The following is a 144,179-nucleotide window of genomic DNA, read 5'->3' as shown; positions in this document are numbered from 1 at the left end:
AAATCCTGCATTACAGATTGTTTTCTTAAAGCTTTCTAATTTCCATTTTGTAACGATCATAAAACATTGTGCTAAAATTCTTTTTAAAAAGCAAGACAATACATTTTACCCCTTATGGGCACTATAGTAATAGACCCCCTCCTAAAAGACCAAACTGCTCTCATCAAATTCAGTTGACTAAAGTTGTGTCGGAAATGGGGAAGGCCCAGTTCCCCCTCTGAGAGGGTTTCTCCTAAAGCATCAATAAAGAATTCAAGTTATTAAACAGTACTTGACTATGGTTCTTGACACAGGTGTCCCTGAAACAAGATGGTGAGGAGGCCGCTGCTGTGGGCGTGGCTGTGGCTGCGGCTGCAGTGCCGGTTCACCGGCGCAGGCCCGACAACACCCCCACCTGTACCTGGGAGTCGGGGGACCCTCCCTCACGAGAACCCAGGGTTCCTGCCTCCAAGCTCACTGCTCCGACTCACTGTCCCAGCTGCCTTTTGAGCAACGTGCTAGAACTCTCAAACCCCTGCCCCCAAAACTATACTTTTGAAATTCAGTAAATGGAATTTCTCCTGTACATTTCCTACACAATAAAACTTGATTCAGACAAATGCCCCCACATTCTGACATTCAGCCAAACCACCTGAGGCTGTACAACATGGCCAGAAATATGACAAGGCTGGTTAGGTTCCAAGGTCTTCTGTCCTTCCTGCTCATCACTGAAAAGAAAAGAACCCTCTCCCTGACGCCTTCTTCTCAGCGCTCTGTCCCCCAACTAGGACTTTCTTGTGGTCTTTCAAGACATTTCCTTATGAACCTGGATAAAACCTGAACGATCAGGGCTATGGAAAACTGGAACGTTGTTTCCTGCACTCTCTGAAATCTAAAAATAAATAAGTGCCTGTGTGTTCTGTTTGAGTTTTGGATGAAAGCCCAAAACGACTGTCTTTTGCACCTGAACTGGTTTGCCCGTACCTGTGCAAGGGAACTACCCTTCCCTCGGTTGAAATAATATCAGTTATTGTTCTATGTGTTTTAAGCATCTTGGTTTTATGAAAGAGCATTCCCCTGAGGGTAAGAGACGGACCTGGATGATGGATCACAGAGAACGAAGGAAGTGCGTGGAGGGAGTGATCGTCCAGAAGGGACTGGATGGTTCAGTGGGCACTGCAGGACCAGTGGACTTTGCCATTAGGGTGAGCTGGACACGGCCACTCTAAGGCCTGCTCAGCATGGTGCTAAGAAGACATGCAAAAAAAAAACCCAGAAGGCCACGTGGGAGCTATCACGGGGGGCTAATGTAGGTCAGGCCTTGGGAGATAATGGCACACATCATCAGCTGGCGCTGCATGGGACTAAGAGAGAGGGCTCCAGAGCCAGCCTTCCGTGGGTTTGGAACTCAGCTCCTTCACTTCCCAGCTTGGTGACCTTGAGTCAATAACCTGAATTCTGCAGGTCTCAGTCTCCCCACCTCTAAAATGGGGATAACCACAGTCAATATTAATCAAGCACCTTCCACAAACCAGGTCCTATTCTAAGAACTTGATAATTAGTCTTCTCAGCAACTATATATGTTGATATGCTACTTTCCCCACATTAGGGAGCTAATTACGTTTCTGAAAGTCACATAGCTGCTACGTGGCAGAGCCCGGCCACAAGCCAGGCAATCAGACTCCAGAGCCCACTCATTCACCCATTAGGTTCCCTTATGTCTGTTTTCAGGTCACTTGCAACAATAATTAGTCATAAGGCTTTCTGGGCCTCCGAAAAATCTCACAAAGCAATAGCTAAAGGAGCAGGCCTCATTCACGTAAGATCTGGAAAAGCATGAACAACTTGTCCATGGCTATGTCAGACACAAACCAAACTGAGAATCGGGGAGAGGGCTGGGGCCCCGGAGAGGGTGTCCTGAGGTGATGACACAGGGGCCACCAAGAGACACCAATGGGGCTTCCGGACCCAGGACAGCTGGCCTGAAGGGGGCAAACAAGGAGACTCTTCCACAGGGAACCCTGTTATCACCAGGAAATGTGACGGGCAATCCCAGAAGTGACACCAACCTAAAAGTAGCTAAAATCTAAGAAGTTCGGTTCAGCACCCACCCTGGAGAAGGCTGGACGGAACAATCACCACAGGAAAACCCAGAGGACTATCTATCACAGTGCTGCCTAGCCGAAGGGTTTAGAGAAGGGAGAGTTAGAATACAACCGGGCCATTTGAATCTCAGGGCAAAACTCAGAACAATGTCTAACCATTATTTACTGTGTCTGTGTTCCTGTCTGAGTATATGTTAACTTGTGTCATCTTCCCAGAAAGACTAACAGTGAAAAGCCCTTAAAAATGAAAAACATTGTGCACATATTTTAGTGAGAACGTGGAAGTAGGGTTGATGGGAAGGATGCAGCCACTCCAGGAGAGGGAGAATTTGGAAATGAGAGACAAGCGGGCCAAATCCCAAGGGCTTAAACCCCCAAGGGGTAAAGGAAAGAAATATGTGGGGCTGCAGAGATGGATGCAGGGTAGCTGGGAGGAGGGCTTGTGTTCTTGGCTCATTAACCCCTCGGTGACTTTGCAAGGTCTGCAGATAGAGCTTAGCACCAGCAAGGACACAGGAACAGAGTGCTACCGGCTGACCACAGCCCACAAAGTCCAGGGAAGGGTCTAAATCCACCCTTTATTTTCCCACCGAGTCACCCTGGAGTCTACACAGTCAACCCCAGACGAGGCTTCACCCTTCCTCTGTCTCTACCCTTCTGAGGGAGACGTGAAGGGAAGTGGAGGATTTCTGGACCTCTTCAAGACTAAGAAAAGATCAGAGCTGGAACCTGCTGAAAAGTAAGGGGATGGCCTGGGAGCCTGGGGGCTGATCCTGGGAAAACTACTGAGGGGAGCTGACAGATCCTGGGCCACCCCAACCACCCTCCAGGTAAGGCAAGAACCTCCGTCTCTGACACACGAGCCCACAGCAGCCAATTCTCCTTGCGCGCCCAGTGAGCATGATGCAGCCAGTGTCGACCCACCACCCTCTGATCCTTCATCAGGAAAGATGCAGAGCCCAGGGCTTTGTGCAGACCCATCAGCCTACTCCACGTGAACAGGGGTACCTGTTAGTTAAAGAAAGGTGGAGAGAAAGGACATTTCCATTGAGGGTGGATGAAACAAACTGGTTCAAGACTTGGAGGTTAAGATTAGAGACCCTGCCTGCCATCTCTACTTGCAGCGTTGGGTAGAAGCCGACCTAGCTAGGATAGCGCTGATCTTCAGGGCCGCACAACAAGGCCAGTTTCTCTTTGCTAATGTCAGTCACCTCTCACAGTGTCACTCCAGCACTGGTAATTAAAAGGCTCTGATCCCACCAAGTGTGGAGGACCCTAGTGGAGAGGAAATGAGAGGAAGGGAGGGGCAGGGAGAGAAAAATCTGTCCTGCAGCATTTAAACGATACATCACAGTTAGCCTCTTGCCTTCTGCTTATTTACCAAGGATCTAAAAACATTTTTACAAGGAATAACAATTACACCAAAGTTATATATTCCAGTTTCTGAAATGAGGTGCAAAGAACTAAATGAACTAAAACATAAAATATGCTGTGTCATGTTTAGTACCTAAAGTGATTGTTTTTGTGTAACAAACACCAGTCACTTACAGATGACTTTAAGTGAATCCACACTTCCAAATGTTTAAGTGCAACAGGAACATTAGGAAACATTACCTGTTTCCCTCTGTTAACCAGGACGTGCTTGAGACCAATTTCCTGACTGAATATTGAAAGCATCCAAAGCACGGATCAGTGAGAGTCAGATAAAGCTTTGCAGAACCAAGTCAAAGCAGGTCTGTAAGAAGGAGCGTGCAAACACTGAGACTCAGAAACAGGCAAAGCAAAGCAGCAAATCAACATTGGGTGGCGACTCTGGGCCAAGCGAAAAACATCCCCTGGACAGGGATTGTCCTACTGGGGTGAAAGGAAAAGGTTCAGTGCTCTGTCCAGAAAATTTCTGTAAGAGTCTGTATTAATAGTGTGGCTCAAATAGGAAAAAACTTCTTACATGTTCTACAGGAAATAAATTTTGAGATTAACGATATTTCTCCCCTCAGCCACAAACAAAGCTCACCCTGCCTCGGGGGAGAAAGCATGTTGTTTTCCATATAAGAGCATAATATATTGGGCTAGGCTGAAAGCACATTGGGCTCTACTTTAACAGAAGACAGTGTAGTGTGAAATTCAAGGAGCTGGTCTGTCAGAGTCAGAGAACTGCCTGTGGAGCCCCGTTCTCCGTCCTGGATGGCAGACTTAGGCCTGCGGCTCTTTTCGCCAGAGGCGCCTCGCCTATAAAGGGATCTGCTTACTGTATAGAATCACTATGAGAAAATAAGAGAGATTCTTGAAGCTAATGCTTAGAGATTCTCAGTGAGATACTCAGACTGCACACATGCATTTATTTCATTTCTTATCAGAAGGAAATGAAATAGATATAAAATCATGAGGACAAAGAGTACGAGTGAGGAGACAATACTGGACTAAAAATGTCAACTAACTTGAGGGAGAGATAGAAAGTGGGTGGAAGAACATAACTGATTCAACAGATTCCCTTCAGAGAGGGGTGAAAACGAGAAGCACATTGAGCTGCTCCCACAGAACCCCAGAAAGACCTCAGGTTGAAGCCCCCAGGTTCTAGGATGTGTGGGTGGGGCATGAGGGGGAACGGGTACTGAGTGGAGGGCTGCGGCAGAGTGGGTGGACCCCTGGATTCCCTCCTGACCCCAAGCAGCAGCCAACGACCAGTTTCCCATCTCCAGAGGCCATCTGATGTGGACACTGGTCTGCAGTGTCCACGCACAGCGTTGTGGATGAGACGAGAGCAAAAGGGACAGCAAGGCCACTCTCTTGAGAGCAGAGTGCCCTGACCCTTGCCTTGACAAGCTTTTACTGGCTTCAATTTGCACAGGAATACAGGGTGTATATGTAAAGCTCATCAATCATTGTCAGGCAGAAATGATTAAATGATAGATAACATCCAAAGAACTCTGGGGGCTTATTCTGAGTCAGGGTTAGATAGTTAAAGGACCATAAAATTTTGGGGAACAAACTCACTTCATACTTGGACCCTTATCATTTAAATTGAGGGTATTAGCAAAGTAGGTTTCATAGGATTTTATGCATTCTTTCTTAGGCCTGATCACCCCAGGGAACCTACCCTTTCCAGCACAGGGCTGCACCCACCTCCAGCATTGTTTCAGGCTTAAGTCAGGCAGGGGAAGTAAGGCAGCCAAGAGATTAGGAGACTTCTTACAGACAGAATGAGGACTCAGGCTATGTCAAAACTGAGGGGTGAGGGTCCATCACCCACTTTTTCTATAGTCCCCCAAGTCCTTCCCTGAGGGCTCCTTCATGACCACGCCTGTCTTAAGTCATCCCTCCCTTGTGAAATCTTACCCATCATTGGCTAACCAGTCATCTGCCCGGGGCCAAGCAGGGTGAGGTAAAAGCGGGAAGAGGTGGTGCCCCTACAAAGAAGATAAGCTTTGTCTCCTTAGTGGCTTATGGTCCTAAGGTCTTTTTACTCTTCCTTAGCCACAGGGGGTTACAGTTTGTGAAATCAGGCAGGGTGGTTCGAAACAGCCATCAGAGCTGTATTTTCTGGAGCAGTTAAGACTGAGAGACCTGAAGGACAATGGGTGTAAGTATAGGACCAAAAATGAGGATTCCATGGAAGCCTGCCTACTGAATGGCGAGATCACTGGCTTACTCCCTCGTTCTGCTCCCAGATGCTGATATCCAGGCACATGCTTCTGTACCGTCCTTCTTCCAACCCCAATCACACTCCTAACAAAAGATTGAAAGACTCACTTTTAGAGAAACTGAACAGCTCCAAAGAATAATCTTACACTTAAGGGCCTCCCCCTCCCAGCAAAAAAATCATCCTGAAGTGGTAAAACAGACAAAAAAACAACCCCCACAAAATACACTGCCGGGCCTGTGTATCCACTCAGAGGTCCCTCCAGACTCATTAGTGCCCCGCCTTTGAGTTGATAACCAAGGATCTCCAGAAACGCCCAGGAATGTGTCACCTCGAGCAAGAACAATAGAGAACAAAACAGACAAATGGGGAAAAAGAACTAGAGGCAGAAACAAACCAGGGACCAAAAAAAAGATAGAAGATATTGTAGCCATAAAACAAGAATAGAATACTTTTTTTTAAAGGAAGAAAACATTAGAAAATGTAATAAATGTTCTGTAATCAGTAGCTAGTGTTACATTCATTTTTATTGCCACGCACCACCCCCAATAGCTGCCCCACATAAAGATACCTTTTCTTAAGTCCACTGCTCAGAAATTCCTTCACTCCTTATCCCTCACTCCTCTCTGACCCACTTACTATGACACAATAAGCAAGTCAGCTTCCTGTCCTTCCTGCTTGCTCTCCTTCTGCCTTGACCACTACCTGCTGGCTCCAGGTTACTATCAGATCTCTAGCAAGAGGCTAGATCTTGTAGCTGAAACAGGACCTCCTACTAGTATCTCTTGTCATTCTTTTATGGTGCTTCCTTATCTTTACAGCACTTACTACTATATATATAAATTATGTGATTTCTTGGTTGCTGTGTCTCCTGCATTTCCATGAAGAGTAGTCCCTAGCCTTTAACCCAATGGCTCTTGCATAGCACGTTCTCTGCAAACATTTATTGAATAAGGAAATAAGTAAAGCTTAATTGTATTAGAGGAAAAGGTAGGCCTACAAATATTAGCCAGAATATATAAACCATCTTTTTCTCCCCCAGAAGAGTCAAAGAGCCAAAGATGGTGAGGTTTCAACTTAGGTTGCTGCTTAAAAAAAATTATAGTTTATATTCCCTTTAGTCTGAGTTGTGGTAGAATAAGACACAAGGGCTAGCGTTAGTTACTACTGTGACAACTGGAAATGTCAGGGGTGAATATATTTATAAAATGTGAAAACTGTTTTCTACTAAGAACACCTGATTTCAGAATAGGTACATATACTCCATAAGCAGTATTTACTTGGTCAAGAACCCAAATTCAGGACCTTCCCAGTTTAGAGTTTTTCAGAGGGACAGGCTCATTGAGAAAGCCTTTGCTGAGCCTAAAGGAATCAATATCCTTCTGTGCTTTTTCCTTCACATGAGCCACAGGCACAAACCAACAAAACCAACACAATTCAGGTGTGTTTTTTATAGTTTAAAATTCTTCCTCCAAATCTTTTATTTAATCTGATTTTCACAAGTAATAATCAATCACAGAATCTTTGCACTTGGAAGTCACTGTCTTACAAAGGTAAGGCACAAGGTCAAGTGGTACAAGCTACCGCAGACCATCACAGCATTCGGCCTCTCTAGCCCCCCAGACCTGTCACTGCCTGGGGGGAGTTGGTCCTCCTTACAGACTCAGTCCACAGAGAGAGGCTACAGAATCCACTGGGTGCCAAACCAGACAGGGTGTCTGACCTCAAGCAGCTAACATTCTCCTGCGGGAGACAATAAATTTGTAAAGAGGTCAGATAATTGCTGTTCCTGACCAGCTCTCTGAAGGACAACATACTCTAATGTAGCAGAGAGTAATTGGGGTTGAAGATGTGAGGAGGAAGAAGCCTCTCGGAGGGGGTGAGAATGGAGCTGAGACTTGAAGGATGAGGAAGAGCCAGCCATGGAAGACTTAGGGGAAGCGCTGCAAAGCCCTTATGTGGAAACTGGATTGGCACATTCTGGGGACAGATGAAAGCTGGAGCCTCGTGAGAAAGGGTAGGAGGGAAAGTCTGAGACAAGACAGTGGCTTGGGCCATGGATGGCTGTGGCAGTGGAGATGGTAACAAGGACGTTTCCTGGGTTGGAGCCAACAGGAAAAATGGAAGGAGTAGAGGTAGAGGTAGAGGTGAGAGGAAGAGAAGAATCGGTGATAATGCCTACATTTGTGGATGGTGGTGTCACTTACCCAGATGGGTCATGCCTGGGGGAGAGAACAGATCTGTCTAGATGGGTTAAGTGTGAGGATTTCTTGGCCATCAAAGAACTGCTGAATTTATTTCCACATTCTCTTCTTGTGCCCATCCCCTCTCCCTCCCTCACCACATTCAGCCACCCTGGCCTTTCTTCAGTTCTTCTAACATGCAGAGCCCATTCCTGCCTTTGAGCCCCAGCACATGCCGCTCCTTCTACAGGAACTCACTCTTTTCACAAGTTCTCTTTTACTTCCTTCAGGCCTCAGCCCAATGTCCTCCCTTCAGTAAGGCCTTGGCTAACTATCCCATCGAAATGAGGACCTTCCCCTTATTGTCTATCACAGCACTCTGTTTCCTTCAAGGGGCTTAGCATAATCTGTAGTCATCCATTAGTTTACTTTTATCATCTATCTTTCCTCCGGGAATGTGTTATAAACCAGCACCTACAACAATGCAAGGCACATAATAATTGCTCATTGAAAATGTGGTTAAAATAATGGAGAGAAGCCCTAGCTGGGTGGCTCAGTTGGCTGGAGTGACATCCCATACACCAAAAGGTTGTGGGTTTGATCCCCAGTCAGGGCACGTTCAGGAGGCAACCAGTCCAAGTTTCTCTGTCTCTGTCTCTCTCCCCCCCCCTTTCCCTTCCTCTCTCTCTAAAATCAATAAAAACATGTATCTTAGGGTGAGGATTAAAAAATAATAATAGTAGGGGAAAAAAAACAAAAGATATAATTTGAACTGGCAAAAATAAGAACATTTGTAGGAGAAGCAGTGTAGGCATGGAAGTGGGCCCATGAGGGTGTGAAGGCCAGGAACTGGGCCTGGCTTCTGCGGCTGCTCTCAATAACCGATCTCCCAGCCTAGCCCTGGCTCAGACAGCTCGCCTCAAGCCCCCAAACCCTTCACCTCTGCATACAACACATGCTGCTCACATGCAAGAGTCTCGGGGATAAAGGAGGTACAAGACCTTCTTTCCAGTGCCACCAGCTTCCCTGGGGGCTGGCTTCTCCACAAAATCTTTCCAAAAGCAACCCGGACAGCTCTTGTGATGTCCCAAGAATAAGAACAGGGCTGGAGCTACAAAAACATCACAGTGGGTAATGATGCTTCCCTGTCCACACTGGGAGCTTTATGTTCATGCTCAAAATACCTTGCTAATAGGATTTAACCTGTTTTATTTTTAAATAAACTTTATTATTCATAGCAGTTTCATATTTAGAGAAAATTGATGAGTACAGTGAGTTTCCCTACACCCCACACTTAGTTTTCCCTATTATTATCTTATATAAATATAGTGCTTTTGCTACAATTAATGAACCAGGATTGATATATTATTTTTAACAAAAGTACATATTTTACTCAGATTTCTTTTCTTTTCTTTTTTTTTTAACCTGATGTCCTTTTTCTGTTCCAGAATCCCATCTAGGACACATTAATTTACTCATCATATCTCCCTAGGCTCCTCTAGGCTCTGACAGTTTCACAGACTTTCTCTGCTTGGTGACTTCCACAGTTGTGAGGAGCTCCAGGCAGTTGTTTTGTAGAATGCCCTTCTATTGGGATCTGTGGGGGCTTTGGGAGGAAGACCACAGAAGCAAAGTGTCCTTTTCGTCCCATGACATCAAGAGCACATACTGTCAACATGACTCACTACTACAGATGGTGACCTTGATTATCTGGCTGAGGTGGTATCTGTCAGATTTCTCCACTGTAAGGTTACTGTTTTTTCCCTCCCTTTCCACATTGTACTCCATGAAAAGCAGTCGCTCTGCACTGCCCACATTTAAAGAGTCAAGAGCTATGCCCTGCCCTCTTGAAAGTGAAGATCTACACAAATTTTTAAGAATTTTTCTGCACAGGATGTTTGTTTCTTCTTCCCCATTTATTTATTTACTTAACACCAGTGTAACTCTTGGATATTTGTGTAATATTTTGGGTTATAATCCAGTAGTGTTTTATTTTGTGGCTCAGATTATTTTCGTTTTGACCACTGAGAGCTCTTTAAGTTGACTCCTATCTCCCTCTGATGTAGCCCCAATCAATGTATGGTTTGGTTTGGTTTCATTTGGTTTGGTTTGGTTTGGTTTGGTCTGGTGTGGTTTGAAGCATGGTCCTACTTTCTGGCATTACCTGTTTCTTAAATAACACCCTTAGCAGACCCTGATTTAAGGCAGCCCCATAAGTAGGTAATTAAAAAGATGTCCTTGCCATTTGCCCAAAGAAAGGGATATTTCTAGGCTGTTTAGCTCCCTGATGCTCACTTTTATGAAGTGTTTGCTTTGCATCTCAAACAAAGGTCATTTGTCAAGTGTCAAAGGGCACAGGAAGCCACAGGACATGAGAAGTGCTAGACTATGTATAGTAGGAGGGGCACGAAAAACAGAGACAGAAATACTGGGATTAGTGGTGCCCTCCACACTAGCTGAGTTACCTTAGATCAGGTCACAGTACATCCCCGATCCCTGGTTTCTTCATGCATTCCATGCAGGGCTGTGTGAAGATGAAAGATAATGCAGGTGAATACATAGCACAGTGCCAGTCCCCAAGCTATTGCTTAAAAAAAATGGTGAGCCTTGTAGGAGAAAGAATGAGAAAGTGGGTCCATTCTACAGGGATCTCTGGGTTGAAAGGAGCATAACTGGCTGGCGCCAGACTCTCCAAACAGCCAGGCTCCCTCAGTTCAAAACCAAACAAATGACTCATGAATTCTAATCCACTCTTCTAGTCTCAGCTTCCCTCCTTCATGCTGGGATGCCAAATTACAGTGTTTTATTATTTTGCTTCTTTACTGTGTATTTTATTTATCTCTGTTGTGCTGCCTAGTTTTGTTTTTGTTTTTGTTTTTTTTTTTTGGCATTTTTCAAAAGCCCTACTCATTCCTCCCTGCTATTTATATTCTTGGTAAAAATACCAGTCACTATAATGTACGTCCCCCAACCTTCAGGAAGATTTCTACCTTGTATTCTTGCCACACTGATAACTTCATTGACCTGAACTGGATGCGGAAATTCCACTTACTATTTTGATTTTTTGTTGTTGTTCTATCAGTAGGTTTGCATTTTCTAGGATCAGAGATTCTGTTCCTAGACAAGTGGCTGCTCATAATGGCCCCCACCAACCAACCATCAACTGAATAATAGAACAGTTCTTGATAGAATGAGCTCTTAATATAATGAGCTCTTGATAGAATTGACCTGAAATCAGGAAAGGCAAGAGTGCTATAGTCAGTGGTCCTCTGAGCATGAAGCCTCCAGTACACAGTGTAAGTTGGTATCTGGCTTTCCTTCACTAAACTCCAAGAGGTCAGGACCACCTATGTCTTGTTGACTGCTTATTCCCTTAGTGTAGCATAATGCCTGACACATAATAGGTGTTCATTAGGTATTTGTTGAATAAATGAATGAATGGGTTTACCCCAAAAGTAAGTACATTGACTCTTCTTTCATTTCCTGGTGGATTCAGAAGAGATCCTTTTGCCTTTGTCTAAAGATTAGTCCTATCTTATGTAGCCCATCATGTTGATTGTGTTCTAAATGGTGATATGAGTTAGAGATTGGGAGGCAATGGTTCCCATTCAGCCCATGCAAGGGAAAAAAAAGGGAAGATGAACTTGAATAAGAATGTTGCTATAGACTCAATGTTTGTGTCCCCTCGATGTTTGTATGCTGAAACATATCCCCCAACATGATGATATTTGGAGATGGGGCCTTTGGGAGGTGATAAGATCATGAAGATAAAACCCTCAGGAATGGGATTAGTACACTTCCAGTTGAGATGGCAGCGTAGGTAAATATGGCTCACCTCCTGACACAACCAAATCAAAATTATAACTAAACTACAGAACCACCATCACTCAGAACCAAGTTAAATGAAAGTCTGACAACTATGAAATTAAAGAAAGCACATCCATCCAGACTGGTAGGAGGGGCAGAGACACAGGATGGGCTGGCACCACATCCATGTGTGGTGGATAAAAGTTTGGAGGGATATCTTGGAAGCAAGGAGCCCCAGCCCAACACCCCAACCCAGGGCTTCAGTGCCAGGAAGACAAGTCCTCATAACTTCTAGCTGCAAAAACCAGCAGGGATTGAGTCAGGGGAAGAAACTTCTGGAGTTCCAAGCAGTTTCCTTTAAAGAACCAACGCACTACTTACTCAGATTCACTCCCTCTGAGCTCCAGCACCAGGGTAGCAGCTTGAAAGCATGAGTGGCATACACGGAGAAACTGAAGTGTTTGGTATCAAGGCCAGAGATGGACAACAATTTCTCCTGGACAGAAAAGTGGGAAGAGGCTATTGTCTCTTTTCTTGAACCCTCCCCACACAGTGCCACAGAGCTGGCAGGCCAGTACCATATTTGAGACTCCATCAACCTGGGTAATACTGTTTGCCCCACTCTGGAGATTCCTCTGAGGCTCCATCCCACCCAACTTTTATGCTGACCCAAGCTACTTTTACATATGAATGGCTGGTCTTGGCTCATGCTTCACAACTTCCTAAATCCTCTCAAACAAACATCCAGCGTCAGTGAGCCTTCAGCCCTCCTACTGCTTGCTAAGTGACCCCAGGCCTGACACTAGTAGCAGCCAGTCTAGATTCACAGCTTGGCTTTGCCTGCGAAACTCTAAGCCCAGCACAAGTAGCAGCCATCTGCAGATTGCTTTATAGCTCAGGCAGGGTGGCCCCAGGCAGAACACAGGTGGGGGTTGACCTTGGCCTGCACCCCCCGGGAAACCCCAGAGCCAGGGTACCAGTGGTTTACTACAAACCATGTCAGAGCAATACCACCCTGCTCCTGCAGTTGATCCTCCATAGAGGGCAGAGGTTGGTGGTCAGTGGTCATAGGCAGTCCTTAGAGCTGACTGGCCTGGATAAATTGCCTCCTTAGACCTGCCAACAGCAACCAAGACTCAACTACAAGAGGAAGGTGTACTCAGCCCACATGAAGGGTTCACCTCAAGTGCCCAGCTTGGGTGAAAGGAGAGGCTGTGCCACTGGACCTTACAGGACACCTACCAAATTAGCCCACACTGCCAAGACACAGAGTCAAAGCAGCTCTACTTAATACATAGAAACAAACACAGGGAAGCTGCCAAAACAAGGAAACAGAGAAATATGGCCCAAATGAAAAAAACAGACCAAAACTCTGGAAAAAAAAACTAAACAAAATGGAGATAGGCAATCTATCAGATGCAGAGTTCAAAACACCGGTTATTAGAATGCTTAAGGAATTTAGTGAGGACCTCAGCAACATAAAAAAGATCCAGTCAGAAATGAAGGATACATACACTAATTGAAATAAAGAAGAGTTTACAGGGAAACAATAGTAGAGTGGTTGAATGAGAATCACATCAATGATTTGTAACATAAGGAAGCAAAAAATAACCAATCAGAACAAGAGGAAAAATAATTTAAAAAAATAAGGATAGTATAAGCAGTCTGTGAGATAATTTCAAGCATTCCAACATTCACATCACGGGGGTGCCAGAAGGAGAAGAGAAAGAGCAAGAAATTGGAAATATATTTGAAAAAATGATGAAAGAAAATGTCCCTAATTTGGTGAAGGAAATAGACATGCAAGTCCAGGAAGCACAGAGAGTTCCAAACAAGATGAATGCAGAGGCCCACTCCAAGACACATCATAACTAAAATGCCAAAGGTGAAAGATAAAGAGAGAATCCTAAAAGAAGCAAGAGAAAAGAAGTTAGTTACCTACAGGAGAATTCCCAGAAGACTGTCAGCTGATTTCTCAAAAGAAGCTTTGCAGGCTAGAAGAGGTTGGCAAGAAATAATCAAAGTCATGAAAAGCAGAAACCTACAGCCAAAATTACTCTACCCAGCAAAGATATCATTTAGTGTTGGGAACCACCCTGCCTGGTATCAGAAGCTATAACCCACGCCAAGGCTAAGGCTGAGGGAATGGCCTTGACCCATAAGCCAGCAAGGAGACAAAAGCTTATCTTCCTGGCTTAGGAGCGCTGCTTCTGCTCCTTTCACTTCATCCATAACTGGCCCCCAATGCTTGGTCAGTTAGCCAATGACAGGTAAGATTCCCCAAGGGGGGAACAACCTAAGACAGGCATGATCACATGGGAGGCCCTCAAGGAAGGACTTTGGGGGCTACAGCAAAAGGGGGTGATGGACCCTCACCCCTCGGCTTTGACGAAGCCTGAGTCCTCACTGTCTGCAAGAAAATCTCCCAATCTCTTAGCTGCCTTACTTCCCTTGCCCTACCTAAGCCTGAAACAATGATAGAGGGTGGTACAGCCCTGTGCTAGAAAGGGTGGATTCCCCTGGCGATCAGGCCTGAGAAAGAAGATGTAAAATTCTGTGAAACCTGCTTTGTTTAGAATTCTCTCAATGAAATGATAAGGGTCCAAGCAAGAAGTAGGTTTGTTCCTCAAAGTTTTACAGCTCTTTAGCTATCTGACCCTGACTCAAAATAGGCCCTCAGACTTCTTTGTTATGTATTGTTTGATCCTTACTTCCTGGCAATGATTAATGAGCTTTATCTGTATTCCTGTGTAAATGAACCCAATAAAAGCCTGCTTGGGTGGGAGAATGGGGTGCTCTCCACTAGAGAGAGTGGCCACTTCGTACCTATTTCCCCACAGGACTCGCTTGTCTGTGTGTGTGTTTTTCTCGTGTTTCAACAAGCATCCACAGCCACAATGGATACTGCTGGCCTGGTATCCTCCACAATTTAGAATTGAAGGGCAGATAAAGAGCTTCCCAGACAAGAAAAATACTGAAAGAGTCCATTGTCACTAAACCATTACTCTATGAAATGTTAAAGGGGCTTACTTAAGAAAAAGAAGATCAAAACTGTGAATAATAAAATGGCAAAAAAATATAAATCTGTCAACAATTGAATCTAAAAAACAAACTAAGCAAACAAGTACAGAGATGGAATCATAGATATGGAGAGCATTTTGATGATTGCCAGATGGGAGGCGGGTATGAGGAAATGAGAGAGCAAGTGAGGGGATTAAGAAGTACAAATAGGTAATTACAGAATAGCCAGGGGGATATAGTGTACAGTATAGGAAAGAGAGTGGCTAAAGAACTTATACGCACAAAACACGGACACAAACAATGGTGCAGGGATTGCCTGAAGGAGTAGGGAGCACTCGGTGGGGGGGAGGGGAAGAAGGGGAAAAGTTGGGGCAACTGTAATAAGATAATCAATAAAATATAATTTTAAAAAAGAATAGAATTAGTGCCTTTGTAAGAGCGGCCTCTGAGAACTTCCTCACCCTTTCTACGTTGTGAGGACACATGAGAAGACAGTGTCTATGAACCAGGAAGCCAACTCAGCAGACACCAATCTGCCAGCACCTTGACCTTGTACTTTCTAGTCTTCATCATTGTGAGAAACATAATAAATAACTGTTTATACCCAGCCTACGACATTCTGTTATAGCAGTACAAATTGACTAAGAAAAATGTCCTCCCACATTTTTCTCTGTTGAATTTTCCCAGTCATTCATACCATACGTATCCTTCCAGGCCTGGCCCCTGCCCAGCACGAAAACGTATCTCTTCCATGAAGCCTTTCCAGGCCTGCTGGTTTTGTCATCCTTTAAACCTGTAGCATTAATGGCCCATGAGGTTCATCCATGCGACAGACAAACTCTTTGAAGATACCTCTTATACTGTAATCTTCTCTCTTGCAATCTAATTCTTCATGATTATTTCACATTTCATGGGTTCATATCTTATCTTCCCAACTATATTATAAATTCCTTGAGCAGAGATTGTGTCTCATATTTCTTTATAGTTCTCTCTGTCCTGGTACTGCCTCTGACACATGAAAAGTTCTTTCTAAAGTCATGCACCTTCAAAGCACTAGCCTTAATCACTTCATCACTTCATAAAAAAAAAGTCAGATAAAGGAGGATGAGGCAATAAGGTCAGGAAAAAAAGAGAGAGAGGATGGGGCAAGGCAAGGAACACGAGATAATCAAAATAAAAAGCATTGAGCCAAGACAAGCCCTGCTAATAGGTTAGGTTCAATTCCACTGCGATGCTGAGTGGATAAAGCACCCGGGGCTGCTGAGAGAGAAGGAGCGAACGTCCATGAACTAGTGTAACAATCCCCCTCCCTGCCTTTCTCGTGTACATTTCACTACTAAATGGTGGAACCCCCTTTACAGAAGCTCCACCCACGTGGCTTACCGGAGCTGTGTTCAATTAAATACTACTTGAACTAAGTAGACGCGTTACCACCTGCAAACCCTAGAACCATAGGCTTTCCCAGCTGGGAACGATAAAGAAACCAGTCAAGGAGACAATTCTCAACCTAAAGTCCAATGTCTCCTTTTAAAATATATACCACCCTCTGGAAATGGTTTGAAAAATCTAGTATAAAACCATGTAACTTCCTCTGGAAAGAAGCTTTACTAATTTTATCGGATTCTGAAAGGGGTCACACTGCAAAAAAGTTATAGATCACTGCTCTGGGGTGAGTCCTTGATGTTGCGGAAAGCTCTGACTGGGAAAGGTTAGTGAGTGTACCCAAAGAAATAGAGCCAGGTGGTAAAAGAACCAGAATTATTGCCCAGTTCTCCTGACTTCTAGCTGCCACTTTTCCTCTTATACTTACTTATACTCCTCCCCTTTTTGTTATAAAGAGATTTCCTTTGTGACAATAGGTGCTCTGACAGGATTTGACCTGGGGTGTTCCGGATGCTTTGCTCTGTTACATTTTCAGCGTCGTCCATCTGCCTGCTTTCCTTCACCCTAATGATGCCCACAGGGATGTAATTTTCTCACTTCTCTTCTTCTATTATCACCTTATCTGGCCTTTGCTCACTCTCTCCTCTGCTACACATGGCATGTCTCTGGGTGCCCTTTTGTTCTCCCATCCTGACTGTATGAGAAGTATTTATTTCCATGTTTTCTGTATTTGCCTGGATGTATTCTAACGGAGCTGATGGTGAAACTCTTCTGTCTCAGCAGGAAACGATTGCTCATGGCAATTATGCCTGCTGTCTTCCTTTTTATTTTCCTTCAGTTCTTGATGAAACTGTGTTTCCAGAAACCCTATGAATTCTTTCTCAGGCTCTTACATAACTCGGCATGTTCAGCCATGTCTTTTCCATCCATATTTTTGTTTGTTTGGTTGATTGGGCACTTGGCTTATTTTCCCTCCAGATAATTTGGTGGCTATTTTGTCTTCAGCTTCTCTCACACTGGAGATAATCTTCTGTGTCCAAATACATGGCTCAAGATTCAGATTTGGTTGGTGTTTCTATCATTAGCTGCAGGATGAGTCTGTGAACCTGCCGATGGTCAGGTTCTTTGCCAGTTTTTATGAATTGTTTTTGGGGTGGCACTGTTCATTCGTTTACCTTTGCGGGGAAAGGATGTTAATTTTGGATCCTGTCTTAGGGCTAAAGTTCCAAATGTGCTCTTTTGCTCCAATTTATATTCTTTATACATTAAAGAGCTTTCTGCTTAGATAAAACTGTGTGTGTGTGTTTTCTGGGAATGATTCTGGAGAATATTTCACTGTGGCTGACATGTGTGGGTTTTAACATCTTCTCTATAAATAGGTTAACACTTGAGGATAAATTCTCAATTTCTCACCCATTACCTCACCCAACTCTATAACCCCTTGCCCTGACCTATCTCCAGGTTAAGATTCTAGTCCTACAGAATAGCACCAACAAAATTAAGGTAGAAATCAGGCCATTCCATACCACACTGGGGTTAAGAGGAGGCCAGTAGAGTCACAAAAAGGGGTTGGGAATGAGGTGGGGGAGAAATGAAGGGGAAGATAGTCCAAAAGTAATTCAGTGCCTGGGAGTCCTTTCTTTGGGCCCTGGGGTTGACTGATGGTGAATGTGCCTTAAGAACAAATGAGAGAATGATGGATTGTGTCTGAGCCACTGGATCTTGGGACAGGAGGGAACAATTTAATTCTAAATTCCACTGAATAGGCAAGGAGTAGTGCTGGAGTAATATTAAGCCTTGGCTTTATTTCCTGATTGGTTCAGGAGATAGAGCAGAACAAATTCTACAAGGAGTTCATGCTGATCCCTCAGAAATGAGCTAGGGGAAGCAGGGGCAGTGAGGCAGGGCCTGGTGCCCTGTGGCAGCTGCTTGCATCCCCAACTCTCCTCTGTGTGCGTGGTACCCCAATGAACCTTGAACCCTGCCAGGGGTGCCATCAAAGTCTGACTAATGTGTAAACTGTATTTTTGCTGTAATTGAGAACACATACTGGCAGTGTCTTCCAGATCAACTCTTGAGCTGCATGGGTTGCAGCGTGTAGCCTGCAGACCAGTACAAGTTCCTGCCAGTATAGTGTGATGTCAAATAGCCTGGAAGAGAGAGCCCACGTCCAACATAGCTCACTAGACCTTTGCCCTTATTAATTTTCAACATAACCCTGCCAGTTAACAACTCTATGTGAATGGCATTTGTTGCTGAAAGAGTCCACAAATAATGTGTCATCAAATTTTTTTTTCAGTTTTTGTTTTCCTCTGAAAGGGAGTTAGCTTTCATGTATGCTGGGAAAAAATTCAAATATTCAAAAGATCTCCACGAATTCAGAAAGAATCAGTGTAATGGGTGGCATGATTTTTGAACCTTACAAGTTAAAAAATCAAGATAATAATTAGACGTTCTCTCCCTCCCTATGAAAATATCAAAATGTACCCAATGGCACTTTGAGAGACAATAGAATGAAGCAAACATCGGCTTCGGAAAATAAAGGCTCTAACCAACATCTGACTTACACACGGCACGTGGCCCTGGGCCAGCCACACAGCTCTGGTCCTCAGCTGCCTCGCCCACACGATGAACGCGTGCACCTGGCCAGGAGCACGCCCCGTCTCAGCAGAGGCCAGTTCAAGAAAAAGAAACACGTCGATGGGCCAGATGTGTTCTTTTGCTCACTAAAAATGTGAATTGTTTTATTGATCCCCATGACAAAAAGCAAATATTATATCAATTATTTTACATATAAGTAGAAGATATTGATAACAATCATTGCTTTTACTCTACTGAAGTATTACTATCCAGACATTTTTGAGAAGAGACAATAAGAACACGATTTTCTAATCTTCCCATCATTACACCTGCTTCAATGGCATCTGAACGTTCACAAAGTGCATCCATCGCCATTAATGCATTTCTTTGTCCAAGACACCCTGAAAGAAAAGTGTAATCATCACCCCCATTTGACACAAGGAAGAACTAGAGGTTAGAAAAGCTAGAAACAACTTTTTAAAGACAGTGAGTTGACAGCAAAGCAGAAGCTAGAATTAGTTCATTATATACGATGCACAGTACACATATGATTTTTTAATGTTGTACAACAAAATGTGTCAACATATAGAAGACTTGCATAGCTCAGTGAACCAATGTTTTCCAACTGACCAATGGATAACGTAAAATCATGCCTGGGTAAGAGATCCATGCACAGTAGAAGGTAGATCAATAGACTTTAACATAACAATATGAAAAGCTCACTTATCTGTTTTTGGATTTTATATCCTAACTAGCCTGTAAGGAAGCGTCTGCGGAGTTCTAGCGTGGCATCAGAGACGAACATCCACGACCCTCTGAGAAGGCCAGACACGGCTGCTTTCTTTCCAACTCCGTGTCTGTGTGAAGCTGGGTTTCCTTTTCAACCTCCACCAAAACAACATATCCGAACAGATTAGCTGCAGAAAGAGATATGTGAATCCAAGTATCTTCAAATAAGCCAGGCATTAAAGAGATTTACAAGCATGTAAAGCAATGCCATTCTTCTCACTAATTTTTTTGTTTCAGAAAATAGTAATTTTTAAATGTTTAGAGTGCTATTTATTTTAACATGTAATAAGTTTATTGCTGTTATTGTCAATGAATGAATAAATAAACATTTTCACCTTCATCAGTTTTCATTTATAACATGGTAAATATGGATAGATATAATCTACACAAATAAAATCTCTTGGGGTTTCTCAATCATTTTTAAGAACGTAAAGGGACCTCAAGACCAAGAAATATAGAGAAGGCTACTATATAATAACAAAAGATTCACTTCACCAGGAAGGTGCAACAATTCTAAACTTTCATGCACTTAAAAAAATAGCCTGAGAATATATAAAGCATAGAGGTTGCAAATCCATGGTTATAATGGACGGTCCCATCTATTTTTCTCAGTTATTGTTAGGTCAAGTAGGCAAACATGAGTCCAGAGATCTTATCAGGTGGGTCCTAGCAGACAGTGATGCCACACTCAGATGAGGTGAAGAGAGAAAGTTTATTAAACATTCACAAGTTCCGGGTAAGGTTTAGGGACCCTCACCAAGAGTGGATGGAGCAGTACACCCAGAGCAGTACAACAAGGGCCTAGACCTAACGCGCCCGGGATAGGGCTCGGTTACCAACCCCGGTGAGAGCTGCAGCTGACAGACAGGGTGTGTGATGGCCTCCATGACCCTTGACAGGGGATCGTAGTCCTTGCCAAAATGGCCCAGCAGGAGGGGGTTGAGTGAGTTAATACTCTGACATTTCTATCTCTTTCCAGTCTCTGTCCATATCTCCCGTTGGCTGAGCCCAAGGAAGGCAGGGGTAGAGAGTCCTTGATACAGCTCATATGGGTCAGCCTCCTGAAGCACAGAGCAGGGTGAGGAAACTTAGGGGCAAATGGAGAAGATCCAGCACAGATATAGCTTATTTGACAACATCATTAACAGGTTTCGTTTGCTGGATGAAAACAGAACCCTGGATCTAACAATTAAAGAATTTATATTCTTTCCAGGCATGCACAGAACATTTACAATAATTGACCACAATCGTAGGCCCATAAAGCAAGTCTCAGCAAATTTCCCCCAAATCCATGTCAACTAGAACCTGTCCTCTGACCACAAAACAATTCAATTGTGAAGGATTAGAAGTTGATGACAAAAATATGGAGAGGACCCACAAATTTGGAAATTCTAAGAACTTCCATTAACTCAAAAAAAATCATAGAAATTTAGGTATGCCCAGAAATAAATAGTAATAAAAATACTACATATTAAACCTTGTGGTTGTAGCAAAAATAGAACATAGAGTGAAAAGTATGTCCTTCAATGCCTGTGGTAGATAACGCAAAAGCTAAAAATTAAAGCACTAAAGCATCCAGCTCAGGACATTAGGTAAAAACAAAGAGGAAGATAAACTATAAATGGAGAAATGAATGAAATGGAAAACAAAAATGAAAGAGACAACCAACAAAGCCAAGTGCTGGTTCTATAAACAGATTAAAATGAACTTCTTATAAAATCAACTTTTAAAACAGATGAGTAAGCAAGAATCCACAAATAAATGTTTCACCTCCGCTTCCTTCTGCGTGGCCTCAGTCCCCAAATGCCCAACCTCCCGCTGTCATTTCTTTTGCTTTCCGTGAGCTGAAAGGGTGTGTCTGAAACTATATCCTACATGAGCAAAGTGCACCACTGATGAGGTGACTGTGCGGAGCCTGTGGCAGTTCTCCAGAACTGCCGAGCAATAATGGCTCTGGGTCCTGCGCTCCCGGGTGTGTGAGGGGACCAGGCTGCTGGCAGAACAAGCTCTTCTGTCTACCTGAGGATAAAAAGAGCACCAGGGAGGCTGAGAACCTGAAGTGGGAGAAGGTGGAAGTGAAGCTCGTGGAAGGAAAGCCGGTGCCGACCTGGGAGGCTACACCAGTAGCTGACAAATCAGAGACGTGCCTACATATTTTATCCAGAGCCAGCTCTGCACTCGCTATTCGTGAGACCTGCGAACACCCCATTCTGGCAGGACCTGGGGTGCTGAAGGGCACCCTCCCCACCCCATGGCTGCAGGAAGTCTTTTTGTTGTGGCGTTTTGGGAATTTTCTTTTCATTGTATGATTTCCATGTTTCTGCTGCTGCTTTACAACACCTTTTCTACAGGGACTGCAGCCCCCTCACGGTCTTCGGTCATCTGTATAAAACGGAGGCCCGTTCACCAAGGCTATCTCAAGATGTGTAGACCAGAAAGAAAACACTCACCCAACTCACCCAAGCCACGTGTCTTTATTTCCGTGGAAGACTGTGAAGGGTACAAAGAACTGTGAACCGGGTGCAAAGAGTCATTTCCAGCTTCACAACTACAGAGGGGAAATGTCACTTCAAAACCATAGGTGTGGAACTGAGGTTGGCAGAGGACAGAAGTGCTGTTACACAGGTTAGATAATTGCCAACTACACCAGACATTATAAACTAGTAATAGCAACACTCTAACTTTGAAATCTCTTTGTTGTTAATGTATCTTAACCACAGCTGAATAAACGCTTAAAATGGAAATACAGGAGCTCATTTTCTCACATCAAAAGCTGGTTCCAGTCCTTTTGACTCTTGAAATGATCAGTCATTAATCTGCTAAAATATTCCATGTAGTTGGAGAGAAATCCCTGCATTTCAATTTATTGGAAACTCAATTCAGAATTCAATTAAAAATATCAATATTCTCCATTCAGAGAAACATTCCTCAGATAACTCTTTCATTTCCAATTTTAATTAAAAGAACTGTCTAAGAATTTTATGTTCTGTTGCTTTCCACAACCGTTAAAAAACAAAAAGGGACTAAAAGTGATTGATATTATCCTCACAGTAATGACATTAAAATTCTCACCCTGGTCATTTATAATCACCGTGAATAAGTGAAATACATGTGGCTGTTTATTTAACTTCTAAGGAAAGAGGCCTCATTTGCTCCCCAGTAATTTCTTCAACATAATACAGCTCTGACTTGAAAAAGAATTTTCTTCTGTTTCTATACCTAGGTATGATCTATGGACCATTATAGTCTTTTTTATACCTTAAATTTTGATTTATTTCTGTATATACATAAAGCTACCTTCTATGCTTTTTAATTCTGACACAGAAATCAGAAATAATATTTATAAATAATATCTGCATCTGCCCAGTTAACACAATATATAATGATTTGACTGACTGCTCCAAGGTTTGTATTATATTAGCATTTGTATTCTTACTATCTATTAAATTTAAGACATAAATAAAGCAATAAATCTCTAAGCTAAAGCTTATTACATGAGACTATAATTCTCATGCATTCTTCTTAAAATTACCATAAACAAAATATATTTTCTTGTTTTGACCTATTTTCCTCCTTTGCAACCTGAGCACTATCTTGGCTAAAAATTGTAATATAATTCCATGATAAGTCTTAGTGCAAATAGTTAGAAGTACATGTGCAGGCTTGCACTTAGGGTAAAAGCAGCTCATCTTATTTAAATAAAACATGGCTCCCATGCAAGAGCAACACTGAATTTCACCCAAAACTGTCTAGCTTGTAAATGATGTGCAAATGAAGTGCTCCCCAAATAGGCATTCAATGAGCATTAAGAGGGGAAACCATAACAGTCCATCATTTCAATGGTCCCAGTGCAAAGTGCCTGAGTCGCTTTGAACAACAGAGTGTGACAGCATTGTTCAGGCAGCGGAGTCCAAACTCAGTGGAAAAGGGGGAATGAAAATAGGACCAAGGGTCACTGATGGCTGCAGCCTGGGCCCCTCGCCCCACAGGGCACAGCTGGTCACTTTTCCGGACTGGGCTCACCAACCTGGTGCCCAGGAGGGAGGATTGCCTGTGGTTATTCCTTAAGTAAATACTGAGTGACTGATACGGAAATAAGCCCATCAGTTGACTTTTTGTTTGAATCCAAATCCAGCGCAGTGTTCTGGAGAGGCTCCTGAAAGGACTGGAAGCGCTCCCTGAGACGGCACAGAGTGGCAGCTCCTCACCCTGCCTCACGCGTGGAAGGCGTGCAGGGTGAATGTCACATGATCATCTTCTCCACGGGGCCTTAGACTAAACATGCTCTGCCTTTGGCCAAGCGAGGACTAACATTTCCACATCTTTTCCCATAGACGTAGTCCCCATACAATAGTCCAACTTCAGGAGTAATGCATCCATCAAATAGGAAAGTAGGTCCAGGGCTATTATGGGGTCCCCACAGGTCCCAGGACCTTCTACCAAACCTTGAAAGTGGTAGTACTCAAGGTTATGTTATACGAGTCGACCTTGGGTCACTAGTTCTCGAGGATGGATTTATACCATCCACCCACCCACGTTAATCCAGTGCCCTAGGCTGCATCTGCCCCATGTCCAGATGGAGGTGGGGATGAAACCTGTGTCACAGAAGACAATATCTTCACTCAGTTTGTGAGAAAATTAGCCATAATTTGGCCTCATTAAATCATCTCGACTGGTATCATCAACCCACTAAATGTTCCATAAGAAAATTAAATACCTAAGTGTCAGCATGAAAGAATGTATTTCCAGGGCACACACACACATACTGCACAAGAGACACACATGTATGTGTATCATACCAGACACACGCTGTGTAGTTATCTGACCTCGCATGTCGGGTTATTTTCCAAATGACTTTTTTCAAGAGCAAATCTGGATTTCATTATTTTTATGATATTTCTTTTTCAATATGGGAATATAATAATGTAATCAAATCTTTGTTTAATATTTTGGGTTAACCTTAGAAATACAAGTTAATGTTCTCACCTAGAATATAGGGGTGATCTCAGGGACTATTAATGTATATAGAACTCCCTTTTTTAGTTATACAGAAAGGCTTTAATTGGGAGGGAGTACCTGTTTTGGGTTACTTTTCTGCTTTTTGAGGATTTGTCTCCTCAAACAAGAGAACAAGAGATCATCACTTTTCTCTGCCATCGTATGTGTGACTCTAATGTTCTTCTGCCCTCCTCACCCCAACCCTGACCACACCACTATATTTTCTGCTTCTAAAATGGTTTTTGGAACAGTTCAGTCACTCCATTATTCATTCTACAAGTATTTAATGAGCCTCTACTCTGTGCCAGTCACCCTTCTGGGGAGAGCATAAACTCATTCCCATGAAACCCACAGCTGGTGGGTGCAGACAGATATTAGGCAAAGAATCACACAAGTAAATGCAACATCACCTCTGAGGTATGAGAGGTCAATGGTGCAGAAGAGAACTCAGAACTAGTCTGGGAACCGGGGGAGGCCTCCTTGAGCAAGTGATGGGTGAGCTGATTTCCTGAAGAGTGAACTGGGTGCACAGGGCTATGGAGAGCACTCCTAGCAGAGGGAGATTCCTGTGCAAGTGCCCTGTGGTGAAAAAGAATGAGGAGAATCCACAAGAAGGGACCCCTGTGGCTGGCCTCTATTCTAAGAGCCAGTAGAAGGTGGTTGAGGTATAACCAAGTGGAGCACAGGTGACAACCAATTTTGCATTTTGAAAACACCACCTTGGCTGCAGAGTGGAGGACAGTTTGGACGACGGCAAGTGTGCTAACCCAACAGGAAAGCATGGCAATGAACCCAGTGAGAAATGACAGTGGCTTAGACAAAGGCAGGTGTTCTCCATCCAGGCTCCACAGAAATCTGTGAACTTGGGTAGGGAAGAAAGCACATCTTTCCTTTCACCAACGTCTGACTGAGATTTAGTATCTCCTCGCATGATGAATGTAGGCAGTGGACTCCAGCTGTACCAGCAGCGCACGGCCTTTGCACCCACGGGGAATCGCAGGTGTGTCCTGGTCACATCACATTGTTGCAGATAAATGAAGGTGTCATTGACGCTCATCACTACCTGAAAATCACAGTCACTGTTAGGCCTGTCACTACAGGATATTATACAATGCATTAATAAAGAAGCACATATTATTATAACTCAATTTTTAACATATTTTGCTAATTGTATTTTAACATAATTGTTTTCTTTTGGAATCCTATGTATTTTATTTAATGAATTTAAGTCTTATTCTGAAAAGAAGCCCATATGTCCCACATGTAAAGAGCCCCCATGACTCAAGGGCAGCAGGAAGTTGGAGAGCCATTTAGAAGGTCCGTGAGGTCTGACCCAGCTGGGGGAGGGGGAGTGGGAGGAAGGTGTCGGGACCACTGCTGGGGGTGTGGCTCATGCGAGTGGATGGGCAGTGGAGCTCTGGTGTTTTGTTCAAGACAGAAAATACTGGAAGATCACAAAAACATTCATGGATAAAGTGGAAGGGCTTTAGTTAATAGACAGGGACATCCAGTTTAGACATTTTTTCTCACTTTTTGGCTCTCTGCTACGTCGCAGATAATTGAGCAGTATTAATAAGTTTGGTGTCACCATGAACACACACACACACACACACACACACACACATAAATAGGGGTTGTTATCTAGAAAATTACAAGTTTCTATTTATAAAACAATTCCCAGTTATGAAACGCTTATCAAAAAGGCTGCCATTTCCTCCACATTGTAAGATTATTCTCCAGGGGAGTGAATTCCTTTTCCTGAAGGATTCCAGCTCCCATTTACACCTTCAGTGAGGCAGTGGGTGGATGTCCTCACCCAGCGTCTCCCCGGGTCCCAGTTCCTTCTGTTCATCTAAGACCAGAAAGTTCTGCTGCCTCTCCTGAAAAAGTCAGGACAGCACCAACCCAAATACCCTCATTAATTCTATTGCTACACATGAGCAACCTATTGACTTTGACAAAGTAATTAAACAAATGAATCATGAGTCACTAGCCGGAGTTCCTTTGCTGACTTCATCCAAGCCTCCTGCCAGCTCTCCCATCGGGCGTCTGGCCAGGGCAGGGCCACAAACGGGGAGTTTAGATTCATTGTATGTTTCCTCTTCCATTTACCTTCAAAACTGTATCAACCTTGTAACACTAGTGCATTTGTAATACAGTTTTCAATATGAGAGTATTATGCTAAGTGAAATAAGTCAGACAAAGACAAATACTGTATGATTTCGCTTATATGTGAAATCTAAAAAAAAATAAAACAGAAAGACTCACAGATATAGAGAACAAGCAAGGTTGCCAAAGGGGAGGGGGGTGGGGGGATGGTAATAAAATTTAAAATAAGCAAATAAATAAATAAGAGAGTCAGGATATCTAAGTACTGGTTTGTCCTTGGCTGTGCAGGAACTTGATAGAAATGTTCACATTTTTTGCTATTGTTTCTTTCTCCTGTGGAAAGAACACTTTGGGCAAAATAAATTCAAAAGCTGGTACACAGTATCTGAGAAAAAGTGGTTTTCCTTGCCCTTACCTTTCTCAAGTGTCCGTGAACATTGTGCCAGCATAAGACTATTGCAATGACTTGTTCCTTTTCATTTTTATCTACTCACCAAGCCCCAACTCTTTGTGGGGAAAAACCCCAAAGAAATCAAAGCCACAGGGATTTTATTTTTAAGTCTCTCAGCATTAAGAACTCTATGAAGGACCCTATGCTCAGTGAAATTGATTTCAGTTGTCCTGCCTTCAAATTTCCAGAATGTAATACAAAATATAAATATTATTTGATTTATGTACCTATTATTGCTTTTGAGAATATACTCAAGACAAAAAAATTTTCAAAGGCATCAATGTTATAACTGTTATAAATAGGCTCGTTCTCGAGTCATTTCTTCTTCATAGTATATAGCATTTTAACAAAAATTATTTGCATCAAACTGCTTAGTTTTGTTCTGTTTTCTTAATTTTCCAGATTAAAATCTATCTGGCTAACTGAACTGCCTGGCAGGTGGATGAGCTTAACCAGGTGGCTAGACACATTTCTCAAACTTTATGAAGGGGGGATCCCCAAAAAACACAGAATTATCTTCTGGAGGGTGGGCCCCTTGTAGTACAGGCTTCGCCTGCTAGGTGAGTGTTCTAGGAACCCACCTGTATCAGGGCACCAGCTGGCACTGTTGTGAGACGCTGCATTTGGCTTCAGTGAATTTTTTTGGAAGACTCTTTGAACACATTTGCCCATTTCATGATGGGTGATTTACGAGTGCACCTACCCACACCATGCTGAGTGTTCAGCAGTTTTTGACCAAAAATGACATGAAGCCCATGTCCCACCCTCCCTATTCACCTGATCTACCTCAAACAATGTGTTTTGTTTATTTGTTTCCCCAGGTGAAAAAAGTCCTCAAAGGGAAATGTTTCTGCCAATGTGGAAGAAGTGAAACAAAAAAAATGGCAGACACACTAAAAGGCATAAAAAATTGATGAGTTCAAAAACCATTTTGAGCAGCAGTGGGAGAAAAGTCTCCATAGGAGTATTGCATCAAATGGAGAATACTTTGAAGCTGACTAAAGTTTAAACAGGTAAGAATAAATATACAATTTTTTATAAATAAATTCCTGGTTTTTTGGTGTCCCGCCTTGTATTTTTTTATTTACCTACTACATAAATGATATAGAATAAATGTTGAAGTAAGAAAGAACTTACAAAAAATAATTCAGAGTGCTTATAAATATACCTGCCTCACACAATGGGATCTCCTTTCTAGGGTAGAGAAGGCATATTTGCTTGTTGATCTAACAAAGCATAACATAATCTGCATGTTAGAATTTTTTGAATAGTCATTTGCAAAGCTCCAAAACACAAACCACCCAAAAAAGAAAAAATACGCATCATTGCCTGATACCAGGAAGAACGGTGCATCAGGAGCAGCTGGACCAGGCCCTCCGACACAGCCAGCCACTCCTCCCCCTACCTTCTCCCCAGGGCTCTCCGCCAGCCGCGTCCCTCTCTCAGGCAACCTTCACCTACCCTGCTAGGACCAGAGCCACTTACAGTTCCAATGTTTGCATCTTCTCCCCATCAAGGCAAGAAAGTAAAGAAACTCTTTTTCCCTTCTACTAGCTTCTGTTTTTAAAAATGACAAGGAATGCCCTGGCCCATGTGGCTCAGTTGGTTGGAGCGACATCCCGTAAACTGAAAGGTTACAATTCCATTCCTGGTCAGGGCACATGCCTGGGTTGTGGGTTCAGTCCTTGGTCAGAAGCATTTGAGAGGCAACTGATTGATGTTTCTCTTGCATCAATGTTTCTCTTGCATTGATGTTTCTCTTGCATCGATGTTCTTCTCCCTCACTTCTCCCTCCCATCCCCCCTCTCTAAAACTAATAAGCATATCCTCAGGTGAGGATTAAAAAAAATAACAAGGAAGGACTCTGATTGGCCTCGTCTCGGACACATGCCCATTCTCAGGTTAATCACAGTTGCCAAGGAATACAGTGCTCTGATTAGCCCGGCTGGTGCCAGCTTCCCGCCCAGTGACAAGCACACCGTCAGGGAGCCGAGTCAAATTTAAAAAGCCCAACTCCCTTTTGAATCATTTAATAGACCAGCTGTGTCCGAAAACACAGTTTCAGAAGGCAGAGGAAATGCTAAGCAAACAAAATAATAAATGGTCACCAATTTGTGTGGCAATCATGGTTCTTCCTTCTTTCCCAGGTAAGATACCACCGTGGTTTGACATTTAAGATGCCAGAGATCAATGAGAATTACTTTATATGAAAGGCCTTATTCCCCCCAAAATAAAATTATAATTATGTAAGTCATTAATATGATGCAATATAAAAAGAAATAATTTTAGAGGGCAGGGGAGTGGGGCAATGGTCATGGGCACAAAATTTCAATCACACAGTTTCAATTATGAGTGAGTTCTGGAAACCTGATGAACAGCATGCTAACCAGTTAATAATGCTGTATTGGGTATTTGGAATTCGCTGAGAGTGTAGACCCTAAATATTCTCACCACAAAAGGTAACTATGTGAGGTGAAGGATATGGTCATTAGCTTGATTGCGGTAACCATTTCACAATGTATATGTGCATCAAAGCACCATGTTGTACATCTTAAATACATACATTTTATTTGACAATCATGCTGCAATAAGCCTGGAAAAAATAAATTGATGTAGCTCATTTTCAAATTTTCACACAAAAAAGATTAATTCCATAGCGACATTAGATGAACCACCCCCCACCCCATTTCAACCATTCTCTGATATTCAAGTAGACACTCCTGGAATTAAAGCAAAACACTGAGAGATTCTTTTTTCTCATCATGTATAATAGGCTACACTAATAGTTTTAGAGTACATTAATGATCTTTCCACATAAAAATAAACGCTCCAGAATTATTCTAAGTCAGCAATGCCCGCAGTGCCCACAACACTAAAGGAAAGTACTGAAACCACGGGCCGTTAGCGGGAATAGCTGTTTCCCTCACCACACAGACCGAACAGGGCAGCTCTAGGAGCCAGCATAAAGGTGGCTTTCCCACTCAGCATTGGGACCACAACCGACTGACACACAGGACTCAGAACCAGAGGAGCTGGAGGCTCACCATCCCCACAGGCAAGGGGCTCCACCGCTCCAGACCACCCTCTTCTTGGCCATAAAAATGATGGGATCAGGGGAGAAAAACTTAAAGGTGTTTTCCAGTTCCAAAATGATATAATTCTAACAGAAAATTAGTTGGCATAATTGGGACATAAAAGAGCCATTTGTTTTATCACTCAGGGTAAAGCCAGTTGTCAGCCTCTCATTTATTGCACTTTTGCACGGCCTCTCCCCGCCCTCTGGGCCAGGCTTCGGGGGCATGGGATGAGCACATCGCAATCCTTGTCCGCAAGGAGCACACAGGCTGGGCGGGAGGCGGGGAGACAGGCGTGGATAAAGATCATTAAAACACAGTGTTGCAAGTGCCCCGGGAGGGTAGCAGACAAGGAGCAGGGGGAGGAAGTGACTAACTCACCTGGGAGAAGCCTCACAGAGGAGGTACTATTCAAGAAGAGCCTGGAAAGGTGAGTGCAACACTGCAGGGCTTTCCACAGGAGTTAGGCACGCTCAGACCTGCCTTCCAGAAGCTCCCGGTAGCAGAAAAGAGGGTGGATCAAGGGGAAAGGGCCTGAGGGCAGGGGCGCTGAGCCGTTGGGAAGCTCCCGCATTAAGGGTTGCACTTAGGCAATGGCAGGGGCAGGGGAGAGAGAAGACAGGTGCTGCTGAGGGACGGGAAGGGTCTCCCAGGGCCCGTGAACTGACTCACATTTACCCTGTTGGGGAGGAAAGACTATCGTTGTACCCTCTTCTGTTTAGTACCCAGGGGTGTGTCATTAAACTAACAAAAGGCACGTTAGCAGGAGAAAAGGCACACAGCTTTTGTTAATATTTACATGCGTAGGAGTTCACAGAAGAAAAGTGAAGCTCAAAAAAGCAGTCAGACTCAAAGCACTTACACACCATTTTAACTAAGGAAAGGGGGTTTGGGCTTCGAGGGAGGATAAATCATGGGGGTGTGACTAGGAAAGATACGGGGAACTACTGGAAGATAAGTTAGTTTAGTCAATTTTTGTTACGCAAGCTTATCTCAGAGTTGACTGTCCCGCTCGTCCCTTCCTGGCCGTGGGACAGGTGCCTTCATGACGAAAAAATGTATGTCCTCCTTTCAGGCAGGTGAAGGAGGGCAGAGAAGTCTCCCTGCACCTGTTCATTCTCAGTCACCTTCAGGTCACACTGACCCTTGGGCCAGACAGGCACATCGTGGGTGGCAAGTTCTGATCCCCTCCGGCCACAGGTGTGGTGTTGAGTTTCACCTCACTGAGCCTCCCATTTTCACCTCCAAAATGAGAATAAAACTTGACAGATTTGCAATTAAAACATAGTGACACAATCCATTTAAACCACTCAAGACAATAGTAAGTGTTTGACAATATAAACCATCATCATTTTTGTTATCATGCACCACTCTCCAGTCCTCCTGGAGGGCACAGGCCCGAGCATGGGGTCCGTGCGGGCTGGGGCTCAGTGGGCAAGTGAACCCAGAGTGACCAGGAGTGGAGAGAGCTGGAAAATGAGGGACAAAATGTCCTTTGGGTGTCAAGGGTAAAAGCTACAAAGCCAGAACTGTCCCTGAGGTTAAGGGACTAGTATGCAGGCTACAATAGGAAATGAAGACAGGAAGGCCACGAAGTCTCAGGGACTAAGTGGGAACCCGGAGCAAGGTTTCGGGAGAGGAAAGAAGGTCCCAGAACAGCTGCCTCTGTGGGCAGGGCTGAGGAGCCCAGGGTGTGGGTGGCCCTTTTGGTCAACGTGGATCAAAAGGCTGGACCAGAGCAGACACTGCTGTCACCCTCTAGTGACCTTGAAGACACCTCCCAACAAAAGAGTGAAGAGCCGTGTGGTGAAGAATGTCTCCGCTTTCAAGAGCGAGAGAACTCGAAGCCCTTCACCGACCCTCCCGGCCACAGGGACGGCACTCGCTCTTCCTCACTGCTCTTCCCGCCCAGGATGGGAGATCCGAGGGAGGAGGTCACTGAACAAAGTAACTTCAAACTGACTAACTGGCCTTGTTCTAAACAGTTTTCCCAAATCAGTCCTCTCATGCTCACAGGCCCACGAAGTATATACGGTCATCACCCCTGTTTAGGAGATGAGTGAAGTGAGGCTCAGAGAGGGTGAGGAACCTGGGGGAGGCCATCCAGCCGGGAAGGTCCCGGCTCTGCGATGCCGGAGCCGCCCTGGACCACTCTGCTCTCCTGCCTCGTGCTGGGGCAAGACGCCGGGGAGGGAGGCTGGAAGGGAGGAGAAGGAAGTCCCGACTGCTCCCTCTGAGCGCAGAGGGAAGGTGGACAAGGGGAAATATCCCAGAGCTGCTGGGAGAAGAAGGAAGTTGAGGTTGTTGAGACTTGACCGTCGACATTTTCTCATAAAACCCACGCTTGGTTTATGGGAAAGAGTTGGAAGTGGGTTTGGTGGGAAAGCACGAGGCCGAGGGTTTCCTGGAAGGTGCCCAAGACCCTGAGAGGCTGCAAGGGGAGCCGGTGGTGGGTGCTGCCCTAATGAGGGCAGGCCTTCCTGGGACAGATGCTGCTCGTCAAGTTAGGAAGCCCCAGGGGCTTTTAATAAGTCCCAGTGCCAGAGTTCTGGTCTTTTTAAGAGATGATTTGGGGAATCCAACACAATATTCGGGGGACCCCATTCTAATGTTTGCCTGTAGAAAGGGTGAACCTTGATATTTGTGATGTGACCCCAATTCATCAGCGGCAGCATCACCTGGGAGCTTGATAGAAAGGCAGACTCTGCACCTCCCCCTCAGATTTACTGAATTAGAATCTGCACTTTAACAAGACCTCAGGCGATTCCTGTTTGCATGGGGGTGGGCATGGGGTTAGAAGTGCTGCTGTAGAAGGCAGAGCACCCAAACCCAAAGCAGCTGTTGGAGCCTCAAAGTCACAAAGTCCACCGTCTCATCACTGTGGTTCCCACGACATAACCCTCTGGAGAATGAGAGGTGCTCGAGCTGAGTCAACCACTCTCTCAGTCTGTGTACCTAAGTACAGATGGAGGATGGGATGGATGACTCCGTAATGACCTCTGGAAGGATCAGGAAGCGGATCTGTGTGCATAGCCTCACACAGGACAGCATTGCCGCCTGTATCCTACAGCCCCGGGCGGCGTTTCCCTCATCGTCCCGTCACTGCCCAGCACTACCGTGCGCCAGGCACTCTCCCAGCTACTGGGGAAACCACAGCAAACAAACCATGCAAAATTTCCTGCCTTCAAGATGCTTACGTTCTAAGGGAGAAAATAATTCAAATCAGTCAAAAATATTCAGTGTGCTAGATAGCTTAAGTACTATGGAGGAATACAAAGCAGGAAGAGGTATAGACAACATCAGTGGCAGTTTGCACTTTTTAACTTACTTTTTTAATGAAGAAGTTGACTGTTTACTATTAAATTTTCTTGTTTACCTGCAAGGCTGCTGCTTCACTGTATAAAAACAGCAGCCGCAAACTCAGTGTGTTGCAAAAATTAAGATAGTATTATTTGTCATCTGACACTAATAATGAACAAAAGCCATCTCCACTGCCAGCAATTTCCAATGGAAAGCTTATTTTGACCCAAATCAGAGATGGATGTAAGCTAGTTACAATATTATGTAAGCCTTAAGATAACAATGTCATCCTTGAATTATGTAATTTTTATAACTAGATTTTACCACAGATAATCCCAGGAATTCTGATATCATAACTGGAGCCTAGCCCAAAAATCATAGGGCATTGTGAAAAAGATGTGTATCATACTTATCTGTGATTATTATTTTATTCCAGTAGCATTGTTGTAGTTTCTTTTTCCATTGGTATTACTAGAAGTTGCTATTTTAAATCTTTTATCTACCATTAATCTAAGACAACTATACTAGATTAAATTGTTTCATACCACTTTATTTAGGGGGGGGTCCATTTTCACTCCTCAGCAGACTGTATTTCTCATACGCTTCTTCATTCATTAGTTCATTCAGTTCTGCAGGGTTACTCAGTGTCGTCTTGATCAGCCATCCGTCTGTATAACAAGATTCGTGTAGGGATTGCAGGGCAAAGGGGGTATAAGGGGACTAAATTATAATGAAAAAAGTACAAAAAAATTAAATAAAAAAAAGATTTGTGGACAGGTCCTGGATTTCCTGCATGAGCTTCATTAATTTCAGTCACTTGTCCTGATAGAGGAGAACAGAGTTCACTAGCAGCTTTCATACTTTCCAGAGTACCAGACTCATCTTGTGTGTTCAATTTTGTCTCAACTTCAGGCAGACTACAGTAAACAACATCTCCCAAAGCTGCCTGTGCAAAATGGCTGGCTCCCAGTGTCCCAACACCACACTCTGTTCTGTCCTTTCGTGTTTCTCTGTGAAGCTACACACAGAGAGCAGACTGGGGCAGGTGCGCGGTACTCAGAGAGCACTGGCCCTAGGGCCCCATGGCCGAGCACAGGCTGCGGGCTGCAGGACGTGGCCGCATGCTCTGTGCCACTGGGAGCGCCACATTTGCAGCAGTAGTTTGTGAGCTCCGTAGGCCTCCCAGAGAAGGTGATCTTACATTAAGACCCAAATGACTTATAATAATATGGTAACAGAGATCTGGAGGGAAGAGCGTTGCAGGCATCACAAACAGCCAGTGCAAGGGCCCTGGGCCCAGAGGGTGGCTGGCTTGCTGGAAGGGCAAGGAGTTCTGTATGGCTGCAGAGGAACGAACGAGAGGAGTCAGAGAGTTAGTCAGAGGCAGCACAAGGCCAGATCTGCTGGGCCTTACACAGCACTGTTAGAATTTTCGCTTTTACCAAGAGTGAGCTGGCAAAACAAAGAGGGTTTTGAGCAGCGGCGTGATGTGGTCTGACTTATGTTGTAACAGGATGTCTCTGGCTGCTGGGTCAAGGATAGGCAGAAGCAGGGAGAGCCGTGAGCAGGCTGCTGGAAGAGTCCAGCCAGGGGACTTGGAGCCAGGTGGTAGCGGTGGCTGCGGTGAGGAGAGGCTGGGTTCTGGATGCTGAGTGAAGGTAGAGCCAAGAGGATTTCCTGGCCCTTGTTGAATGTGGACTGACTCCAGGGTTTCTGCACTGAGTCACTGGGAAGATGAAGTTGCCATCATCTGAAACAAGGAAGACCGCAGGGAGGTCGAGCCGAACAGAAGAACCCGGAACAGCAGAGCGCGGTGCAAAGTACTCAAGAAAAAAAAAAATGTGTCATGTTTTTTATTTCACCTGTTCTGGGAGCAAGTAGTTTTTAGTTTTAGTCAGAAAAGGGAAGTTAGGTGTTTGCTCCTCCCTTACTTTAAAGGAGGAACGAGAATATCCAATTACCAAGTCCTTGCCAAAAGTCAGCAGTGAGCTGGCACCCAACGCATCTGAGCCAGTACATCGCCCTGGGCACAGTGAGGATCCTGCTCACTGCGGTGGAAACCATAGGCTGGAGCGAAACAAGAAACTGGGCAAGCGCTGTGAGTCACCCTTCCTGGCACTCCTGCAACATCGTGATTCTCTCAGAAGGAACAAACCTTTAGTTACTGCCACTTGGTACTTGGCCTCTTCAGTCACCACTGAGAAGAGCCCTTCCCTGCCTACAGGGCCACGGACTGGGCCAGGAGAAGACCTGTCCAGGCACATTGTGGCCAGGCTAATGGGCAGTTGGAGAACTCTTTTCTTCCAGCTCATAATTGACATATCACATTGTGTAAGTTTAAGGAGTACAATGTCATGATTTGAGAAATGTATGTATTGTGAAATGTTTACCACAGTAAGGTTAGTTAACACATCACGTAATTACGGTTTTGTTGTGGTTGTTGCTATGGTGAGAACATTAAAGCTCTGCTCTCACAGTAACTTTCAAGTACACATAGTATTGTTAACTATAGTCCCTGTGAGGCACATTGCATTCCTGAAACGAATTCACCTACTAACTGTAAGATTACACCCTATCACTAACATCTCCCCATTTCCCACCCACCCCCGCATCAGCCCTGGCAACCGCCAAGCTACTCTGTTTCTATGAGCTCAGTGATTCCACGTAAAGTGAGACCGTGTGATATTTGTCTTTCTCTGCCAGACTTACCTCACTTAACATAATGCCCTCAAGGTCCATCCATATTGTGGCCAATGGTAAGGTTTCCTCTTTGCTGTGGCTGAGTAATATTCCATTACATAGATTTGCCGCATTTCTTTATCCACTCATCTCTTGATGGACACTTAGGCTGTTTCCATGTTTTGGCTGTTGTGAATAATGCTGCAGTGAATATGGAAATGCAGGTATCTCTTCAAGACAGTGCTTTCATCTCCTTTGGATACGCGCCCATTAAATGGAATTACTGGATCACAAGGTAGTTCTTTTTTTAAGTTTTTCAGGAAACTGAATACTGTATACTGTTTTCCACAGTGACTGCACCAATTTTCATCTACCAGCCGTGCACTAGGAATTCTTTTTGTCCACATCCTCACCAGCATTTTTAATCTCTTGTCTGTTCAGTAATAGCCATCCTGACAGGCGTGAGGTGAAATGTTAGCGTGGCTTTGGTGTGTATCTGCCCAATAGTCAGTGACGGTGGGTGCCTTCTCATGTACACGTTAGCCATTTGTATGTCTTTGTTGGAAAAATATCTATTCAGGACTCTCCCCTTTTTTAATCAGGCTGTTTGGATTTTTTTGCTATTGAGGTATATGAATGTCTTACATATTTTGGATATTAATTTTATCAGGTATATGGTTTGCAAATATTTCCTTCCACTCCATAGGTTGCCTACTCATCTTTTTAAAATGATTTTTATTGAATTTTTTTCCATTACCATTTAGTCCCCTTCCACCCCTCTCCCTGCCACAATTACCACACTGATGTCCATGAGTCCTTTTTCCTCTTTGCTCAATCCCTCCACCCCTTCTCCTCCCCCTGCTTAGCTGTCATCCTGCTCTCAATGAGTCTTTGCTTTGCTTGTTAGTTCAGTTTGTCCATTAGATTCCACATATGAGTGAAATAATATGGTGTTTGTCTTTCTCTGGCTTATTTCACATAGCATAATTTTCTGGACTACTACTCAGCCGTAAAAAAAGAAGGAAGTTTTACCCTCTGTAAGAGTATGGATGGACCTGGAGAATATTCATCTTTTTGATTGTTTCTTTTGCTGTGCAGAAGCTTTTTAGTTTGATGTAGCTGCACTTATTGATTTTTGCTTTTGTTGCTTGTGGTTTTGGTGTCGTATCCAAAAGAAAATCATTGCTAAGACCGATATTAAGAAGCCTTTTTCCTATGTTTTCTTCTGGTTTTATAGTTTCAGTTTTATGTTTAAGTCTTTAGTCCATTTTGAGTTAATTTTTACGAGAGGTATAACATAGGGGTCCAATCCCATCCCTGTGCCTGCGGATGTCCGGTCTGCCCAGCACCAATGGGCAAACTGAAGAGACTGTCTCTTCCCCACTGAGCGTTCTTGGCCGTTGGAGACCTCTTTATTGAACCTTTATGAAAATTAATAAGAAATATGCCAAGACCACCTAACATTCAAATCTGGTTGTCGTCTTTTTAAAAAAATCACAATTTATACACTACCCTCTGAAGGACATCTGGCTTATATTGTGCATTTTCAGCACTGGGATCTTTTTCAAAATTCACTAATTTAATGAGTTTACAGATCATGAAAAGAGCCTATAGATTAGCCAGAGCTACACAGCTAGTTAGAGGCAGAGCCAAAACAAAGATACCCCCACCCCAACTCCGTCATGGCAGACTTCCAGGACCCGGCTGTGCAGCGTGCTGCGGGCTACAGGCCCACACAGGTAGGCCAAGAAATGGCAGTCCCCACAAGCTCTTGCAGAGAGAACGCACTGAACCTGCTTCTTACGTATCCAGTCAAAATTACATTGGACTAGGACTTGCATAGCTCTCTCTGGAAACACCCTAAATTGCTAATTACTGCTTTGACCTGTGAGATCTCAGTGAAGCAGCTGCCTCCAGAGCATGCTCTAGAGCAGGGGTGTCAAACTCACTTTCACCAGCCTCACTGTTGCCTTCAAAGGGCCAGATGTAATTTTAGGACTGTATAAATGTAACTACTCCTCAACAGTTAAGGGAGGGGTTGGTGCTGCCACTGAGTAGAAACAAGGTATTGGGCCAGATAAAACAAGGTGGAGGGTCGGATTTGGCCCACAGGCCTTGTGTTTGCCTCCTGTGCTCTAGAGCGATCACACCACACAGCCCCTCCAGGGCATGATCTAGAGCAGTCTCACCACACAGCCCCTCCAGGGCATGATCTAGAGCAGTCACACCACACAGCCCCTCCAGGGCATGATCTAGAGCAGTCACACCACACAGCACTTCCAGGGCATGATCTAGAGCAGTCACACCACACAGCCCCTTCAGGGCATGATCTAGAGCAGTCATACCACACAGCACTTCCAGGGCATGATCTAGAGTGGTCACACTGTATACAACACTTCCAAGCTGGGCTTCTCAAATACTGTGAGTTTTGTTGGTACCATGGTAGGAGAAGGGTCAATAACTTTCCCATTATCTTTTCATATTTTACTTTTTATAATATCTTAAACTATATCAATGTTGATACCTTTACTTTCCAGCCCATCACGCCCTGAATGATATTGCATGTTTCTTAGCATGGCTGAGAGTCATCTTAGACCCATCCTCCACTGCAGTGCCCATGAAAGACGCTCCGTGGGGCATGCTGTTGGGAGAGGAGAAGTTCCCATCACAGGCGTCAGCCTCACACGATATGACTCTGTCAGGTGTACTCAGGCTCCAGGAGGAAATCTATTGCCCTTTAGACTGTGATTGATTTCCTCATATTAAATGTTTAAAATTGCTCTCAAGCCCTGCAATACTGTACTTGCAGGGTTTCTCAGACTCTTTCTTTCCTCACTCTAGGTCCATTTCTTTAAATCTTCTAGATCCAATTTTGTTAATTTTAGGGATGAGGTATGTGTGAGCTGGCATGACAAGTGTGTCCAATAAACGTGTGACGAAAGAATTATTGTAGTCAAAGTGTATAAGTTACACAACAAAGTAAGATGTGATCCTGGTCATTATCAGCTTTAACTGAGGAGTTTTCTAGGTTGTAAGAAAAATAGTAAATAGGTTCATTCAACAAAATAAAAGGAACAAATGGTAATGGACAAAATACAAGAAAATTTAAAAAAAAATAGATTCATTGAGACGAAATTCAGCAGGTACCATCAATGCATTAGCACTAAAATGGTGTGATGTGACGTGCAGAACATTTTTTAATAATCCACAAAACAACCAAATGGTAGAATGTCTCACTGCTTTATTTAAAGAAGAATCACTGCTTTATTATTGTATCCAAGGATGATGTAAACTACCTGGAAATTACTGTAACGTTTGAAGCACTGGCGAACCTTCTAGCTAGAAATACGCAGCTGTAAATGAGATGCACTTACACACTTTGACTCACTCTGCGTTCTAATGGGATTTCAATTGTACACAACATGCTTGATTTCTTTAAAGAGTTGTTTAGTTAAAACTTTCCTCTCCGCTCTTATATTTAAGCTCCTCTACTTCTTTCTTTTGGGGAGCGAGGGAACAAAAGTTCCCAGGGTGTCATGTCATATGGATATGCAATCGATATGAACACAAAATAAACAGTATGTTTCCCATAAAAATAGGCCTTTGTTACTTTTTATGCTCTGAGTGAGCACTCATACACAAACACAAACACAAACACAAATCCCCTACAAATTAACTAGGTGCGTTTCCAGGAATATTCACCAAAACAATACCATAGGAATTATTCTAGCCTGGATTCCTACCCCTTTAACACAGAAACACACAACCAATTTAACACACAAACACAACAGCTGTACGCCTGTCAGTGAACTTGGGGGAATACTCTACTGTATTTGTAAGTACTCATTTGTGCTGCTTACCCATCCCTCTCTCTTCTTCTGTATTGTCAGAGACTGTGCTAAGGCATCCTTTACCACGTCACCCTGCAGTACTGTCCAGAGACCAATGCTGCATGCCATATGGAACCTCACCGTTCCTTGACTGGTGCGCACAGAAGACTTCTCATGCCTCAGGCCCCTCGCTGTTGGGCAAAGCCACATGACCAATGGGCTGTGGGGAGAAGGGAATATCATTTCTGGGATGGAGCTCCAAAGAGCCCAGGGGGCATCCCCCACGGTGATGAGGAGGCAGCCTACTCCAGATGGTGCAGCTGCCAGACGGTGGAGCTCTGTGTCATGGGTTTCTGGGTGACCGTGTGGAGCAGAGCCTTCTGCCAGTGTGGGTGGGACATACAACTGGAGCTAGAAATGAAGGCTACTGTGTGAAACCACTGAGCTTTGGGGTTGATTGTTTCTACCGTATTCTAAGGAACCCAGTGACCGGAGCTGGCATTGTTTCGAAGCCACTTGGACCAAGTATTCTCCCTGTAAGTGTTCTGCACACTCTCAGCAAGCCCCACTTTCCAGCCCTGGGGAAGGACACATCAATTCAGTCGCACAGACCCAGAACTCCTCCAGGACATGCCTTCTACCTCAAGAAATGCCCCCTTCCTCTGGCCCGCCTCACAAACCTGTCCTGCCTTACCCCAACGTGCTCAGGGGCATTCTGGGAAGACAATTGCTGGTAACTTCAGTGCAGCCAGGGCTCACTTCCAGGAGCCTCCTCCCAGGAAGCTCCTGCCCAGACACCGGCTCCCTCCAGAAAGTGTCCTTAGCAGGACTCCTGGCTCCTCTCCAGCCCATTCGGTGAGTTCAGTGCACAGCCAGCTCTCCCAAACAGCAGACCGGGACTCACCTCAGTGCCTAGTAGAGGTGCCACTTTCTCCCCCTCTGCTTAAGTAAACACTCATATTTCTGGACTTCTCTCTCTTCTACCATAAAGGAATCAACCGCTTCCCACTGAGAGCCAAAGCCAAAAGCTGAAACGCAGTCCCGAGGTCACCAGGAGGATCTCGTAGCTTGTATCCTCTCTTCCAGCACAGGCGACTCCCACGCAGACGCTGCCGACCGACCCTCTTCCAGGCTCCGCTTCTGACTTTCCAGGGTTTCCTTGTCAGCGGACGCCTGCCCCCTCCTGTTATTTTTAGATTTGATTTTAGTTTAAGAATATCAAACGCCTGGGGTGGGGATGGGGAGAATTTTTTTCTTTTTCATTAAAAGCAGATGACAAAGACAACTTAGTCATGGAAAATAATAGGAGTCATAATGCCTTGCTGGCTCCCACTTGCGTATTTCCTTCGTCAGCCGTGACTGAGCAGAGAAGCAACGATGTTAATTGAGTCTCATCTGCCTTTTCTAGAAGGTACACAGTGTCTAAGCAGATGTCCACCAGGATTCCATTAGAAAACGACACACGCCATTCTTGCCTTTCCTGTTCACAGGAGGCTTGTATTTTAGAGCTGGAAGGATGCTTGACAGTATGTTGTTCTATGGCTAAAGGGAGGGGCCCAAAGCCAAGGGCAGTCAAGGGGGCGGTGACTGAGAAGATCCCACCTATTGAGGTCTGTCCACTCCTACCTCCCCGCCACTGGGCCTGTCTATTGAATCCATGTTTCTCAGCTGCCCTAATAGTCAAAATAGACCAAGAGCTCCTTCAAATGGGGCCGCTGCCTCTGTGTTCTGTTCCTCGAGTTCTCAGGAACTTGCAGGACAGATAACTGTTCATGGTGAAGCAGTGGGCTTTCGCTCAGTCTTTCTCGTATTCTTTATTCTAGTTTACCTCCTTTCTAATCTTTTTCTCTCTGTCAGCCAAAGTTAGCCTTGTGCACACTCCATGAACTTGGACGTTGGCGTGCTCACCTGTTTGTTCGCTCAAAAACAGTTTAGTTCCAGATTTTCTGCCAATACTTTATGTACGGGTAAATTCAGCCTTCAAAGTTGCATTAGTCAATGCGTTTACAGTGAAGACGCTCTAGTATTACCTATAATAACCCAAAAGTTCTGCTCTCTGCGCTCAGGGGACTCACGTGGAACAGAACACAGCGCTCACTGGGGCCGTGGCATGGGATTTGGTTTGGTATTGTCAGACTCTTGCCTGCCTTCCTTGTTTCTTCAAATGTAAGAAGGCCAGGGGGTGAGAGTGGCCGAGTACAAGCACTTACAGGTAGGTCATCCACGAGACGAAGCCAGGGACGGCCTGACGAACACAACCGCAGCTGTGCCGCTCGGCACAGCAAAAGCACATGTTCCAGAACCCTGTCCCGCTCACTAGGAAAATAAGGACTCTTGCTTGTCAAAGATGGAAACCCGAAGCACCCGTATTTTGCTGTGTATAATGTGCACTCTTTGCCCAAATTCTTGTGGGAAAAAAATAAGGATGCACATTATACATGGGTAGTACTAATTCTGTATCTATATAAATGTTTTTAATTCTTTTTAAAATTTATTATACCTTGTATCTGTTCTTGTGTTTTGTAATTGTTAGTTACACAAAATTTATTGCACCATAATATGTTCAAAAATAAATGCTAAAATCCCTGTGTAATACAAAAAACAAGTATCTAAATACAAACAAATTAAAAAATTGAAACATTAAGGGTTTTTTACCTGAAAATTTGAGCCAAAACCATCGGTGTGCATTATACATGGCAAAATAAAGTAGCTTGAGCAAAAAGGAAAATGTTATTAGAAGGCTAATATCCTCATCTGGGAAGAGCAGAGATGCCACTGGACATCAGAGACAGCTGGGACCAGGCTGGGACCAGGGACAAGCTCCCAGAATGCCCTTTTCTCTACAGCTCTCTCTGTCAGTATTATTTCTCCCAGGCCGGCTGTGTCTACACAGTGAAGTCGTGAGCTCTCCCTCATCTCCAGTTTAACCATCGAGGACAGATTAGCTTCCTCTCCCCACTTCCAGTTGCAAAAGCTCCACTGAGTGATGTGTTTGGCCTGATGAGGGCCACGTGCCTCCTCCTACCCTCGGGTATCGGAGGTCTTTCTCAGCAGAGGGAAAATCGTTAAGGCCCCCATAGTCGCCTTAACTCATGTCTACCAACCTGTGCAGCAACAGGCAGCTGCCTTCACTTCTCTGAGCCTCATAAAATGAAAAAGTTGGAAGGTAGCAAAAGAATACCCTCTTCAAAGAACTGTTGATCATTTTACATCGATAACCCATGTCAAAGGCTGGTGTAGTGTCTGGTATATATGAAACATCAATAATGTTCATTTTTATCTCAAGGTGAGTCTTGAAGTCAAGGAGGAAGTCTGCAAGTTCAAATAGAGACGAAAATTACTTGGAGCACAGGACACTACATGGGAAATGCTATACAATTCAGAGTAAGAGGCACTACAGGAGTTGTTAAAAGGACGGGAATTGAGCCTTAAATCATTCCCACTTGTAAATCACCCACGAGATCTATATTCTAGAAAAGGGGAGCCAAAGTTAGCTATTGGGAACCTGTATTGTCAAGTTGACCAATTAATCTTCAGCTTGTGAGACACTCTTTGCTCTCAGGGGGAAGACTATTTCAGTCAAGTAACGTTTTCGTGCCCATGTAAAGAGAACTGTGAAAGATCTGGATATTGATGAACTCTGAGGAGCAAAAGCTAGGTTTGGGTGTGTTCCCTTTTTACCTTTTTAACTTTTTGGAGTTGGGCCAATGAACGTACCCAGCTATGCGAGGATAAACTGAACTGATTACTAGTAGTTCTACAAAAATATTCCCCATGTTGTCTTCTCTCATCCATCTCGTCTTTAAGATTTTTTTTATTTACTTTCAGAGAAAGGAGAAGGGAGGGAGAAAGAGAGGGAGAAAAAACAGCAATGTGAGAAAGATACACTGATCAGTTGCCTCTCACACATCCCCAACTGGGGACCTAGTCCACAACCCAAGGATGTACCTTGACCAGGAATCAAACCGACAACCCTTCAGCCTACAGGCCAGCACTCAATTCACTGAGCCACACTAGCCAGGCTCATCCTTAAGTTTTATCAGAGGGAAAATAGACCTCATATTATACATTTCTTAGGTAATATTACTATACCAGTGGAGCACTGAAATCAAGAGATCATAAAATTTCCAGTTTTTCCAAAGCTTAGAGAATTTAGTACATCCAAATTTTGGCATTTTTTTTGTATTTGAATCAACTTACACCAACATCTGTTCTTATAAAATAATATGAAATACAATGTCTGCACAATGGCACAGAATCAAACTTCACCCCCTCTCCTTGCTTCTCCTCCCTTTTTTCGATGGTCCTCACCCATGTCCTCTGCCCCTCCAGCTGGTAAGTGACTATGTCTGACAACTCACTAGAACTCACCTGCTTCAGGTCCCCATTTCCCTAGATGCATGGGGGCTACTAATGACACCTGCTGAGGTGTGTGGCATTTTGTACAGTATCGTGCACCTAAATACCTGCCAGGTTCATCCCAGCCCCTTGAGTGTTGACTCAGCCCGCATCCTAGCTCCAAGACCCACACCCTCAGCGAAGTCCTCCACTATTCCTGCACACAAGCATGTCCTCCCCTAGGCTGTTATTTACAGCATCAGGACTTGGATCTTAATCAAAGTGTTGCTTGGTATTACGAATTACTTTTTACTTGCCTATGCCTGAGATCCTGCTGCGTACTTGTTCCCTGGTACCCAGCACAATGCCCATATACAGTAGGTATTTATTCCATAAATACCTGATGATGATGCATGAATGCATTAATGAACGAATGAATAAATGAATCGAACGTTTTTCTCCACAGCTTGGCATTTAGTCTTTGGGAATTGAGGTCAACGTCAGACTTAAGTCTAAAGACAGCAGACTTTGACTCAACCCTGTCAGTTACTCTTCTAAGAAGTTGTCCCGTGGGTCTGGAATAAAGCACATGGAGATAGAAGGAACCAAGGTTCCATTAGAGACGGCGTGGAGTTGTGGCCAGGAGATGGGCAAGCATCCCAAATCCTGGTCCAGGGACTGAATGACCTGCATTCTGGTCAACCACCAAAAAGCAGGTTCTGTGATCTAGGGCAAGTCATTGAATCTTTCTGAGCCCAAGAAAATGTACAGACATCTACCAACGTATATACAGATTCCCCCTTGGCAGCAGCAGAGCAAATACCTACAGGGCTAAACAAGTATCCACTTGAAGGTCTAAGTCAGTGGGTCCATTGTCAACACAAGATCTGCTGCCCCAGGAGAAAGCCACCTGCAGGCCTAGCAGCTGCTGGGATAATCATGACCATGCAGGCAGAGCCATCAAAGCCAGTGACAGCTGACCCTCAGAACTAGAGACCAGCGAGCCCTTTCTCCCTGGACACACTGGGAGCCCCAAGCATGCCCCTAGATTGGCTGGAAGAAGAAGAGCTGGGAAAGGAAAGGAGCCGGCGTGCTCCAAGAAGGGGAGCACCAGATCTGGGGAGATGTTAAAGCTCTGGCTGCTCAAGTAGCACCCCTTACAGATCGAATCAGAGCATCCCCACGTGTCCTGGGGTGGGAGCCACGATGAGTGGAATAGGGAAACTGAGATAGATGGGGTTAACCAGCCAAGCAGTTCACTGCCATTTAGTAAATCGAAAAATCCAATTTTCCCTAAACTGAGGACACAAGAGTAAAGGGTTTACACTTTTCCTCCCCAGCCAGAGGGTAAATAGCTTAAGTCACTCTACTCAGGGAGACAGATAACAAAAATCCCATTAGTGCTTTCTGTGGCAACCACACCCGAGGAGGTTGAAGTCAGGGGAATAAATCTCACTTTGGTGCATCAGCATAAAGCTGATGGATATCCTACTGAGATCCTCCCCCAGACCTCTCCGAAACTCCCAGCCTGTAAAACCCTCAAGACAAGGACCCAGCCCGTGCTCTCCCTCTCTGAGGTGCACCCAGGCCTCTCCCGCCCCCTCTTCTTCCTCCCAGGAGCTCCTCCCATAAGCTCCAAGGGCCCTACTTTTTCCTCTGTAACTAGTTTCCTGAGCCCATTTCTTCTACAGTTCACTTTTACTACCTCTGAACTTTCTAAATAAACTTTCCCTTATAATTCGAGTTCTTGGCCCTGAATTCTTTCTTTGCCCGACTCGGGAACCAAGGTCCAACTTTGCCAGTAATAACCAGTGCTGTTTTGCCACCTGCAGTGCCAGCAACAATTGCAGTGTGGAGAGAAGTTTAGGGACCACTCTCAAATCACCCAACACAGCCCCTGAGATCAGACTTGCCAGAAAAGATAAGAACTACAAAATACAGAAAATAGGCTGGGACAGCTGAGGGCAGGCCCAGCAGGAGATGATCCGTTAGGTGATGAAATGACTAGACTCAGCTTCCCAGAAGTCGCTGGAAGACAGAGAACACACACGATTTGGATATTCTTCAAGGACCAGCAAGAAGCAGATAGTTCAAAATGGGAAGGATGAAGGTTCTCCCCCACACTGCAGGCCCTTTCTGAACACACTCGAGCACTGTTAGCACCCTATGATTATCACCTGACCCCTAACGGGGTTGGGTGGATACCTACTGAGTAGCCTGGATCCCTGGGTGCAGAATGATGGAGAAGAGAAGGGGGAGGGAAGGCGAGGGGTGGGGAAGAGGAGGAGGAGAGCTGACCTCCTTGAGAGTTTCCTGTACATTCAGGGCCTCAGTCATTTTCTTATTTAACCTCACACAGCAACTCCATTTCACAGTGGGCAGTGGGCAATCTTGTTACAGAGAGATCTGCTCAGGTCCCTGGGGAGGCATGGGAAGGGGCTGTAGGAGGAGGTTGCCCAAGGCAATGGTAAACAGCCTAGGATGGGGCTGGCTGAGAAGCTGAAAGCCTCCAGATGTGAAGGCTGCCCAAGGAGCAAGGACGCTAGGGGGCAAGAAAGAGACCCTGAGAGGGCAGATGAAGGATTCCAGAGGCTTGGTGGGGCCGGACCTATAGCCTGGAGGAGCACTTGAAAACTCAACTTCACCATCCGGTCCAGCCCAGGTGTGATATTCCGGATCATGGGGACAACACGATGAGGGGGCTCCTGTGGGGTCCAGAGCAGCCTGGGTGAGAAGAGGGTGTGGGCCGGGGCAATCTGCCAGCGGGCACGGGCAGATTTCCACCTTCAGACAACCCGGATGCACATCAGTGTGTACCAGCAAAATAGGAGTCCTAGTTTAACTTGCTAGAGATACACAACATAAGGCTTTTGTGGTTTAGGAGATGTAACATTTTAAACAAAATTTTTATTGATTGATTTGAGAGAGAAACATCAATGTTCTTTTGTTCCAGTTACTGATGCATTCATTGGTTGAGTGTTATATGTTCCCTGACCAGGAATCAAACCTACAACCTTGACATATTGAGGATGATGCTCTAACCAACTGAGCTACCTGGCCAGGGGGAGATCTAAATTTTTAAAATCTGGCATCCTCTTTCACCCACCTTTAATGAGGTCCCAGAAGTCTCAACTGGACCACGAGCATAAGCACCTCTACCTACATCCAGAGGACACGGCTCCCCCTCCCCCCCACTCCACCCCAAAGCCATCCTGGAGCTCTGTGTGGAAGCTGGGGACAATAATTGTTGCATACGAAGAACCTGGCAGGTAGAGTGGTAGGGAGAGAGGGGAAGAAGCTCCTAAAACATTACCTGAACTTATCTCAGACTTCACGTTTGAGCTGGGAAAAACACACCCAGTGTGTCGCCAACAGGAGCAGCTCATTGCTTTGCTTCAGTGCTGCAAGTTTTCAGTCTGTTAGGCAAGAGTATCACAGTTTTGACAGTTTCCGAGAAAATGTCACCCAGTGCAGGGCAGGTGGGGGAGGAGGGAGGGAACTAGGGATGAGGGAGGAGGGAGAAGAAAGGAGGGAGCAGGGAGGAGGAAGAAAGCCCACAGGAATGGCAGGGGGTTGCAGCAGAGCTGCGTGCCGCAGTAGGACACAGTGAAAACAAATCACGAGTGTGCTGCTTCGGAGATGCTAACCAAATTCTGGAAGAAAAACTGTAAAGAAAATATGGGCTGACATATCTCATTTGGGCAGCGCTCTGGCAATCATTTCCCACAGATTGAAGGAGCTCAGAGCACAAGAAAAGGGGGCCCCCAGTCCCGTGTCAGGCAAACAGGTGAGGGGCCCTGGGCTGAATTTGAGCCAAGTCTCGCCCATCAGTCAATAGTTACAGGGTAACAGTAAAAGCCGAGCCCTTTGAGTAAAACCCACCTAGAATCTGAAGGTTAGCACTACAGAGATTCCGGCTACTGAGCAGCGTTTACAGTCGGAACAGCCAGCACTCCCAGCGCTCACTCACTGAAGGGCACCTGCCCTGCTCTGCTCTGGACGCCACCTCATGCAGCCCATCCCAACCCACACGGCAACGCCAAGTGCAAGGTGCCTGCCCTAGTCCAGTGATACAAAGAAGGAAGCAAGGAGCCCATGTGGCGGTCTGTGGCAGAGTCAAGGTTTGGCTCCAAATAGCCAGATTCTAGAGCCCATGATTTTCTTATATTTATGGACCCTTTGCTTCTAATATTAATCGCTAACATATACTGGGCACTTGCTCTGTTCCAGACACCGTCCTAAGGGGGTTGCGGGTGTTAATTCATCTAATTTTCATTGTTATGAAATGCTATTTTCAGGTTATTTTTATTTTTAAAATTGATTATTATTATTTTCTGGCAAATGGGGAAACTAAGGCACAAAAAAGAGAGGTAAATTTCCTAAGATTTCACATGTCGGACGTGGTGGAGCCAGCGTTCAAAACTCGGTGGCCTGGCTCTAGGACACATGCCCGTGGCCAGCCAGTGACAGCCTAAGAAACACACCATCAGAGCACAGGGAAAGCAGTCCCTGTGATCTGAAAGCGTTCAGGAATTCCCCTGCCTGAAATCCGATCAAGGTCATGAGTGGGGCACACTTCCATCTGGCTGCCCACGCTAGGGACACAGGAGTCACGGAGACATGTGATAAGCGCGCCCCTTGGGGTTACTGCCACATGAGCGGGGGCCCCCATGTATCAGGTGTAGTTTTGCCCCGAGTACCCCTTCTCGGCACAGGTGGGACGGCTCTCCCCACGGGTCAGAACATTCCGTTTTGGTCTCAAAAAGTTAGCCTCTCTGTGTGGTTCCCCCGCCTGCAGGTCTGCCCTGACCAGCGCCTCAGGTTCCAAGCACTGCAGCCCTCACCGGAGAACCTAGGCTCAGGCTGACTGCCAGCAGCTCCAGCCCAAACCCTGGCTGGAGGAAGTGACGGGTACAGAGGATGTGCTTACTCTACAACCTGGCCTTGGACTTAGACGGACCACTGGAAAGGGAAGTACCTGGGCGGTGTTGTCCTAGTCCCTGGCAGAATTTCTTCCCTTTAGTTGCATTTAGACATTTTGCTGTGAACATTTATCAGAAATCCTTTGTGACACAGTCCAGTGACACTCTTACAGTACTTGCAATAGGGAAAAATGGGGGAATATTTTCCACTGGGTCACCCAGTCCCCATAGGAAAGATCACAATAAAAAACAAAACAAAACTTTTTTTTAAGCTGAGAAAAGCTTTATTAACCTTGGGGAAATAATGTTTTGTCACTTTTAAGAATGCAAATTATGTCCTAATGCCCTCCGTCCCCCAATCTTATTCTCAAGTTTTAAAGCAGCCTGGAAGCTCGCAGTCACACTCGGAGCCACACTCCAAATTCAAATGCAGCACAGGGGCAGCTTTGCAGCTTATCCCAGGGGCCTCGAGCGTTTTTTCCTCATCAGCTCCACAGCAAAAAACGTAAGGACAACCCCCTAAAATAGTTACTCATCCATCTATTTATTTATAAATTATATGCACATACCTGATTATATGTTATTACCTGATATTTTAAAGCACAATGTACAGAGAAGCCAGAGTTCACTGTCCATGCCCGAGGACGTAAATCCAAATTCCAAAGTGCCTCCTAATACTTTCAGAATTGTCCTAGCTCCTCTCAGCCCCTGCTAGCCTGAACTGTCTTTAGATTTACTGTTAGTGAGCCGACAAGGAGCTCACCAGAGGAGCACGAGAAGGACCAGCCCTGCCATTTTCCTCTTGGCTTGAAGGCAATACTAGGTTGACAAGCCAAATCAGCCGTTTCTTTGCAGGGGTGTTCTGAAGCCACTGCCCTTTAGTGAGGCTGTACATAAATGGGTGATATAAGCAGGAGTCCAGGCACTGGTCCCACGTGTGGAGCGAGACGTCACAGCCTGCCAAGGGCACCAAGCAAACGAGGAGGTTCTGGGCCTCCCGGGGCGGGTGTCTGCCCAGGGCTCCTCCGGACACCTCCCGAAGGGTCATGGGCCAGCCGAGGGAAGAAGTGACACGTGTGTGGGAAATAGCTCTGACTCGTCATGATCTCTCATTCCAGGATGAAAAATGTCTCCTGCTGAGCATCCCCATGAACTTTCTCCCCAGGCCACGTGGGTCTCGTGCGCCCACACCCCCGGAGCCCGCCGTCCTGCGCCTCTGCCCGTTCTCACCCTTTCCAGGGGCCAGCCTCCTCCTCACTCTACTCCCGGCCCTCGCTCTGCTTTCACTCCTCCCACCGTTGCATCTGGCCCGAGTCCCACATCCTTCAGGAGTGAGAGTGTACACTCCTGCGTGTCGTGGAGAGACCACATAAAAATCTGACCCAGAACTCTTTCTCAGTGTCCTTTTTGTCACATCAGCTAATGGTGTATTTGAGAATCTGTACGTTTTTGGATTATTCCACGGACCCATCTCTCCAACACGTGAGGGTCATGTTCAGAGGAGTAAAGGTGAGCAGGCAATGACGGCTGACTGCAGCTGAAGTATTTAGGCTTTAAGATGTTAAGTACCTACCAAATCAGGGTAGGTTTGGTGACAGCACACAGTGACTTTAACACACTAGATTGTACTCTTCCGTTTTGAAAGAAGTCCAGAGGCAGGTTCCTTCGGGTTGGGCTGGCAGCTCCAGGACATTATCTGGGACCCAGCCACCTTCCGTCACTTCTAGGATGTGTTCTTCATCCCGGTCACATAAGATTCCCAGGCTGGCAGCTAGAGAAGGGCGGGGGGGCGTGCCCCTTAACTACACTCTGCAGGAGGCCCCTCGTCACCTCCCTGACAGCTCCTTGTCCAGGCTGCAGTGAGAAGGCCTAGTAGACGGTGGGAACCAGGCATTAAAAATCAGGGAGAAGGGATGTTGGGTTAACAACAGTCTCTGCTGCATCTTCAAATGTGAGATTTCCATTAGCAAAGTACAGGCCCCAATATTAGAACTACATTCAGTAGAACTCTAATTCCAGACTATCAACTTATAACTGACTCTGGTCTACCCCGCCCCCCACCCCCCACTTAAGATCCATTACCTATTACCACCCAGGGGTATTTAAAATAAGAATGCACCTCAGAAATGCACTGTACATTGTAAAAGCCCTGAAAATGTCTCTTATCAGATTTCCCTCAGTCAGTGCAATCTCACCACTGATTGTAACAGACGAAAAGGAAGCCTCTGAAACAAACCCAAACTGCAAATCTCCCGCTGGGCCCTCATTTCCCATTTGAAACCTCATCCCGGCCACTGCCGTGTGTCTCGTGGAGACCCCGTTGGGGAAATGGTCACAGGGGGTAACACTGCATCCCCATCAACTGACTTCAACAGCTGGAGACGTGGGCAGATGCCGAGGGCCCATTTTCTGTTGCCGAACATGAGTCAAGGAGAGAATTCATTATGCAACAGCACACATTTCTCATCTTTCAGATGCCAAATGTTCAAAGCATAAAAATACCTCAGCTGGTCACTCACCAGAGTGAGACTGGCAGTGTTCCATTCATGAGCTCACGCCACAGAAGTGACATCACACTCCTACCACGAGGGCCTGTGCAGTTTATAACCCATCGACCAGGACGCTTAAAAGAGCCAGCTTCCCCTTCGGGGGCCTCGCTTCCCTCACCAGATCTGGAGTGCTTGCCCGCCTGCGCTTACAGGAACCGCCCGGGAACCTGGAAGACTTCCACTGAGCTGAAGAGTAAAACACGCTGGGGCAGGGGTGGACTCTCGCTGTGTGCCCACGAGTAACGACACAGCCATAGGAAAGGGTGTGGTTTCCAGAAAGTTGACACCAGCTGATCACGTGCACTCCACCCACCGACACTGACCTCCAACCCATGGGGAGCAAAGAAAATCTCTTCCTGTGTTTTATATTTTTTCCCCTTTGAGTTTTCAGGAAAAGGGGAAAATTATAAAATCAGGAGCCTCCATATCCCCTGAGACATTTAAATGTAAGCTGGACCAAGCCTTACCCGTGTATCACAGGCAACAATTTCACCCTGGCAGGGAAGTGGACTAAGTGACTTAATGGGTATTTTCCATCTCTAATTTCCATGATTAAAAGAAAGAGGTTGAGAGGGGTACATGTGGAGCCTATTGTGAGTTTGCCAATGAATCCTAATTTAGATCAAAGGGAGTCTATGTGACACTGAACCATAAACACCCTAGTGTGCGTTACTTCAAGGGAGTTGTTAGCGTGTCCCCGATGGCTATTATGTGATACAGTTGCGCTCTAGAGCCTGCATCCTTTAATTACTAATATAGAAGAAAATCCCATATAAGAGGGAGGAATGTAAATGAGACCTCTGCTCTTTTGAACATTTTATGCATTTGCTAAATTAAAATTCGCTGTGGACTTTGGTTTTTCCTGATCACTGTTGGTAGTGATCATTTGGCTCGTGGGATTAAATCCGACTTTCCAAAAACTATTTCCGATCAGTGTGCGGATTTCAGATATTTATGTGTGCTTTGCACTGAGACTTGGATCATCAGAACCAGATTGGGAACAATTTCTTTGAAGTTTTCAAAGGTAAGGAAGACATCCTCTTTTATTCTCATCTTTCCTCATGCCGAGCATTGTTCGGGGCAAGTTGAGGGGGCCACGACGGGGAGCAGGGCCTGTGGGGACCAGAGGAACAGCATCATACCACACGCGTGCAATGACCCCGGCACATGCATGTAGCTTCTGTGCAGAGAGGACCGTGGTGTAGGGACGGGGGTCTGGATCGATGTGCATAACCATACTCACTGCCGTGGGGTCAGACCACACTGAGTTTTAAAGCACAATTTCAAGGTAAGGACAACCCCAAATGTCAACTTGAACGGCACTATTTTAATGGCTCTTCCTTCTCTGGGATCCTCCAGCCCTCAGCCCTCAGCTCATGCGTACAAAGAGGATTGATAACAATGTTGCACTGAAAATAAGAGCTGAGTGTAGGGCGGGGGCCTGCACAAAAGTGAGGATACTTAATAGACAGAATGATTACTGAAGACATTAACCATTCAGGGAGAGCTGCCATGCCCGATACCGCATCTTGTTCTATAAAGCGAACTCTTTCTTTGCCATCTGTCTCACACTACAAAGAGATAATAATAATAAAATCATTGCTTAATGAGTAAACTAAGTAGAGGATAATTCTCTGGTAGATCACATTGACGTTCTTCTCCAAAGGATGCCGTGTTCTCAATGAGGCAGAGAACACAGGGGAGAGTGCGTGACCGTGCACAAACGGGAATGCCTAAAATCAAAAACCAATGCAGCATATGTCAGTATTTAAATCCCCATCAAAGAAACATCCAACTTTTCAGCTGTAACCCAAATATAAATTTTCCTTACCCTGTCAATTAGTAGATTACAAAACTTCTGTAGCAGGAAGACCGTTCTGCCAGCAAAGCCGTAGTGTTTGGAATGGGTCCAGGTCAGACAGATGGTGTGGAAAAGGGGTGCAATGAGACGTTCCCTATCGGCAGAGTCAACTGCTCTTCCATGCAGCAGACGTAACCTTTGAAGGGCGGGGCCGCAAGGTGAAGTGCGCCTCCTGCACAGCTGCAGAAGCAAACACACGTCTAGAGGCAGAGAAGCAGTGAGTGTGACAAGCACAACGGTGGGCTGGCACAAGGGAGGCATTTAGAAAAGAAAAATATGCAAAACATTAGATCATTAGCAACCTTGTTCTTTGGCAATTAAAAAGTGCCCCCCCCACAACCCTAAGCCAATAGGCACGAAGAATAGAGCCCTCTCTTCTCCAAGTAAGACACGATTGTTAAATTAGTACAATAGGAAATCTTTGCTGTCTTTGGAATGCTGACTCCACTATAAACAGTCAAATGGTGTAACCACAAACGGAAGACAAAGGATGGTCGCTCTACTATTATTAAACGCCACCCGTACAAGTCACAGTCTGTTTGCAGAACTGGCTCACTCACAAAGAGCACCTACTGAGAGCTGCACAGAAAGCCTGATTCAGAAGTTGATAATTAATGAAGTCACTATGCACAGTAATAATCATAGCCCACAGAATATTAAAAGTGAGTTTTAAAATGTAAACACTAATTGATGACTCTAAAACTTTTTAAGAATTTACGATCCCTTTCATTAAGGTCGAAGAAGCCAAGCTACTTTATTAACTTAAATACTTTTAGGTAAAAGTGTCTTTGTTGCTGTCTCTTTTAAATTAATAGTAAATAGCCACCTGTAAGCACCAACAATGCACCTCTTACTTTATATGTGTCAACATACTTAATCCTCTAAATAACCCTGCAAAATGGAATTGCTCTCATCACTGTAGAGGTAAGAGATTAAAGAGCTGAGAAAGGGACATGGCCAACTCCGGCAGCAGTTCAAAGCACAGCTCTAAGCACAGCTCTTCCCGTCCCTGGGGTCTGGCTGGAAAGCCTGTGTTCTCTCCTCTCCATGGCAATGACCCTCAAGGGGGAGTGGGCTCCTCACATATTCCAAGGCCAACTTGTGTCTTCACATGGAGAACTCCCACCTGATGAAGTGCAGATGAATAGGCCCATTGCAAAAAAAGCCAGTGGATTTACGGCCTGGCTCCTATTTTAGCGAGTCCCAGGGCCTGGCTCGTGGAACGGGACTGTGCACCGTGAAGCCACGTGAGCCCAAGCACGAGCTGGAGTCATAGCCTCAGGCCGTTCTTCCCGCCGCGGTTCCTGCAAGGCCGGGCGATGCTTCCACCCGATGTCTCTGCCAAGTGAGAGGTATGCGACATCAGGTGGTCATGGCACTTTCTGCCTTCACAGTGCCCTTCCTCCACCGAATCTGATGCTTTTCCTTGTTATTTTTGTGCCCACTCACAGAAGCTGGGGGTGGTGCTCCATGTGGAAACAGTGTAGAAAGGACACTGAGGCTATTATCCTGATGATGCTCAACTACATTCTTTTCAGCTTGCTTTAGTAAAAGTGGAGTTTGCCTTCATACAGAGGCTGGTTTTTCTTTGACACAATCTTGATGGAACAAAATAGGAGAGAACTCACATGTCATGATCTGTCTACAATGGTCCCCTATTAAAGAGAATATAGACCTGGCAACACATCTGATGCTACAGAGATTTCAGAGCCAAAGCACAGTTGACCCGCCAAGCCTGCCGTGAAATTTTATGACTAGCACCACTGTTTTCACTTCCGAACAACCCATCAGAAAGATGATCCAATGATTAAAACAACAATGAATTTGGTCATCAGTTTAAACGTTTCAATCCAGGCCCCTGCCCTGTATTTAAACCCTGTGAAGAGAAGGAGGAAAAAAAAAGCACAAAGCTTCATAGAAGTAACAATTGCCTATTTTAATGTTGGCAACGTATAAGTGACAATTATGTTGTTAATTGATAGTTATTTCAATGAGTTGTCATCCATGTAGATTGTTCAGATTAGCAATGTTGTTTTTGCATGATGATTAAACCACTGAGTAGCTGCATGAAAACTGTTGTGTTCTATGGTAGATACACTCTAAGTACTCAGAGGAGAAACGGGGCAGGCTCCTTTAAAGATACAGAGGACTTTTAGAAGAGGCTAGGAGATTCAAAGTCTTGTTAAAATGTGATTTTTAGCAGAATGCTGGATTAATGAAATGCAATGTTTAACCAAAGAAGTTTCTCTCTCTGTGTAAGTGAAGTATTAATTAGACAGAAGGCAATAAAAGAGGGAGAGAGAGTTAACAGCATGGTTATTGAGTAAACCAAGGAAAATATTAGCCCTACCTCAAAGGAGGCTCATAGAGCCCCACACTTGTCTCCAGAACTCTCTCTCTCAAACTCAGAGCCGGTTTCTTTTTAGAGCTAGAGACCAGAGCAAGGACAGTTCCAAAGAAGTCTGTCCTGAAAGATTTAGAATAAATTTACAGCTCAAGAGTAAATAGTGACTGTTAACTGTACACCTTAACAACAACAACAACAACAACAACAACAACAACGGTACCTCCACCTCTTATTTAAGTTTTCTGTGGCTTTCCAATCTTGCAAGAACGGATTGAATTTCAAAGATTTTCTACTGTGTAAAAGTTTTAAGCTATAGCCATTTGATTAGTAACATAAAAAACTGACCTCAAAATCTGTGGGCAGCAACTCAAGGCCCCAAGGGCCCCTTCAGTCTCACGGGCGTTCCTGGCCACGAGGGGGCGGCTGCCCAGATCCTGGGTCGTGTGGCTTGTGGAAACGAAACAGAGTTTAAAAGCCATATTGTAGTGTCCACATGAATTCAGACCAAAAAAATTCAAGTCATCAAGCTTCTATTTATTTCTTCTTGTTAGGTCAAGCTAACAAGCCTGGCAATAACTCTTGTTAAATTAGAGCGATATTCCTTTTCCTATCAGCTATACATTCACTTTTAAAAATTCCCCTTTTTGTGGTCATTCACACCTGTGCCATATACGAACATTTCCCCTCTCCACCCCCGTGCCTCTCAACATGGACACCACTGTCCCATCCGCAGGCACAGGTGGACATGAGTGTGTTTAACATGCCCAGAGTTATTTTCCTTTCTTCTGCTACCTGGACTCTTCATTTTCCTTTGGAGAAACATCTCTTATACACACCATTTCCTGTGGATGGAGGAGGACAGTCAGCCCTCCCAGGCTCGGGGCAGGCCCATTCTCAGGCACGACGGGCCAAGCGGCCCAGCCCTCTGGCCACAGCAGATGGACTGAGGACGAGCACTGATCCCAGTCAGTCCAGTAAGAGCACATCTTGGGACTTTTTCTGGAACTTGTGGGAAAGAGAACACAGCGCTTTCTTCAAGGGTTATTGGAGAATGCAAGCTCAAAGAGGCTCGGTCACCACACAGAGCGCACCTGACCGAGAGAGGCTTATCCAGCACAGGGCAGAGTCGAGAAAGAAGGGGTACTCTCGCAGAGTCATAGGTTAGTGATTCAGAGACTATGTGTTTTCACGAGGGCTGAGGAAATATATAAATGCAGATAAAGATACAGATAATGTAGCTAAAGAGAGGCAGTTTGCTGTCAGAGAAAGAAGTTAAAAATAAGGACAGACGGGAGGCTAACTAAACAATCCTGGGATTTGGGATTGGAATTGGAGGTAATATTATGAATTCCTGTTTTTTAAATATATACCCAGATAGACACAGAAATAAATACAGTTGTGTGTGCATGCACAGGTTAGTATATTTCCTCACCTTGTCTTCTGAGGAGGCCTCGATGTAACAACACCCCAGCGGTAGCGAGCACACCTACCACCCAGATCTTGGGTTCTAAACACCATCCTCCAACTGAAATCCAGCCCAAGCTCCCCTTGCCAAGCCCTGCATCCTGGAGGGGGCTGCCTCTCCCAGAGCCGTGCCTTCTCTGACTGTTGGAAATGTTTTGCAATGACAGCCCTGCATCAAAGTAATTTCCAAGCCTGTTTCCACCTATGGAAGGACAAGAGCATGCTGATGCTTCCCGGTGACGTAGTCTTCCACTTTGCAGAATGTGACAAGGGACCTCGTTGCCTTCTACCTCAACCAGGCCACTGTCACCCCAGTCACCCTCCTGATACTCGGGCTTGGGTTGGAGGAGGCAGAAGGGAGAGGACAGGGGGCTGTGGCTGAAGAAAGAACTTCGCAGCAGTTATCACATTATTTTCGGTGACAGGGCTCCTGGAGCTAAGTCTCTGCTGGAAACCGGGTGCGTGCCGCCCTGCTGTCCGGGGTGGTTAGAGGACAGGGGCAATGGGGTAGCCTTCCCTTCCACCAGAATCCTAGTCAATGAAAATCAAAAACAAAACATCTGTACCCTATTTTCTGCTATATTATTTACTGCGAACAATGCTAGAGGGAAAGTTAGAGAAATCACTGTGCCCTGCAAGTTACTTCTCCCCACTGCTTCCAGAATGGTGTGACTTTGCAGGACAGCTTCTAACATATTTTGACAAGAGAAAGTGACAAATCAGTACATTCTCTCTCTCTTTAGAGCACTATGGAGAGGTTCAGAGAAAATCCCATCTGGCCTTAGAGTATCTTACCTGGTGAAGATAATGAGCAAATGCTCTTTTGGGTTTTGCCCAAACTCTTTTCTGCAGCTCTTTCTCTGGCCATTGGGCAAAGCTGAGGCTCACTTTGGACCACTGAGCTGCCAAAATTGCTGCCACCTCCACAGAGCACTGCACACCCTTGATGAGCCCAGACCAGAGCCCAAATTCCACTTGTAACAGGAGATTGTCACTAGCGTTTATTTCCTTGGGTTTTTCTTTCAGTCTCCCAATCAATGACATGATGCAGGTACTGAATATAGAGCAGGCAGCCACCTAGGAGCTTTTAATTTGGAACACTATCTGCCATTAAGTTTTCCCTCCCTAAAGTCAGCTCCTGAACCAAACATTTGCAGAGGGTCAAGGTATGGTGTCTCCAAATGGCTCCACTAAATGCAAGGAGGACACTTTGGAAGGAGAGAACATTAGTAGCCCTTTCCTCAGTCATGCGATGAATATTTAGTGACTGCCTGCTATACTTAACCAGGTCTCTGCTGGGCCCAGAGAAAACAGTGAAGTCTCCTAATTGGCCTTTTTTATCTATCGGATTCTTTTTCATCTTCAGCTCTTGTCACTCCTCCAGGAAGCCTTCCATGAGGCCCATCTCTGGTTGAAATGACCCTCTCCTATTCCTCTATAATGTTCAGGGCATGGCCCTATGGCACCTGACACCAAAAGGGAACTCCAAGTTCCCAGGATCTAAAATAGGAGCAAAGGTTAGCTTATACCTCAAAATCTCCTTTCATTTTCATTTCAGTTGTAAAAGATCACACACACACACACACACACACACACACAAACCTCTTAAAACATCATTTGTAAGCACTACTCAAAGGAGGGAAAAATTGATATTCATTGCACAAAATCTGCAAAAAAATAGTCTATATTGCTCATAATGGCAAGTGTGGTTGTGGGTCATGAATTCAGTCTAAATCACTAAAACCCATAAAAGTAGTTACAGCTTGTTCATAAAACACCTCTTGCGAGACTCTGCATGAGAAACTTTAGAAGGTAATGAAACATCAGATAATGGGGAGAGCTAATTAACTCTGGCAGAGACTTGATGGGCGCTGCGTTATTACCGTAATTAGGCATGTCACGAACACTGGCCCCGAGACACACGCCTTCCCCGCCCCGTTCCCGGGGCTGATGGGCGGAAGGGCAGGACCTGCTGCCAGCAGACCTACACAGCCCAGAGTTCATGTTTTGAGTTTCACAGTGTACCTTCTTCTGTCTTCCTGCCCATTTTGGGGTTACCAAATAGAAGGATTTCGATGAACAGAGCTTATACTTGAGAATCGAGACTGTTCAAGGGTCCAAGTCCCGTGTTCAAAATCTGAAATCAAAACCAGGCCTACAAAGCATAGTGAAAGATGTAACAAGAAAGTGAAACCAGAGGGGAGAAAAACCATCAAACAGGCTAAGCAAACACTTTTATGTCTAGCTTATCTCAAGTGTTGAAATGCACAGTGCCTCAGATTCAGAAAGCCCTTTTTTTTCTTTCTCTGCCTTGCACTATGTTTTAAATCCATGATCGTTCTCAGCTTTCCCAGGCCCATTAGCCACTTTGTATGACCGTGGTATTTAGTATCAGCTTGAGCTCCCGACAAAAGTAGAGGCAACTTCGAAGCACGGAGAAGCATTTGCTAAGTACTGACAAATACCATTTGCACATCCCCAAATGGAGCTAACGTTGATGTGATAAAATAAAATAAGATTACTGGGTATCTGCGCTTCATAATGACCCACTTGATTTCACAAAATAATTCAAAGGAAGGTAGGGAAATCCACCAATTACCAACTGTCAAAAGCATATTAAGAGGCTTTGTGGCACGTGTGAAGTTATTAGGTTCACCTACGGAAACTTTGCTTTCTCTGGATTTTCCCTCCCCAATCTTTGGTTCAATATTTACTTTGTTGACAGTGCCCTTTAATGCCTAAGAACTGTTTTAAGAATTTTGAAACAGGAAAGACAATTAGCATATATTTGTAACAAAAGGTGTATAGATATTGATGCTGTAATTATACATCACAGGAAAGGATGCAATTCAATGTCCTAAAAGACAGCTTCCCTAAAAACATGTAGGAAAACACAGACCTGAGCACAAGTTTGGGGACGTAGCAATTTGGTAGTTGGAAAATAATTTAGGCAGCAAGCAATGTGGTCTACTCACCCAAACCACAGAGCAAATATAATTAAAAAGGGGAATGGAAAATACTGTGGGTTTAACTAAAAAAAAGCAGGGTAGGGACTTTTCCTGACTGACTATAATCTTCTCCTGTTACGAGCGTCAGCAGAAAGGAGCACACTGATGCAAAGAACTTGAAACGGTGGCAGAGCAGATTTTACCCAGGATTTTCCAGTAAACACCAGAACATAATCCTAAGGTCTTGAAACAATAAGGTTGGTATAACTAGGTCATATTTTACTGTCACATACCACCAATGCTACGCTCAGAAGTGGAAGGATTGGTTATTTTTCTTTTGTTAAGGTCAGGTTCCCCAAGGAGAGGTGCTGAGGTGGGGTGAAAGCAGGGGAACCAAGAGGGCTGCGGCGCCAGGAGCTGGGGGCATGGGGTGGGCCGGCGGAACCAGATAGCGATTGGATTGTGCAGATGCGTAGAGCAGTTCTTTGCTTTGAGCTCAGGCTCACTACTGCCATCAATTCATATTTCTCTCTGGGACGGGAAGTGAGAGTCAATCCTACTCGCCCCCATCTGCTCTATGAGGCACAGTAAGCCTTCCCAACAGACATGTGCTAGCTGGGGCTGCCCCTCGCCTGGTGCATGAAAATGAAATAGAAGCGCCTCAGGAAGAACAGAAGGCAGGGCCCACTGAGTCATCAGGCACAGTGCCAGGTCTGCAATAGGTTTAGGGGCCCATGAAACTATTTTTAATTTCTCTTAAAATCAGGAGAATAATTAATCCAGCAATTCCACTCCTAGGTGTGTGTGTGTGGTGTGTGTGTGGATATATAGTCCAAGATAACTGAAACAGGCATTTAAATAAATACTTGCATATAAACGTAACAGCACTCTTGACAATGGCAAAAATGCCCATTAGTGGCTGAATGTATAAACAAAATGTGGTATATCCATGTAATACAATATTGTTCAGCCATAAAAAAGGAATGAAGTACTGATACGAGCTACAGTATGAATGAACCTCAAGATATTATGCTACGTGAAAGAAGCCAGTCATAAAAGACCATATAGTGTACGATTCCAGTTTCATAAAATGTCCAGAACAAGAAAATTTAGAGACAGAAAGCAGACTAATGATTTTCAGAGACTAGAAGAAACAGGTGATAGAGAGCAACTGCTTAACTGGGTACAGGGTTTCCTTTTCAGGTAATATTTTGTAACTACTGAATAGACAGAAGTAGTGGTTGCACAGCATTATGACTGCATTAATGCCACTTAAGTGTACACTTTAAAATGGTCAATTTTTCCATGGCTGGTGTGGTTCAGTCAGTTGGGCATCGTCCCGCAAACCAAAGGGTCACAGGTTCAATTCCCGGTTGGGGCACATATCTGGGTTGCGGGTTCAGTCCCCCACTGGGGCACATGCAGGAGGCAACCGATCAATGTTTCTTTCCCTCTATTTCTAACCTCTCTTCCCCTTCTCTGGAATCAATTAAAGAAGACAAAATTTTTAAAAGGGCAATTCTATGTATGTGAATTCTATCTTGATAGAAAAAAGAAGAAAAAATGAACCCAGCCTAAATTATATTAACCTTTGTACCAATATAGTCATAAAATAGACTTTCTTAACAACTTAAGAAGGGGCCCATAAGGCCAAAGTGCCGGAGCCCACAAAAGTCACAGTGCAGCCACAAGAGAACACACCGAGCCCGGAGGCAGGCTGGAAGGAACAGGAGACACCTGAGGGTGTGAGAGAGGCAGCGTGGCCGGGGAACAGCGCGTGTGGCTGACTCACCCGAGGGGCTGACAGTCGGCCAGGGACCAGACAGACCTCTGCAAAGTCTCAGTAAGCTGTCTAAAGTGCCAGTGGAGTGTTAAGAAAATTAAGATTTTTAAAAGATCACTCTGGGCTGCTGTGTGGAGAATGAACTAGGAAGGAGTCAATACAAAGGTTTATGGGCAGCCCGAGCTAGAGGACACTGCTGGCGAGGCTGCTGACAGAGACATAGAGAGAGCCACGGCCTCTGGGACACTTGGCCTGCCAACAGAACCCACACGGGGGGGTGGGAAGGAGAAGGCTGTCGAGGGTAATTTCCACTTTTCTGGCATGAGTATTTAGATCATATGATGATGCTATTCATTAAGGTGAATACTGATTTGGGAGCAGGCACTCAGAAATTAGGCTTTGAACATATAAAATTTGAAGCACCTGTGAAACACCCAACAGAGGGACCAAATAGGTAGCTCAGTATCTTGGCTGCCACTCACACGAGGAATGGAGGGAGAAAACTCAGGAGCTTTCCATGTCTGGAGTAAAAGGCAATTCCCAGAATGAATGAGGTCATTCATTCTTTCTTTATATTAAAAAAAATAAATCAAGTGAGAAATCAGCTCAGGATCAAGGCTTGAGAAAATGTGACATTTAAGTGTCAGGTGTGAGAAGAAAAGCTGGCAAAGGAGAGAGAGGAGAAGTGGAAAGAGGCAGAAGGAAAGTCAGAAGGGTCATGGAGGTCATGGCAAGTCAGTGCTTCACGGAGGGAACAGCCAGCTGACCAGAACACTCGTGAGGTCAAGCAGGACATGAACATTTAAATGTTACACAGTGTAGTGACATGGAGGTCACCTTTGACCTTTCCAAGAGCACCTCCAGTGGGGCGATGGGGCAGAAGCCATGACTTCCCAGTTAACGGAGAGCAGGCTGGGTGAGAGCTGACTGAGTAGACGAGGACGTGGAGTGTGGCCAACGCTCTCAAGAAGCTACCTGTGAAGGTGAGGAGTGGGCGCAAGTGAGACAAGCTGACCCCGACCTCACTCAACCTAGCTGCCTGTCTGTCTCACAAGAGGGAAATTAAGGCAGAAGAAACGTTGCCAAAAACAAAGTGTAACAGGGTGCAGCCAAGAGGGCAGCCTCAAATAGAGATCTGTAATAAGATCCAGAAGAGCCTGGAGATAATTGGCTCCACACCACAGGGCCACACCTGCCCAGAATCTGGCAGCTGTAGCCAATTGTGAGACGAGCCCGAAATGGGGCTTCAGAGGAAGATGGGTGCTGGGATTTAAACCGAGACGCGGCAGCCATTTGAGGGGGGAGGATCATGGACAGCCCTGAAGGAGGAGAGCCATGCGCAGCCCTGCAAGAGAGAACCACACAGCTTTAGCAGAGTGAAGACTCTCGAGACCCTGAGGGAGAGAACCACGCGGCTCTGGCAGAGTAGGGACTCCCATGGTCTGGGGAGAGAGGACCACGTGCCTTTGCCAGAGTAGGGACCCCCGCAGTTTAGGAGATATAGTACTCTGGACTGGGCAAAGGGGGAAGGAAGGACTGTGTCTGTTTGTGGGTGCTTTAAGGGACTTTAGGATTTTTGGTGAAGACATTAGGTCCCTACTTTAAGTTTGTATAGCATTAAATAAACGTTTCCTTTCCTTTTCACAAATCTCTGGCATTGAGAGACGTCTTTCCTCTGGCAGCGGACATAACGGACCTGGGGGCTTCTTTATATCGTCCCAGGCCCCCCTTGTTTGTTCTGTAACAAAAGGAGTTAGCAACCTAGTGCTGTTGATTCTTAGAGATCAATGACGAGCATGACCTAGGCCCTTCTGCAGCTGGAGGCCTCTCTAGCAACTTGAAAGAAGTCACAGTGTGATCCTGTTCATATATGACTGCAAAGGGCTCGTTTTCTCTGCCCTCGCAGAGCAACACCAAAAAGGAATTTCAAGTTTGCAGCTTGCTCCCAGCAGCTCTCAAGTTTTAGGGCAAAGCCTCAAGAACAGAGGAGGTATGATCACATCAGGTCAGAGTCCAAAAAGCCACCTTCCAACAACGCTGACTCAGGAAGGAAGTTGGCTCTCATGAACGATGCCAGCGGTTCTGTATGTACAGTTAGGACACCCAGCACTCAGTGCTACAGGCTGAGCTGGCCCAATCCTCCTGTGCATTCCTCCACCCCAGCTGCTCTCGCTGCTCACTTCCTTCCTTTAAAACTCTCCCATGTCCTTTAAATTCTGGGACACAAGAATATCTCAAAAACTGTCCCTTTATCCTTGGCCAATTGAAAAGGGAACCAGCCCAGCAGAAAGGAACCCAGACAATAAGAGGTCCCTGGAGGTGGGTGGAATTTACACCTACTGCCCTTTCTGCTGTGCGTCATCAGTCACACAATGATCTTACATGGCAAAGTAGTACATTTTCCTTCTTCGCCACCTGTGATTAGAAAGTTGGTCAAATGCCTATGTTACTGCCATGTAGTGTCTAGTTTCCATTCCGGGGCTGACTCACTGCCTCCACTGTGAGAGTAGATCTGAGGAGACTTGGGCCTGAAACACAGACCCCATAAGCAACTTTTCTTGTGTCTGCTTTTTCCTACCGTGAAATTGGCCTACCAAGTTCCCTTTGAGCATCACACTAAAGCCCAAGCAAGTAAGTCCCTACGTTCTCTCTTTGGATGCCATAAACGGTTTATGAGTTGTCCTCATGAGTATAACCTTGTGCCAAGCAGAGAGACTTCGCTCAGCTCTTGCACGAGTGCCATGGCTCGGAGTGCCATATTCCAGATGTCACATCTGTGGACACTTAGCAAGGGTATGCTGTAGTTCTTAGAGGATCATGTTTAAGAAAAAAAAAAAAAAAGCTACTTTCCCCCAAACCTTGAAACAAAAGGGATTATGTTGCTCTATAGAAGGAGTACGGGAAGTGAGATACACCACTTTTTTTTTAATTTTTAAAAGTCAGAAAGCTAATTGTAGTGAGAATGTCATCGGCCTCTCATTATATCCTTCATGATAGAAACTATGAATTATCATTTTATCCCAAATGTTTGTTGAAGGAAGGGGAAAAATGCCATCGATCCTATAAGTTCTATGAAGACAGATGTGGTACCTGGGATGATCACACAGGATTTGAACTCAGAACACCTGGATTTGAGTTCACGTTCTCTGGCAATGACTTAGCATGATACTTTATCTAAGCCTAAACTTTAAGTGGAGATAGATAGTGCCTATTCTGCCTATTTCACAACATCAGAAAGACCAAGTAAGACTGTATGTGGGAAAGAGAAGTAAATGGTAGTCGGGAAGAAGACAGAGATGTCTGTTGTTACCACCGCTTCTATTTCACATTAGGCTGCTGACGCAATACTTCTTTAAAGGAGGTATCGGAATTGGAAATAGAGAGACAAACATCTTATTTAAAACATGACTGGGTCCACTGAAAACTGTAATGGAACCTACAGGCAAACTACTTGAACTAGCAAAAGTATGTGAGAAAAAACAATCTACAAAAGTCAATGGCTTTTACACAGACCAGCACTGACCAATGTACACATTTAACCCTCAAAAACACCTATTCCCCAGAACAACTATGAAAAAGCTACACAGAAATAAATGTAAGAGACTTTTCAAAGAGAAAACAATAGTTTTCTCTTTGAAAATGCAAGACTTTTCAAAGAGAAAACAATAGTTTATAAAAGGATATTAAACTAGACAAGTAAATGAAGATAAAGAATATCCATGGGTAGGAAGATAACATTCTGCCTCCAGATCAATCTATAATCTCAATGTAATGCAAACACAAGTCCAAATATGACTTTTCGATGGTACTTGACAATTTCATCCCAAAACTCATAGAAAGAGCCAGAGCTCAAGAACAATCAAAACCATTCTGAAGGACAGGTTAAGGGGTGGGTGGAGGAGACCTGCCCTACCAAATGTGAAAAGCTGAAACACAGGGATGGTGGTTATTTATGGTCTCAGTACAGGGAAGACAGGAAGGAACAGACTGACACACATGTGGGAACTCCACACGTGACAGAGGCAGACATCCCAACATGTGGGGAGGGGCAGGGCCGCTCAGTCAAGTGCCACGACAGCTGATCCTCCAGGTGGAGGGCAGAGACGCTACACTGCAAGCAAAAATTATTTTGAAGTAGATTTAATAAGCTAAATTAAAAAGAAAAAATGTAAAATTCTAAAGAAAAATATTTTTATGACACCAGCCAGAGAATTTCTTCAGAAAGACAAAGTTTCAACTCATAGATTCAATAAAACTTCTACCACATACAAAACACCAAAGTTAAAGGGTTAAGACTGGCATATTAACAGCCCGTACAGCTCTAAAATATGTACCCATAATTTACTTAAAATGTTTAAAAATCAGTGCAGAAGTGTAAATAAGCCCAAAAGGCAAGAGGACAAAGGATTCAAATAAGCAATACCCTTCAGAGGAAACTAATGGATTGTGCACTTAGTGAAACTATGCTCAACCTCACCAGCACACAGGGAAATGAGAATCAAAATCAGGAGTTATTTCATATCCATCATGTGGTCTCTCTCTCTCTCTCTCACACACACACACACACACACAATGTAAGTGGCAATCCTGGGGCCTCTTCAAGAAAGCCTTTCTTGTTTGAAGTCTTCTTATGCAGCTGACTGGCTGGCTGATCAATGACGGCTTGAATTGGGGGTGGGGTGGGGTGGGAAGGGAGAACTGGGGAGCAGGAGGCAGAAAGACAACAGGCCACAGTGCAGTCGCCTATACTGCCAGCCCTTACATGAGGTGAACACCAGGGAAGGCAGCTAGCTGGCTTGAGCCTTCTCTACATTTCATCCAAGAGAACGGTCTACTGTGTGAAGAGACCCTTGCAGTGAGAGGCTGGGGGAGCACCAGACTAGGGCAGGGGTTGAATGAGTTAAAAGGCAGAGCCCTGGCTGGTATGGCTCAGTGGACTGAGCACAAGCCTGCAAACAGAAAGTTTGCTGGTTCCATTCCTGGTCAGGGTACATGCCAGGTCCCCAATTAGGGGCATGTGAGAGGCAACCAACTGATGTTTCCCTCTTCTCCCTCCTCTCCCCCTAAGAATATATACATAAAATCTTAAAACTTTAAAAAAAAGGAAAATAAGGAACGCTTAAAAAAAAAAAAGGTGGAACCACTAAGAAAAACATGCGTTGTTTGTGTTACAGTTAACAACTGCTTGGTGTGCCTACTGGTATCAGTTTCTATATATACAGGGCTTAGTGTTTCTGATTCCTTTTTAACTTCTTAGTTACACTGGCTTTTCTCCCAGATGGATTTTATACCATTTTGTCAAATTCCAAAATAAAATTATGTTGTTTTTCCACTAGGAAGAAACGTCTGCCAAAGCCAAGGACTGGGGAAGGTGTAGGAAAATGTGAACTGTGCGCTGCTGTAGGAGTGCAATTTGGGATGTACACTGTGGAGACCAATTTGACAGTATCTGGTGAATCGAAAGGTAAGAATATCCAATAGGCCAGTGACTGAAGTTCCAGATACATACCTCAGAGAAACACACATGTGCACAAGGAAACAAGTATTTCATTGCAGCATCGTTTATAATAGCCAAAAACCGGAAATAGCTTAAATGTGTACCAAGAAAATGGATAAATTGTGATACACTAATTCAGTGAACTACAGCATTTAAAATGAGTAATCTAAAGAGGTGTGTTAACATGGATACATCTCAAAAATGAGTAAAAATAAAGTGCCAAAAGGTTACGTACAGTATGTGATACCATTTAAAGTTTCAAAAACATAAAAACACTCCTATATATGTACACATAAAAGAATATAAATCCATTCATGGTATCATTCTGATAAACATCAAATAAGAGCAGCAATAACCTCTGTGAGTGAAGGGAGAGATAAATTTTAACTACAACTCTAGTCATTTCTTTTTTGAAGAAAACAAGCAAACATTTGTAAAACTGCAGAAGCTGGATGGTAGATGCACAGGTATTTGTTGCATTTTCCATATTCTTTTCTGTACATTTAAAATGCTTCATAATAAAAAAGGCACAATACAAATGCTATCCATTTTGTTAACGTTTGCTGACAACTGTGTGGATCAAAGTGAGTGAACACATTAATACAGAACGAGGATAATTATTTCCAAGTGTAGAAGGAATGCTGATCTCTCCAAGGCTTATTTACCAGTACTTAACTATGTATCAGGCATTGTGGGAAGTGGCTTACATGCATGAACCCATTTAATCTTCCCTATCACCCTACGAAAGTGTTACTATTAACTCCATTTTACACATTATAAAACTGAGGCCCGGAGTGGAAAGGCAGTCAAGATCACACAACTAGTTAAGCAGCAGAGCCAGGACATGAACACAGTTGTGCTACATCTAAAACCTGTGTACTACGTCATACTATGAAAATTACTAAATGACTCAGGATGAAAAAGCCACAAAAGTTATCAAGAGTAAAAATGAGAAAGAGCCAATTAAGAATTCTTAAAGGACTGGGGTTGTGAGGTAGACTAAGATAGTGGGTTTACACAATTAACAGTGAGGCCCAAACAAAACCTGAGCCCAAATACCTAACAAAAATATAAAGGGAAGACCCTGTGGTGTGAGATACTAACTATAAAGCTAATGTTGGCAGAAAGTCATTTCGTAAGACCAAACACAGGTAAGACCAAACACAGGCAGAAACAGACACAGCTCTTTGCTAAGAGAGAGTGCTGACTGCAGATGGATTTCTAAGCCTTTTAATCAGTTCTCTTTGGAACGTTTCACTGGCTCTTCAAGGTCCACCCTGCTCACTCAGGCTCCATACTAAATTCACCCTCATCTATCCGGACTCACCCGGCACTCAACCTGACTCTTTGCTGGCATTTTCTACAGGACCAAGTCATCAACTATTTCAAACCACTGTATTCCATACAAGAAAGAACTGTACCTCAGATGTTTCAGTTGGCATTATTAGGTAGCAAATAACGGGCTCCCAAGTTGAAGGGAAAAAATTAATGGTGGAAGTGGGGCAGTCTCCCTGCAAGGTTTTAAGGGTGCCTAAGGATCCCAGGAGTAAGAAATGCAAACAGGTACAAAATACTGGAATAAAAGCTAGTTATCAGGAATTCAGGCAGCCATTTGCATCTTTTTCTTCTGGGGTTGAATCTCTTTCATCTCTGCTTTATTCCTTCTGCTTCACAAGTGTGTTCCAAATGCAACCTCCCAAGACATCAGTTTTCCCATTTCAAATTCTCAGGAGAAATCATCTGACTGGCTCAGATTTGACCAGATGTCCATTCCTTATCCAATCACCTGAACGGCTCATCCCCAAAGGTGGCAGTAATATCCAAAACACTGGACAAAAGTCGGGCAGATACCCTACCTACTCCTTATCTACTCTAACACTTCCTTTATTTCCCTGTTGTGTAGTAATTGAAGGCTTAAGACATTTTTTGAAGAAATAAGCTGCATTTCTTTGATGGCCTTTTCCAATTTAAGGTCGGAACCACTAAAAGCTAAATTTTATCTTTCAACTGAAATGAACCTAAAAATTCTTTGGCTGGCTTCTAGAAATGTTTAAAATAAGATAGAATTCTACACCACGGTGTAATTTCTTCAATACAATTTTTTTTGTGCTTCATTCTTTTCTTCTTATTCCATCCTTTCTAAGAGGCGGTCACTTTCAGACACGTTGTCCACTATCACCTTAGATTCAATTGTTGACTTTCCACATTTCTACATTAAAAACAAAACTACCCCTTATTCTGAAAAAGAAAATCGACACATGAACCAAACAACAGAAACTCCAAAATATTTTCACTACAGAAAATCTCCAAAGTTAACAGATGTGAAAAAATATACATACCATTTATAGTCTGTACTGAGTCAGACACTATGCTAAATGCTTACATTTTAATCCTCACAACAATTCTGATGGGTACTATTGTTAGTGATCCCTTTTATAATGATGGAAATTAGGTTTCTAGGCAAGAAATCTACCCAGTACCACACATCTAGTATGTAGTTTAAAACAGAATTAGAAGCAAAAAAGTTACAAGCTGGGAGGTGGGGAGGAAAGGCTAAAGGAAATAAAGACCCCCCATTTCAGCGCATCATTTTTAACATTAAAAAAACTGTACCTTAAATATATAATCAGCATTATCATGCACTTCTTAAAAACCAACTCGTTTTGTTATGCATTTATCCCTGGGTACCTTAGTGGTCATTTAAATTCTTCTATTCTCTCATTTTCTAATACTCATCAATATTGTATGCTTGTTGTTTCCAGAGCCTCTTCTGTGCCCTCAATCAACTTACTCTTACCAAAACACTCTCAACTGCTTACAAAACCAGCAGGCAACTCATTACTAAAATCGAAAGCCATTTCTCCCTTTTCATAACTTAACCTCTCTGTACTGCATTTGATGTTTGTCACCACCTTGACAATTTCCATGGTTTGAGTCTCCTTAAAGACTCCTCTTCCTCACCAGTTCCTTGAGTGTGACTGTTTTCAAACATTCAGGCCTTAGATCAAGGATGCCTGGGCAGTATTTTAATACCATGAACTTGATGAATTTAAGGTGCATTTTCTAAGAATTTTGATCCCCCAAAAGATTATGAACCTCTGGTAGGCTAAATTCTGAACTCCTTTGCAATTTCACAGGCCCTGTCCAGAACTCTGCCACTCCATCCTTCATCTCGAAAACCACTCCCCTTCACCTGTAACAAACCACATTGTACCTTTGCTAATGCCATTTCCTCTGCCTGAGTTCCCCAAACTTCTCCATGTAGAATTCTGCAAGTTCTAGAGCACTTTTTATCTGCCACTAGTATAAATTTACTACAACACATTTGATGACTGCAAATCTAACTGAACAAAGGGAAAGGGGCCAAACCAATGTGTCTTTGTGTCTCCAGCACTAAATAAAGGTAATTCCGCTAAAATATCAAATCTTGTTCCCAAGATATTGACCAATTTGTTTTGTGCTCATTATCAGACAAAAAAAAAATCACTCAATTCATGGCAAAAAGTTCTGAACGTACTATTTTGTGAAGCAAATAGTTCTTTTACACAAAACAATTTTTACCAAGTATCATTAAAACTGAAAACCACATTACCTACTACTAATAGGTAGTATGAACATGTCAACATACATTTTAAAAATCAAATGTTAATTGTAATATCCCCAAATTTCTAACCATATTAACTACAATAAAATTTTTAATAAAATAAAAACTTAAGGATTGAAGACTCAGTATTAAGATGCTAAGGGATGCTTGCTCTACTGAAATGATTTCTAGTCCAGCAGTGTTTATCAAAGACATTTGAGAAGCTGTTACACAACACATATAGCCTCGCCATCCCCAGGGACGTGGATTTAGTAGGTTGAGGATGAAGCTAGGCCTATGGATATTGTAAAATGCTCCTAGCATTTTCTGTTGAATAGTGGCTAAGAATTATTCCCCGTGAAATATGTTCAATATGTCTTCAGTCTATACATACATGTATGCTTAATATTTAAGTGACTTCACTATTTGAAATACTGTAATAAGCATTTTGTTATTTGGCCAATGTTACTTATAGGGAACCTAACTTTTGCAACAGGTGTACTCCTTTAAAGCTTTATATGCCTTTTGGTTAACTGAATTACTTTTCAAAGTCCTTAACTTTCAATATACAGGAAATAAAATTTGCTTAAGTGGTATTTTCTTTAAATTAAGGAATAGAGTACAGAGACAACTAGTCCACCAGATGATTATGTTCTGATAAATATGAATTATTTCTATATAAGTACACTGAATATGCATTAACTCTAACTTTTGCAAAAATAAAACAATTAACAAAAATAACTATTAAAGAATATACGGGGTGGGCAAAAAGTACGTTTATAGTTGTGGGTATGCAAGTTTATTATTGTATTATTTACCATATGAACTATAAACCTACTTTTGCCAACCCCTGTATTTACAATATTACACTCATAAACAATAGACTTAAAACTAGAAAATAATGACTTTAAGGTAATTCTTCAAATACTAAATTTCCAAAGTATATTCAACATCTTTTAATACAAAAATACAAACATTTAAAAGTCACCTGCATTAGTGAATACTAACTTTGATTTCTTTGTTAGGTAAAGATTCAAAGTTCACTGATGAATCTAATGAGCACTCAAAAAAATCCAAAAACTTATTTAAATGATTTTAAATACTACTTACTTTCTTTATTGCATTCATGTTCTAAGAACTGATAAAACAGGCTTGGAAACTCATGGATCAAAAACACTCTATAAACTTAATGTAAAATTTCAGTATTATTTAAAAATACCTCAACTATCACTAAAAAGCTTTTTAATCTGCTGATTTGTGGGTATTTTGCTTAGTGAACAACCTCCTAATGTAATCCTCTTCACACACCCTCGATAATAAAAAATTATCTAAAGGAGTTTAAAGATTCAAAGTCTAAGGCCTATAACTTCAAAATAACTGTACAACCAAATGATTAATTTCTGTAATTCCAAGTCCTATTTCAAATCACAAGTTTAACTTTCATTCAGAAAAACTTTGTTTTTATATGCATTTCTAGAGTTGTCCTATACAGTCAAAGATATTGTGGACAGTGTCAGATTAAGCCTGGAAAACAATGAAAATCTTTACCCCCACTGTATATATGTGGAGAGAACTGGATTTTTATTTTAAAAGTATCTAAAATACAGTCATGTTAATATTGTTAAATTTTCCTTTTCTCCTACCCTGCTTTTATCAAAATTAAGACACACAGATTCAAAACATAACCTTTTCAAATAACATGCTATTGTTACCAAAGCTTGTCTCGTTTTCATTTAAAGGAACCTTCATGTAAACTCAAGTTTTAGATAAACCAATATACCCTGCATTTCTTTAATAGGGAGAACAAGTAAATAAAAAACAGGATTTGCAAAATGGCATTGATGAAATTGGTATTACTCAATATGGGCAAATAATTTTTTTCAAAAGTTTTACTTAATAAGCTTATTCTTAGGTGAAAAATTAGAACTCTACTGATGCCTCTATTCTTCCCCTTTTAATTTAAATATACCCAAGAGAATTTTGGTGTCTGAAATCAATAATGGCAAATAAAAGGCTAAGTTGAAGAAAAACCACACAGATTTTCTTACCCCACACTACTGCAATATTTTAAATGCATAGGAATACAACAAACTCAAAAGAAAAAAAATAGTGTTTTATTAACTACCACACTGTTATAATACACTTTAAACGTACAATAAGGTAGCCTTTAAATTTGAGGTGGTCTTAATAACAAATGAACAGAATTCCAAATTTTTGAAATAGGTGAACTGCAGTTATAAGTATACATTTAGGAAAATTGTATAGCTCTTACAAGACCAGCAATGAAACTTTATTTTGTACATTTTTTTAATAATTGAAAATATAAACAATTAAAAAATAAAAAGAAAATACAGCATAATAAAAAACATATGTTTCTCAATTAAATGTACTGATACATATAAATTTTAAGGGAAGAAGCAAAAAAGGAAAATGGTTGATAGTTAAGTGCAGACTGACTACCTAGACAAAAAAAAAAAAAAAAAAAACTTAAAAAAATATCATAAAACCACTAGTTTTCTATGACTAATATCCATATGGTTGGAGTATCGTCACTATGGAAGTGATTTTGTTATGTTTGCATATGTTATACTTTACTGGTAATTTACATGATGGCTTTTAAGGCCCTGGCAGACATATGGTTTTTGGAAACAAGATTGGATAAAAAAGTCGCTGCTAAGACGCAATACACCTTATTTTTTGGTCCTCCAATATGCAAGAAAAGGGATATTTCACTATAACATTTTCTTACCACCCAAATGCCTCAACCTATACATTTTGAACTTTTTTAAACATTGGTTATATTGCCCAACTTCATTATTGAAAGAATATTAACAAGACATTATTTTGGCAAATTAAATTTTAAACATGGCTTTTCAACAGGATTTAAAAGGTAACTATCCCTAGAGTTCCATGTTAAAATGTAGTTTTCAAAATCTTACAAGAGTAATGCTTAAAATATTGTACATAGTTAACCTAATTAAAATAATTAGCTTCAAAATGACAAATTGATAAGCTAAGTAAAGCCTACACTATGTAACATTTGCTTGGAAACTTGATTTGTCAGTTATGCATAATAAAAATTCCAGTCATCAAGAAAATTACAAAAAAATTTTTTTTATCATAACATGATTTCTTTCACCCACCAACTTTTTTTTATCTTACAATAGATAAATACCAACATGTTCTCATTTTTACACTAAACCACACAGGATTGATGCATTTGGTTAGACTACCCATTCTCATTGTTAAATTCAATTTTCTCTTTATATAACTTGGTAAAATTTCATTTCTTCTAGATTCCAAAAGTACCTACAAAACCCATGCAATTTTACCATTTTTAATATACTATGGAATATCATACAAAGTAAGGCATTTCAGTGTCATGTATAACCAAGTTACTGTCAATCCAAAAATTTTTGCACATCAATAAAAAGATATCTAAGAACTTAGGAACAATATTCTTCTCACTACTGTATAAAAATAACCACAATGAATAAGTATTTGTGTATTATTTACTCCATTGTCTCATTTCCAGAAACTGTGACAAGCTGTAAAGGTATTTCAGTGTTGGTAAGGATATCTTGATTGCTGGTGGTGGAAGTATTAACAGTTCCTATCCCTGAAACAGAACCTTGTTGAATATTTGCAAGGATAAGTGTTGTTCCTCCTGCAGTAATCAAAGTATCATCTCGTGCAGCTTCCACAGATGCCAGCACTGTACTGCTAGAGTGAATACCTTTTTTATTCTGATGTGTTTTAATATGTTTGGCAAGGTGATCACTTCTCATAAAGCGTTTTGAACACTCTGGACAAACAAATTTCTTCTCACCTGTTAGAAATAAAATTAAGTTTAGTTTTCACAATTCAACATTAATAGATTGCTAATTCCCTGAGAAAGAAAATAAGCCAACACTGATAGGTAAGGACAAGGAACAGAGTTCACTTAAAATTGTATTAATTTAATGAGCTGCCTCTGAAAATTTCTCTCTTAAATTATTTCTTCTCAAAATCAATGTCCTCTTTACTCTTTGATGAAAAGCAATCTTCAAACTTATTATAGACCATCATTCAGATATTTTAACACCTCAACTATGCTAACAGTTAGTTTTGAAACATGTTACAAGATACCAACTAAAAAATGATCATTTGTAACATGTAAGAGGTCCTCGAATAAAATTTTTTTCTTTTTTGTATAACAATGAGAAGGAAAAAGTCTGACTCCTAGCAGGACCAGTGTCTGTGTCAAGCATGCACATTCTCATGTCTGTGTGGGTTTTCTCCAAGTACTCTGCTTTCCTCCCACATCCCCAAAACATGCATGTGAGGTGAACTGGTATGTCCACACTGTCCCAGTCTGAGTGAGTGGTGGTGTGGGTGTGAGCACACCTTGCTTTAGAAGGGCATTTTGTTTAGGTGGGTTCCCTCCTCATGCCCAGAGCTGCTAAGAGGCTCCAGTCACCTGCAACCCTGAACCTGGGATAAGCAGGTTGGAAAATACTTTGTTTTTATTCATCTTTAAAAAGAAAGAAAAAATAAAGAAAAAAAATATATATACCTCACACGTTCTTCAATGTTTAGTATTGGAAGTGTTTGGGGTCTTTACATAGAAGTGCAGTAATGTTTTTGTGACCAAAATATGCCACAGGAACTTAACTCTTGTTTACATCAATTAGCCTATGGTAAAAATGTTTTCTGTATTTCACTTCAAGTCTCAGTTTCCAAGAACCTACCAGCCACATTTAAGTGGGGACTCCTTGCTATTTAAAGAAAAGTATAGTTTTAAGCTATACTTAAGGTATTGTTAACATGTTATATCCATATTAAACCTCCAACTCTTTTATCTGAATTCAAGTAACTACAGAATACTTCTAGATTAAAGCAAAGATGCAAGCTTGAAGTTCACCAAGATTGAGTAACCCCAAGATATGGCTAGTTGACTTGATTTCGGCTAGAATAATTAAGAGAAAGCCTAAAATATCATATTTTAAAAGTTAGTAAGACCCTGATACCTCATTTTATCTCCCAACATGAATAACATATTTTTACTATGAAAGACAGACTGAATTCTATTATGTTGAAGACCCACTATGTATGATGATTAGAAGATCAGGCAAAGGCCAACCTAAAAGGAATCCAGAGAGAAATCCATCAACAGATCTCAATTTTGTAGTATCTCCTGTTCCAGCACCTCTACTCTAGGTAGGCCCTCATCAGAACTCATGTCTGAATTATATTGCAATGGCATCCCTGTCTTTCTCTCTCTAGTCCAACAATGCCAGACAAATCTTCCTTAAATACCAAATTTTACAGTACAAACTTTACCACTCTAATAAATGGTATGGGAATACAAGACTAACTTACAGATAGCTAGGATTATGGCTCAACTGTACTTAACAAAAATGTATTATATAAAATACCATCTTCACTCACGTCAAATGGTCTCTCAGCTCTTTAATTCACATACTATTCTTCTGAGGGGTATTTCCCCAAGCTTCTCTTAGAACATTAGTCCTGAGAGATGTTCCATGGCAAATGGCACAATGATCAAAGACAGTTGGGAAATGCTACACACACTAACCGCCGCCCCCCTCCCCACAGAGATGCATGGTACCCATTAACATTCAATCAAAGGCCCTGAGAGGTGCTGCCTCAAAGGCACATTAAATAACCCTACTTAACCCAGGGTTTCCCACACATTTGATCATAGACCTTTCCTCCCCTTTTACATTGTTTTTTTGTATTCTGCTGATGAAATTCCATTGAGGAAAAGTCTGTTATAGGGCCATCTTAAGGTTTACTATCCCAGCCAACTGCCCAAAAATGAATGCCTTACTATCCCAAGCAATAATGATCTCTGCCTCTGAGCATGTTACCTACCTACTTTCTTAAGATAGTGTTCGTTGTAGTTACAAACAAGTTCATATGTCTATCTACCTCACAAGTGAGACAGAAACTTAAACAAGTAGAGCATCTAGTATGTGTACTACAAAATATTTCACAGGTCATTTTACGTAATACTTAAAGCAATACAATGTGAAAGCAGAGTCAGAGACAACTTCTCTGCTTAACCTAAAGAGTACATGGATCTGAATAGAGATCTAGGAGACTTCAGAATCCATAATGCCATCCATGTCATCATGTGTCTTTAAGTTCTCTAGGGATTATAAATACATTACATATTTTTCAATTTTTCAGTGTTGAGCACAGACTGATGAATACCTTGATCATTACATGGTAGCAGGAGAAAACCATCTCTAAGTTCTAGAAAACTAGGATTCAGTCTGGGTCATTCCTAAGTCCATTCAATATTAACAACCACACACTATATAAAAACAATTAAATGAAAGCATCTTGACATCAACAATGCCTTGATTATTCCTCAATGAAATGTCTTTTGCTTCACAGATATTAAAGTAAGAGAAAATGTGAAATACTTAAATTCATCAGAGAAGGAGGAATTATTCTCTACTAAAGTGAAGACACTGGCTTGGTTGGAATTTGTGTTTTTAAATTGGTATTACTAAAGGTAAAAATTTGGTATGATTAGTTACATTTTTAAAATTCAGCTCAGTGACATATGCTAAAAAATCTTCCAAGGTAGTATGTAGCCCTAGAATTCATTTTTTGTCTGTTAAAAGTAAACATTAGTAACCTGTATGTGTTCTTCTGTGCCTCTGTAATTCATCACTTCGAGTAAATCTTTTACCACAGAACATCCAGTTACAAACAAAAGGGCGCTCCCCAGAATGCCAACGCAGGTGAGCTCTCAGGTGTGAGGTCTTCCCATAGACTTTACCACATCCTGGTATGTGACAAATGTGTTGCTTCTTTTTCCCAAGATTGGTACCTCTAAAAAACACACACAGAATAATATAGACTTACATGAAAATATTCAAATGCACCACTTGCACCATATATCCCCATACTGAATTTCAAAAAGACATTATCCCCATGAGGTCAATCAGCAACCAAAACCAATTAAAATCAATTTAAATAAAAACATATATCTCAAACATATGTTTTACATATTAATTTTACTCCAAACTTAATGCAATTACTATCCAAATGTAAATATGCTAAAGTATTATATAATTTAGATATTCCACATATAAAAATGTACAATAAAGCTATTTATTACTCTATCAGAACCATTCACAAATTCTATGGCATAGGCCCAATACCAATTTAGTTGTATGGGAAACTAAGCAGTATACTCAAAGTCATGCTGTCAGCTAATTTAAAAAGGAAATAAACCAAGCATGAATGCATAACTAATCACAGGTACAATTAAAAGGTAGATAGGAACCTTAAGCAGACTTTAACATGATTTAAGTATATTTATTCATATATTTGTATGGCCACACCCTGAATAAACACTGTAGAAAGTTTTTTTTAAAAATCTGGACAAAACTTTGTCTTATCTCCCTTAGCACTATATGAAGTAAATGTAAATAAAAATTATCTTTACAGTTAAAATTCCCTTCATATTAACCATGTAAAGATATCAAAAATTATAGATCACATATACAATTAAGTGCATCACAAAATTTGACATTTGTTATATTTCAGAATTATCTTAAGAACAGGGTTTAGGAGATATATGCTTACATGGGTGAACAGGTCTTTTAGCCTAAGCAAGAAGAAAAAATTTTGATTCCAGAACTAATATTCAAATAATACTAAAGACTACTGAAAATGTTATTACTCAAGCTTTAAAAAATAAAGCTTCTTACCAAATAAAATTGAGTTCATAAAAAACATGACATTTTAGAATCTCACTTGTCAATCATATTACATAAACTTTGCAATGCTTCTGAGATTAACAAAGGTACATTTAAGAACCCCCCAACTTTCCCTCCTCCCCCAGTCTGTCTAAGCTATAGCCTGTAAAACTTCCATAAGCCTGAAAATCCTCCTGTATATAACACACCTATCATTTTTCAAATTTTACTGGAAAAATGCGTATTTCCCCACATTTATATTTTAATGTACTCACACTCAGTAGCATGTGAAATTGCCATAGGACAAACAGTGCTAAACGGTGCAGTGCTGGCTGTTAGATGCCATAGGTGTTCTGAACAGGGAGACATCAATGTGGGCTCCAGTAGTTAGAGAAGGCTTCGTGGAGGAGGTGGGTAGGATTTAGATAGAAAGGAGGGAAGGCATTCCAGGCAGAGGAATAGCATAAGTAAAGACAAGGAGGAGTCATGCTGTTGTCTCAAGGGCAAGGATGTCATAATCTAACACAATACTAGTTTCTGCTCCAGTCCACCCCCAATTTCTACAACTCTCTTAAAAGAGCTGAGTTGAGTGAAACAGGTTTTTCTGGCTCATCTGTAATGCCAAAGTCTTAACCAAAGCCAATATGGTTTCCATTTAATTTAGCTTTTTAAATTTATTTTTTCTTAAATAGCCCTAAGAAAAAGAGCAAAGCCTGTGGCTGCTGGCACATAAACCAATTTTATATATTGTGTTCACCATAGCAATTTCACAGAGAACCCAATTCAGTTCACTGTTGTACTCATGACCTCTTGTCTCTCCTCTAAGCCTACAACTCAGGTAAATTATTGTGCTTTTATAAACTCAAAAGTGCTGTTTTACTTACTTAGCAAAATTTAGCTTGAGAACAATGAGAAAGCACAAAATTCTTAACATATTACAACAAATCTGGGTTCTCAAAGAAGTAAGAAGCCAGGGAAAGACAAAGATATTCCTTATTATTAAAGATACTAAAGGTATTCCTCATTATAAGAAAATAAAAAGTATTCACTGTTTGGAAATGGGACAGGCATCTAAGAAAGAAAATAAAAATGGAGACGGGCACACACAAATATATAATTTAAGGGAAAAGCTCAAAACCCAGTTCCAAGTTTCCCTTTAAAAAGGAAATTGTATTCCAGATAAAATCTAAATATCCTAGATATGGATTTATAGCATGTGATGTAAAGGCAGGAAAAGAATTAAAGCAAATTTCTTAACAAACATTAGGTGACAAAAGATTCAGCCCAAAGTTTTCTTGATTTTCATAATCATTCTGCTAATACCTTTATATAACCTGAAAAGACAGTTTTAAGTTTCTACCATTCTTGAGTGCCTAAACATGCTCCAAATAATTTAATAATGCCAGGACAGAGTGACACAGAATAAATAAACTAAAAGTAGAGGAGTTAATGAAAGCTAAATAAATCAAGTCTTTCTTTTGCTTGGGATGGGAGAAAGGGGACACAAACTGAAATGACCAAAAACAAAAACAGATTTTGCAAAATAACTTCATTTTTAAAATGTGAATTAATGTTTAATCTACACAAAACCTAAATAACAATGCCTTTAGAATATATTTTACTTTATTAAAATTATTTGTCTCTTCCACTAGAATAAAACATTTCTGAAGGGTGGTTTTGCTTAATAAATACTGGCTAAATGGCCAAGTAAATACTATTCTTCATATTTAACTTTACACCTTGCTGAAAAGGGTAAAACAAATGAAATTTAGTTTTCTAAATTAATGCCACCTTCCATATATTCTTCTTTTTCGAAGAATATGACTGAGAAAAAGGCTAATATTCTAAATGTTTTTAAAGTACCACCTACCTCACCTTTGCAGAACACACTGAAATATTTTGGATTTACTATATATTTTATGCATTTATTACTTCGTTGCAACAACTGTCAATGATACAATTGTGCCTACCATACATATGCTGAATTTTGTTCACAGAGCTCTAAGAAACAATATAGTGTTTTTAAGAACATCAATTTTTAAATGCTTAGAATGAGTTATTTTAAAATGAACTCACAAAACTTCTAGGAAAAAATATAAGCACTTTCAATAATCCTCAGGATTGAAAAGATTTTTAAAAGTATGATAACAAGGTACCTCACAAAGACTGACCAACTAAAAATTTTGTGTTTCAAAATATCTGCATGACAGAATTAAAAACATAAATTAACAAATCCACAAATGACATAGAAAAATAATTCACAAAATGGGTTTTAAAATGGCAAAATAAATATACCAAAAAATGTTCAATCTCACAAAGTAATACAAATATACTAAATAAAACAATATTGAGGTATTACTTTTCATCTGTCAGACTTTGAAAAGGTTTGAAAAAATAGTAAAATCCATTACTGGCAAGGGTGTGGAAAAGCAGATACTTTCATCATACACCAGTGGTGAAAGTATACATTGATACAGCCTTTCGAGCACACAATTCCCTCTGATCCAAAATTCCAGTTCTGCCAATTTACACTGATGAAATAATCACACAAGATGCAAAGATGGATGTGCGAGGATTAGAATGACAATAAACTCCAAAAAAAAAAGATGTTAAATTTTTATGCATCCATTCAATAGACTACTTAATATACAGCCATAAAAATTTATGTAAAATATACAGACTTGGAAATGTGGTCACAAAAACTTTCAAAATAAGGACAAACACATAAAGCAGTGAGAATAAAATCACGGTGCTTTAAAATATATATAAAGTCTGGAAGGATGGATATATATATATATACGTCACAGTGGTTATCCTGAAGTAAGGAAGGGTTTTGATATTCTTTTAATATTCTTCTATACTTCTGAATTTTTATGAGCATGCATTAGTTTAACAAACATATATTTTAAAGATTTTCATTGTAAAGAATAAGACACAGGTCAGACCTTGATCCTCAATTAGATTCCACTTTCATAAACAACTATCTTGAAAGTTGCTCTAAAAAATTAGTCAATTTCAAAAGTTTTTGCCTAACTAGAATTCCATTTACTTATTTAAACTGACCGAACTATTTCAAACACATACAATTTCAAACAACTGAATAATTGTTTCAAATAACTGAATAATTACCAATGAATACAAATATCTAAGCATCAGATATAGAAGCAAATACACGTAAGAGGTAGTATAGTAAAGTTCTGGAGTATGTGCTCATGCTAGTCAGTCACCTCTCTAAGCCTCACTTCTAAGACTATTTAGAACACAGTAAGCTCTCAATGTTAAAAGTTATCATTACTATTATTTCTAATTGGCTAACCAATGTACAAATCAATCAGTAAGACCAACTCAAAGGCAGATAAAGTATTATATCAAACTCATTAACTGTATCAATAGCATTTGGGTCTTAAACAGTGCATTTTCAAGAGAAGTACATTAAGGCCTTTCACTATGGCTGGATATTTGGTGAGTATGTCTTTACAGTTCTCAGTTTTTGCTCTGTGTATTTCAAAGACGTGGGAAAAGATATCATGACTACTAAATCTTCTTAGTGAAAAGTTCATATTATTAAAATATCCCTACCTATCCATTTCAAGATTTGCTATTCCTACCTCGCTTATTAACATTGTTATCCAAGTTCTTTTTAGATTTCCCTAATAAATCTTTTACCATCTTTTTAGCTTCAAAATTCCTAGACCAATTTATGTGAGGTATTCCTTATAAACACAAAGCTAGATTTTGTTTTTAAAATATGATCTGAATCTTCATCCCTTATTATTAAGCTTAATACTTCCACATTTAATATAATTACTGTTTTGAGTTTACTCCCATCACGTTATTGTCTTTTTATTTTTAAAAACACTAAATTGAAATATTACAGTTTTACTTTTTTTAAAAATTCCATCACTAAGGCTTATTATTTATTTCTGTTGGAAATAGAAATGCTTATGGTTATCAACTGTTTCTGAACTTCTTATTTTATACAACTGCTATTTTCAAGCTAAGAATCAATCTTTTATCTTAGACAAATCCCAAGAGCAATTTGCAAATATGCTGATTTCTGACATGGGTCTGTTAAATGGCATCTGTTATATTAGTTTCGTTCTGTTTTTCAATAGACGACCAAGCAATTTTCATTTCAAAAAAGGTGTTTAGATCTGAAAGTTTTAATTTCATATATTTTGTTCCCTTAATTTTTTGTGCCACACTCATACACATACACACAAAATGATTATGTAATGAATAATATCCCACAAGTAAGTGATATGACATGCACTATTTCAAAAATAAGGGTGATGATATTAGCAGTCTTAAAAAATGTATGTTTCATGTGTGCATACCTCCCACCACCTTCTTTACAGTTGGGACAGGTGCAAGCTACCCTCCGAAGTCTTTTTCCTTCTTGATGTTGTTGGTCCCCTTCTTCATCTACCACCTGTACTCTTAAGTGTGTTAGATCATTGGTGTTCAATGTAGAATCACCACTGAGCTGCCACTCTTCAGGATCAGGTTCTTCTTCCTTGATCCTAATATCTAAAGAAGAAAACAAATACCAATGAGAAGCAGCCCATTGGCCCAAAAACACAGCATGAGTCCTGAGCCACACTAAGGTAAAGTGAATACTAAATAAAAGTCAAAAAGCATCTGTTTATGGAGCATAATCACTGCTGCCTGTTGTGGCTTGTTCTTTCAAAACAATCTCTTTTATTCCAAATGTCAAATATTAAGCCAAAAAGGGAATAAAACTGGCATCTGCTTACTGTTTCAAAAGATTCATTAATAAAAACAAGTAGTTTTTTAAAGCAAGCTCAGTAATAAACAATCTGAAACTTCAATTATAACTGTTCAATTAGGCAATAAATCCAATGTCAATTCAGATAGGAACAAATTCTAATACCCTAAACCTCTTTCACAACCTATCTGTAGGTACTATGTGAATACAAAAAGAAGGTGGCGTTCAGTTGAAACTGGTACTCACATACTTAAGCATTAAACATCAGTCATTACTAAAATATCCAGAATGGCCACAACATCACTGTGAGAGGACGTATAAAAGTATGAGGGACAGTTTCTACTTTCAGTAAGTTTTTTATAAACCAGACTGAGAAACAAAATGAGCAATAGTGAGAAAGAGTGAATATGGCAAGAAGTTTGTCATCTTCTCAGCAAGGCTAAACATCTTTATTTATATCGATAATGATACAACATCATTTTCTACTAGAAACTAAGCAGGGGTTTTTTTTCACCTTAAAAAACTGATTTTTAAAGAAACTGTAATTTACAACAAACACCGAATATAATGATTCTCAGTAAAATAAACTCCTACAAATTTTTATTTTGATTTACACAAACTAAAGAATCTCAATGAAAATTTATTTTAGTTCTGCCAGTCACTAATAACTTGGCAAAAGAGCCTAAAAATATCAAATGTACCTCAAAACTCCTAAATTTGTATCAATGAAAACTAGAATGTATAACCACCAACCAAGAAAAATTGCCCAAACAGTTTAAAATTAGTTTATCAGAATAACCACAACTAAAAACTGGGTGAAAGATGGAAAGAGTGGGGACACAGGCCTGGGCAACAAAGCAGACAGATGGTAGTATGGATTACTGATATAGGAAACAATGGAGAAGGTCCAGGTGGAGACGTAGAAGGACAGTTAATAAGCTCAAGGTTGAAGGTCATGGAGTCTAAACTGTTAATGATATACAAAAAAAAAAAAAAAGAAGAAGAAGCTGGACCTACTATAGGCCTGGAACTCAGAAAGAAGTGCATGCTAGGCATACAGAGGTTACCAAGTATACAAGTATACACAGTGATGGGGGTTCATCCAAGGAAGTAGGTTAAATTGCTCAAGGACTGTGAGTAGAATGAGGAGGTCAAGTGGCTTATGAGGAATACCGACATTTAGGTACAGGTAGAAGACAAGGAACCTGAAAAGGAAAGCAGCAGCCAGGAAAATGTACTACATTAAAGAAAGGGAGAGAAAAAAACATGTTTCAAGAAAAAGAGAGGAAGTAGTCAACATCAAATACTGCATACAATTCAGGAAAGAAACTGACTTAAACAAGAAGCGAGAAAATGTTTAGTAACAAGTGTAGTTTGTTTTTCAAGAAGTCTGGCTTGAGAGAGACAAACATAGCAGTAGAAACTAAAGGGGACCTAGGAAGATAGAGAAAGGGATAGTTTTGTTTTGTTTTTAAAGATAGAAAAGACTTGAACATATTTAAAAGCTTATGAAAAAGCTCTATTACAGAGGGAGAGGTCAAAAACACTGTAGTGAAGTCCATAAGAAGTCAGGAGAGAATGATGATCCAGAGCACTTAGAAGTTTAAGCTGGTAAAGCACAACCATCTCTTCCTCTGTAACACAAAGGTAGAAAGGATACAAGCACATTCATTCATCCAGGAAATAATTAGTTACTATGTACCACAAACTGTGCTAGACCTCAGATGCAGAGAGAAAATGATGGCTGGAAATTAAAGGGGAAATTGGTTTCTACTTCCCCAGTGAAATAATGAGTTAAGAATTAAATACGTGCAAAAATGCTCAAACACCCGCCCCCCCCATGCACAAGCCACAAATCTATGGCTGCCATGTCTCCCGCAGGGAGGCACTCCCCAACTTCCTTCCAAGGCTGCCAGACCACTGGGAAGATGAGCTGGGTGGCCCCTGGCGGAGGAGCTCCCCTACGCCACACACGTGACTTACTATGGGCTAGAGGCCCCTGTATAGAAGGTGCTGCCTCTTCCCCAGACACAGGCATGGATTTCAGGACTCAATATTGGTGTGTTAGGATTCTTCAAAGAAATGCCAATAAAATGTGTATTTGAAGAGAGAGGTTATGGGGACTAGAAAAACCTGAAATCCATAGGAACAGCCAACAATTCCAGCAAGAGTTAATGTTGTAGTCAGAAGGCAATCTGAGACAGAATTCCTTTCTACTCGTGGAACCTCAGTCTTTCCTTTTCAACTTGATTGGATGAGGCCCACCCACGTTACCAAGGGTGATCCATTTTACTCAAAGTCAACTGTTTTCTATGTTAATCACATCTAAAAATGCCTTTAGAGCAACATCCAGACTGATGTTTTACCCAACAGCTGGGGCACCATAGCCTAGTCAAGCAGACACAGAAAATTAACCATTGCAATTGGTAACTTAGTTCTCTTCAAACCCATCATAGATTCCTTATAATCCCAATCAGATTCCAAGGAGGCTTAAAAAAAAAAAAAAAGACGACAGACTGATTCCAAAAATCACATGAAACGGCAAAGCAACTATAACAGTCAATACAGTTTTGAAAAGAAAGATAAAAGTTGAAGGATTCACACTATCTCATTTCAAAACTTACCAGGAAGCTATGGTGATCAAGACAGTGTGGTATTAGTGAAAGGATAGATACACAGATCAACGGAATAGAATGTAGTCTAGAAATCAATTCATACACAACAGTCAACTGAGTTTCCAAAAAAAGGTAAAGGCAATTCAGTGGAGAAAGTCTAGTCTGTTCAACAAATGGTGCTGGAACAACTGGATACCCACATGTAAAAATTTAAGTTCCATGTCTTGCAATGTATTTTTTAAAATAGCACAAAATGGATCATAGATCTAATGTAAAACCTAACCCCAATAAAAATGTAAAAAAAAATTAATGTAAATCCTAAAACTATTATAATTTTAGAAGAAAACAGAGAAATCTTACGACCCTGAGCTAGGAAAAGAATTCTTAGGTATTACACCAGAAGCACAATTCATAAAAAACTGTCCAACAAATTGATACACTGGACGTGGTAAAAACTAAGAATTTTTGCTCTTTGAAAGACAGTTAATTGAATGAAAAGACAAGCCACTGACTGAGGGAAAATATCTACAAAGATATAGCTAAAAGAGGGCTTGTTTCCAGCATATACAAAAAACTCTCAAAACTCCCCCCAAAATTGGCAAAAGCTTTCAACAGGCATATCACCAAAGACACACCAAAGATGTGGATGACAAATAGGAACATGAAAACAGTAAGAAGATGCAAATTAAAAAACACAATGAGGTATCACTACACACCTATAAGAGGGACTAAAATTTAAAAGTCTGACCTTATCAAGCATTGGCAAAATGTGGAGGAACTGGTGGTGGAAACACAAACTGGTACAGTAATGGTACAGTCATCTTTGAAAAAAGTTAAACAGATGCCCATGCTGTAGCCAAACACTTCCACTCCTAGGTATTTACCCAAAAGAAATGAAAGCATATGTCCATACATTTTAATTGTATACAAATCTTTATAGCAGTTGATTGGTAACAGCCAAAACTTGGGAACAACCTACACATTTCTCAACAGGTGAATTGATAACACACTGTGGTACAGAAGTCCTCACTTAACATCATCAATAGGTTCTGTGACTTTAAGCTAAACTATATAGCAAAACCAGTGTTACCACAGGCTATGGTATCTGATCACAATTATAAAGAAATGACAGTGAATGGAAGATTATTCAAGGACTTGCTATATATCCACACAATGGAATACTGCTCAGAATAAAAAGGAATCAACTACTGATACATGCTACAACATAAATAAAGCTCAAAATAATTATGCTGATTGAAAGAAGCCAGATAAAGGACATATACATGCATAATTCCACTTACATAAAAATCTAGAAAATGTAAACTAATATGTAGTTAAGTACTTGCACAAAAAGCTAATACTACACAGCATTAGCTTTTACAAGCTAAATAAAAGACATAGCATAGCCATAGCATATGGATATCACATAGCCAGCTTTGGCTGAAGTGCATTAAGATGAGGGGTTTTATCAAGTATCTTTAAAGCTGCTCATCTTACATTTGTGACAAGACAGCAGGAAAAAAGGAGGACAAAATACTAATATCAAGAATGAATAAAGTAGTCTAAAGACGGAAGATTTAAGAACAACACTGGGAACAAAAAAAGCAACTGATGAGAGAGGGCCCTTTACTGAGGGGATGAAGATATGCTCCTATTGCTAATTCTCTTACTGGAATCTACAAAACATGTTTAAAGAATGGGTCATGGACATGGATACTTACAACTTAATTTTCTTTTTTACTGAACCTGAATACAGGCACAGAGAGCCTAACATGTACAAATTAAACACATCCTTTCTATCCACCAAAACTTTCTCCTTTCACAACAGCATTATAAGCCACCTAACTGCTTAAACTATCAACTTCAGGTGAGTCCTGTCAGTCCATTCCCAGCCTCTCACCTCTCTCTTGCCAATCCATCTTCTAATGGTCTCCAAAATTTTCTTCCTAAATAAAAATTCAATGGCATCACTTTCCTAAAACTTGCACTAATTCGATATTTCCTACAGTATAAAGTCCAAACTCATTAACTTGGTATTTAAGAATGTTCTCAATCTGGCCCCAACCTACTCTTCCAACTTGAGTATTAAAACACTGATATTCTCATCATTTTTAGAACATGGCGTTGAGAACTCCTTTCTCAACGCCATGCCCTTGTATGTACATTTTGCCTGGACTGTTTTCTAGCTCTTTCCTTTTTCATTTAACTAACCTCTACTTATCTTTCAAAACTAGTTCAAATGTGTAGTATTCCATTGTGTAAATGTACCATAATTCTTTGATCCACTCATTTACTGAGGGGAATACTGCACAGCAGAAAGAAGGAGCTTCTACCATTCACAACAGCATGGATGGATCTAGAGAGCATTATGCTAAGTGAAATAAGCCAGGTGGTAAAAGACAAATACCATTCATCTATAAATGGAACCTGATCAACAACAACAAAAAAATAAACAAACAAAATATAACCAGAGACACTGAAATAAAGAACAAATTGACAGTAACCAGAGGGGAGGGAGGAAGAGAAATAATAGGGGAGAATAGCGGAAGGGGCATCAAGGAATATGTTTAAATGACACATGGACAAAGCCAAAGGGGGTAAGATGGAGGGTGGGAGGCAGAGGTGGGTGGGGTGGAGGAGAGTGCTGGGGTGGAGGAGAGTGCTGGGGGGAATGGAGACAACTGTACTTGCACAACAATAAAAACGGTGTTGTTTTTTTTAAATCAAGAGTCTACGGAAAAAAATAAAATCAGAAATGTAAAGGAAAAAAAAACTAGTTTTAACTGTTATGTCCTTTATACATGCTTCTGGTAGAATTAATTAGATTTACTGACTCATATATCCCTGTAGATAATGACTGTTTCATTCAAAAGTGCTCAGAAAATACAATCTGACTAAATGAACAAACCTTCCCTGGGAAGGAACTTCCAATATAGAAGTTCTTGGAAAGACTCTGCCCTCTACTTTTCTATGCTCCTTCTATCTACAAATAGTACATAAGAGAAATTTTTTATAGTTTTCAGAATCAACTCATATGCACAGGATCACAAAGTGCTCACTAAATAAATAATTTGCCCAAACAACTGTTACAACCTATTTTTAATCATTTCACGTGTTCATATACATCTGGGATATTTTAGAATCTTAATCATAAAATTAATTAGTATCTAGTAAGTCCTAAGTAATTCAATGGCATACCAATTTAATAGACACCTTAAAAATAAGTCTTTAGTACTAGGGCAGTCAAGCTTATTTCTTCCTCAGTATCTTATTATAGGTGATAGGAAAATATTTTTTTTCTGTGCTGTATTAATGTCCGCTGTGGTCCCTAGATATCTATTTATAAGACTAGGGAGAACAGAAAATAATAATCCATCAAAATGGCTCATAAAAAAAGTATTAAAAGCTACTCATTATCATTAGATATTGACAAAATTAAATTAAAAACACAATGAGATGCTCTACATACCCACCAAAATGGCTAAAATTTTAAAAAGAGACTAGGCCAATTGTTGGCAAAGTAGTGGAACAACTGAAACTTTCCCACATTGTGGGTGGCTGTATAGAGTAAATCAGTGTACAACTTTGGAATATCTTGTGACCATATCTTCTAGAGCTTAACCTATGTATACCTTATAACCCAAGCAATTTCATTCTAATAGAAATGCATACACATAATACTAGAAGTACAAAAAGTCACCCCAAACAGGAAGCAACTTGTATATCTACTAGTATTAAAATGAAAAATATATCATGATACATTCATTGATACAATAGAGTATGTTAAAACAATGAAAATTAAGTTATAGTCAAGAACAGGAATGGATGTCACAAACATAATTAACAAAAGGCATACACACTCTCTACACACACACACACACAAATATAAATTCCACTTATGTAAAGCTCAAAATGGGCAAAAAACGATGTCATGGTGGCTGTCTACCTTTAACAGAGGTAATTACCGGGTACAGGGAGATTCATGGGTTACTGGAAATATACAACTTCTTGATATGGGTGGTAATTTTTCCTACATAGTCATTTCATAAAAATTCATCAAGTTATACACATATGATCTATACATTTTTCTGAATGTATATTCTACTTCAACATATAGATAATTCTAAATAAAATTTTTAAGTAATCTACAAGCCATTACTTAGGAATCCTGTTCAAGACAGCCAGTCAATTAACATCTTTTGTTTTGGCTCATTCCAGTTCCCATATACCTGTATTTTCAGACCATAAGACGCACCTAGGTTTTAGAGGAAAACACTAAAAATTGTGAAGCAAAAAGGTGGTAAAATATTTAATAACATAGGTAACATTAATATTTCACCAATGTAAATGTGAACAGAACTCAATAACAGCATTAACAATCTTATTCCTCCCAAATGGAGAGGCAGGTGTGCATCTTATAGTCTGAAAAATATGGTAATCAACTAGCCCCTTCCACAATAGGGATTAAAAAAAAACACCCCCCCCCCCCCAAAAAACTTAAGATGAGTGTGCTCCAAAACTTAAGTCCATAATTTTAAATTCAGGATAAAAAACTCCTTCAACAAATACGCAAGTGACTACAATGTGCTGGTAACCCTCCTAGGTTCTAAGGATAAAACAGGAATTAGTTTATGTCTTTATTGAGTTTACTTTTTAGGTGGGAGAAAACAAAACAAGTGAACAAGTAAACACACAGTATTTCAGGTGATGGTTAAGTGCTATGGTATAAAGTAGGGTAAGGAGAGACAGGAAGTGAAAGGAGGGAACTACCTGATATTGTAATAGAGTGGTCAGAGAAAGCTGTGCCAATACAGTGACATTTGACCCTTACTAAGGCAAAGGAGAAAGCAAGGGGGAAAGTATTACAGGCACAAGAAAAACCAAGTTGAATGTATGCTTGGTAGATTCAGGGAAAAGCAAGGAGGCCTGTGTGGCTAGAATGAAATGAATGTGGAAGACAAGAAATAAGTTATAAGGTCAAGGAGTGGGGAAGGATAAGATCAGATCACATATGATATTATCCATTGTATAGCAAAGTACCTCACAAGCCACTGTAAGGGCTTTACATTTTATTCACAATGAGGGAAGCTAATGAAAAATTAAGAGTAGAGGGGTAGTATAATTTCAATTACATTTTGTTAAAAAAAAATCCAGGATTACTCCAAATGTTGTATTAAAGAAACTGTTAGATTCAAAAGAACATAAGCGTCCCTATGTTCATTGCAGCATTATTTACGATTGCCAAGATATGGAAGCAGTTCAAGTGTCCATCAGTAGGTGAGTGGATAAAACAACTATGGGACATTTGCACAATAGAATACTACTTGGCCATAAAAAAGAAAATTTTACCTTTTGCAACAGCATGGATGGACCTGGAGAACATTATGCTAAGTGAAACAGGGCAGTCACAAAAGCATATATGCTACATTCTACCAATGTGAAGTACTGAAAGTAATCAAAATCATATAATAGAAACAAAAAATTGAAAAGTGGCTGCTAGGGGCTAAGTAGAGGAAAAGGGGGAATGGGTACAAAGTTTCAGTGTTGCAAAATGCAAAGTTCTAGAGATCTATTGCTCAACAGTGCAAATATACCATATTTTTGCTGTGTATAATACGCACTTTTGGGCCCATATTTGAGGGAAAAATAAGGATGCACATTATATGTAGGTATAATGATTATATACCATGGGCATAACAACCCATGTATAATGCGCCCCAAAACAAGGGTGCACATTATACACGGGAGCACATTATATATGGCAAAATATGGTACTTAACACTAGTGAACTGTACACTTGAAAATGGTTAAGATGGCAAACTTCATGTTATATGTTTTTACCATAATAAAACAAATCTGGGAAAATCTCCCTTGTTACTTCCCACTCCCACAGAGAAGACTTATTTTAGGAACCTCACATATAAAATCTTCAACCTCACAGGTAAGAAGTTCAGAATAACTATGAATGGTACACATTAAGATACTATTGCAGACAATATTCTTTCCTAAGGCTCCTCCCTTCCCCGATAAGCTTTAGAGACTAGTTGTCCTCTGTCTTTCACATTTTTTAAAATAAAGGACTAGTTTAAAACAATTGCAAAGTTTTTTTAAAAAGAAAAAAATGTTTTCCTCTACCACTCACCTGGATTAAAATACCAAAAAGAATGATAGTTCCCAATAACCTCTGGCTTCCATCTAACAGCAAGAAAATGGTGTGTTACCAAGAGCTGTCACAATTGTCATTGTTCAAACCCCAGCAGTACCAAACATTCATCCTAAGAGTAGATGTAATTTTTAGAGACAACTAAAGTCAATCTGAAGTCACATAATGTTAAGTATTTAAACTAGAAAATATTGTTTTCTCTTGATTCAAAGCAAACTATGACCATAATATAAATTGCATCCTACAGTAGTTCACCTCCACATCACCAAATCTTCCAAACATTCCATCACTGAAATAAGCAAACACCTTAGTCCAAGCACTCGAGGACAAAACACATGCTGTTTCTTATAGTCTTATTTAGTCTAGTAAGACCAAAGGTGAGAAATACAAAACACGCAGTAAGTTATATGTAATTTTTAACCTTACCTCTCACAATCCTATTCTCAGTTTTCATACCATCTATCCTGTGTTTCACAGCCAAGACTGTTAAAATTGAATTCACATAGCAGATAAATTAGGTCTTCTTCAAGTATACACTGGGGTTCTAAGACTTCATTTAAGGTATGGGTTCTACTCTAGCACTGGACTAAAATAAAACTGATGTCGCTGCCACTGCTGCTATGGTTTTCCCCCTACTTCCTTTTTAAAGTAAATACTCCCTTTAAACAAAAGATTCCCCTTCCACATCCTATGTTAGAAATGCATATTATTTTTGGGGGGGATTATTCACAACACTTTCTGTGAGTTCTCAACTATCCTATTTTGAGTTGCTAATACCAGAAATAGAAAACAATGCTTTAAATGATCCAGTATACCACACCTATGTATAGATTTGAACAATTATTTTTAATGTACAAGTTACACTGTGTTCTAATTTTTCCTGTGTACTCTACCTACATAATCTTTCTGCCACATTATCTACATAAAAGGACACTTAGTCATTGTATGGGCTGAACTGTTATATTAAGAAATATAAGCCAGAAAGTTGTATCTTGGCAGTTTTGGAATTTTTACATTTTCTTTTGCCGTCATAATCCAATATATTCAATTCAAACACTTTCTGAGCACCTGCTGTTACTAAAATTATAACCTATAACATGTCAATCAGGATTAGTGAGGCTGTGCTACAGCAACAACCTCAAAATCTCAATGGCTTCACACAACAAAAGCTTTCCTCTAATTTTCTATGTCCAGTTTGGATGGGTGGGAAAGATCTGCTCATCAATCCCTCAGGAACCTAGGCTCCACTTGACACATGCTTCAAAGCAGTAAAAGGAAATGTAGTAAATCACATCCTGCTCTTCAACCTCCATTCACATTCTATTGGCCACCTAAGTCACATGGCATTCTGACTTCACAAGTGACAGAAAAGACAATCATATCACACGCTTAGAAGAGCCGACAATTTATTAAGTCTTATGACTCCCAAATTCCTCCACTGGTAAAATACTGAGTTTACTCTTTTTTCCTAGAAGAATATACCTGTCCCCTCCAAGCAGAAGATAACCAGAAAATCCCATCTACTTAACAGCATCAAGCTCAAAGGCAAGGAATCGCTGGATGATGTAGAAATAAACCATCAGATCCAGATGTGGCCCCTCTTCACAGTGACCTATTTACTGTGTTGGCAAAAAGTTTGTTTCATTTCCATACAATGGCTCTAGTCATACTTGGCTGTCTTGAACTTCATTCGAAACAATTTTCTTAGATTGTATTGTGACAGCTGCCACATCAGCATACATTAAAAAAAAACAAACAAACCCAAAACTGGTGAAACTTTGCGCAGCCATTTTAATACTGAAGATGGAAGAAAATACACAACATTTTAGGCGCATTATACTTTATTATTTCAAGGAAAGTAAAAACGCAATTGAAGTGCAACAGAAGATTCGTGTAGTGTATGGAGAAGGTGCTGTGACTGGTCGCACATGTCAAAAGTGGTTTGTGAACTTTCTTGGTGCTAATGACATTCTGGCCAAGTAATTCTTTGCTGTGGGGCTGTCTTATGCATTGGAAGATGTTTAGCAGTACCCCTGGCCTCTGCACACTAGAAGCCAATAGCAGGAGAGAGCCGACATACTCAAATATCCAAATCAATGGTTATTGGTAAAAACAAAAAAATGTGTATTTTATGGAAAAAAATGGACTTTTTGGCCAATACTAAACAATAAGTTCTCTACTACTTGTACACACACAATACCCAAGGATGAGCATAGTAAGTATAGCCATCAGAAACACTCCCTTTCAAAAGAGGAGAAACAGGGGAAAACTATTTTGTCAGTGGTTCATAGCAATTCATAAACCCAGCTGAACAGATAATGCAAGAGGCTCTCTCCTTTGGGGGTGGAGGTGCTCTGATCAGTGGGAGGAGTTTCCCCAACCAAGTGTTCTCTGTGCCTTTTGGCTCTATCCTCCAGGGAAGTGAAAATCAAGAATATTAAATCTGACTCCCTAAAAAACTGAGGTTCCTCATCTGTTCCATTCTAGCCAGTTCCAAGTGCCAGTATCTACAACCACAGCTTTTCTCTAGATGTCTCTCAAATTTACTATACATTTTTGCTCTCGCCGTGTTTTATTGATGCTAATGGAGTAGTTAGTGCCCATTCTCAAAAATCTTTCTTTCTATAATTTTCTTGTTCAGTTTATCTACTCTCATGACTTCAATTATGTTATCACCTCTATTCTACAGAATTTCAGTCCTTTGTCTGGAGATTAGTCTGTTCTCTCTACTACCAAGTCATTTCAACCTAGCTCCAAAAATTCAGTCCACTGCAAGCAGTATCTCTTTGCCTCCTCCTGGTCAGCCTCCCTTCCCAACTCTGCCAATGATATGACTTTTTTTAAAACAAAAGACTCATCTTTTATTCCCAATAGCTAATCATCAATTTGTAAAGATTCTTCTTTTTAAATGAGTAGCATTCTTTCTTTCTTCCTTTATTCCTATTTAACTGAAATAGCCTCCTATCTTCTTTAGTGCTAGTTTCTTCCCATTCCCAATCTATTCCTGGAATACATCTCCCAAACACTGATTTATTCATGTAATTCATCTACTCAAAAACCTTTAAGGGCTCCTTAAGCTAAAAATATTAAAATCCAAACTAGTAGTACTCAATGCTCTCCACTCCCTTACAAAATGTGTCCTATCAGCCACTAGCCCCGAAAGAACATTCCAGCCCTCTACTCATGTTCTCACAACATTTCCCAAAGTGTTCCTCAAAATTAACCCAATAAAATACCAATGTCTAGAGATATACCTAAAAAAGAAAAAGGCTGCTGCTTCCTTTCCTTAAACAGTGATTTCTCAGAGATTTTGATAGCTTATTTAATAATGTCTATTAATATCTTAAACATTTTGGGGGGAAATGCTAGGCTATTAAACTGTCTCCTGGATAGGATGCCTCTATTCTCACTTATATTGCTTTTTGCCTTGTTAGTAAACATCTTCCCCTTACCTCTCTATCTATACAATTCCACAGTGGAATCTAAATTCCTCCATTGAAGTTCTCCCTTCTCCGCAGACTTCCCCAATCACTGGAGCCCTCTTGGATTTTCCACTTCTCTGAACTTCTACACAATTATCTATAAAATGCAACTAGTAAAATTACATTGATTTATATTGTCAATTAAATGACCTCAGCATCTGTCAGTCTCTAGGAGATACGAACATGTACATACTTCTCTTACAAACCACACAAAATTTTTGAAAAGTGCTAATTATTTGATTTGACTAAATACAGTTCCACTCTAAGGAACTTGTTCAATTCCTCTCTTCTCTCAAGTTCTTGAGCTTTCACTATACCTTTCTCCCAAATAGGATGCCAAAATTTAAACACCAAGAGGTTTCTTCATATACAAGGAAAAACTAAAATAGTTTAATGTGACTGACTGGCTGTCCTCTGAAATTTATCAACTACCTTCTTCATACTACAGGAGATAAAGCAGAAAAATAGTCTAAACAGTCAACATCCATCTTAAAGATTTCATAGAACCATAAAATGCTCTTGACACCTGTAAAACAACTAAGTATTCACACGCTAACCAAGCTGTTACTATGAACAAGGCTCACTAACCCACTCACAGGAGATTTTGACACCAAAATTAAAGCCCAATCTTACAAATTTTAAAAATTTTATTTTTAAAAAATTACAATCCAGCCCTGGCTGGCATAGCTCAGTGGATTGAGCGTGAGCCTTCGAACCAAAGGGTTGCCAGTTCAATTCCCAGTCTAGGGCACGTGCCTGGGTTGCAGCCCAGGTCCCCAGTAGGGGGCACATGGGAGGTAGTCACATATTGATGTTTTGCTCCCTTCCTTTCTCTCTCCTTCCCTTCCCCTCTCTCTAAAAATAAATAAAATATCTAAAAAATAAAGATAAAAAATAAATAAAAATTGCAATCCCAAACATCTATTAATCAAAAACAGGAGAGGATAAAATCTTTTTATTATAGAAAAACCCCAATATTGGGTAGCTAAAAAGCTCATTCAGTTTTTTTCTGTAAAATAAAAGATACATTTTTTTTGAGATTTTATTTATTTATTTTTAGAGAGGGGAGGGAGGGAGAAAGAGAGAGAAACATCAATGTGCGGTTGCTGGGGGTCATGGCCTGCAACCCAGGCACGTACCCTGACTGGGAATTGAACCTGCAACACTTTGGTTCACAGCCTGCGCTGAATCCACTGAGCTATGCCAGCCAGGGCCAAGACACATTTTTCTTTTTCACCAATAACCTTACTGATTTGGACATTCTGAATATGCCGTCTATCTCCCACATGGTATAAAATGATTGTTCTCAATTTGACCACTATCAACTTCAACTGGTCTATCTAATCATGGAGCAAAAAATCTCCAGCACGAAACTTCACAAACCACTTTTGACATGTATGATCCATCACAGCACCTTCTCCATACACTGCACAAACCTGTTGCGTTTCAGTTGCGATTTTACCTTTCTAGAAATAATAAAACATAATATGCCAAAAATGTTGTGTATTTTCTTCCATCTTCAATATTAAAATGGCTGCATAAAAATGCACCAGTTTTGATATTTTTTTTAATGCACGTTGACATGATAGCTGTCACAATATACTCTAACAAAATTGCTTCGAATGAAGTTAAAGACAACTAAGCAAGAGCCATCTTACAGGAAAAAAACAAACCAACGTTTTTGACCAACCCAATATACACAAGAGTAAAATACAACAAACCCCACCATACCTTCACCCAGCTTCAACAATCAACTCTTGACAATTGTTTCAGCTATATTCCACACTGCTTCTATGTTATTTTGAAACAAATAGCAGACATAACTTTTCATCCACAAATATTTCAGTATGTACTACTCAAAAGACAAAGAACTTACACTTTTAAAATCTCTCACATTATTCTTAGAATAAACCATGGAACTTGCAGTGTTAAAAGACTTTGGGGGAAGTCATTTAAGACTAAATTCTCTCATGTGCAGGCAAGACTAAATCTTGCCCCCGCCCCCCAATTTATGGTATGGTTTCTCAGACAATTCTAAATGTCAGGAGTCTATAAAAAGCTACAAATTTAATACAATTACACAACTGGTAGTGATATGAAATAAACAGGTACCATGCATCTCACACACCTGAACAAAGTTAATTATTTCAGAAGCAAACAGGCAAAATTTACATTATATGTTTACCGTACAAGTCTATGTTTATTCTGTACCTATTACTGATACCTCATTCATTAAAAAAAGTAGAAAGATGAATAAGAAATTACTGCTGAATTCCAAAGGGACACAAACAGCTCACATAAAATATGAAACAAAGAATATGTGATATTAAGGAAGTGGTAATTTAAAGCATGAGAAGTCAGGAAAGGCTATGGAACAAGACAATATCTGAGCCAAGTCTTGAAATATGTTAACTGGAAGATTAATCCTCTGCTCCCTCCTGTTCCTAAAGTTCAATATTAGTGTACCACTTACTACATTATATTAGAATCTTCTATATGTCTGTCTAACCCGATGGTTCTCAAAGGAAGAGGGGAATTTGCCATCCAGGGAACATCTGGCAATATCTGAAGCCATTTTTTATCGTGAAGACTGGAGGGTGGGAGGTGCTAATGGCATCTAACAGGTGAGAGATGCTGCTGAACATCTTGTTAGATCATGAATAACTTTAGCGCAAGTGTCATATTTATCTCTGTATCCCCAGCATCTGGCACAGCAGAAACTCTATACATATATGTAGACGCACTAAACCACAATTTAAAAGCAATGGAATATAACTTCATATTTCAATTAAACTTCAACAATGCTTTAATAAAAATAAAGAAATAAAGAAAGAGAAAGGAAGGAAGGAAGGAAGGAAGGAAGGAAGGAAGGCAGGCAGGCAGGCAGGCAATTTTAAGAGCCAATAAAAATTTGAAAGAAGGAGACAACGTATGAACAACTTCCAATGTCTTCCAAAATTAAAAATGTATATAATCTGCCCTGGCTGGTGTGGCTCTGTGGATTGAGTGCCAGCCTGTCAACCAAAAGGTTGCAGGTTCAATTCAGGGTCAGGACACATGCCTGGGAGCCTGAAAGAGACAACCAATCAATGTGTCTCTGACACATCAGTGTTTCTCTCCCTCTTTCTCCTTCCCTTCCCCTCTCTATAAATAAATAAATGTTATGTAATCTGTAACTCAAGAATTTTCCTTAAAGATATATGCCCTTCAGATAGACATACTTTCTCTAAGGGGTAAAAATGTTTATAAGAAAACTCACTGTTGTATTATTTGATATAAGATTGCAAATAAATACCCATCAATAAGGATCTTATTAAATAAATGAAAAGGTATTTGTTTAAGAACTATTATTGCCACTGCTAAAAATAAGATAGCTCTCTACTTGTAATATTAAAGAGATCCAACAAAAAAAAAAAAAATCAAAGCAGAAGAATGAGTATGGTACAATTTCAGGGAATGGCAGAGAATATATAGCTATGGTAATGTTAGTAAGTACATCCTTCCACTAGACATTCTATACATTAAAAGAAAAAAAAAACTGGTAGCAACAGCTACCTGCTAGGAGGGAAACTAGGTGTTAACACAAGGGGAAAAGACTTTCTCAAGTTTGTGAATTTGTGCCTTGTGCAGGTATTGATTATTCAAGAAACATAGTAGTACCCCCTTACCTGCGGTTTCACTTTCTCAGGTTTCAGCTACCCTGAAGTCAACTGCAGTCTGAAAATATTAAATTTCCCCAACTATCAATACAGTCATGGCTCAATAATCTAGGATCACCCAAAGCAGATGATATTTCTACTGACATGTCATCAGCTGTTTCTGCTGATTCTGACTATTGGTTCTCAATGGTAGCCTAACACTAGTCACAATGCCTGTCTTTCACCTCACTTCATCTCATCACATAGGCATTGTATCATCTCACATCATCACAAGAAGGTGAATACGGTTAAGATATTTTGAGACCACACTCATATAACTTATTACAGCATATTGTTACCATTGTTCTATTTTATTGTTGTTAGCTATACCCAGTTTATAAATTAAACTTTATCACAGGTATGTACATACAGGAAATAACATAGTACATAAAGGGTTTGGTATTGCCTGTGGTTTCTGGCATCCCCTGGGAGTCTTGAAACATATGCCCCCTTTACCCCCTGGTAAGATGGGGATTACTATAAATTTTTAAAAAAGAATTTTAAATGCACCAGAAAGAGGATAAGCAAGAAAAACAAATTAAATGTTATTACAATGGCTCAGGGTAACAAAATGAGAATGAAGAGAAAGAACAAACTGCAAAAATAGATAAAACCAAAAGGACTTCGTGCTCTAGCTGGTGTCAGTTGGTTAGAACATCCAGTACACCAAAAAGGTCATACAGGAAAAGACAACTGATCAGTGTTTCTCTCCCACATCGACATTTCTCTCTCTCCTTTTCTCCCTTCCTCTCTCTCTAAAATCAATATATATTTTAAAAAATAAAAATAAAAAAGACTTAGAACTTCCAAACAGAAAACAGAGGGGTTAATCTTGTACCTGCATCTGAGAAACTAAAAGTGTATAGAAAAGACACAATTGTGCTAACCACTCTGGTGGGCACCCAGTAATAATCCCTGCAATTCTACACCTCACCAGTAATTTCACTTTCCAATTCTCTCAGATAACTGCTTCATACCTTCTTCCTCCTTAAATTTCTAGTATCTGCCCTCCTCACCCATCTCAGCTTGTTTCTTATTACAAAAGGAAATTAGAAGCAATCTGACAAGAATTACCTTATCTTCCCACCAACATACCTACACCTACAAAGCTCTAACCTATCTATGCCTTTCCCATTTAAACATGATTATCCACAACCTTATGTGGCATCTCTATACCTGTGTCTAATTATTTCATTTTGCTTGCCTTCTTAAAAACTTCCTCTATTATATCTTCTTCCTGCCTCATCAATTTCTCACTCTTTATTGAGACACTCAAGAGAAAAACCTTCCCACAACCTCAAGTCCACGTCCAGCTACCATCTCCTATTTCAACAGCGCTTAATAAGAAAAGAAACCTAAAACATTTGTCTTTAATTATTGTCAATACTTCCTCTCTTTAATCTCCTTTTCTAATTGGGCTTTACTCCCCAGCACTCCACTGAAGGCCACTTGTCACCAACAACCAGAATCCTATTCTATTTTTATATACCCTCCACAGTATCTGAAAAGTTTAGTATATTCACTTGGCTTCCACGATATCCCTCTCTCCTGAGAGGTCCTTCTTGTTTCCTTTGCTGGCTTCTTCTCTACTTCTCCCCCTCAAAATGCTAAAATTGTTTTATGATTCAATCCTAAGGATTTCCCTCCCTCAATTTGGTTAAGTTTCAGTTCCTGAATTTCTATTTGGTCCTTTTATAAATCTGCTATGTAATTTTTGTTACAGTCTCCAATTCTCACTTAAATTTTTTTTCAAGCTTCGCTTTTATCACCTAAATCAGCAATTTTCAACCTTTTTCATCACATGGCACACATAAACCGATGATAAAAATTATTCAGCACACCAAAAAATCTATTTTTGCTGATTTGAGAGAAAAATAGGTATAATTTTGATTCATTCACACTAGATGGCTATTGTTGTGTTGGCTGTTGTCATTTTTTTTTCTTTGAAAATCTAAAGGAAAAGAGGTCAGTGCCCCTGACTACAAAGTCAGGTATTGCATTTTTAAAAAATTCTTGTGGCACACTGGTTGAAAATCATTGAGCTAGACCATAATAAACAATCTAGTATCTAGAGTTACAATAAGTCTATCTCTATTGCCTATTGTTTCTCCCAGTTCTCACTCATGGTGTCTCACTGCATCAAATGCCTGGTCACCCTTGATTCTGTGCTGGACACTGCATGTAGGAAACCTAGAAAAATAATCTGAAGCTCAAAATGATACCACTTTCTAATCTTCTCTTTATTCTTTCCTTACTAAAGTACTAATATCCACACCAGCTTCGCTTCAAAATCACGTGGGAACTTTTAAAATGTATCTTTCCTAAGCCTCATGCAGAGCCATTAAAGAAACACCAAGTTGTTGTTCCATTTATTTATGCATTCATTGGTTCATTCTTGTATGTGCCCTGACCAGACACCAAAACTGCAACCTTGGCCTATTAAGACAATGCTCAGACCAATGGAGCTACCTGGCCAGAGCACTGCTGACATTTTTGATAAGTTCCCTGTGAGAGCCTGCTCCGACCAGGTGGCTAAACTGGCTGAAGCATCGTGCCATACATCAAAAGGTTGCAAGTTTGATTTCCAGTCAGGGCACATACCTCGGATGTGTGTCCCCTCTCTGGACTGGGCACCTATAGGAGGCAATGGATTGATGTTTCTCTTTCTAAGAGCAATATATATATTATGTGTATATATGTATATTATGAGTGTATATGTGTATGTATATATGTATATGTGTGTGTATATATAATACAAAAAAACATATATATACACAGATGTATATATCTGTGTGTATGACTGATATACACACACTCTCTCTCTGTCCAGAAGGTATCCATCCACGTAATATGAAAAATAGAGACATTTACTGAAGATACAAGGCACAAGAAACACTGAACGCAGGACAATGATGTCTCAGTCTCTTTCAAGGCAGTCAGTCACCTTGGGACCTCACACAGTTCTCCCAATCTCCATCAGCTTCCCTGTCCTATTTTCTTGAATCTCACTAATGGCCTGAACTCTCTTCCCTTTCAAAGGAGATTTTAGTTTGGGGAAAAGCCAGAAGTCACAGGGTGCCAAATCTGGGCTGTAGGGAGACTGAGTCACCTGAGTGATTTGATGTTTCACCAAAAACCTCTACACGAGACACAATGCATTGAGCAGGCACACTGTCATGCTGAAGCTGCCAATCACCAGTTGTCCATAGCTGTTCTTAATCATCCGAATAGTTTCCACAGAGGAAATGTTCAAGTTTAATGTAAAGTTTGATGCAGATTCATTGCTCTACTCAGTCATTTTGAATGCCAGGGCCACACAGTACACATGCTCACTCAATGGCGTCGACCGCCTCCACTGACTCATACAGTGAAGTTGTCAATGTTCACATATGCGAATTCTAGTCTACTCTCCTTGGCTGCCAGGTTACATTGATGTAGTGCAAACCGTTCTCGTTATATTAACAATGAACTCAGGTAAGGATTATATCCTCAGGTGAGGGTTATTTTAAAAAGTTCCCTGTGAGATTCGACCATGTAGCCAAATGTCGCAAGGCCATTAAGGCCATTACCCAAATGATTTCATCTGGTCACAGCCATCCATATTAACGACTCCAAAAATTTTATCTCTAGCCCAACCTGAGCTCCAGATTGCAATATCCAAATGTTTTCTTGAACCATCCATTTGGATTTCTAACAGATATTTCAAATTAACAAAGCCAAAACATAAGTCTTAATTCTCCCTTTACCCTATCCTTCTATCAGCCTAGACACTCTCACTATCCTCTTTTGCCAGTATTACTACATCCTTTCCAACTGTACCATTGCAATCCCCATGCCTTCAGCCCTATCTGCTGCAGCGATCTTTTAAAAATGTAAATTAAATTGTGCCATTTCCCCATTCAAAACCCCCCAATGTTTTCCTGTTAAAAAATAAAACCCAGCCCTGGCAGGTGTGGCTCAGTGGTTTAAGCACCAGACTGCAAACTGAAAAGTCACCGCTTGACTCCCCAGTCAGTCAGATGCCTGGGTTGCACAGGCCGGGTCCCCCACTAGCAGGCATTCGAGAAGCAGCCAGTTGATGCTTCTTGCACATTGACGTTTCTCTCCCTCTTTTTTTTCCCTCTCTCTAAAACTAATAAACAAATGAAATCTTTTAAAAACTAAAACAGAATCCAAATTCCTTACCATGGCCTATATTATACGGTACCCGGCCTATTCTAATCTTAACTTCTACCACCACTGAGCCCAGCCATCTTGGCTCATTCTCTCTTCTTGGAACACTCTTTTCCTTCAGATCTCAACATGACAGGCAGGCTCCTTTCTCAATGTTCAGATCTGTACTTGAATTTTATCTCTTTATAAGGAGATATATTTGTTAACCATCCTACTGAAAATAACCACCATCCTCCATTGTTTTTCCATATTACCTAGTATTCTATAACAACTATTTTTTTTCATAACACTCTAAAATTACTATTTGTTTATATGTCTTCCTTCACTAAAACACAAAATTCATGAGAGTGGGTGGGGACTTTGTCTCTTTCACTGTTGCTAAGAATGACTGACTTCTCTAATCCAAGCTGTGGGGAGGATGCCACTATCTATTCGAGGAAAACTTAGTAAGATTTATGAAAAGTGTCACGTCAAATACTGTCATAAAGGTGGATGCAAAAATTCCTCACAAACCACTAAAATGGCCACGTAATTTAGAGACAAGCTTTAATAAAGTTATTATTTTTTAAAGATTTATTTATTTTTAGAAAGAGAGGAAGGGAAGCAGAAAGAGAGGGAGAAAAACATCTATTGGGCCTACTCCCACATGTCCTCAACTGGGAGCCTGGTCTACAACCCAGGCCTGTGCCCTGACAAGGAATCAAACCAGCAACCTTTTGTTTCATAGGCTGGTATTCAATCCATTGAACCACCCTGGCTAGGGCAAATAAAGTTATTATTTTAGATTAAAAGTAATATGGCATAATAAAACAAGGTATCAAAGGAAGAGAATTTCTAATGAAAAATCAACACATTAGGTGATTTCCATTCTGTTGTGTCCACCCTGAATTCTAATTTGCATTATTGCTGACATTATGTAAATGTGGTTAATCACAAATTAAATATACTAATTCATAAAATTAAAAGTCAGCAAAAAGTGAGGGGGAAGAAAAAAAGGATTTAAAAACAAAACAGATATTTGAGACTGCTATAAGTTATTACCTTCAAGAAATTACTCTAGGATCTGTGAGCACTATTTTTTCCACAGAACACTAAGAAAATAACAAGTGTGACCAATAACATACAGTTAAAATGATTTTATTTTAAAGTACATAATGTATGCTAGGTATTTTTTCAGTCATAGAAATAACTTTAAATCCCCAACTTTTTTCCACAAACTGTTAAACTGCATCAGGTGATTTGTAAATCATACAAACTAAACTCAAAAACCATGCTCGAAAGTTTCTAAATTCAGTTTTGCTAAAAATAAATAAATAAATAAATAAGAAAAAAAAAGGCTAGTAATAACTTACATATACTAAAACTCACCAGGACCAAACTTAAAGGAATGTAAACAAAGAATATTTTACAGTGTGACACAACTTAATTAATGCCCTTAACATATAAAAATGTTATTTTTTTCAATGTCTTACAAATTAGTTGTGGGGGAAAACAAGCAAAAAACATAAAAGGCAACTAACCAAAGAAACAGAAACAGCCAATAAACAAACAAAAAGAAGTTCAAGTTCCTTCATAATAAATGAATGCATTAGATTCTTCTCTTTTTACCTCCCAAAACTTTGCCTATTTGATGCCCTCCCTATACTGTCATACAATGCTAGTTAAAGAACATTTTACAATATATATAAAAACCTTAAATAATAATATTCTTTATTCAACAATTCTACTTTTAATACTTGTGGGTAAAGAAATAATTAGAAATATGAGCAAAGGTTTCTTTCTACATAACAGGAAAAATAAGAAATAACCTAAACACATAACAATACAGGATTAGTTAAACCATGGAATAGCCATACAAAAATACTTAGTAATAAAACCAAATAATCATACTGTAGAAAATTACTAGTGTGGGAAAATACAAACAATATACTGTTTTTAAAAAAGTTATAAAGCTGCTGTGTATATGACCCCAATTTCATAAGGACACATTATATATATATATATATATATATATATATGCTCCAAAAAAGGATGGAAGATTATATGGCAGAATATCAGCAGATAAATTACCAACTCTACTGGCTTAGGGATTTTTTTTTTCTATTTCCTTTTTAGAACTGCCCTGCATTTCTACATCTGCTACTACTCTTTTTCTTTGGTGCATTTCTTCTCCTTCCCTATTTTTTTGGTTGGATTGATAATTTTCTATGTGCTGCCCCAGTTTAGAAATTAAAAATTACACTTTTATTCTCTTGACAGTTACTTATATCCACATTATAAATTTCTGTAAAAAGGCTAAAAACTATTCTCTATAAAGATTATGTTCCTCAACATGACAAGCACCTTTACCCACAGACCAACACACCCCCCAGTCCCACACATCAATTTCTTTGTTTTCATGTTTAGCATTTTTTCTCTCCCAATACAAACATTAACTACCAAGAATGATTCCATGAATTAAAACATAATAGATAAAAAATTAGTTCATGATGATACTGCAAAAGGAGAGTATCTGATGACAGCTCAGACAACTCATTCTGAAACTAAATAAAAGAATGAATTGAATAGTTTATGCCACCTTTCTTGTACAAACTGTACTTGGAATACTAAATATAAATAGCTAATAAGCAAAAGTTCATTATGGAGGAATCACAGGTATAAATACAAAAGGACTGAAAAAATAACCCACACCATTTTGCAAACCTTAATGAAGTAAATGAATCCAACTGACAACACTGGGTTAGAAAAGTTGCTAAAACCATTAATTTAAAACCTGAGACTTGGATGCACATCAACCAATAAAATACCCAGTCCTTGCTTGAATCTTAATTTCAACCAATCAATTTCAAAGACTTTTTTTTTTTAAAGATTTTATTTATTTATTTTTAGAGAGGGAAGGGAAGGAGAAAGAGAGAGAGAGAGAAAGAAACATCAATGTGCAGTTGCTGGGGGCCCTGGCCTGCAACCCAGGCATGTGCCCTGACTGGGAATTGAACCTGCGACACTTTGGTTCGCAGCCCGCGCTCAATCTACTGAGCTACGCCAGCCAGGGCCAATTTCAAAGACTTTTTAAGAAAGATTTTATTTATTTTAGAGAGAGAGGAGGAAGGGAAGGAAAAAGAGGGAGAGAAATAATGTGTGGTTGCCTCTTGTGCACCCCCTGCTGGGGAACAGCCCACAACCCAGACATGTGACCTGACTGGGAATCGAACCCATGACCCTTTGGTTCCCAGCCCACGCTCAATCCACTGAGCTACAACAGTCAGGGCTCCAAAAACATATTTTTAATTAATTGAGGGAAACTGAACACATTGTGAGGATATTAAGTAATATTAAGAGATTACTATAAATTTTAAATATTGTAAATAATGGTACTATGTGTATGCTTTTAAAAATTCCTAGCCCTGGTTGGTGTCGCTCAGTAGATGGAGTACTGGCCTGTGAACCAAAGGGACGTGGGTTCGATTCCCAGTCAGGGTACAAGCCTGGGTTAAGGGCCAGGTCCCAACTAGGGGGCATGTGAGAAGCAACCATACACTGATGTTTCTCTTCCTCTCTTTCTCCCTCCACTCCCCTTTCTAAAAATAAATAAATAAAATATTTTTTTAAATAAATAAAAACCAGCCCTGGCTGGCGTAGCTCAGTGGATTGAGCACGGGCTGGGAACCAAAGTGTCCCAGGTTCAAGTCCCAGCCAGGGTACATGTCTGGGTTGCAGGCCATAACCCCCAGCAACCGCACATTGATGCTTCTGTCTCTCTCTATCTCCCTCCCTTCTCTCTCTAAAAATAAATAAAATCTTTAAAAAGAAATTAAATAAAAGTATACACTTAAAAAAATTTCTCTAAAAAAAATAAATAAAATAAAATAAAATAAAATCCCACATTTGTCAGAGCAGCAGCTCTAAAACTTAATTTGGATCACTTTATCTTTTAAAAATTACTGAGGCCCTGACCAAGTGGCTTAGTTTATTGGAGTATCACCCCATGCACCAAAGGGTTGCAGGTTCAATCTGCAAACAGGACACATACCTAGGTTACAGGTCTGATCCCCAGTTGGGGCACATACAGGAGGCAACCCATTAATCACAGATCAATGTTTCTCTCTCGCATCAATGTGTGCCTGTCTGTCTGTCTGTCTCTCTCCCCCGCCACCTTCTCCCTCCCTCCCATCTCTCTCTAAAATCAGTAAACATATCCTCAGGCAAGGAGTAAAAAAATAAATACATTACTGAGAACTTCAAGAAGTTTTGTCTGTAAGAGTTACACCTATTTGCTAGAGAAGGAGCATGAAGGAGAATGACTTGATTGGCACATGCTAATGGAGGGGGGTGATGAAATGATACTGTATCTTGATTATAGTGAGTACACAACTGTGTACAGCTGTCAAAATGTGCTGAACTGTACACTAAAAAGGGTGAATTTTACTGCGTATCAATTATGTCTTTATAAAAAAATGAAAAAAATTTTAATTTGAGGGCCTCAAAGGGCCTTTGTGTATATAAGCACATATATCTATTAATATTCACAATATTAAAAATCAAAGCTGAGATAATTTTAAAGATGCATTAATTTTAAAATAAACTTACTAAGTGTTAATATAAGTAGCATCTTTTTATGAAAAATGTATTTCCAAAAAGTGTGTTTAAGAATTTTGACATTTTTGCAAATCTAGTATCTGGCTTTGTCATTATTCAATCTGTTATGATACATCATGTACCCTGTGGAAAATTCCTCTGTACACTACTTCTGAGGTAAGACTGCAACAAATAACATCTTAGTATATTACTATTGTTATTATGACCTCATTGACCTCCCCATGAAAGGGTTTCAGGGACTCGAGACCACACTGGAAATCAATCCATTACACTTTGGGGGTAAAATTATACAATGTCTGGGATCTACTTTAAAGTATTCTAGCAAAAATAACATTTTAAATGGTGGGAACAGAGGAAACAAGAATGGCAGAATGTCAGCAACTGCTGAAGCTGTGAAGCAGTCACATTAAAGCTCATTACGTATTTCTCTGCTTTTGTTTATTTTTGAAATTTTCTGTAATTTTTGAAGTTACTGGTATTTTACAGTCAGTTAAATCATTAATTTTTTACTGACTTCTCTGATCACTATTAAATCATTTCCCACTCATTTCCTTTGGATTTATTTTTCTAATTAACCCTGAGTAGTTACTTTAGGAAGGGTCTTTGTATAATAAACTCCCAGTCCTTGAATATGTTAAATATCTTCATTATACCTTAATTCTTGAGTAGGGGTTTACCTGCATATAGAATTTTTGGCTGCTGGTTATTTCCTCTCATTATTATCAAAATCCTACTACACAATCTCCTGGCATCTGTGTGGCTAACAGAAGTTTGTAAGTAATCTGTTTTTTCTGTGCATTAAAATTTAAGATTATCTCTTTCTCTGTAATTTCATTATAAGTCAAGGGTGGACTTGTTTTGCTTTTATTTATGTTAATACGAAGTAAAATTTTCATCTGTGAACTGTATTTCTTCAACACAAGAAAATTCTCAGCCATTATCTCAGCAAATACTGTGTTGTTGTCTTTTTGCCTTTCACTTTACTCTTACTGAAATTCCTATGAGTTGGCATGCATATACATGGATTCCCAAGAGTTCGGAATTAGAAACAAAGCTGAGTACACCGTACACTATCTAAAATATCCTCAGGTTATGTTTAATGATAAAACTTTAACTCTATATAAAAAATAGGTAAGCTGCTCCTCCAAGTGTATGAGAGGGCTAAAAGATCCACCAATTACTTTAAATCAGCATAGATCATATTTATACACTGCCCCCTCCCTTTAGTACTAAGACTGCATTTTCCACAATATACTTCTCTTTTCATGCAATAGATCTGGCCTTTACTTGTTCTGGCCTTAGGTAAAACCAATAAAGACTTTATGCATTGTTAAAATTGTTAATAAAAATGTTTCAGATGACTTTTCCTACATTTACCATAAAAAAAAGAACATAAGGCTAGTATCTTCCTCCCTCCCAATGAAAAATACTGAAGCAAAAATAACTACAAAAAAAAAAATCACACTACTTAAGTAAATTACACAAAATACCAAGTCACTGTAGTATAGTGAGGGAAAAAAAACAAACACTAGTTGTGAAGCCTTGGGACAGTTTCCTTCCCCACCCAAATATCAAAACAGTAACAGGATTACTGCAAGAAAAAATTATGTTAGTGCTTCCATTCTCTCCCTGCAGGGTGGCCCAGTTCCTAACAGTCCAGGCCAGTACCAGTCCTCAGGCAAAGGTTGGGAAGCTCTGTAGTAGAGGACTAAAATTTGAGACTAAGTTTTGGCTTGAATTTTAGGGAAGTTTCCTAACTAGAAAAGACACTGGAAAGATATGTAAATTCATACTTTGTCTCCTCCCACCCAGTTTCAAATACACAACAATGGCAAAATAAAAATAAAAAATAAGTACTCTAAAACAACACCCATTCTCAAAGGGCAAGAAATTAATAGAAATGTAAGCAATGAGTGCAGCTGAAGTTTGGGGCCTGATGAGCTTTACATTCTAAGAAAGATGTGGGTTTGATTTCTAAGGGATAAAAGGCTTGTGACATATCCTTGTCAGGAGAGGCCCAGAGTCAGATTCACTGCTTAAAACAGGTTAGAATAAAGGTCATTTTTGTTGAGAGTGAGTCTAGAAGTTAAAGAAATTCCACAGCCCCAAAATGTGCATTCTTGTGTATCTTGGAAAATTGTTACATTAACTCCATATTTACTAAAAATAAAAATGCAAACCAATGATATGAAAGTTTTAAGTATTTCATTTGGGTATATGATGCCATAACAGATTAAATTTTTACTCTGCTTTTCAGGTGAAAAAAATCCTAAAATAACTTATCTTCCTTCTTGTCAACCAAAAAAACTGTATACACCAAGGGATGGTGGTTTTCCTAGTACCAAATATCCCAAAATTAAAATTTCTTGGTTTTTATTACTAAATATGCTGCTGTGTACATTGCAGCATTTTAACTTTTATTTTTTTCTTTTTCCTGATTCCTTTAAATTGGGACAAAATTCAAATTTAATGGCCTTCTGGAATGCATCTTTATTTTACCTTTCCTTGCCATGTTCAATAAACTAAATTACCCCTTTTTAAATCCCTTTTTGCATTTAATTCATATAGTATTGATATTTTGACAGTATTTTAGAAATACTGTACTGAAAACACTTGGTGCTTTATACCAGTCTAATTTCATGACCAACATAAATCCACAAAATCACAAATAAATTCTCTAAAGGTGTTTTTCTAACACAATGGGTTTACCAAAAAGTATGTTTAGTTTTTTCAATATGATGGCTCTAGTCACACTTAGTTGTTTTGAACTTCATTAGAAACAATTTTGTTACATTATATTGTTACAGCTGTCACATCAGTTTGCATTTTAAGAAAAAAACTTGACAGCCCTGGCGGGTGTGGATCAGTGGACTGGGTGTGGATCAGTGGACTGAGCGTCAGACTGCAAACCAAAAGGCTGCTGGTTCAATTCCAATCAGGGCACATGCTGGGATATGGGCCAGGTGCATGAGAGGCAATCACACACTGACGTTTCTCTACCTTTCTCCCTCCCTTCCCCTCTCTCTAAAAGTAAGTAAATAAATAAAAACTTAACAAAACTGGTGAATTTTTGTGCAGCCATTTTAATACTGAATATGGAAGAAAATACAAAATATTTTTGGCATATTATGCTTTATTATTTCAAGAAAGGTAAAGCCCAACTGAAAGGCAAAAAAAGATCTGCATAGTGTCTGCAGAAAAGTGCTATTTCTCGATACTATTGACATTTTGGCTAAATAATTCTTTGCTGTGGGGCTGTCTTGTGCATTGGAAGATGTTTAGCAGCACCTCTGGCCTCTATCTATCCACTAGAAGACAAGAGCAGGAGATAGCTGACATACTCAAAATATCCAAGTCATGTAAGTTATTGGTGAAAATGAAAAAATGTGTCTTTTAATTATGGAAAAAAGCTAAACAAACTTTTGGCCAACCCAATACATAGAACTCCATAACCTTAACTTTGTAGAAGCTTTAACTGGTTTCTAAAAACTATCTGCTATGTCTTCAGAAATCTGTCATTCTACCAGTTCTCAAACTTTCAGGTTTCAGGACTCTTTCTAAACTCTCAGAGTTTGGATTATTGAGGTCCCTAAAAAGCTTTTGTGCATGTAGAATATACATTGTGACATTTACTGTATTAGAAGTTGTAAGAGAAACTTACATTTTAACTGATTTAAAAATAGTAAATTACATGTGAACACAAATTAACGTTTTATGAAAAACAACTATTTTCCAAAAATATAAACAAAAGGTTGATTAGAAGAAGAGACCATGTTTTACATTTTTGCAGATCTCTTTAATGTCTAGATTAAAAGAAGACAACTGGAGTCTTGTATTTGCTTCTACATTCAATCTGTTGCAGTATGTGGTTTGGGTTGAAGCATATGCAGAGTATCTAGTCTCACAAAGATTATTTGGCTGGAAAAGGAACTGTAGGTATTCTTTTATACTTGTTCAAACTTGACAAGTAGCAGTTTCATAAAGGTCTATTGCAATGCAGAATCTGAAACCATATTGGTAAACGTTCCATACGTTTGTTAATGGTCTACCTCTAATTTTAAATGGATCTTTTACCCATGCATGACTTTGTAACATGAGCTGGTCATTTGAAAACTACTGGTTCGCTGAGTAAATCATGTAGATCTTCCAAATGTTAGCACATTTCATTATACTATAGTATCCAAAAAAGTCTTATCTATTTAATATCACTATCCTCATCAGAAAAATACTGTATTCATTAACAAGCTATGAAAGTTCATAGTCATAGATTTAAGTTTCCCAAAATTCAAACTTTCACTATAAAACCCAAATTTTACTGTCAGGTTTTTTTTTCCTTTAAATACACAATATTAAGTAATATTCAATTCATTATTTTAAAGAAAATATCTGTCACTTAAATACAGGAGTCTCCCAATAACCACAGCTTGGCAGTCATTCTTTCAAGTAAAGTTTCATGAAAATATTATCTAGTTCAGCTTGCAACTCACACAGCTACACAATTGAAAAAAAGTATTTTTTTATAATACAATCATTGTAAAGTACTTCACTAAAGCATGCTCTTTGTCACAAAAAATATTACAAACACATGCAGCAGGAAATGCAAATCAAAAACACTCATTAGGATGGCTATAATCAAAAAGGGCAATAAGTATTGGTAAGGATGTAAAGAAACCCTCATATATTGCTGGTGAGAATGTACAAGGTGAAGTCACTTTGGAAAACCATTTTGGAAGTTCTTCAAAATGTTAAACATGGAGTTACCGTATGATCTAGCAATTCCACTGCTAAGCATATACCCAAAAGAAATGAACAGTCCATAAAAAAAAAACCTGTACACATGATATTCATAGCAGCATCATTCATAATAGCCAAAACATGGAAACTTTGTCCACCAACAGATAAATAAAATGTAGTATATTTATACAATGGAATATTATTCAATCACAAAAAGAATCTTGAAAATATGCTAAATGAAAAAAAACAGACACAAAAAGCCACTTATTATATGATTTCATTAATATGAAATGAAATTCTATTAATATGAAGAGCAAATGCAGAAAAAGAAAATAGATTAGTGGTTGCCAAAGGCTAAGGTGGGTGGGAGAATGAAGAGTGACTGCTAATACTGAACAATAATTAAAAAAAGAAACAAAAGTGACCGCTAATAGGTACAGGGTTGGGGGAGTGGTGATGAAAATGCTCTAAAATTAGATAGTGGTAATGGTTGCACAAGTCTATAACTATATTAAAAATAACTAAGTTGAAAACTTTAAACAGTGAATTTTACAGTATGTGACTTACCATAATAAAGTGATTATTTTTTTAAAAAAACATGCAGCACTCAAGGGTCAAAATTTAGTAAAAATAACTATTTTGACTGGTTTAACAAGGTCATTCTTCAGTGAAATGCATTTCTATTTTTTTTTAATCCTCACCGAAGGAATGTTTATTGATGTTAGAGAGAGGGAGGGAGAGACACAGTGATGTGAGAGAGAAACATCAGTCAGTTGCCTTTGCTCAAAGGCATCCCCACCAGGGATTGAACCCTGTATATCTTAGGTGTGTACCTGGGCCAGAACTGAACCCACAATCCTTTGGTGCATGGGACAACACTCCAACCGAGCCACCCAGCCAGGGCCAAACACATTTTTCTTTAACTGCAAGTACAATGTCCTAAAAGAATACAACTAGGATAGTTCTGTGTCACTGTTTTGATTTGTGCTAACATACAAGCAGTTACAGCCACCATCAGTGAAAAGTGTCAACACAATGAAAAAGACAAATAACTTGTGTAGTATTATTATGAAAAGTAGTTTGACATCAAGGACCACCAAGAGTCTCAGCGATCCCCCCAAGGGTCCAAAGACCACACTTTGAGAACTGCTGCTCTAAATCACAGCTTTACTAGACTCAAATTCAGTTAAAGGCTTTCCAAGGACAGACCTAAGGCTTCAAGACAATTCCAGTTTTCTAAACATGTGTCACAAATTTCTCAAGAGAAAAAAGGTAGTCTTTATTGTAATAAAAATTGTATCAATAAATTATATTCAAATGTCCCAATTTAAGAGTTTAGAATCCCTGACTTATTGGAAGATTAAAATCTCAAAAAAAACCCCCACAAGACCCCAATGAAAGTACAAGAGTAAAAGTAAGGATTTAGCACACAAAACATTCAATAAAATGTTATCCAAATAAATGACAATAAGATAATGATGACAGTATTTCTTTTAAAACTATACTATTTGATTCTTGCACAACTCTTTGTTTCTGTTCAGAAAGTAGACTTCTGAAATTTCTACCCATGCTATCAATAACATGCCTAGCCCAGTCAAGTTCAATGCCCACTACACACTTAGAAGAATAAACTATCACTGAATTAAAGAATTTTAGGTCTCGAAGTTACTCTTAATACAATTAATTACCTAGTCCAACAACCCAATTTTATATGATGAGGAACTGAGTTTTCAAGAGAAAAAGTAACTTGGCCAAAATCACATAGCTAGCTACTGGCTGAGACAGCATGAATAACCTTTATTCCCAGTACCATGTTTTTACTATGACAACCAGATTCCCCAACCAAATACAGTATAGTGCAGAAAACACTTTAACTTACACCACACCAACGACAACCAAGACAATTTACCTGACAAATAAAAATTTTGTAATGTTTTGTAATGTCAATCAAATGAGAGAACAAATACAAAATTGAGTAAGGAAAAACTACAAATACATTGACGTGATGGAGAAATAAATCCTTGACTTCAAAAACCACAAACTTTCAATGAAGAACAACTTGGAAAGCACTTGGATATATGCTTTCCATACAAACAGGGCAATTTATCATCACCTTTAAAGATAAAGGGATACTGATAAACACCCAAAGCAAAAAACTTCCCAACGTATTAACAGATCACTGAACCTATCTATGGTACAACATGACTTGAAGACTTACCTGCAGGACTGTCAGCATTCTCTCCTGGGTGTAGCTGTATACCTGTAGAATCTATAGAGTTTACTGTAACTGTCTGTAGATTTGGCAACTGACCAGTGCTTAGACTAACTGGAGTTGAAGTCAAGGCTCCACCTGCTGCAACTTGACCAAGCGTGAGTGTCTGAACAGGCGTCAAAGTTATTTGTTGGGCAGCAGTATTCTGTATTTGCAAATTCTGCAAGTTCTGGACCCCTTGTACTTGAAATGTCTGCCAAGTTATCTGTCCAGAAGGGGTCACTGTCTGTGCCTGAATTAAAAAGGTTCCAGGATTCAGCTGCAACTGAAGATTTTGCAAAGCCTGTTGTGATATATTCTGACCACTGGCTTGCACACCATGGATTGTCTGTGGTGCAATACCTTGCACAATTTGGGCTTGACTGGTTGGCTGCTGAGTCTCTTGAAGTTGTAGATGTTGTACAACAGGCTGTGCCGTAGAAACCTGAATATTCTGAGCCTGTGCCTCTTCAGAAACAGGCGACTGGATATAATTTCCCTGAAGATCTGAAGAATGAACTTGCCCACTAGAAGTAGTCAAGCTATTTGTGTTTTGTTGCAATATACCTGTACTATCTATAGTGACAGGCAACTGTGATGAAGAGGACGTTGGCACAAATAAATCTGTATCAGTATTAGTTTCATTAATATCAGGAGAAACCCGCTCACCAGTCCTTTCTGAATTGTCTGAACTATCCATAGCTTGTCCTGTGTTTATCAAATGTCCATCGGCATTAATGCCTGCAGTCATTGTCTGAGAACTGCTTGAGAGTCCCAAAGAATCTAGATCGACACTATTAATTGGTACAAACGTAATATTTCCTGGCAGACCAAGAGGCACATTAGCAACTACTTGGGTTTGGCCAGGAAAAGATGAACCACCAATTGCAACTCCCTGAACCTGGACTTGACCAGTCTGTGGTATGAGATTCTGGATATTAGCAGGAGGTGTTCCAGAGGCAAGCAAGGTTTGATTAGAGCCAGGAATGATCTGAATTTGACCACTTTCTTGATTTATACCTCCATTATCTGAAGTGCCTGTAAAACCAATCTGAACCTGCTGACCGTCTGTGGACTGAATCTGTGGTATTACTTGATATTGAACATTGGACACTGTACCATTCGATGACTCTGATCCTGGTGCAACTGAAAATATTTGTTGATTCTGCAAATTCTGAAGGGGAAGAACATACTGCCCACTAGAAGTAGCAGCACTTGGAATCTGTACTAGATTACCCGCTTCATCTTTTATAGTTGTAGGTGTGGCTGACAAAACCTCCCATCGGTTTGGTGCTCCTCCTAACTGTGCAGCAGCCAAATCACCTGTCTGGATGAAGAAAACAAAAAATCTTTGTAATATATATTTGTGGAATAGTCTTTGCTTTATGACCATACACTAAACCTTTTTTTGGGGCGAGGGGAGTGGGGGGCGCGCAGAGAAACATGGACTGACTGCCTCACACATATGCCCCACACTCCAACCTTGGACCAAACCCACAACCCAGGCATCTGCCCTGACCAGGAACACAACTCAGGCGCCTGCCCTGACCAGGAATTGAACCCACAATTTTCTCTTTGCAGGATGATGCCCAGTCAGTCAACTGAGCCACAACAGTCAGGGTCACAAACTAATCTTTTAATCACTCATCTATGGTCTCTAATGCTATACAGTTAGAAATAAATATAAGTGGCTAGAAAAAAATTATGAACAGCTCAAACCAGACACACCTCAAACACTGAAGAGTTCAAAAAATTATACAATGCACTAAAAATCATCACTTAATCAGACGCATAATAAATAAGAAAAGAGAAACAATGCAGTTATCAAATCATCTGAATTAGAAAAGTTGAATTTGTATATTAGTATAAACCTTAAATCAAACAATTAAATTAACTCTTTTATGGCATACATTAATGTACTCCAGTGCAAACTCATGGTTAGGGATATTCTACTAGCAATCCTTTACTTTTCCCATGAACTACTTAAAAAAATGACACCTTTAAAATTTAGTAAGGAAAGGTTACTGCCCTGTGACCACATGGCAAAGTCACCCCATCCAAAAAGTTTTTCTAGAATCTATGAGCTGAAGGATGACTGTGGCACTACCTACTACTCTATTTAAGTTTGGAATAAAGTGCCAGGCATACACATTTTGCATTCTGTGACCTGGTGGAAGTTCGGGTATCATCCCCATATTTTACAGATTAAGCAATACTGGAAAAATACCAATGTAGGAAAGCAAAAAGCAATAAAACCCTACATCTCAATATTAAAGGACAGATTTTCTTTTTTAGGGTATAATAACAGTAATATCTAACATTTGAGCTGTTCTTTCACATGGCAAGTACTATAATAAGGACTTGTAAAATTTTATAATTTACTCCTTACAACAATCCTATGAGGAAAGTGTTACCATTATTCCCATTTTACAGATGAGAAAATCAAGGGACAAAAATCACATAACTATCTAATGTGAAAACAAGATATATAACTAGGCCAAGTCTAACTCCAGAACCCAGGCTCTTAAATACTATACAACACAGTCTCCCACTAAGACCAGGGGTAAAGACATAGAGAATGAGAGCCTGCCCTATATTAATTACTCACCATCAAAATAAAACCATTCCTATCCTACCCCCCTTCTAGATCTATATGTGATCTCCTAAAATGCCACACACCAGTAGACAATGAGAACATAAGCATATCTAGCCCAGCATTCTCAACCTAGGATCCATACCTGAGTTTGAAAGATCTTTGAATCCTTTAAAGCAGCATACCAACTTTTTGAGAAAGTGCAAAGTACAATTGGGGAGGGAATGGGGGGGAGGCAAGATAACCTAGAGTTTCATCATATTTTCAGAGGGGGTCTGTGACCATAAAAAGTTTATTAATAAAGAAACTACCTAATTTTCATGCAGATACATAGTTAAAAGTATATGTTTCAATGGATAAACCACAGTGTTAATGACTCAATTCAAGATATTTGTGCATATCTATCAAGATGAAATAAGCATGAGTAATCAAGAGATACAATCTTTCTTGTCAAATGGTTCACAATCTAGCCAAGCAGCCATACACATACATGCTACTATACGTGAACAGTGGTATATACTAGCCACATGATCAAAATGCTGTTTGAGAACATAGAAGATTGAAGAGATTGCACATAAGAGACATTTAAAGTAATCTTAGAATAAAATTTAAGAATCCATTCTGGACAATTAGGAAATAGAGATAGAAGTATCAATAAAGATATAAAAATAAATTCACAGACAGAAAGAAACATGTAGTTTGGTGTTCAAAAGAGGATCCAGAAAAGACTCAGATGCAGAGAAAAGTAATGGAGAACAGAACTAGACATTTTTATCAGGGCCTGTAGTAAATGGCTTTGTAGATCCTGCTAAAGAGTTTGGACTTTATCCTACAGATAGTGAATCAAAGCTATAAAAGGTTTTTAAGCAAGTTAGTGGTGCAATCAGATCTGTTTTATAAAGATAAACTAAGGTCCAATGAGGAGACTAAAAGAAAGGCGGAAGAGAGAAGGCAGAGAAAATGTGGGACAAGTACAAACATCTAACCCTGAACTGAAATAATCATGTAAATACAACGTTTTAAATTTATCAAACTTAAGCTATTAAAATGAAGCACCAGACATTAAAGTAATGTCAATTTCTATCTGAAACAAATTACAAGCTTAAGTCATCTTTCCCTATATTCGAGTTAACAATTCATATTTCATGTCAGTCCCTTGATATTTTAAATAAAGTCATAGTAAAGCTATACTTTATACTGAAATCTGCAGTAAAGTGTATCTAAAATCTAATCCTTATCTTAAGGTTATCAATCACCTTTAAAGAATCAACTGTTGAATTTTTTCTGTCCAGCATTAAATTTACAATTATCCAGCTTCAAGAATACAGTGTGTCATATACAAATTAATTTCATAATACTGGCATTTAGACCCTTTATCGTCTTCAAAAAAAAAAAAAAAGGTTATTTTATGACAGCTAAAAAGTATTCTTTTTACAATATAGCTTTCTAGTTAAGAAAGTCTTTGGAAATACAACTCTTCAAATGATAGTTCTAAGTAAATACTCCCCCTCTCAGTACCACCTCTCCCTCTTCAGAAGCTAAATAAAAATAAACTGTAATACCACTTTTTCCAACAATTCAGATCATTAACAAAAGGGAACCCCCCAAAACAGAAATTTAAAAAAAGGGGAAATCCCCAAATTTAGGACAAAAGGATATATTTAAACTTTTTTGAGTAAACCTACAGTGTAAAACATACATAAAAACTAACTGCCCTAGCTGATGTGGCTCACTGGGTAAAATGCCAGCCTGTAAACTGAAAGATCACCAATTCAATTCCCAGTCAGAGCACACGCCTGGGTTGCAGGCTAGATGCCCAGATGGAGGCATGCAAGAGGCAACTGATCCATATTTCTCTCCCTCTTTCTCCCTCCTTTCCCCTCTTTCTAAAAAATAAATAAAATTTTATAAAACTAAAAAAAAAAATATTGATGAAGCACAAGCCTGGGGGCTGAGGGTGGGGAGGAACTGGGAACAGCAACAGGTAATTTAAGAAAGAAAAAACAATAAAAAAAGATTTTTCTTTAATGAAATAATTTATAGTTTGAAAAGACTTAGTGTTTTTTTTTTAATGAAATGGCAAAAAACACTGAATTAGAAAACTAGATTTTCATGATTTAAGCTAAGGTTATACTTGGGGAAAAGAAGTATACTGCACTAGAGAGGAAAAAACTCAAAACTGAGTTTAGTCCTAGCTAGAACTGTAGAATAGTATGTGATTTATAGCGGGACTCGATTTTCTTATGTTAAAAATGGGAAAAATACTACTTTGTAGGACTATACGTTATAGTGCTTTACAAACTATAAAATACTATACTATAAAGCACTATGTAATCCTAAGGTATCATTATGATTACTAAGATTTTAAGACTAGATTTGAAAAATATCCATTAGATGTCTAGTATAATGCCTGGAACAATAATTCCTGGATCAGTATTTGTTGAATGGATAGTTAAAGCTATCTTACTTTAAAATGATTACAAAGAAAATGATAGAAAGAATGGATCAATAAAACTGACTTTGAAGTATTAGTCTTCTATAAAAAAAAAACCCACATCAACTTTAAAACTATTTATTTCCATAATTCCACAATGAAAAGACCCAAATATATCATACTACAAAGCCTACTAAGACTATTCATTTGTAAGAGAAATTTCATCAGCAGCACACCACTAGAAGATACAAACTACAATAAAAACCAGAAGGGAAAGGGACAAATTATAAAATCATCTAAGACCAAAGACAGCAATAAAAAAGTTTGCTGTCAGGCTATTTTGGAAACACTATACAATGTACAAAGGAAGAGAGACCAAAAAAAAAAAATCATGTAACTCAGGCAAGTACTTGGTTTAGGTTCAAGACCAACCCTCTACATAAGCTTCACACTAAAAGAAAAATCCACCAGAGTTTCTCTCAGTAATTCTAAAGTTCCCACTGGACAACTAACAAACAAAATACTATCTAACATGGAAGCTCAAAGCTGGCATTATTGTAAAAAGTTGTTAACTGAAAGTACTCTAGGCCTCCCTCTGCATATAAATACATAATCACACAGTGAAAAGGACCACAACCAAGAGTAGGCCTGGGACATTGCTAAAGCAATTCATTATAAAGGCATTCTCCAGTACAACCAGGCATAAAAATGGGGAGTCAGGGCAAGTTGGGGTTAGAGAAAAGAAAAAAAAGAGGTTACCTTTTCAGATAATACCTGTAGATAGGGAAAAAGAAAGAATTCATACTACTTATTGCATAGCATTTTAAAAGTATTAACTTCTCAGTTAATAATACTTTGATCAAAGTATAATTTATAAAAGTATTATTGCCTTGCCTGTTTTGTCTTTCAAATGGCTTTATGAAAGACAAAACAGGAAAGGAATGAGTGTAACCAGAAGCAAGAATAAGTGCAAAGCTAAAGTGGAAACAAGCAGGAAAGCCATTTTTAGGCAAGTACCCAAATTTCTTAAAATCTTCAAGCAATACTAAAGAACTCAACAGACTTCAAATAAAAACAATTACCCGATAAATTCATTACAAAGACAATATAGGTCTTATTTAAGTAACAATAAAAATAACCTTTTCAAAATAAGCTATTATTCATTTTTTTAGCTCACCAACATTTATATACTGTATTAATGAACACTAAATTTACTACCTAAACTGAAGATCAGGCTACAACTTTGATGTTTCCTTGTGCAGTTTATTACACTACAGTAAAATGAAATAAATTAATTATCCACAAGTATACACAAATGCAAAATGGACAAGCTAGTAATGCATAAAGGTCTACTTTACTCCATTTCCTAATTTATTACAAAAATTAACTACACAACTTGTAATAATAAAGTACAAAGGAGCCTTGCCTTCAAACCAACCTTGGGAGTCCATGTTTAATAGGGCAATACAGCTGAGATTGCTTTATCATTAGACCTATTCAGTACTGTACTGAGGGTATCCATTTAGACCTATTCAGTACTGTACTGAGGGTAACCATTCTTGGCCAGGATCCAGGATGAACCCACATCATATTATAACAAACTCTAAATTCAAAATATGTAAAGCAAATCTCCAGTGCAGGTGATTGGCTTTTCAGTGACCTTTTAACGTATCAAATCAAACTGGCATAAAGTTGAAATGTATGTATACATTTCACTTGATTTTAAACACAACAATGCTATATGCAATGTAGTATATCCTGGATTGGATCCTGGAACAGAAATGGGCATTAGTGGAAAAACTGGTGAAATAAGAATAAAGTCTGTAGTTAATACTGCATTGTTGTTAATTTCCTAGTTTTGACAAACATACCATGGCTATATTAACATTAGGGGAAGATGGATGAAGGGTGTAAGGCAACCCTCAGTTCTACCTTTGCCAACTTTTCTGTAAATTTAAAATTCGTCCAAAACAAAAATTTTTAAAAACACAGCTACAAAAAAGACTCTCTACAGACTTCTCAAGATTCCTAGTAATTTGAGTAAAGATTATCTAAGCACATTTTTAAGTGGAAAAAAATGCCCACGAAATCGTTTCAATTCTGTCATTTTCTGAGATGTACATGTCTGAAATTCATTTGAACAGGAAAAAAAAATTCCAATTTGCTCAAGCCAGTCTTACCAATTTTGCTCAGCGAAAAATTTTATGCACACGTACCAAACATACAAAAGAAAAAAAATGCTCCAACTGATTCTAGTTCATGTTCATCTAGGGGGAAATATGTATCAACAGAGATCTGGTAGTTCAAAGGAAGAGGAGCTGAAAAAGCATGTAAACAACTTTACTACATGTGATATATGGCCACAGGAGTCTACATTGGAGATAATATTCAATTCCCAAGGCTGAGATTCACACATAAATGTACATATACATATTTTTTCACAGATAACTTCCTCCTTCACTTCTCCCCTCCCCCATCAGTGAGCTGATACCTAAACTTGGTAAGGTGCCGTTACAAGAAGTGTTCTGTTCCAATTACAAATATTAAAAAGTAGAAGCAATCTGATTTGCAATTTTACTTATACAGTGGTTTCAATTTTCTTGGCACTGTAGAAGTAGAGAAATATAATAAAAAAGGTTTACCAATCCATAATTGTTTAAAAGTAACAATGCCTCATACAAAGACAATTCTATGCTTTTAACATTTTAATCTGCTTACAAAAGCACAAGACCTAAAGTCATACTTTAAGACACTAAAACCATTCACATCCCTCTAGAATATAACTTGAAGTACTAAAATTACAAATACATTTAACAATATAGCTTAACTTTAGCTTCACTTTTAATGCCTAAAAATATTAAGAATTACCTGCAGACTGTATCAAATATCAAACTTTGCTGTCTACGGTGACTAATTCAAAATCAATTCGTATAATCGTCTCAAAAAGACTGAGAAAGATTTCCATTACTTTAATAAATAAACGTGTATGTTATACTAATGCAACAGCAATGATTCAAACAAATATGAAATTCACAAATAACAGTCCTAAAAACTGTTTTCTAGATCATATGAATTAAGCCCTCATAAAACCCTAGTCAGCTCCTCCCCCTGCCCCAGACACACTAAAAACACTACAAAAAGGATCCCAACCACGTCCTAACAGGCTAGCAATCACAATAAAATGAAAATAATGGCTTTGCTAATGAAATTCAACTGTTTAAGTATGGTGTGCACTAGCATGCATATAAGTACAATTTCTTACATATAGTTTTATTCTTAACACTAGTATTCATATTCAATTTCAAAAGTCTAAATGTTATCTAAGTCACTTCACCGACTTCAACAGTCGACAATTTAGCGTTTCACTTATTTCACTTGTGAAAAATTACTGCAAAATCAGTGTCTGCAAAAACTAAAATTTAACAATGCAATGGCCATTGAAAAACCACTCAAAAAGTGTCCACTCCCACGTAAAAAAGGATAATTCAAACAGTAAACCCTTCATTCCCTTTTTTTTTAAACGATTTACGGTTTAAATCAGTAATATCTAGTAACTTCCAGCAAAAAAAGCTCCAGGTTTAAAAATACTAAAAGCTAAAGACACTGCTGCCTCTGTAGTTGATACTGTCTATGGCCGATAGGCTGTGCTTGAAAATTTTGTAGTGTTCAGCAAAGGAGTTTTCAGCAGTGATATGAATTGCTCAAACATCCATTTTGGAGTCCTCCACCCCCACCCTCTCAGACTTCATTTTGTAGTGATTTTGGAACGAGGTTCCGCAGTGACAATTTAGAGAAAACCTGGGTTGGCTTCTGATCCAAACAGGCTGCGAATAAGCAGGAAAGGGAGCCCAGGCTGCGCGATCTGTCCGTACCCGGGAAGGCGCGGGCGCCCGGCAGGCCTTGTGCGCGGCGGGAGCGCCGCAGGCCCGGGATGGCGGGCGCTGGGCCTCGGCGGGGGCGGGCGGTGCGCGCCAGGGAGACTTACCGCTCCGGCCACCGCGGCGGGGACCCCAGCTGCGGCGGGTGCCTCCTCCTCGTCGTCGCCCGGCGATGGCGGCCCAATCTTGCTGCAGGTAGCGGCCAGCAGAGCGAGTGGTGACGGCTGAGTGTCCTACCCCCGATGGGCGGGTTCAGAGAGAGAGACACAGGGGGAGGGGGTGGCGGTTAGGGCCGGGCCGCCGCTCACACAGGAAGTGCGACTCGGTCCTCGCAGGCTGCGCCCGGACCAGCGCCAGCCCGCGCTCTCCTCTTCCTCCTCCTCCTCCTCCTCGATTCCTGCTCGCGTCCTCCCGCTCACACGCACACCCGCTCCACCGAGGTGGGCGGCGGGCTGCGCGCCGGGCCTACACCCTCTGCCCGAAACCCACCTCCGGGAGAGCGTACACACGGACACGCACACGCGCGCACTCACACATACACAAAAAGGCTGCGGGAGGGGGAGAGCGGGCGGGGTCGGAGCGTTGGCGCCTCGGGCGGGCAGCTCCCGGGGCGGGGGGAGGGGAGGAGAGAGGCGCGGAGGGAGGGGAGAGCGAGGGGAGGAGAAAGCGGCGCGAGGGGGGAGCCGGCCCGGGGCTCAGTCGCTCCTCACCTGGGCCGCCGCCGCCGCCGCGCCGTTTCCGTGCTGCTGCTGTTGCTGCAGATACTCGCCGTGGCCGCCGCCGCTACCGCCGCCGCCGCTGTCCACGTCCAAGGCAGCCATTTCCTCTTGTTTCACGGGCTTTTCGGGAGCTGCAGGCACAGCGGGGGGGGGGGGGGGGGGGGGGGGGGAGGGGAGGAAGGCGGGTGGAGGAGAGGGAGGGGGCCCGCGGGCCGAGTCGAAATTATTCCGAAAGCCCGGACCGAATCCCCTTCCCCTCCCCCACCCGCCCCGCGGCGGCGGCGGCGGCGGCGGCGGCTCCCTCCTCCCCTCCTGCTGCTGCCCCCGCCCGCCGCTGCCTGTAACCCTCCTCCTCCTCCTCTTTCCCTCCTCCTCCTCCCCGCGCTGCCCCTGCCCCCTCTCCTCTCCTCTCCTCCCCTTTCCCTTCGCGCCGCTCGCTCTCACTCGCGCTCGCTCCTCTCGCACCGTCAGTCACTCACACGCTCGCCCGCCACCCGCGCCCGCACACAGGGGGATGCGCTCCCGGCGGACCCGGCCGCCCGTCCCGGGGCCCGGCAGGGACACGGCGTTGCTGGGGCTTGAGGGGTAGACGGTGGCTGGCGGGGAGGGAGGCGAAGGGGAGTGCGGCTTTCTGTCTCTCACAGACACTCGGTCGCACACACGGGGCCGGAGCCGGCGGCGACGGCCTGGGGCTCGCTGTGGTCGGCGGCGGCGGCGGCAGCAGCAAGGGTTGCTCTTGGCTTTACGTACCGGTCATAGTGTGTTTAGGGCACCTCAGGCGGGGCTCCCCGCCGCCTTACACATGGTGAGGAGCGAAGGCGGCGGCGGCGGGAGAGGATGCGGGAAGCGGCGGCGGACACGGCCGGAGCGGTCCGGGGATTTTTTTTTCCTATTTTGATTGACTGTGCGGGAAACACAAAAGGTGGAGCCTCCAGCCCAAAAGGGGGGAAGAGGGTGACAGCCCGCCCGGAAGTCCCGCCCCTCTTCTCCGCGTTCATTCGCCGTCACGCTCTCTGTCGTCAGTGTTCATTGGTCTGGACGCCCGTCCGTCGCTCGCCTAGGCGGCGCGCTTCCTGTTTGCCCCAGGGTGGAAGGGGAGAGACAATAAGCGGCCTTGGCGGCGTAGGCTTCCGAAAGCGGCTACGGCCCGCCAGTTACCCCGCTGTGCCTCACTCGCACGGCGGCTGCCGCTGCCAGGCCGGAGGCGTAGGCCTCTTCCACCTCGCAGGCACTCGAACCAGGCCTCGCTAAGCTGGGGAGCAAATCTGTCCCGGGTGGCTCAGCTCCACTCGACGCTTGTTCCATCCCGGCGGCAACCTCGGCCGGATCTCCCCAGGGCCTCGCGCTCTCGGAACCGCCGCTTCCCTTCATGGCCAGGCCAGAAGGCCGCCGCCGCCGCTCAGGCCTGGGGCTGCTGCTGTGGCCGCTGCTGCTACTGAGCAAACCAGACCCGCCCCGCGAGCCCGGGGGGAGGGAGCTGGTATTGGGGGAGACACCCCCTCCGAGGCTGGAGGAGGATTTTCTCTCACACATTCATTCAGCTCAGAGATTCACAGTCCCAGCAATCTCGGTCCCATCCCCTTTAGCCCCAGGTTTCCATTTCATCTCCCACTTCTACCTAGCCTGGAGGCCAGCATTTAAAAACAAAAAAGATAATTCACCTCAGAGCCGAGCTTTCCTTCTTGCCAGTGGCACCAAAACAGGCACTTAAGTATATTTCCTTTTATACGTGGTGTGTATATATAGTCATGGGTGCAGAATCCTTTTCATAAAAAATCCAGTCACATAATCATATTCCCTGCTTCTTAACCGTCTTGGTAGCAAGTCAAACATGAAAACGATCAACATTTGCCAACATTGTTAAAATAGTGAATCTCAGCGAGTATTGTTTTGCTTGGAACATTTTAGTTATACTTTAATTTAAAGTCTCGTTTCACTTACTTGGTTAGGTTACCACTCCTTTTTTCTTTGGCACCTCTGATACTTTACTGTCATCTTTGGGAGGAAAATGGTCATGTTTTACGTGTAAGTTTTGCCAGCTAAGAGAAATCTGTCTGCCTATTACCTTTAGCTCTAATTGCCAAGAAAGGTTAAATTCAAGAGGTGGAGAGGCTGTCCATGATAGCCTTTTCATAGAAATCGAACTCAAACAAGAATTAGTAGTGTTCCAATTACTGTGATTATTATATTTTGTGGACGAAGTTGTGCGGGGGGTGGGGGGGGGGGTGGGCGGGTGTAAAGTCCAGCACTTGAACTACATTTGCATGTGCGAACTAAAGAGAATTCCTAATCCATTTGTGAGTTTGCATCTCAGTTCTAAAGCACTGAAACTTTCAACCTATGCTCATAAGGTCAGAAAAATTGTTTGGTTACTTGGCACTTTTAATTGTACAAAAGATAGAACTTCCAGGGAAGTGACCTAAAAATCACAAAAAAAGCAAAAACAGTATTTGAAAGTATGACTCCAAGAATTGGGTTGATCTCTCTCAAAAGTAAGGCCTTTTAGTGTCATATTTAAGTTGACAAATCACTTTAAAGGGTAAGTAGTAGAAAATCTACTATTTTACACTATAATTAAAGGAAAATTTTAAAGAATAAGCTGATTGTGGGCAGGGGTAGAAAAAGGAGACTAAAGAGGACTAGTGAAAACATGTTAGAGAGAGGGAGGGAAGTCACAGTATTGTCACTCTTCTTATATGGATATGTTCATTAGAGGATAGCTCAAAGGAGAGGTTTTTTCAGGAACACAGGCATGTGTTTTTATGGGTCTAAGCATACTACTTCCATGCCCCTTTTACAAAGTCTAGTCCAGCCACCCATAGAGAGCAAAGTACCAGGCCACAAGAAGTCAATTCATTTCCTCATTGATGCTACTTGAAAAATGAAGTCATTTTCAGACCTCCTTGGTCCATAGACCATTCTGACAAAATGTAAAAATATTTCATCTAATCTTTCTGAAAAGAGAAAATAACTTACCAAAGTTAACAATTTTGCTTTTAATGCAGTGTTTTAAAGAGATACATGTGCCAAAAGTGTCAAAATCAGGTTCATAGGACCCTCTCAGACCGCTCTTAAAAGAATGATTGCCATGGAGTTAAGAAGGCTGGAAACAGTTTCTAGAAAGAATGCCTTTTCTTAGCTATTCCAATACTAAAGTCAAATCTTGAAATACAGTTTATATTAATTAAAAGCTACCTGTTTTCTCAGCAGAAGTCAGCCTGTTAATGGTACCTACTGCTATATTACTTAGGAATCCAGAATTGCAGTTGCTAATCAGAAAAGCACTGTGCTGGAAATTACTTATACTTTCGCCTTTCCAAAGATGGTTTCAGGAAGCTCTGTGCTGGCCACTCTTTATATCACAGCAGGAGAACTGAGTGTCACATTATTTTCCCTTATCCTCAATTTCCTCACTTTTTTTTAATCTTCCATGAGTTTTTGTAAATTTTCTTAAATCCTTTGGAAACTGATGAATATCAAAGGGCCTTAAAGACTTCTATAGACCCACATGAACTCTCACCCATCTTCAACCTCCTTTTTCTCTACAAAGAGACCACTATATAATGCTTGGTTCACATCTGCAAGAGCCTACCCATTCTGTATTAAAAATGGCCAGAGCCCTGGCTGGCGTAGCTCAGTAGATTGAGCATGGGCTGGGAACCAAAGTGTCCCAGGTTCGATTCCCAGCCAGGGTACATTCCTGGGTTGCAGGCCATGACCCCCAGCAACCGCACATTGATGTATTGATGTCTCTCTCTCTCTCTCTCTCTCTCTCTCTCTCTCTCTCTCTCTCTCTCCCCCCCCGCCCTTCCATCCCTCCCTCCCTTCCCTCTCTAAAAATAAATAAGTAAAATCTTAAAAAAAAAAAATGGCCAGAGCCCTAGTCATCTGCACCACACCTGAAGGGCTGCCCTTCCTTCCCAGTCAGTCCCTAAATGCTCCTGAGCATTTAGTAAGTGGGCCACATGAAATTGCCAATATTCAACCATTTCTTATCTAGAAAGGTGGCGGTTTTGTATAGCTCTACCTAAATCAATGTCTCTTTTAAGATAACCTTTGTCTCTGTAATTGTAACCCTCCTTTGACCTGCCCCCCTGGATCTCTAACCTGTTCACGCTGGATTTCAGGAATCTTCAAGTTTGTCCTGTTTACATAATCACTACTGTATTTTTAGAAGCATTCTAACTGACGATGACTAGGTATACTTAATGACTTAACCCCTTTATATTCCTTATCTTCCCCACTTTCTCAAAAATGCATCTCAAAAGCCATATCTTGTCATTTTTTTTAAGATTGTATTTATTTTTAGAGAAATAGGAAGGGAGGGAGAAAGAGGGATAGAAACATCGATGTATGAGAAATATATTGACCAGTTGCTTCTCCCATGCTACCAACAGGGGACCTGGCCCACAACCCAGGCATGTGCCCTGACTGGGAATCAAAGCAGCAACCCTGTGGTTCACAGGCCGACACTCAATTCCCTGAGCCACACAAACCAGGGTTTATTTTTTCTTAATCTTCCATAAGGGAGGGGTAACATTTTTGAATGTGTACTATTTGTGAGCTCTTCCACATCTTTACCCCACAGAGCCCTAGGTGTTAAGTATCATAGGTTTATAGGTGAGGAAACTGAGGCTGAGCAAGATTATGGGATTTGCTTGGTGTTATTTTCAAATATGTGGCAGATTCAAACCCACATATGCCAGTCTCACCAGTCAACATATCAAGTGTGCTTCAATGGTCCACTTAAGGAATTCACCTACCCACTATGCAAAAAATAAAAAGATAAAGAAAAAATAGAATCAATTGGTACATATTTATAAGGAAGGTCATTTTTAAAGCAAGTCTTTTACAATGTGAGCTCTTTGTGTTAGGAATCATATATTTTGAATGTTCTAACCAATACCTAACACACTGAGGATATTTAATATTAAGCAGAAAGATTATCAACAGTTATCTTGTGGGAAAATAAAGGATGGCTAGAAAATTACAATTAACCAATAAATACTGTACGATAAAATTTCTTTGGCCTCATAATAGTTCATCTCTTTCAAGATCACATTTCCCAAATGAGTTAGATACTCATTTTCATTCAAGCTCCATACCAATGATATCATCATGGTAAAGGACTGATGTTTTTATAGATCAAGAAATCCCATTCTCTTATCCAGGCTATTGATATCCCTGGGTGTTCCAAATTTTCTAAATATCCATAACACACATGAAGTCATCTTCATGTCAGTCAATAAGCTTAGTCCACTGACAGATTTCTGAGTTGGTACAGTTTTCTGGAAAAGATGGTTTACATATTTCTGCCTTGTTAATCTGTCTTAGAAGGATATAGAATGCTAGAAAGTGTCATGTTAACTACCTTTCTTAGAATAGTATAGAATGCTAGAAATTATCTTGGTTGTAAATTAGCAAACTTACCAAGGAGCTTTACTTAACAATTCTAATAAATGACCTAAGGTTATTTAATAAACAACCTTAGATGCCACAAAGGTGTGGTGTCCTTAAATGATGAGAAACAACCTTCAGCATGAAGTATATTTATACTTCATGAGTCAATCTCTGTCTTATAATAGAATTTGTTTCTATCCTTTAATCCTATAAATCAGATATATCCATCAGCCAGTTCCAAAAGAGCCAGCCATACTCAAGGCCTAGTTAGAGAAGATAGAAGGAAGGGGAAAAAATAAAAACTGAGGTGGCAGGGAGAACATTGGATAGAACTGTAGAAAACATTGTAAACTTTTTTTCTGCCTTTGAAGGAACAAAATTTTTCCAATTATCCCTAAAATGGCTGCAGCATTATCCCTAAATGCTGCACCATGATATCACTCCATTGCAACCCAAGAGGAATAAAAAATAAATGCAATTGTACACACAGGTGTGTGTGTGTGACATATATATATATATAATCATAATATACAATTTAATATATAGCATAATGCACAATGATTCATAAATTGTTATATTCATTAAACAACATTTTAAATAACTAAAGAGATGATTTATCATGGCTAAATCTCAAAAATAATGGTGAAAAAAGCTATTATAGCAGGATAAACAGTATAATACCATTTATATAAAGTTTTAAAACATACAAATTTATAACCTGTACTATACATGGATACATATATGTAGAGTAAAGCTATAAATGTTTGCATGGGAATGATAAATGCTAAATTTTAAATGGTGATTACTCTTGGTGTGGGCAGGAGAATGAGATTTGATTGAGTATCCCAGGGGCTTTGTATCTGAAAGGTTTCCTTAAACTAGATTAAGTATATTATTATGATATTGTTCTCTATTACTACTGTTTGCCTGAAATATTTCATAATTATTTTTTTTAAAGTGAATGAGTTAATAAATGAGTCCATGGCAGAGGTAGCAAAATAAGCATGCTCAGGAAACTGATTGACTTAAGGAGTGGAGGGGAGGGAAAGAATGGTTCACATATGACTAAGTTTTCCAGTTTTAGTAACTGGAAAGATGAGCTGGAATAAAGAATGTGAAAAATGGGAATGGGTATGGGATGAGCAATCACGAGTTGGGTTTTAGATGTGTTCAGTTGGAGGTACCAGCAGGATATCCATGATATCTCCAACAGACTGCTATAAATTTGAGCCCAGAGCTCAAACGAGAAGCAAATGCAGGGCATGGATTTGGGAGCCTGTGAAATAATAGAAAATATATATATTGGTCTCTGCCCCTGGTTCCTAGCACAAATCTCCTAAAACTCTTGTGGCCGCCTAAGTGATGAGAGCACTAGGTACAGCTTTTGTTCAAATATTTGGTCTTTGACCCTGGATCTTGACACAGAGCTCCTAAATCCCTTGGAATTTCCTGGATGATAGGAGCATCTTTTGTACTAATGAGGTGACTTTGGGTGAGCTCCTGGATGGGGGCTGGTCACTAGAAAGACCAAACCATGATTAGAAAGTTACAATTTTCAGTCCCACCCCCCATCCTCTGGAGAGGACCTGGAAAATGAGTTAAAATCAGTCATGCCTACATGATGGAGTCTCCAAAAAACGCCCTGAAGTGTGGAGTTTGGAATACTTCCAGGTCACTGAACACATGAAGGTGATAGGAAGGTGGCATACCCAGAGAGCATGCGGAAACTCTGCACCCCTTCCCCATACCTCACCATATGTTTCTCTTCATCTGGCTGTTCATCTGTATCCTTTATGCTAAACTGGTAAACATGTTTCCCTGAGTTCTGTGAGCCATTCCAGCAAATTACCCAACCCCAGGAGCGGTTTGTGGGAACCCAATTTATAGCTAGTAGATCAGAAGTAGTGGTGACAATTTAGGATTTGCAATTGGTGTCTGAATTGCAAGCAGTCTTCTAGAACTGAGCCCTTAACCCACAGGTGGCAAACACAAGGCCTGTGGGCCGAATCTGGCCCTCCACCTTATTTTATCCAGCTTGGCATCTTGTTTCTACCCAGTGGCAGCACCCAGCTCTTGCTTAACTGTTAAGGAGTAGTTACATTTATACAGTCCTAAACTTATATTCGGCCCTTTGAAGGCAATGGTGAGGCTGATGTGGCCCCCGGTGAAAATGAGTTTGACACCCCTGCCTTAACCTGTGAGCGCTGACACTAATTCCAGGTAGATTCGGGTAGAGAGTGTCAGAACTTAATTGAGTTATAGGACACCCAGCTAGTGTTGAAGAATTGTTTGGTGTAGGAATAAGCACCCACAGTTGTTGACCAGAAGTGAAACGTTTTGATTATTGTTGATTGTGCAAGCCCAGAGGGAAATGGAGTTTCTCCTAGACAGAACCCTTACCATCTTCACAGGCCTCTGTCCATTTCTCTTCAAACAAGAAAAAGTCTTTGCATCTTTAAAAGCCCTCCAGGTGACTCTGAAATTTCCTCTGTGGTCTTCTTTCTTTCTTCTCCTTGTCCAAAGTCTCAATAACATGCTACCTACTGCCTTCCTAATTTAATGCTACACCCAGTTTCTGTCCTACCAAGCTACTCAAAATTGGTATCTTAATGGTTTCCAATGACTTCTTATTGCCAAATCTGTGGATCCCCCACCCTCATTTTCATTCCTTTTCAGCTCTTCTCAGCATTTGACACTATAAACATTTCCTCTCTAAAACTCTGTCCTTCCTTGAAAGGTCATCTGCCCTCTGGTTTCTTCTCAAAAAGTATTGCTCTGTATCTTTGCCCTGCTGTCCAATGAAACTGTCTGTGATGGTGGGAACATGTTGTTTGCGTTGTCCATTCCAGTAGCCACTAACCACGTGTGGCTCTTGAGCACTTGAAATGTGGCTAGTGTGACCAGGGAACTGAATTTTTAATTTAATCATTATTGTATTCTTTTTCCTTTACCATTTAGTCCCCTTATACCCCCTCCCCCATGAATTTTCAATTATTTAATTTTAATTAATTTAAATGTAAAGGGCCACACATAGCTAGTCACTAACTTATTAGATAGTACAGCTTTAAGGATTCTTTACCTCCTTCCAGTCCCTAAATATGAACCATACTCCAGACTCAGTTTTTGATTCCCTGAGCTTTTCTTTGTAAGTTCATCCCCTAAAAGCACAACCATCCCTGCAACTTCAGCCCTATCTCTAAATTCAACCCTAAATCTTATCTTCAGTTGTCACCAGAGTTCCAGTTCCATATCCTCAAGCACTGTAAGTCCCTCTTGATTGTCTCAGTTTTACTTCAAACTCAGAAGGTTCAAAGCTGAACCCATAACTTTTTCTACAGAACCAGTTCCCCTCTCCCTTACAACATTCTTGTCTCTGACAATGTCCTCATTGTTTTCTCAGACTCCCAGACTTGAAATTACCTTCCACACATACCTCTTTTTTTTCTCCATTGACAGCTGGTTACCAGGTGCTAACACGTTTTCCTGCAGAATCCCTCTCAGCTACCCGTTCATTGAAATCACAAAATTTATTGAACCCCACTCTGCATGGCCCCTACCCACAAGAAGCCAATAATCCAATTAAGAGATAAAATGGAAACATACACAAATTCAGATAATATAGAAGAGAAATAACAAAGTCTGAAGTACACTGGATGCATTAAAAAGTTCCCTCCGAATTCAGGAATGCTGGGCATCAGTCAGCTCCTTCTGAAAGAGATCAAAGCATGCTTTGCCCTGGCTGGACTTCTGCAGCTCTGCTTGGTACTTCAGACTTTCCTGCTCCTTTCTGTTCTGCATCTGCCATCAAATTAATCTTCCTCTACCTTGCTCAAAAAACATTAGCGATTCCCATGATCTACCAAAGCAAGGGTCTCTCTGGCAACTCTGCTGCCTCATATTTAATCACTCTTACCTCTGAGCAAGTTAACTCACCCTCACACCAGAATTGTCCATTCCTCTCCCCCGCCCCACCCTCCACACCCACAGTGCTGATGCAAATTCTAACAATTGTATGTTTCTAAAAAGCCTTTAAACTTCAAGTCTTAACCTCTTTCCATAAATCCATTGCTTCCAGCAATTCATAACTCCCTTGCTTTTAACTTTCCATTATACTTAAGAGTAGGCACCCTTAACATTGCACTTAATTCATGGCAGCCTTGTCACCACTGCTTCAATCATAAGCATTTTCTGCACAGCACGCCTTACCCGTGTGTGGTTCACAGGCAGTGGTTCTCAAAGAAGAAGAGTGGTAGTATGGCTTGCAAACAAAACAGCTCTTCATTTGTCCCAATGGGGCTTTTTTTTAAAAGCTATGACATTAACTTATTTGAATTTCAAATATTAAAGGAAAATGTAGACTTCTATGCTTTATCAAAGGAGAAATATTATTGGAAGAGTTCAAGAAACAGTTCTACGGTGTTGAGCAAATAGAAGATAATCAACAAATATCTATTGAATAATTCATTGATTTCAGTAAGCCACAAGTTTGGGTTCTGTTAGCACTGAAATTTCAGACTTCTTATTTTAATGGAGAAACTGCTAGTAATGTGACCTGTTAATTGTAAAGAGGCCAAAAAACTGGTATTCACCAGCTGAACAAATGATCAAAAACGTACAAGGAAATCTTTAAATGTTTTTATTATAAGTCATTTGACATGTATAAAATATATATATAGTGTATATATAAATTATAAAGCCTAATAAATAATAAATTAGATGACCCTACCACCTAATTTAAAATATTTCTGGTACTGATAACTAGCCATAATGTATTAATTTTTTAAATTATCCATTATTTAAGGGTTCTATCATCCTCAACAGTGTGTTATTATTTTTGCTCTAATTGTATATTTTTGCTTTAAGAACTCCAGTGAGTTATTTTCTTAGTCTAGTTTATTAAAAAGTATAAAAATACTTTTAAATTTAAAATATTAATATTCAAGTTCATATTTAAATTCTGTGGTTCAATATTCCTATCTTATTCATAGCATTTGAATTATTTAAATTTATTTTTAGTATGCTTGTTTACTCATCTCAAGAGTTTTTACATTTTACCCTGTTTTTAACATTCTGATTTCACCTTACTGTGAGATAATCTTTCTACTTCAAGCCTCCTCCATGCTGAACTACATAAACCACTTGTGTGCTTCTGCGCCTAATCTACTGGAGTCATTTCATGCCTTCTCTGTATTGACTGTCCCTCCCTCTGGTTTTGTAGAACAAGTTTACTGCATGTTCCTTCTTCTAAGTCTTCACATGTAGAATGAATAAAATTGGTTCTAATCTTGATCTCTGGAGCTTTGTAAACCATCTGTTCCAAACTATGTCACACTTTGATATCAAAGTCAATGTTTAATCTACTTAAGTGGTTCGTCCCTAAACCATACTTCTCTAACTTCTAGATTAGTTTTCTATACAGTATTCTTTTCATGGTGCTTTATCCCAAGCAATTGGTTCGGGGCTTCCCTCAGCCGATATCTGTCATTAGACCCAGAGGTTATCTCTCATCACTGAGGCAGATAAAGTGTGAGTCCAGTCCATGCCGGCTCTTTGAATTAAATCATAACATTCTGAAACTTCCAATAGTTAATTTTCTACAAAATGTGTCAGTGTCCTGTCATCCACTGACGCTAAACTTAATAATTCTGAATCTTGGATTCAGGCGAAAAGGGATATTTAGGGAATTAACAATAATTTAATATGGATTTTATTTATTATAACTGATATAGACTTAGTCAAAGATAAAGTATTTTAAGTCACCTTTATGTTTATTGATGAATTCAACATCTACTAAGAATGAACAAAAAACTATTCGAAGTACATAGTCAAAAGCTAGTACAGTAGTCAAAAATTCATAGAGTGGCAACTAAAGAGTAGGTGAATTTTCCCATGTGCAAATTATAACTTACTTTCTAAATGGGTGAAATGGTAGGATACTGATGATGAAAGACTATGAGAATAGTGTAAGGTCTGTACAAGGTAGGGTTGAACAGAGTTTAATCATGGAAATTTCTGAGGAGGAGATCAGCAAATAAAGGAAGGATTAGAAAAGAATATTATGAAGGTAGGTAAAATCCATGGTAAAACAATGGAATGGAAAGAAGTACAGCTTTATAAAATGTACATTAAAAGTGAGTGCATATAAAGGACAAATTAACAAACCCACAGTGTTCCCCACAGACATATTTCTGAAAATATAATAGCAAGATAATAGAAGGAAGAGGAGTGTATATATTTTTAAAAGATTTTAAATATTTCTTTTTAGACAGAGGTGAAGGGAGGGAGAAAGAGAGGGAGAGAAACATCAATCAGTTGCCTCTCCTGTGTGCCCTGACCCTGCAACCCAGACCTGTGCCCTGACCAGGAATCAAACCAGGGGACTTCAGTTTGGGGGGACCACACCCAACCAACTGAGCCATACTGGTCAGGGCAAGAGCGGTGTATGTTTGGATATATATGCTTTGTCCACTCAAAAGCAGGGACCAGCAGAAAACTGACCATGTAGTAGGACTTCAGTGAATTTATTAAATACATGAATATTTAACTTTTTTAGGCTATTACGCATTTTTAGTCAGCTGTCCCTAATTTATTTTGCGTTTTATTTTTAATTTATTTTGTATTTTTATAAACTTTTTTTTAGAATACTTACAGACTTAGAAAGAAAAGATTACAAAGATAATGGAGTTCCTGTATACCTCTAACCTAGTTCTCCCTAAGGTGGGCTAACCAGTCATCCCAGTTTTCTAGGGACTGTCATGGTTTTAGCACCAAAGTCTCATGTCCCCAGAAACCCTTCTCCCAGGGAAACGAGGATGGTTAGCCACACTACAATGTCAATATCTTACATTACCATGGTACATTAATCAAATCTAAGAAACCAACCAACATTGGTGTGTTACTACCAACTAAACAGCAGACTTCATTTGGATTTCACCACATTCTTATTTTCCTTCTGTTCCAGGATCTAATTCAGGACACCACATTGTGTTGAGTCTCCAGGTTTCAGTGTCTTCTAGCTTCAGTCTCTCCTTGCTTCTCATGGCCGTAACTCTCATACGGTGTAATTATAGCTCTGGCTGGTGTGGCTCAGTTGGAGCAAGCATTGTTCTGTAACAGGAAGGTTGAGAGTTTGACTCCCCTCAGGGCACATACCTAGGTTTTGGTTTCATTCCCCAGCTGCAGTGCGTATGGGAGACAACCAATGAATGTTGCTCTCCCTCTCTCTCTAAAAGCAATGAAAAAAAAAATGTCCTCTGGTGAGGGTTAAAAAAAATTTTTTTAAAGAGTAATTATAAAGTATTTTGTAGAATGTCCCTCAATTTGTGTTTCTCATGTTTTGACTGGTGATGTGGGCTTTGGGGTCCTCAGTTATTTTTAAACTCTGCAAATGTCAGTGCTTATTTTCATGTTTACATTAGCCAGTGTGCACTTTAAATTCCTCAGAATATCATTTTAATTTTTAAAGGAGATCAAATCACTTGTCCAAGAGTCACAGTAAATTTTTGATTCTAGATACAGTTTCACATTAGAGCCCACAAAAGGCAAAATCAAATTGCTTCCAATTCAAAAACTTCTTATTTAATCGTTAAAAATGACAGAGCTCATTGCCCAGGTTACCTTTGAAGCCGTAAGTCTTCTCCACTGGTATCCTCACAGGGTGAAAACACACCACCGTTTGGCTAAATAATTAAAGCTACTGAAGGGTTAGTTTTCTAGTTTTGAAAAGAAAATGTATTTTTTGTAGAATATCTAGAAAATAGAGATAATAAAAAGAAAGAACATTAAATTACCTGTAATTCCTTCACCCTAGAAAACCCACACCTTTTTTTTACATTTTTTTACTCTTTTTTCTTCCACATTTTCTCACGTGAAAATTGGATTATACTGCTACGTGTTAATTTTAACTAACTTTTAAAAATTCATCTATCATGAATACCCTTTTATATAATCAAACACCTATGACATCATTTTTAAATCCTGCTTAATATTTCAGAGTATAGATGTATTATTTAACATCCTGTAGCTAAATATTTACACAAATCCATGATAATGGCCCGACGTTAAATTTTTTAAGTGCACTTACTGCATCAAGGCACATACGCGATTTGAAGGTTTCTCATGTGCATGGCCAAACTGCCCTCCAGAGGGTTCTACCAATGAATATGCTCACTAGCAACTTGTACCCATTTCTCCACATATTCACCCACACATTTATTTTTTTAATTTGCCAATTTGATAAAAATACGGCATTTTTGTTTTAAGTTGCATTTTTATTACTAGTGAAGGTGAGCGTATTTGTATGATTAGTGCCACCTGTATTTCTTATACTGTGCATTACTTGTTTATACCTTTTATCTCATTTTCTATCGAAGCATTCTTCGTTTTCTTATGTATTTGAAATACACATGAACGACATTAAACTTTCCTTCTCACACGAGTCAAATATTTTTCCCAGTTTTTCATTTGCCTTTTCGTGATATTTTGACAATCAGAGGTGTGAATCGTTCTCATTCATTCTCTGCCTTTGGTAGCTGTTTTCTGTTTGGTTCTGATTTGCCTTGAATATTGAACTCAGTCCTGAACCCTGATTGGTCCTATGTGGGGCGGCTCCTAGTTGAATCGAGCAATCCTGTCACCCAGAGGTTTCAGCACAGGTTTAACTTCCCTTCCTCATGAGGCAATACCCTGAGTCCTCGCAGTCCTAAGCTTTAGGAGAAAAAAAAAAAGAAATGAAAGCAAATGGAATAGCACACTGCCCTCAAAGCTGCCAAATTCAGGCTGCCACCCAACCTCCAAGGAAATAAATTCCAAAGATAGCAATAACTCAGGAGAAAAAAGAAAAGAAAAGGAAGAAAAGCCCATTCTTTAAGGCAATTCAGGTCCCAAACCTCAAATTCATCTCTTTTAACAGTGTTCGTACGCAGCAGAGTAGAGAGACCCAGCCCACTGTTTTGGAGCACCTCTGCCTCCAAGTGCTGCCTTGGGGTCCTGTCTCCCCAGCAGAGAAGAGCCTGGGTTCTGATGTCAGACTCCGGGAGGCCTGTTTCCTCTTCTCGCCTCCACTGTGGGACCTCTCCAGCCTGACAATTTCAGGGCAAATGCTGGGACTGAAAATTACTAGAACCACAAAGATTTAAAAGCCTTCTTCTTCCTCTCTCTCTCTTTTAAATGAAAACATTTAGACAGCAAAACTTTTACATTAAATTTAAGCCCAGAAAAAAAATAAAGACACTGAAGGCAAGCAGAAGGGCTGGTTCACGGACAGTAAACACAGGTGCTTTGTGTGGCAAATCAAGGGGCCTCCGGAAGGCTCCTCGCACATTCCCCAGAATACTACGGCCGCAACCTCACCACAAATGGTTCCTTTCTGAAGTGCATGACCCAGTCCCCACATAGAGGGGGTATTTGTGAGTAACTGTTAGAAATGTAACAGTTATTGGCAAGTATAGGGGTCTATGAACTAGGTGTTTGTCCTCAAGTCTTCAAAAATGCAGATTGCCCTCTAGAAATAAAAAGGTACCTGTAGTTCTGCCTGGTTGGCACTTTTCTGTTGAGGAGGGGGACCTCAGGGAGACAAGAGCCCATATGGCCTTGGTGAGGTGGGCGCAGGAAGTGGGCGGGGGTATGCTGGTATCTGAATTGAGTCCTTACTCTGCTGGATGGGTAATCCAGCCTTGGTCTTGAAGGAATACAGCACTACTGTTAAATGGTATAAAACACAAGAAAAGGGATGTGGCATCACCCCCAATCACTACTCCCAGAAGCTGGTCCAATTCTGAAGCTGCAGATCCCAACAATTCAACTTTCAGTCAGCAACCCCAGGTCACATCCCTGACTAAAATGCTCCAGCCTAGCAACCGCTCGATAAAGTTGCGTATAGAAATATTTTTTTAAACACTTGTAAACTGCCTGATTTGTAGAGTTTCCTTGTTGGTGACCTTATTTTGCCATCCAGTTTCAATATTAATTCAGCCTGGAAGTGGAGTGGAGGGATGTCCCAGCTTGAGCCTGGGCTGGGCTCAGAGCCAGGATTCAGATTTGTCTGGGCAAGTCTGATGGGCCTGCCAGGAGTCTCTCAGCAGGAGGGACTCAGGAGGCTCATAGAAAATAACCTCCTAAGGCAGTGGGTGTATGGGGACACATCACAGGTATCAGAATCATCAGGGAAACTTTAAAAATATGTACACACTGTACAAACGCATCCCGCATTTTGACTGTGTGTGTGTGAGTGCACATTAGCAAGCAGCGCTGCTTTGGCACCAAAATCGGCCCTCGGAGTTATGCGGATTAGCCTGCACTAGGGCACAGTGGACTCCAGAGAACACAGGTGGGCTCCTGGGTGCGCGAAAGTCCCCCAGGCTCTGGCAGTGTGGCCCTGCTATGCATGCAGCTCTGCACACCAGTGGCTTTTGCATTCCAGGGACGGCCTGCATCAGGAATTCTTAAACTAGGTACCCTGGACCCCTGGGAGTCCGAGAATGGGCTACTTCTGAAAACTGCATGCAACTTAGTTTGTGTGTGTGTTTATTTTTCTAGAAATAGGTTCTATATGTTTCGTGGATTCTCAAAAGAGGATGTGATCTTCAAAGGTTAAGAACTGGCAACTGCCAAAAAAAATATCAGGGCAAGCAGATTTTGTAAGATTCTGAGAACGCTACTATGGCAGATGTGGGCCGAAGCCAGAAAAATACTACTGTTTTTTCAGTTAATGTGACATACTTCACTTCACAGCATCAGTGACCTGGTAAACCACTGGTTCTGTGAAAATATGAAATCCCACCTAGGCTTCAAGCCCACCTCAAATGCTCCCACCTCCCCGCTGGCCAAAAATTATTGCTCCCTCCCGGAAGCCGTGTCTGTGTGCCTCTCATAACACAACTTTATACCTTGTACTTTAGACGTATGCACAAACACCACATGTCCCTTCTACAAACTATAAGCTTTGAGAGTAGGAATTGTGTCTTGCCCCTGTTCTCTCTTACCGTGTCCAGCACACCATACTTACTTAGTTATCATTGGATGAGGGAATGAACAAGTCATAAATCCATCCCATCTGCTAGACCTTTTTATCTCGCTACTAAAAGCAGCTAGCCTTATTCCCTTACCAGTTATGCATTTAACATGAATTCCTTATAATTTGTATTATTGTAGTCATCGATTTACTTCTTTATACCTCATCCAATATTCACCTGCCTTATCTGTGTACTTGGCTGTAAACCACTTAGAGGGCAAGGGTCACATACAATCGAAACCATGCAAACCTACCTGCCTCTTGGCAGGAACAAACAGCCCTAACCAATGTGTTCAGTGCCCTGGCCAGCACACCCATGAAGAAATCTTTTATAAGAAGACACAGACCCGGATGAACAGAGGCTGGTAGAAAAGAAAAAAAGAAACTATTAGTTGAGCTAAGTAGAAGAGCAAAATCAACAGATTCAGAACTCTGAAGAGGAGATGATACAAAGCGAGGGCAGCCTGAACCTGTCTGAAGAAGGAGAGTGCCAACAGGAAGGAGCGCAGCCTTGGGAGGGTGTGGTGGGCAGCCGCAGAGAGATTTGGCGTTGGCTCCACGCAGGTTTGCACAAGCTGCCAGGTTTTTTCCAGCTGTAGTCCCGTATTTGGTTTGTTTCCTGTTCATGGCAGGCTTTCCTTGTGTTCAAAATACCCTGACTGAACTATTACATGTAAAATGATGTTAATGGAATTGTTTGGGTGTTCTTTTTTAAGATTTTATTTATTTTTAGAGAGAGAGGAAGAGAAGAAGAAAGAAAGGGAGAGAAACATCAGTGTGTGTTTGCTTCTTGAGCACCCCACTCTGGGCACACAGCCCAAAACCCAGGCATGTGCCCTGACTGGGAATCGAACCAGCAACCGTTTGGTTCACAGGCCCATGCACAATCCACTGAGCTACACCAGCCAGGGCTAATGGAATTGTTTTACAAAATAACTCTGTTCTTCAGAATTAGAACAGGGGCAAAGTAGAGTATTTTCTTTTTATCCTCACCCGAGGACATTTTTTTCATTGCTTTTAGGGAGAGAGGAAGGAAAAGAGGAGGAAGAGAGAGAAACATCGATGTTTCTGACCAGGAATCAAACCCACAACCCTTTGGTTACGGAATGATGCTCCAACCAACTGAGCCACACTGGCCAAAGCAAAATAAAGTATTTTAAACACATTTGAGCATATACCTGATTATCAGAGAGATACAGTTTTCCCCCATTTTTCTTTACTTCTCAGTTTAATATTTATTTCTATATTCACTATATATACATTAACACACCCTTAGTTCTCCACAGTCAATGTGTCTAGAGGCTTGCATTATCGTGCTGACCATTTCAGCTTAGTGACTGAATGGTTACTGTACGATATCCTGGGGATGTTTATTAAATGATTATGTGCAAAGTCACAAACGTCAGACCCAATATTCCATGGGCAAGGGTCAAAGTCAGGAAAGTGCTGGGAGTAGAAGTAAAGGTCAAGCCAATGAGTGGCTACATGGCTAGTAGCTTGGCTGGTGTTTCTAAATGAACCCCTACCACCCAGAGACCAGCCCTCAGACACAGGGGTAATGTGAGGGTGAATGCAGTTAGATAAACTAGACAATGTCACATTGCTTATCAGAAGTGTAAAGTATTCATTGGTCATTCAACAGCATTTATTGAGTGCCGATGGGTGGGATCCATCACCAAACAGAATAAAAATCCCTGCCCTGGTACAGTTTACATTCTAACAAAGAAGAATCTCATCTAGGCATCATCTGTCAGTCCTTGTGGTGGTTTTGCGTCTTCTCTTGGTCTGAACTCCTGGAGGTCACTATCTTGCTTCTCAGTTACTTGCATCTCTGAGCCCCAGACGAGTTTGTTTTCAGCTCCTCAGTCTTTGGAGAAGCAGGGTCTCTGCATTTCTGGGTGCTAGGTCCAATCCAAACTTCTCCCATAGGCAACATACACTGGTTAAATAGTACATTTTCCTCAACTCCTCAGCCTGTATTGTCTTAGGTTCTAGCCACTGGGAATCTGTGACTATAGAGACTTCTAGGACAGAGGTTGGAAAAAATATGAGATCATCTGGTTTAACCTGTTTACTTCCCAGACGTGCAGACTGAGACCCAGAACAGCACTGTGCTTTGCCTGAGTCACACAGGGAGGCCTGGGCTTATCCCCAGACCCCTTCCTCCTGGGCTAGTGCTTTTCTGTGGCCTAACCAAAACACCCTGTGGGACCTAATGGATAAAAGAGCTAAAAACAGCCACCCACTGAAGAGAGGTGCAGCAGGACGCATGGGCAGAGAGAGCTCACACTTGAGAATGGTACCAAGGAGGGCCAAATATCTTGTTAGATGTGAAATCCACCCTAGGCTACAGTGTTTGAGTACCTTGGGGTCACATCCTCTCTGTCCCCCCAAACAGGAGTAAAGCAAGGCATAGGAACTGGAGTTGGTTGTCCCAAAAGCTATTGTGGCTGTAGGCCAGACTAAAGTTAGAGTTTAAAGATCTGTGTTCCATAAATTAATCCATTTATATGGTTTTTCAAGAATTATTTTCTGTTTACTAAGATGAGTCCATTTTGAAAGGGTCCCCTCTTGTCACAGCTGGGCTGGACTATGTGAAGGGGAAAGAGAATTTTTCTAGATCTTATTCAGTTGTGGGATTAGGAACGCAGCTGCCTGGGCCAACCAGGCTGACGGATACGGGACAGAGAGCGTGAAACTACAGGAGGCTTGAGCTTGCTTACTGTTTTAGAGAATGCCCACAGAACTTTAAACTTTAATAA

General features: G+C 40.7%; 1 protein-coding gene across 2 annotated transcripts; it reads right to left on the bottom strand.

Annotated features, from left to right (window-relative positions):
* Nucleotides 1–73,312: 73,312 nt before the first annotated feature.
* SP3 (Sp3 transcription factor) lies at nucleotides 73,313–126,414 on the bottom strand. 2 transcript variants are annotated; one of them, XM_028510040.2, is made up of 7 exons: nucleotides 125,757–126,414; nucleotides 124,998–125,137; nucleotides 124,395–124,520; nucleotides 115,350–116,709; nucleotides 83,279–83,471; nucleotides 77,873–78,069; nucleotides 73,313–75,049 (listed from the first exon to the last, which is right to left on the bottom strand). In XM_028510040.2, exons 1-7 carry the CDS (start codon nucleotides 125,761–125,763, stop codon nucleotides 74,733–74,735), a joined length of 2,340 nt encoding a protein of 779 aa, XP_028365841.1. In that variant the 5' UTR covers nucleotides 125,764–126,414; the 3' UTR covers nucleotides 73,313–74,732. The 2 variants fall into 2 exon arrangements, with proteins under 2 accessions (XP_028365841.1, XP_035879173.1); XM_036023280.1 differs by having other exon boundaries at nucleotides 124,998–125,126.
* Nucleotides 126,415–144,179: the final 17,765 nt, after the last annotated feature.

This window comes from Phyllostomus discolor, chromosome 4 (assembly GCF_004126475.2).
Source record: "Phyllostomus discolor isolate MPI-MPIP mPhyDis1 chromosome 4, mPhyDis1.pri.v3, whole genome shotgun sequence".
Classification (NCBI taxonomy): Eukaryota; Metazoa; Chordata; class Mammalia; order Chiroptera; family Phyllostomidae; genus Phyllostomus; species Phyllostomus discolor.
This window is presented reverse-complemented; position numbering and strand designations above follow the sequence as displayed.

Excerpts from the sequence above, each read along its gene's own strand:
- SP3 (XM_028510040.2), bottom strand. Across the intron at positions 124,521-124,997 it reads CGGCGGCGGCGGCGGCCCAG|GACACTCAGCCGTCACCACT; the intron begins GTGAGGAGCGAC and ends CATCGGGGGTAG. Across the intron at positions 78,070-83,278 it reads TGTAAAGAAGGTGGTGGGAG|AGGTACCAATCTTGGGAAAA; the intron begins GTATGCACACAT and ends TGTGTTTTTTAG.